Source organism: Cyprinodon tularosa, unplaced genomic scaffold, assembly GCF_016077235.1.
Source record: "Cyprinodon tularosa strain WSP-4 unplaced genomic scaffold, ASM1607723v1 ctg496, whole genome shotgun sequence".
NCBI classification, from domain to species: Eukaryota; Metazoa; Chordata; class Actinopteri; order Cyprinodontiformes; family Cyprinodontidae; genus Cyprinodon; species Cyprinodon tularosa.
The window spans coordinates 123,394-267,572 of record NW_024039225.1 but is presented as its reverse complement, the minus strand read 5'-3'; the positions used below and the strand labels follow the sequence as shown (position 1 = coordinate 267,572).

At 37.3% G+C, this 144,179-nt stretch overlaps 2 protein-coding genes across 5 annotated transcripts; one reads left to right on the top strand and one right to left on the bottom strand.

Moving 5' to 3' along the window:
- The first annotated feature begins 47,267 nt into the window (after window positions 1-47,267).
- On the top strand, window positions 47,268-80,461 carry vwc2l (von Willebrand factor C domain containing 2 like). Of its 3 annotated transcripts, none has more exons than XM_038302632.1 (4): window positions 47,268-47,876; window positions 48,803-49,342; window positions 67,537-67,666; window positions 77,181-80,461. In XM_038302632.1, exons 2-4 carry the CDS (start codon window positions 48,914-48,916, stop codon window positions 77,330-77,332), a joined length of 711 nt encoding a protein of 236 aa, XP_038158560.1. In that variant the 5' UTR covers window positions 47,268-47,876; window positions 48,803-48,913; the 3' UTR covers window positions 77,333-80,461. The 3 variants fall into 3 exon arrangements, with proteins under 3 accessions (XP_038158560.1, XP_038158559.1, XP_038158558.1); XM_038302631.1 differs by having other exon boundaries at window positions 47,268-47,999; XM_038302630.1 differs by having other exon boundaries at window positions 47,269-48,169.
- Window positions 80,462-93,628: 13,167 nt separating this feature from the next.
- bard1 (BRCA1 associated RING domain 1) lies at window positions 93,629-140,716 on the bottom strand. 2 transcript variants are annotated; one of them, XM_038302623.1, is made up of 11 exons: window positions 140,514-140,716; window positions 138,798-138,854; window positions 138,126-138,274; window positions 134,734-135,773; window positions 134,242-134,322; window positions 129,949-130,121; window positions 118,394-118,526; window positions 118,170-118,302; window positions 114,522-114,614; window positions 95,273-95,370; window positions 93,629-94,325 (listed from the first exon to the last, which is right to left on the bottom strand). In XM_038302623.1, the coding sequence occupies exons 1-11, from the start codon at window positions 140,666-140,668 to the stop codon at window positions 93,990-93,992; spliced, it is 2,448 nt and encodes an 815-aa protein (XP_038158551.1). In that variant the 5' UTR covers window positions 140,669-140,716; the 3' UTR covers window positions 93,629-93,989. The 2 variants fall into 2 exon arrangements, with proteins under 2 accessions (XP_038158551.1, XP_038158552.1); XM_038302624.1 differs by having other exon boundaries at window positions 134,734-135,770.
- Window positions 140,717-144,179: the final 3,463 nt, after the last annotated feature.

Genomic DNA, 144,179 nt, shown 5'->3' with positions numbered 1-144,179 from the left:
ATCAGAAAACAGAGCTTACAGACACACATAGAGGCAGCTGCATCAACAATACAGGCAAAGAAGATGATTCACTCAGACTATGTTTTAAGCCTCACCCAATATCTGAGAGAAGCTCTCCCGGAGGTGGAAGTTTAATACATTTCTGACTGTGGGCTGTGAAGACATTCCCAGCAGACCCTCACTACTCCCTTGGGCTTGCCGGAGCTGTTCAGTTTCTTCTTCTTCCAGGGAATCCAACTTATCACCAGATGGTGATTGTTGGACAGCTCTGCCCCTCACTTCACTTAAGGATCCAAGACAAGTGACCATAGGTCAGAGATACAACCACTAAATTGATCATTGACCTTCTTCTTGGGGTATCTTGGTGTCAAATGCACTACAGAACACCCCTAAGTTTGAACATGGTATTCATTATGGACAATCCATGACTTGCACAGATGTCTGATTATGAAACACTGCATGGGATCAGACATAGGGGTCTATTCCTCCTAATCACACCCTTGCAGGTGTAACTTTAATTTCCCTCATTAATGTAAAACTGGTAAAATCCCAGAGGGCAACACTATCCAGAATCCTTGCCAGGGATGCTAATTAGGCCTGGTACTTTGTGCTACTGCTAAGTGTGTAAGCATAGTCAGAAAAAAAGGCGTCAGAGCCCGCTCCCCAAACCGATGATGAAGGATATGACCCTCATCCACTAGGGTGAACTCCAACACTAAACAGCTGAACTGTGGAAGTGAAGAAAACCCACCCCAGCCCTCTGCCTCTCCCCCTACACTGCTCCCTTGGCACCACAATGGAAGCCCAGTGCTCCCCAAGGGGATGGGTTAGATGTAGAGAGGGAATTTCTCCATTGTTGGATTATAGAGAGATAAACATTATTTTAACATTACTATTCCATGTCAGCTGAGCTAGTGTAGGTATCAAGGACCAGGTTGCCAAGGCCGCTGCCTCTGACTGCTGAGCAATAAGTTTCCCTCACGGTCGCCCCTGAAGGTTGTGGGGTCATATCACTCGTTCAGGCTCGGCCCAGCTTCGTCCTGCAACAAGAAACCCAACCACTAGGTGCTTGCTGATGGATCCCATTCCCAGGCCTGACCCATCATCCAGAGCCTGTTTGCCTTGGGAGATCCTACCCACATACAACATAGCCTTTAGGAAATATCTGAGAACTGAAACCCCTCCGCCACATTAAGGTGGCAGTTTAAGTTGAAATGGTAGTTGAAAGAGGAGACAACCTTTTGTATAATGTCATAACTAAGAAACAGAGACAGCACTGAAAGATGTCTTTTTTCTTTACAGGCACACTATTTTACTTACTATGATAATGTACATTCTTGTCTTTGTGCTTTTGTTTTAGTTACGAAACAATAACATGTTTCATTGTTAAAAAAAAAAAGTATTTATATATTACCTTTAAGAATTGTGACTACAAATTTACAAAAGTTCAGAATTTGAAAACACAAATTTAGATGAAAAGCAGATATTTGCTTTGTTAATCAAATTATGCTAGTGGGACTAATATCAAATATATTTAGCGTGTTTGGAATTGGTAAATTAAATCATTTATTTGGATAAGAAACTGGGGCATTTATTTGTTGAAGATCCATTTCCTGGGTAATTGTTCATTTGTGATTTATATTATGCTGTCAGAATTCCTTTTGATATCCATCTAGTACAAAATTGACTGATTGTTATACTTTTTTCTCTTCTCTACTTTTTTAATGCGAAGGCACAGTATTTTGCAAGATCTTAATTTTCACTTTATGTTATTGATAACATTAGCAAATTAAAAGGATCCATAAAGAGTAGTAAGCTATATCATAGTTAAAAGAGTACCCCTTTCATTTTGGAAAAAACATTTTTAAATGTTTGTTTTTTTGTCATGTGTTCCGCATTTCTTTTCTTAAGAATTCTAAAATCATTATAGAGTAAACCAGTATTATGTGTAAGTCTCATGTATCAATCACTTACAGCAACTAAAATGGATCAATGCAATGCCTCATATTCTTCTAAGCCAAAAAAAAAGACATAAAATTATATATTTTCTTGCTGAATTATAATTACAACCTATAAGTGATGACAATGATCATACTGGTCACATTGAGAAGCATGTTCTATAACCAAATGTCAGTTCCCGATTTTCTCTGTTGATACAGAAGCATGGCATGAGGGAAAATCCTTAGGAGAGCCTCTTTTTATGCACATTGTGGGAGTCCCTAAAGGCAACCACCCAGCTTTAAGTGAACATCTTTGAGCAGAGGGAAGAGTTGATCTCAGCTGAAGGTGCTGACCTCAGCTATCTCTAATCTTCTCACCATTACCATTTGCATTTACTATTCAGGAGCTTGCTCAGGGGTTGCTGCATATATTTGGAAATCATGGATGTTTGCTCTAATTACATGTATATGTAGGAAATGTTTTTACAAGACAGTAGTGTCTTGCTATAAAACCTGGAATCAGGTCAAATGAAATGAGCATGTGTAAAATGCATCTTGATTTTTATTAGCTCTGAAAGCAAATCATGGTACTGAGCTGTAAAAGCAGGCTTGTTTAGTATCTTTTCCAAATTTTAATGGAATAAATCAAAATACAAAACTAAGTACTAAGGTGCTTTTCCTGCCAAAATGGTTCAAGTGCATGACTGGTGCACTTGTAGAAAACACTCGTGTTTCAAGTTTCAACTCAGCCAAAACCCTGGCCTTAGCATGAAAAACAGTGATGTCAAAGCCCCCCAGTTCCCATTGTTCTGAAAAAGTGAAATAATTGTTTAGGCAAGTGACTAAGTTCTTGAGTTGGGCTCATCTTCAGTTTTGTTTCTAATATTGATTAGTCTTGTAGAAAATAAGAATCTGTAAAATAAGAACAGTAATATATATGCTTCAACACCAATAAAATGTCAGATTAGCATTAGAATATCAGAGCATATCTGTCTTTTATTTTCCTGCACTTTATAAAAAAAAATCATCCACCACAGAGTTTAAGTAGGTCAATGCGCTGCTTGCAGCTGAGCTCACAGCTGAGTATTTTTCACTGAATACATAAACGGTATATGCAACTTGGTTCTATAACACTGTTGGTATTTTAATCCCTTCAGGTGGTGTCAACAAATCCTGCTCTAAAAGCTGTGCTAAACTCCAACTGGTTGGCTGGTGCTGATCACCTGATCAAGACTGTAAACTATTCACAAGCATTGCTTTAAAAAAAAAAAAAAAAAGAAAATGAATCTACTTTTAGGCATACTGTTTCAACATCTTTAATCCTGTGTCATATTACACAATATAGAAGAAATTCTTGGCATATTTTATGATATGCAGTTCTGCACTTTGAACATCTTAGTCTAAGTCTCTTTCAACTTTATAGGAGCAATACATAATAATGGCACCTATCATTTCAAATGGTAACAAAAAATATACACCCTACCCCTCAACCTCTACAGAGTGGTGTAAAAGTCATCAGGTCAAGAGATACAGCTAAAATCAGGAATAAAGAATGAAGACCACTCAGCCAAAGTGAGCTGTTGTGCAAATGCTTTGCTGATGCACCTTGGGTACTTTTGAGTCTATTTCTGATTTGCTTTTCTTACTGTGTTAAATGTTTGAAGGCTGCTGCTCTTTTACCAGCATAAATTACCAAATGCTCTGCTTTTGTAACCCTTGTAACTCTCATAGAACTGGCTCAGGAGCAAGGAAGTACACTGCTATGAAGTAGATCTGTGCTTTGGTTAGTTAGTTAGTTAGTTAGTTAGTTAGTTAGTTAGTTAGTTAGTTAGTTAGTTAGTTAGTTAGTTAGTTAGTTAGTTAGTTAGTTAGTTAGTTAGTTGTTGTAGTACTTCTAGGTTTGAAAGAAGCAGAAAATTATTATTAATTCTAGATAAAACAAAAGCAATTATTTTTGGTAATCATAAAGGCAATCCAGAACAATCGATTATCAGTGTACATAAAATAAGGAAAGTATAATTGAAAGCTCACATCAGGTAAAGAAAAACAAAAAATATCCAAGAGCCTCTCAATTAGAAATAAAACCACATAATACCATGATCAATATGCTCTTAAGTTGCTCTTTTGTTCTCTCCTATTTTATTTGTGTTAAGTTATGGGGTAATATCTACAAAATGTCAAACAAATCAACTATTTCTATTCCAAAAAAGGGTGGTAAAGAATATTCAAAAAATTGGCTATTTAGCTATTCAGCCCAACTTAAATGAATGTATGTATTTAAAGCATTTAATAATCTAGTACCAAATATGCTTTATATTTATAAAATGAGAGGTTATGGAAATGTCTTAATCCCTAATGTTCAAACGTATCATAAATGTTTTTGTCTGACTATATTTTGGGTAAAACAGTGGAATGCTTATAAACACCAGTGTCAGAGATGTATATTTAAATGAGAAAAAGTTGCCCTTTTTATGTGTTTGTTCAGTTTTTTCTTTTTTTTTTTTTTACAGAATTAATAAGGAAATTAAAATGAGACTGATGATCTGCTCCAAATAAACATATATATAAAACACATCCAAACAACATCAGTTTACAAAACAAGATTTATAATCTAAGTATAAAGTCAGGGCATTTAAGTGCATTGTATATTATTTTCTTTGAAACATCTATGTGCTAATTTAAGGTCGTCTAAATCTTACTGCAAGTGGGATTTGGGTCTAGACCAACTTTTCTAGTAATTTTGTTGTTTCTCCTGGAGGCAACTTTGCAAGAAGCAATTCCAATGTCTGATTTAGGCTTAATTTAGATTTTTTTTCACTTTCTACACTTTCTACTTGACTACTGTACATAAGTACTTTACTTTATGGTTCTTTACTTTACATGAGTATTTTTGGGGGTGTTTCTGACTTTCACTTTGCTACATCTCAAAGTCAAATACTGTACTTTCTACTCCATTACATTTCAAGGATGCTGTTAGTTACTTGTTCCTTTTGGCTTAGCTTATTTTTGTAATCCGTTGTTTCTGTTTTTCTTCCTTGAAATGCAATTTCAATGTGCAAGATAGCAGCCCTTAGGACTGAATGTGGACCCCACTGTTTTAGAGATTTAATGAAATTCCACAAGTGTGAGAAACGCAGGGCACAATAATGCTTCTGTCTATAAAAATTATCCCTGAACTTGAAATAGGTTTTGGAAAGACAAAGGTCCAGGGTGCAGATCTGGTCCGGAGAGAAATCAGTCCTGTTCTTAAGGTCACTTTCTTGTTGAAGACGTTTCCTGACTATTTCCACTGCCTCTGATATAGGTATGCATGTGAAAAGAGAAGTTACAATGGGACAGATGGATTTCATGGTTTATATGGAACGGGAAGAAACCTAGGGTTAGATATAAAACACTTCAGCTCCCAATAGATAAGGGAGGTCTGGGCTTGCCGGCCCTAAAGGAATATTTTTGGGCCGCACAAATTAGACCTCTGGTATGTTGGTGCAATGATGAATATGTTTCAAAATGGAAAAATTTGGAATTGGGTAGAAAAGCCATAGAAGTAAAAAATAGCACATAAAACACTCTTAGGCAAACTAAGCAATAAGATAGATTCAATAACTAAAACTACAATTGAAATATGGAACACAGTAATTGATAAATACAAGTTAGAGAAAGAAACTAGGAGTTTGAGCTGGTTTGCTTGGGATCCGAGGTTTAAACCAGGTATTCACGACACAGGTTTCAAAAAATGGGCAAATAAAGGCGCCACAGCAATATGTAAATTGACTGAAAAGGGCAAACTGCTGAACTTCAATAACTTAAAGGGAAAATATGAACTAGAGGATCAAGACCAGTATAGAAACCTGCAAATAAAAGATTATTATGAGAAAGAGATAAAAACCAACGTAAGTAAAATAATAGAGATTAATATAATTAATTAATAGAGATTTTATAAAGCCTATGAGGGGAATAAATTACGAATTATTTCAGCACTGTACCAGGGACTGATGGCAGGCAGGAAGACATCTACTATCTACATTAAAGAAAAATGGGAGGACGAATTAAAGGAATATATATATATATATAATATATACATATATATAATATATATATATAAGCGAAGAGGAATGGTTTAAAATTTGTAAAATACAGTGCACGGCCACCTGCTCTCGTGGGTGGAGGGAATTTAATTGGAAAAACATGATTAGATTTTTTATAACACCAGTTCACAGCCATGCTGGAGACTCTGTGGCCAGACTGATATAGGCCATACGCACATTTTCTGGTCTTGTCAAAAGCTAACTACATACTGGCGCAATGTTTGCCTTATTCTGAAAAAAATACTGGGATATGGAATACCCAGATCTTGTAAAATACTTTATCTAGGATGCCTGACACACGAGGTAATTCACAAGGATGATGAATACTTGGTAAATATTTTACTTTCAGCATCAAGGAAAACCATCACAAAACTATGGTATAGACAGGACCCCCCTGCGGCGGAGCAGTGGCTGAGCATCGTGGAAGAGATTTTTCTAATGGAGAAAATCACACATAGACTGAGATTGCAGGAGGACAAGTTCGTTGTTAAATGGGAAAAATGGAGCGACTACAGGCGCAAGGAGAATACCACTCTTGTACCCAGATAAATATGGTCACAGCTGTTTAACATTGTTTATGAAGTGGAATGTATGATTGCCTCTCCACTGTATGTGTTCAGAAATGTTCAAAACAAATGTTTACAAAGTCTTTGGAGTTTTCTATCATGTGTGGTGTGGTTCTTTTACTCAAATATAAGTAAGCTTTTTAGCAATGCTGTATGTAACTGAGTTAATGTTGCTGACAATGCGTTAGTTGTTGCCATGTGGCCAAGTTATTCAGTAGGATGAGTTCTCAAAGCAGAGTTGAGGTTTCATTGTGAAAAGTGTAAGAAGACTCAATACACCCCTTTTTCCTTTTGGTTTGTTTTTCGATAAGAACTAATAATTAAAATACCTGTTCTTATCTTTTTGTGGCATGTTTATGCTAAAGTTCTTTACAAGTGGTGTAGAATTTGTAGTTGATCGGTTCTATGCATCAATTCATCAGGTGGTATACTCTGAAAGTTAAACAGAAATGTTCTGATATTAGAAAAGAAAATGTGTAATTTTGAATACTTAAGTGAGTACTTCAATACTTTAACTTGAGTAGATGTTTGATTGAGTAACTTTTACATGTGTATTGAGGAAGATTTGACCATAAGTATAATACTTACTCAAGTAGTACTGATGAGTACTTCATCCACCATTGCCAAAACAACAGCACCTTACCAAAAGTAGAGAATTGTGTTTAAGCAAGAAAGTAATGGGGCTATGCAAGTCATTAACTCCAAGAGGAAGTGTGAAAATTCAATTCAATACAAAAATATTTTATCAATCCCAAAGTGAAATAAAATTTTGTTGTAATTCATAACACTTTTTTCAAAAAGATGTATATGTTGATAGCTGTAGAAAGAAAGGATGCTCTGGGGAGCACTTGGTAAAATTGGGATTTACTTTAGGTTGTATTGCTCTACGACCATGGCCTAGCAGTGACTTAATTGTGAGGCATACAGTAGAATGGTTGCTAGCATCTGGCTTTCTGATAGTTCTGTGGTACTGCCAGCAGATGAGCACAAATTTTTATAGGGCTGTTCATCTTGCCCTGTGCAGCAATTCTATTTTGGTTCAAGAAGGATATTATAAACATTGAACAGCTGTTTGGTTTATATTACTGTATTTTTATCACAATCAAATGGTTTTGGTCTTTTTTTGTATAGTCATACACTTAACCATGCATTTTTAAGAGATCCGTTGCTTTCATCTTGAGATCGTCATGAATGGCATATCTGTGATTAGATAACATTTTGTTGGACATCAGTTGGACTGACATGACCCAGCAAATATAAACTTCCATTATAGAGAAGAGGGATCAGGATTGCTTTTTACATGTTTAAGATTTTAACTTCTCTTGGCTTCCCATACGATAATTAAAAATCATTTGGTTCTTGTGTTAATTTTTTTTCTTTGTCATATAACATGAACAGATGTATGACTGTTTTCAATCAAAGACAATTAAAAATTATTAGTTAGTTTTATATTATGTTTATTAGCTCTTTTCATAATATGCAATAGCCAATTTATTAGTAAATTTGTATAGATTCTAATTTGAGTTGTGAGTATCAACATGCTACACTGTTTACTAAGTGGATTGAATCAGAATTACCAGTCTCACCTGGTCCTTCGTAAAACCCTGAGGAGTCAGCTAATTGAATAAACTTAACTCTTCAACTGAGTATCTCTCTATGTGACCTCGTACAGTCCACAGCACATCCATTAAGATTCCATCTGTTCCGAATTAAGGATGAACACTTCCTCATCTCTGTCCCGGCTGTGCCAAGCAAAACAGCCACTGTTGATCAGAATCACATGAATGCTGCCAACTGTATGCATGAGCTGAAAATAGCTGCCAAAAACCTGCAGGTGGAATTTCAACACAAATTGCTTTATAGTATATCATTCATATTTGTGCTTGTCTGTGTTTTGTTAACTATACCAAATAAAACTGCAGTAAAACATTTCTATAGGTAATAATTAAACTATAGGAAAATTAACCTAATCCAGCCAAAATAATTAGATAAAAGTAAAAAAATCAGAAATCAAGTATACATTTTCTCATTTAACATTTTGCTCAAGGTAAACGATGATATATCTTATTTCTGTTCAATAATAATTGCGGAAGGCAGTTGTCCTGTCTATGTTTACCAGTTAAAAACGAACTCAATATATTTACTCCATTTTTTGTTGCAACTTTTGATATATAATTCTAACTTTTAGATGAGAACCTATACACATTTATTAAATGAGTTTTTGTACCAAGAAAAAACAAAATCACAGCCATCAGTAATATAGTATACTATTAAGTTCTGAAAAACAAATTATTGACTGAAACTGCAGTTTCATGTCAGTTGCTATTATGCATGACTATGGCTATGTTAGCTTAATGCTGCAATCAATCATTTTTCCCTCTAACTAAGTATCACACTTTCGACCTTGGTATTATAGAGTTTAGTTTTTCTTTTCTCAGAGCTCAGTGCACAAAGCCTGATTAGCATTATGCTATGAATTATAAATGACCATAGAGCTTTATATAAAGGCAAATGTTTTCCGTGAACTGTATTATTAATCAGAAAACTGCTTTGCATGTTAGGCTGAAACAAGGGAGTTGCTGATTGCTTCAACTTTTAGCAATAGTTTAGTAATAAATGCAGCACTATATGGTCTTTGGAATGAAACCATCCTTTGTTGACCACAGTTTAACACCTGCTTATCCAGTTAAATGCTTAGTGCAGCTATAAGGTGCATCTACAGAACTATTCAGTTCTCATTAGCCAACCGTCAGGGAGACATATGATATACTGTATGTGCTGCAGCTATGTAGCTTTTTCTGCCTTATCTCATTTTTTTACTGCAATTTTTCTATCTTTTTAAATCTATCTTTTGGATATGTCAATCATTCTAAAATAAGTGATTTCTGAAATGAGAAATGTATCATATTGTTTAACACAAAAGAAAGCCAGGTTAGGAAATATGGTGCAACTTTTATCAAATTTTATTATATTGCAAGCACAAACTGTTTTTTTAGTTTAAAAAATTTAAAATGAAAACACTGTTTAAAACAGTGATTCCAGACTTACACTGTGGTCATTCTTCTCTTAATAAGATCAAAGAGACTGCTTATTTCTAAGAACTCTAAAGGAGTTGCAAGTATATATTAGAAGAAATTACGTGAGATGCTGCAAAACACTTCAAACACTTGCAAATACAGCAACACCTGATTGGTTTAGGTCAAAGCAAACGTATGCCATAAAATGACCCAGTTTTTCCAGATCTACAAATGGTTTGCAATGGGACAAATAATAAAAGTTATTCCTTGATCAGATATTTTTACTCCCAGTGCCAAACCAGAAATCCATAGCTAGCAGGATTGCAGTAGGACTACTGTTCCCATAATGCTTTGAGTACACAGAATTTTTGGCTTGCTCTTGTTCCAGAGGAATCAGTTTATACCACTGATTGACACAATGGTGTCCTGAGTCCTCTTTATACCGGCTGCCTAAAGCCTTATTTCCTTCTGCAGAAGGAGAGAACACACACCTGAGTGGAATTTCCATGTATCCTCCCCCACCCAAGTACAGTCCCTGGACCTACATTACATTTTAAACACATAAACAATCCATGTCTGTGAGGGGAGGCTTTTGGATCCAAACATTCAGCCAGTCACAACAGATAGTTGTTAAAAGATGTATTGCAACATGTGTTCATGGAAAGGCAGGAGCCTACTAGCAGTGAGATTCTCTTCTTAGAATCTGTGGGAGAGCAGTGATGCTAAATTTTGGGCCATCTGGGACGTTTTCAGGTTGGCAGGAATTGATGACAGGGAACAGAAACTTGGTCGAAGCTGTGGAAGCAGAGATAGGTGACAGGATCAAATTGAATCACTTGTCAGGACACAGAAATTAGGTCAAACACAGGGAGGTAGATTCAGACAGACAGGGGATTGGTAGGAGACAGTAGTCAGGAGACAGAAAAAAGGTTGGACAATGACCTTGTTTCTTCCTCCTGACTACTGTCTCCTCCGACATCAAAAGCCAGCAGAATAACCAACAAGAGCAAGGCTGAACAAGGAAATCCAGGAGGCAGAAAGGCGATTTAGATCAGACAGGCAGATGATAAAAATTCAGTTTATCAGGCCACTTTGTTTAAAGATTTACTGAGGTGTAACAGATATTTCTTGGCATTTTTGGGAAAATTTAGTCATTACATTTGGAATATTTGGCTAGTCTGTTAAAGACTCCCAAGTATGCTGTTTATTTAGACACAATGGAATCAGCAACAGCTATGAAATGCTATCTTTCTCCCAATGTTCAACACAGTTAACAAACATGAGTCAGTATGACGATGCATTACACTACAAGATAAATCACTGTATTTTCCACTCACAACAATAACAAACAAAAATAATGAATGAAATTACTGCAACAAAGCCAATTTCTGCCTGAAGTTAACCTACTTCAACATAACTTTGCAGCTGTATCAGCACAAAGAACGTTAAAGTGCTGCTTAAGAGTTGTGGTATATTTCCATTTCATGTCCACATCAATCAATATCTCACTCTGATACATATGGTTTGCATAATCTAATAAGGCACTACTACAGTCTGCCAGATTATTTGTGAAGAGGAACTTTGGAGATAAAAATTACTTTTGCTTAAATGTTCAAAATTATCATGAAGCTTGCATGCCCACTTTTTGGATTGGATGACTGCAGACTACTTCCCTGAAGTTGTATGTTTCCACAGACAAATCAGCAAAGACTGAGTAATGCATTACACCAGAAAAACTTTGCACAAAATGCAAGACTTTTACCCACCAAAGGACCTCAGGTGGCAAATCTCATGGAAGCTTGAAGAGTGTTTCATCTGTAAACTTGCCTTCTCAGCACCTCGATCAGCATCCATCACATTCCACCACTCTTGTTTTATTCTCAGAGCCATCATTTCTGGACAGTCCCCGGCACAAGTGAATACAGTCATGGGATAAATGTATGCCTTTACGGACAATAGTCAAACTATTTCAATCTGCTGCTGCAGCTCATAACATGCAAAAGCAGCTTCTGTATATCCTGGGTTTATTCAGCAATATTCTCAACATACTCTTCGATATGTTTCACCGTGTTTTTTTTTTTTTTTTTTTGTTCTCTCTTCTGTGAGAAGTCTGTGTGACTTTCCTGCTGCCTGCTGAAATTTCTGTCCAGACATCAGAAGTTCTGATCATCATTCTTTAATTCAAATCCTTCTTTGATGTTCCCTGGGCGTTGTGGACCCTGCTTCACAAAGAGAAGAACAAACAGCTGAATCAGACAACTTGTGCCTCTGTGGATCCTAAAGGAGGGAGAAATGTCATTGCAATTTAAATTACACCTGATCTGATAAAGGGAGTTGCTTTGTTGACATTTTTTTGTCTTTTATTTGAATTTTGCTCTTTTCATAACAGAATGGCAACCATGCTTCAAAGTGGTGGAAGCATGGCACATAATTTATCCAATATCCCTGGCATAATTCATGGCAATATCCCTTTCAGCACAATGCTCCTTAGAGACTGACTAATAAAAAGAAAAGGTGGATTTTGCGTGATGTGAGATGTATTTATAAAGACCACAGGGCAAAATGCAGTTATTAGTTACAATTCCTTATTAAAAAAAGTGTCAATCTTTTTCATTCTGATACCCTTCAACATAGATGTACAAAATACATACCTCATATATTATAAAGAAAATTAAATCTTATGAATTTAAACCACATTTACAAAAGTGACATAAAAATAAATCAGCCAAGTAGTCCACTAATCTACTGGAAACTCTGGTTGAAGAAAAACACAGGTAAATGACCATGATAATCTGATGGAGGTTTATTATCCATGTGAGTCACTTACTTGGATTGATAGTTCAGTCCACCTCCACAGAACACGGTTCGATCCAGCCGCAGGGCTGCCAATTAGATGCTGCGGGTGCCACCCATAGTGAACCAGATGCTGCAGCCCCAGAGAAAATGCAGGAATCCAGGCTAGGTCTGGGAAACAGAACAGTACAGGAGGGCTCAGAGGTCCCGGAGTCCGAAGCCCGGTCAGGGATACCGATCAGAACAGGAGCAGGCTGATTCAGGGTTCCAGGAATCCACAGATAGTTCAGGCAGAACGTTCAGATGGGAACAGGCAAGGTCATTGGTTGAGAGGCAGAAGAGGTCAGGATAACAGAAACCCTACGGTATGCTAAAAACTCTCTCTCCCACTGATCCAAAACAGAAACACTACATGCTCAGTGGATAAGAAGCAGATCAGGATCAGGAAATCAGAAACACTACGAAACACTTAAAACCTCTCTAACCCCTGGCCCCCAAGAACAAGGACATGAACTAGAGCATCAGCAATTATCTCAACCTCAATAATCTTCCTGATAGCTTGGACTGAGATGTATATATACAAGCAGAAGCAGGTGGATTTGATGAGTAGTAATTGGAAACCGGGCAGAGTTAGGAATTTGAATGTGAGGAGCAATTAGGCCAGCCCTCAGAGCCATGATCATAACACATACTTATTTAGAACACTTACTTAGATTATTTATATTTTTATAAAAGAAAAGCTGTAGTAAACAAAAAACTTCAGGAAATTTCCTATATGGAGAAAATAGTCTCAACCATTGTTTACGTATGATTTGGTTGTGTGGATTTCACAAAAGACACATCATTCAAATCTTCTTGCACCCTATATTTAACTCTCATTTTGGTGTTTCAAAAAAAATTTGGACTTGATCATGGTATTTTCAAAAAACATCTGCTCATTTCATCTTTAGACTCAGTAATATCAATACTGTTAATAATGTTTCATGAAACATTTTCTTCTTGCTTCAGTGATATAAGGGGGCCATTGACAACAACTCTTAGATGCATTCCTGGTCCAACACATCTTAGTCCGCATTTTCCTTGATTCTGCTTCCTGAACAAAACATCACAGGTATGAATTTGGTTCTGAAATTCATTTGTATTTGGATCTTGTTTCCCCGTATAACTTTTAGACAACACCAATTCCTCAGGCCAACAAAGAACAAAAAACAGCAAAAGAGCTAGACTGACATAGCCTGTAAATAATATTTTTGTGATTTCCATCTGCAAAAAAATATATATATTTTATATATACCAGTCACACAGAAATGTGCAAATGTGCAAAAATACACATTTATCTAATTAACAGATAAGCAAAGAAAATCTAATTTAATAAAACACATCTATAGCAAGTACAGAACAATAACACTTTCTCTCTACCTAAGCATTTGCTGCATCTAAATTGCTTAAACAAGCTATACAGGCAACTGAGTTGGAAGTGTTGTTTTGATCATAAATTGGGGAGAATTCTGTAAAAGATGAGTATGCTGGTAGAAGGCTGCACAAAACATTTCAGTTGAAGTGGGGCTAATAGTCAGCTCAAACAAAATATAGATGATTAAGATCAATATAAAGAGCTTTTGTTTCGTGTAAATCAAACCTAAAGTGATTACACTGTGCACAGAGGGTTTTCTGTGTTGCTGCATGTTATTTGACTACATCTGAATGTTAACCAGCACAGGTTCTCTCACTGCGCGCTTATAATTTACAGTTTGGATCTTTTTTGTCAAAGAAAGTACTTCTTATCTATTCTACATTTATTATATGTCTTATACAAAATTATAATAACCAAGATGTTGTATATTCAAGTCCTGCCTGGAGCAGTTCCTCTACAAGAAAAGTGTATATATATATATATATATATACTGTATACTGTATACTTTATTTGACCATATTAACAGATATAAAAAAATAAATTAATTAATTAAAGAGGTATTGTTTCCTTCCTTGATAGCCAGCACTTGAAGGAATTTGCATTTTAACATAGCATTGTTGTGAGTTGTGTGAGGATAACTATAAATGTTGTACCAAGGTTGAAATCCATTTTTAGACATTAATATTGACATTTTTTGGAAAGCTAGCAATCATAACATTTTCACAAGAATCTAAAAATAATTTCCTGAAATAACTGCCTATTACTCTGCAACAAGTTTCTTGTACTTATTAACTATTATATACCTACAGTAATAGGAATATTACATATAGGATACCTTTATTACCTTTTCTAAATATTATACAGTCACATTATGCATTATATGCATTCAATAGAAATAATAAAGGTTTTCCAGGAAAATGTTAACATTAAAATGTCAATATACAAGCAATTTCAGCAAATAAACACAGCTGGTTGTCTCTGTGCAGTGGAGAGCAGTGATGTGACCATTAAAGACTGTAGAGCCGGCTTGTGTCTGTAAGATAAAACCCCTGCCAAATAGGGATGACAGCATTTACAAAACCGCCACGTTTGAGAACAGACACACACATAAAAAGGGGTAATGGTCAGAGTACACCCTCCTGTTACTGCAGAAATTGAGGTGTTGGGGACAGCAGGGGATGACAGCCATTAGATGAGGAAAACACATCAGCTCTTGGAAGAGAATAGAACTGAAATATATTCATGGGTTTCAAGAATGTATATATTTAAAATAAACACTACATTTTATGCACCAATTTCCCTAAAATGAGCATTTAAGGATATTTGCCAGTTTGAAGAGTTGTATTGTTTTTTAAAGTAGTCAAACATTGAGCAGTACTAAAACATCTGCAAATGTTTTTCAGGAGCAAATCCAATTCATTCTTTTCCAAACACATCAAAAAATGTCCTTTAGTGTAGGTACTGTTGAAAATTAGATATATTTTAGCTTAAGTATAATGGTAGATCCAAATGTTGCATTAGTAACAAAAAACTTATAGGAGTGATAAAGATGAAAACAACAACAGAATGCTTGTGTTAAAAACTGAGATTTAACTTTATTAGAGCTTCACTATTGCTTTGTTGATTTCATTTATAGTACAGTCTTGCTTCCAATATTTCTTTTCCCTTATATTTTTCTTTGCTTAAAATTGTACTATAAAACGTTGTTGTTAAAATTATGGATTTGGGATTAACTTATCACAAAGGTACCGAGGCAACATGAAAAGTTGTCATACTTAAATGATACCCCCAGACTGGAAATAAAGATGAACAACATAAGTAAGGGAGTCAATACTGACATAATTACTTCTCTTTTTGTTTTGAATTTTTAATTCCTATGTGCTATATCAGGTTGCACAGTGCAGTATTTAGTACTTTTGCCTTGCAGTAAGAAGGTTTGATTCCTGGCTTGGTGTCTTTCTGCATGGAGTTTTCATGTTCTCCCTTAGCATGCGTGGGTTCTTTAAATATACTGAGGGTTCCTCCCACAGTTCAAAAACATGACTGTTAGGTTAATTGGCATGTCTAAATAGTCTTTAGGTATGAGTGTGTGTATATGTGTGTGCATGATTGTACGCCTTGTGTATCTCTGCGTTTTCCTGTGACAGACTGGCAGCATGTCCAGGGTGTCCCGTACCTCATAGACTGCCGCAGATAGGCAGAGGCCCACCACGGCGATGGACGTCTTTGGAGAATGAACATTAGCAATTACATTTACTCTGAACACCAATCATAATGTTTTTCAAAAATATACAAAAAAAACAAAACAATTTCCAGTGTCTTGTCTTCCCCACCAGGTTGTGACTTTGGTGATCAGAATTTGATCTTAATAAACTACCTGGTTTAAATAAAAGATAAATCAAAATAAACAACTTGCCAAACATTAATCTATTTCAGAAATGTTTTTTTTATATTTATTTTGTTTTTCAGCTTTTATTGTAATTATACTGACACAAGTACAGAGCAACGAAATTAACTCTCTGCATTTAACCAATCCCCATGGGGAGCAGTGTGGGGTTAAGGGTCTTTGATCAGGGACCCAGAGTGGCAGTCTGTGGGAGTGGGACTCTGGGTTCCAAGCGCAATGCTCTACCCAGTAGGCCGCCAATCCCCTAATGTTACATGTTACATGAAAATGTTACATGAAAAGATTGATTGCTTTGAGGAGACAATTATATCTTCTGCATCTTTGTGCATTTCACCTTTTTTGCACGACAAATTCACTCATTTTCGACTAGATGCATTAAAGTAGCTATTCAAAGCAATATTTAAATAAGCTGGAAATGTACAAAGAACAATAAAAACACCAGAAAAGAACATGAAAAACAACAAGGTTATTAATAAATAATAATATTAATGTGCTTTAACTCTCATCCTATAGCTTTTTCTAGTTCTCAAACCATACGGTGAAGATTGGGTTAAGTTTTACCAAGTTATACAAAAACAACAGACTATTAAGAGAAGAATTAGATAAAGAATGATAAATACCTTACATACACTGGTTATTTTCCCCTATCAAGAAACCTGGAGAATACTTGAATTAAATTTTAGATGTACTTAGACTTCATTGGAATCCTATATTTATCTTATCAGTGTAAAGCTCATCACTGATTATCTTCCCATAATATGTACATTTTCTTGCATTAAGCATCTTTCTATCTGATCAAAATCTGTAGTTTTTGTGTATTGTTTCAATTCTCCGATTCCTTTTCTTGAAATTTCAGTCTTCTCAGTGTTCTTAGTTTGGTTTTGAATAAAACTTTTGAAACTTTGTCTAACTTTTCTATGAGCTTCAGAATGGTATTACTGAGACAGCATGCAGAAAGGCTGAGAGAAGATTAGGGTTGTGAATTGTTTAAATGATTCCAGTTTTCTTTTAAATTAGCTGGCCAACCAGAGTTTTGTCTGGATAAAATGGTCTGAACTTCTCAATGAAATTGAATTCCTTCAACATCTAACTTTGAATGTTACCATGAATTATCACAAGATATTTTATCTGGTTTAAAAACATCTAACTTATGGATTCCAATATTATCATATAAATATTCTTTTCAAAGAGTTATGTTTTCACATGAAGCTTTATTGTTTGAAAATTAATTAAAATAGATTTAAATAGATTTTAAAATAGATTTACTGTTTCAGATGCTACAAGTACTTATGTCGTAAGAAATGTTTTAATTATTTCATTTACATGATTCTGACTGCATGGGGTGCTTGACTGAGTGTTGGAGCTAAAGGAAAAAAAAGTGTGACAAAATGGGTGAGAACACCAATTGTCTCAGTTTACACATTTCTGTTATTTTTCTTGTTTTCTTGATTTAACCAACTTTTCTTTATTCTGTATTTTTTTTAATTATTTAACTTCTGTTTTATGCTGTTAAACTTACCTTACCTGGATTTCAGGAGGAAGTCTGGTCTCATTTCCTGTAATTATAACCTCCTGTGTAGAGTTGAGGTCACAGGAATGTACTGGAAGAAGAGGGGTAGGAAAAAAGTTAAAATTTTGATGTAATCAAATTTAGACCTTGCATATGTTCATTTTATATGGATTTAATTGTATAGTGATAAGACTATAGTGTATAACATATTTTCTATAGTTATTTGAATTTAATTTAAGCAAGTTAATGGGTAAACTGCTTACTTATAATCTGTTTGTGGAAGAGTCCATCGTATGCCATTTTGTCTTTCAGACAATCAGAATTACTTTTAAGCCCTTGCAGGAAATTATTTTCTTGCAGTGCAACCGTTTACAGAAAAAAGAAAAATGTATTGTAATTAAAATAGAGCAAAATAAAATATAGTGTAATAAGACAGAATTAAATAGGTCAATTTAGTAAAATTGTCACCCTTCCCATATAAATAGTGCAAAATAAGCATAAAATAAGATAAGGATAAGAATATAATAAAATAAGGATCACATTACATACAATCGACAGTATGTACAACTTACAATGCTGCTCACTACCAAATTACAATTGCTGCACATGACCGTGTTTTTGCGCAGGGTGAGGTAATGAAATAAATTCATAATAAGTTATGAAATTAAATGACTTCCAGAGAGATTAAACATACATTTAATGGCCACATTCAGGAATGACTTCCTGTGATGCTCTGTGGTGCAGCGTGATGAAATAAGTGTCTGACTGAAGGCGCTTCTGTGGGTGATTAGCTCATTTTGGAAAGGTTGTACAGAATTATCCAGCGTGGATTTTATTCTGGCCAACATTCTCCTCTCTGACACTGCTGTCAGAGAGTCCAGCTCCTCTCCAACAATGTGACTGTCCTTGTGGCTGAGTTTGTTAAGTCTATTGCCATTCTTGACCTTCACTCTGTGGCACTGGCCACCGCAGACTCATAAAACATCCGCAGCATTGTCTGGCAGATGTTGAAGGACCTCAGCCTCTTCCGAAAATAGAGATGGCTCAGGCCCTTCCTGTAGAGGGTATTTGTGTTTTTAGTCCAGTCCAGTTTATTTTCCAAGTGCACCCCTAAGTATTTTTAATCCTCCACAGTGTACACGTTGACCCCACAGATAGAAACAGCGGTTAATGTGTCCTTACTACTTCTCAGATCCACCACAAGTTCCTTGGTTTTTGCCACATTGAGCTGCAGATGGTTCTGCTCACACCAGGTGACAAAGTTGCCCACCCCACCCCTGTGCTTCATCTCCTTACCATTGTTAATCACCAAAGGGCATCACTGGTGATCTGTCCATTCTGTAGGTTATAAGTTCAATTTTTGCCATCACAATGACTAGCATAACAACATATATATTCTTGCAGGAATAGTCAATATGACTGCTGTATATCATTCCCATTAACATGGCACAGATGCAGGGGCCATTTCTGAGATTTCAAGTGATGATCTGTCCCATTCTTTCGACTAGTTCCACATGAGTTCCTTAGTGTACTATGCTTTCTGGTCCAGCTGTCTCTCACACTGGAGTGGGATCCCCTTCTTTTATGATTGTATCATTCACTCTGTTAATCCAATTCATTTTCTTACAGGTGTAGATCCATTCTCAGTTCTTGGGGGATATTTCCTATCATGGTCATTCATGATTCCTAGCCCCCTTCATATCCCTTAGTTGGGGTTTTCAACTTTTTACTTGTTACTTCTCCTCTCCACATTGTACTTATTTTCTACATGTCTCCATGCCTGCAGGCTCTGAGACCAGCACCACGCACTGCTCAGCCTCACCATCAGCCCAATCAACTGTGCTGCCAGAATCTTCCTCTCAGTCACCATTACGTATTATCCAGTTTGATCATGCAAATCTAACATTCATCTTCACTATCTTTGAGCTCATCTTTCCACTCTGTTCATCTTCAGTATCCCTAACCTTTAATTCTCTACTTCAGGTCCTAACCATTCTCTCCTCATGCTCCACTAGTTTCCCTTCAATCCCTAACTTGGGGCTCTGGTCTCCTAGCTCGGCAGCTGGCACCTTTTGAGGGGGAATAATATGCAAATTCTTTTCCTAGGTTACTCATCCAAGCGAATGTCGATTCTTAGCATCAAAGTCTTATGCTGGGGCCCAAGAACTTATTCTCCCGCCAAAGAACTTATTCCATTTATGTTAACCCCTTGAACCCTACGGACCCACCGGCGGGTCCAGCTGCTACATGACCTTGTAGTTTTACCAAACCCCCAGTATTGATGTAAAAAACATATTTGGCACAGTTTGGTGACATTTATGGATAAATGTGCCAAAATGGCCTCTCCGCCTAAGAAATTTCTCACTAATACCATTCTAAAATAAATATGATTAATCTGATTGAGTCCAACTTTGGTATATTTTTACACAACATTTAGATTTGAAAGTCTGTACTACTTTTTTGTGCTATAAATAATATTTTGGTAGTGTTTTGCAATGTTTATTTCAAAGAAAATTTTGGCGAGGTTCAAAAAATGCAAAATATTTTGTATTTTGTCCCTAATATTTCAGGCAGGGTCAAAGCTACAATGGTGCTGACACCAGAAAACCATTCTATGACATCTTACCTTTACAGACGTACCAAAAGTTTCTTCTTAAATCTAATAGCTTTGAGGCTATAAGTGATTTACTTTTGTGTGTTTTTGTCAGGCAGAAATTTATTTATATACCCTTAGGGTGTAAGAGGTTAATAAAACTTTTCCAATCACCACTTTTCTCTGTATGAGACTCTCTAGGATGAATTAGTTGAAGGAGGATAACTGACTACAAATCAAAGATTGATAATATGTGTTAGCAACAGTGATGGGACTAACGGCGTTGAAACTAACGGCGTTACTAACGCCGTTACCTTGTTTTAGTAATGAGTAATCTAACTAATTACTTTGACTGTAACTATAACGCAGTTACCATTGCAGACACCCCGTTACTGCGCGTTACTCAGGTCGCACAATGAACCTTTTTTCATGATGGGACTCGTGCGCAGCTGCGTGAAGCTGACACCCCACCCACGTCAAAAAACTCTGCAAATAGACTGAATGGTTAGTGCAACGTTAGTGCAGATTTGTGCAGAAAAAAATATTGTTTGTGCTACTTTTGTTTAAGAGATATTAAAGATAATTTTTTAGGTCATCCAGAGGTGCGCGCCTTGTCATGAGAGAGGGGAGGATGAGATTCCGTCTGTCAGTTGAATAGGTGGGTGTTTCTGCTGGTGGGTGTTAACGTACAGCACACACAGAGAGATGGAGAGTGAGGATGACTCCAGCAGCAAAACAGCGTTTTCCACATGGAAATACCGGTGTTACGTCGCGCTGCGTTTCCCCATCACATACGATTTCCTCTGCATCTCCACACAGCGCAGGCGGCAAGAGTCACCGCGCAAGCGACAGGAAACGCGCATGCTCGCTAAAGGCGCGCAACAGTCGCCCTGTGCTCGCGCCACAGGAGAACTATGGAGAGCGTGAACGATCAAATGAAAGGGAGAAATCTGGATGGATGGATGGATGGATAGATGGATGGATGGATGGATGGATGGATGCTCTGCCTTCTCAACCTACTGTATTTTTTATTTTAAACATTATTTGATGGCCTTTGTGGCAGGGATGGAGATCCATATTTTATGTCACACACAGAGTATACATCTAGATAGATAGATGGATAGATAGATGTTGCAGTATCTATAACAACCCAAACACACAGGATTTCAGAATTAGACATCCCCAGTTATTAATTTCATATACTCACCAGATCTGAATGTCCTGTTAAAAACCTTCCCATGGCGTTCCCCCCTGATGTCATTTACGTTGAGTTGCAATAAATGCTAAACTCTCTGCAGGTTCTTGTCTTTGTCGTCCGCTCTATTCAGCTGGCTTTGGAAACACACGGCGAGAAGGTGGGGGCTGGGTGGGGAGGGTTACGGGGGCGAGAAACGCAAAAGTAACGCAATAGTTACTTTTACTAGTAACTAGTTACTTTTATTGTGGAGTAACTCAGTTAGTAACTCAGTTACTTTTTGGGAGAAGTAACAAGTAACTATAACTAATTACTTTTTCAAAGTAACGTGCCCAACACTGGTTAGCAAAAGAGCCAAAAAAAACTTCTAAACAGATTAAAGGTGAACTTCAAGCTCATGGAACATCAGTGTCAGATCGCAGATCTGTAGTTATTTGAGCCAAAGTGGACTTAATGAGAGATGACCTAGCAGGACACCATAGCTGAAAACCAATCATGAAAAAAGCCAGATCCAATTTAATAAAATACATGCTGAAAAGCCAAAACACTTCCTAGAGAATGTCCTATTGACAGATGAGGTAAAAATATAACTTTTTGCCAAGGCACATCAGCTCTATGTTCACCGATGGGAAAATGAAGCAAATCAAGAAAAGAACACTGGTCTACCATGAAACGTGGAGGGGTACAGGCTACTTACTATTTACCATCAGCTGGCTAATCACAAACCTCAGTAAATCAGTGTATAGAGCAAAGACATAAAATCTCATCTCCTGTGCTCTCAGAATAACCTCTATCAACACATAGAAGGTGAAGGGGCTGACCATCAACTGTAGTAGCCTTTTAGGTGCAGATGATACTTTGATATTAATCAATGGAGAGATAGTTGAAAGTGTGTCTAACATGACTTTCCTAATATGGACCAAAAACATGTGTTGTTTGGTGGAGAAGATATAATAATGACTGTTCTTTATGAGAACACCAAAAAAATGACTGCCACAGAAGATTCTACAGTACCACTGCTCTGTTGAGTGCATTTTAACATACTGTATCACCACATGGTTTCGCAGCTGCTCTGCAGCTAACAGAGTTTCCCTTCAGCACATTCTTTCCAGAGCACAGAGTTGTAAGAACTGAACTCCCAATGCCCAGGGATATCTATATCACACTGTGGCTTAAAAAAGCTAAAAATACGTACAAGAACACTATTCATGCATCGCACTATATGTTGAGCTACTGCCATCTGGGAGGAGCTACAAAGCCCAACACACACAGTTTTGTATACCAACCTTCACCTGTACATGTATAATATCTACACTGCAAATAGATTTTCTTCTGTTAATTTAATTACTGTAAAAACAACTACAGCTGTTTTATTTAGTTGAAGGATTTTTTTTAATGGTTTCTTTTCCTTATTTTTTTTTTTCAATTGTTAATACTGACATGTGTTTGCGGATGTGCTAGAGATTATTGCTGTTAATCTGCTTGCATTTGAGTTTTTTGATTAGTAAAGAAATGTTGAATTATTGAGCAGCTTAAACAATATGTATTTTACAGTAAAACCAAGTTGTAAAGGTACAAAGAATAAATCTGACATTGGTTGCATGTGAGATAATACATATACTGATTGGATAAAGCATTGAAGATCTCAGTAAAACCCATTATGATACATACACAATAAATAAAGCTGTTGCAAAGACATTTTCATGTTAATTTAAAACAGAATAAATAGAACACCACAAAAAACAAATAGGTTTAGTTTTGCAAGGTCTAGTAAAGTATGTGACAGCTCTGTTGTTATTACAACAGAGCTGTCACATATTTTTCTTCAAATACTTAAATTAGAGAATTGTTTAAACGATTTAATGAAATATATGTCGTAATATATCTTATTTTGTTTTATTTTTTCATATAAAGCCATACTGCACTCATTTCTCTAGTAACAGAATTATAACTTTTTAACTGTAATAAAAAAAAGGCATTGTGCACCTTGTATTCATAACTTGGCAGTCCTGCTGACAGAATTGCAGGGCTGTGATTGTCATCTATTCATTTCCTGTGACAGATTCATTCTCAATCATTGACCCTTTCAAAAAGAAACTCAGGACTGAATGATGCGGGATTAGTGTGGCATGATTTTGCCTTGTTTATTGCACTCCACCTCTGTAGTCCCTAGTGATGCAATAACTTTCATTTCCTTTTCTGTGTTGACAAATTTTCACTCAACCGCAGATTGTTATTTATTCACATATGGTAAGACAAACCACTTCAAGTATATGGAGAGATAGATTTTTTTTTAGCATAAACACATATTTTGACATGTGTTTATGCTGTGTTTGCTATGACATATTTTCTTAGCAAAGGTTAGAAAAAAAAGATTTGTTTTTTCAACTTTAATGACAGAAAAAAATATTTGTTTTCTGATTACAATTATAAATTGAAGGACTGTTCTTTTCTTTGTCATTTCGCATAGGGACAGTCAGTCCTTTGTTAACTAAATCATGCTCTTGTTGAGCACAACTATATTTCAGTAACTGAATCTTAGGTGGATTGAGATTACTGGTTTTTCTTTCCCCGAGATAAAAAAAAAAAACGACTCTAAAATTTTGTTTTTTTTGCGGGTTTTTTTTCTTGATAGCACAAAACAGAAGAACAGGCTCGGTGGTGGGGCAGAAGAAGAGCTTGACTCATGTTCAGGGACCATTGTCCTCAGCACGAGTGTCCTTGTTTTGAGTCCTAGCAAGTGGACCTTTGTCTTCATTCTCTCTTAAACCCACTTTTTATCAGCAAATGAAGTAAAATTTGATAGGAACAGTCAATTAATATAAATTCAATCTGAAAAACTCACATGGAAAGAAAAAAACAATTAGAAGAATTTTATTGATACAGTGGTATTTTAAGACTTTGGCACTCAGACCTCTGAAGGAAACATTAGCACTGAAATTTACTTTAATATGCATTAGCAGGAGTATGAGAACAGGTATGTTAACCCCCAGGCCTGAAACTGGTGGTTGATTTAATCAGTCTAAATTTAATCAGTCTTAATTTACCAAATATTTCTTTAGCTCACTATGTTTTTTTGTTTTCCCTATGTAAGGCAAGCACATCACATGGAAACATAGAGAGAACCAGTCACAATAGCAGTAGTTCAAATTAGGTTACTAATCTTTGTGCTCAGGAAAAACCCCTAGTTGATTTTATTTTCCTAACTGCTGGAAATGCTGGAATCCAGTGCTGGAACTGAGAGTATCTAAAGAGTTGAATGAAATGTCACTAAATCACAAAAAAAAAAAAAAAAAAAAAGACAGAACGTCTAAGCTTTTATGGTAAGCATGTTTTGCTGAAAGTGGAAATAAAATGCATGTCATCATGTTCAAAAATATAAAATGCCTTTGTCCTGTTTGCCAAAGTACACGCATAATATAACCCACTAAAAAAAGATAATCACTGTGAGTAATTTCAGTGTTTGCTAAGAAAGTTATTTGCTTCTTTTCCTTTCATCTTTTTTCTGTCTCCCTTTAGAACCTGAGTCGCACATAAGAATGAGTAATGACTTGTGTGTATTTGATAAGTGTGCTCACCACACCTCTGGAATTAAAAAATCAACTGAAGCATGAAATAAACAAAAGAAAGACTGTGATATGGCTTCTCTTTTTCAGCAATTACCAGGCGATGAAATGTAACATTTTAAATCACATAGATGCTAACACACATCACTAACCACCCATGTCTTAAACTCCACCACTACTTGTCAGGATTAAGAAATTCAACAGAAAAATTTACTGCTCTGAGAGTTGTTAGTACACAGATGAAGTAGATCAAAACAGTGCTACTAGTGCTTCTTATTTTAGCTTAAATAAATTTACTGTCTAGTTAAGCAGTACTTTAGTCAAGCACATGGAAATAAAGTTCTAATCACTTTTGAAAAACATATTTTCCATGTTGTTTAATTGATTCCCATATGTTAGTACTTACAGGCAATAAGTATTTTAACATGTCATTACTTTTCCTGGTAAATTGGTTTTAACAAGGCTACTAATGTTAAATTCACAACTGAGCTCATTTACATTCCAAGTAGTCAGACATGTACAAATCAACATATTTTAATCCATAAATGAAGTAATTGTGTAAATTGTGTGATAAAATGGGACATGCTTAGTCAACTGAATTCAATACATAGTAGCTAGGCTTATTTTACTAATAACTTAAAGACATCTCTGTCATGATCTTCTGTGATAGCTGGCCTTCATTGTTCATTTCACTCACCTGCCTAGTTCTGCCCAGTTCCTAATTATCTCTGATCATCCACCTGTAGGTTCTGCTTTAAATTCGGTCCAGCCCAGCTATGGAGGCCAGATCATTCTGGTCTGTCGGTTTTATTAATTTTAGTTATTTCCAAGGTTCTGGTCCCCATTTCCAGTAGATAATTTTTGAGCCCATGTTTTCAGGCTAGTTTATTCCGTAACCAGTGGTGAGAGCGTTCCTGATTCCATTCCCTCTCACCCACTGGTCCTCTCTGTCTCTGTCTGATCTGCCCGCCTGAACCTCTGTTGGACTCCTGCTGGATTCTGCCTGTCTGTGTGTTTCTGTTGGAGCTGGATGCTCAATGCACCTGACTCTGAATACGGTTTCATGCTCTGATGAATTCCTGGAACCCCGATTTGTCCGTTCCTATGTGGATCGCAACCCCTAGCCGGACCGCCGACCCCTGGATTGCAGAACTATTAAAGTATGATCTTAATCCTTGTCCTGGATCGGAGTTGTGACTGCACACTCGGGTTTCTGCATCAGGTAAACTTTGGATGGCTCAGAGCCGCATCTCGTTGGCAGTGCTTCGGCTGAACCTGCCTATCATTGAGAGGATGGACTGAACTGTTAAAATTGTAGGGATGGTTGCAGTTCCAAATTCTCCCGAGTGGTGCCCGACTTTTCACGAGTGAATAAAGTGAATATGATTGGTTGATTATCAAGGGGGTGGGATTGTTGTTGCGGAAGGTTCGCAAGCAAGTCCATGTGTGACTGGTGTCTCGGAAGCATCTTGCTAACCAGTTAGCAACATAGTGCTAGTAATTTCCCAATGGGAAATTACATTGGAACCAAGTAGCACTTAGCAATGACACTGTCAAGGAACGTTTTCAACAGTGGAAACATGCAATAGGAGGTGAGCCCTTGCAACGCTGCCAGTTCTGTTAGCTCTACGCCTGTCGAAGACACAGACGTCCATCCCTGTGAACACTGGGACGTATCTCAATGGTAAAGTAAATTATTCTTATTTCTTACTTTAAACATTGCATATATTAGCTGCAACATATGAATCAAGATGCTATGACCTAAAAATTTGGATTGATAGATGACCGTTGTTATATGATTGGCCGAATGTAGGTGCAAAAGTTGACTAACTGGCCTGCATAAAATAAAGAAGAAAAAGACGCCCCCCGCCTGCAGTCTATTCTGCCTGTTCTGTTCTGTTTGTTTTAATAAACGTTTTGAACTTTCCTACTGACTGTCTCACCTTGAATACTGGTGTTTATGACAATCTTGGTTACCCACTAACTAGGCCCATACATTGTCCACTTCTAATTTTTACATGTTATTCCACATTAGGTGTTATGTAGATTCTTGATATTGTGCAATATCGACTTGATCACAAAAATAGAGCTGCAAAGATATTGAGAAGCCCTTTGATCTTATATGACTTAACACACTTTTTCATAAGATATTCCAGTAATGAGAAATGTGTTTATGGATTATTATTTCCCTCTTAATGGTTTGACATGAATTTACACTGATAGAAGCGAGGTGACTTTCTTAATGCTGACATTTTTCATACTATTCACAGGGACACATCAATGTGTCCCTGTGAATAGTACTTATTTAACATAATTCCCTTTATATTGCAACAACTTTGATTTGTGTTACAATGTCTGTTGTATTTGTGGAATACTTGAACAGGTATTGATATTCTATGTAAGCTTAATGTAAATAGCCATACTCAAAATATATTTACTAAAAACAGTGTTGATGTGATGTGTTTTTATCTTTTGCAGCATATAATATGTAAATACATGCATATTGATGCACCTGCAGTAATTCTTGTGAATTTGACAATTTGTAATCTAATAAGTTCAGTGACTCAGTAAGTCTGGAAATTAGCAGTTATCTCATTGCATCCCAAGATTTGAATTTTTCTCAGCTGTCAACAGAATGTGTAGGCTCGTTGCACCTCAAACAAGTAGATAGTGAAATATGTGGCAATACCCCAACAATCGAATTCCGTCGTTCCTTTGAGCTATGATACAGACAGAAAGGAAACTAAAAACAGTTTAGACTCACATCTCTATTGATTTATCCTTTATTGCTTGAGATTTATGAATTATTGTGAATCTGATGCTGTCTCTCATAGAACTGCCATAGGCTTTTTAAATCAAGCTGACAAGCTTATTATTGAGCTTTTGCTGAGAAACCAGTGTAGCATGGAAGAATTTACCATCCCTGATCTTGGAGGAGGAAGCATTATTCAACATTGGAGGTGATTAGTTGCTGCATCAGAGCTGCTGCACATTCTCATACAGTTGCCAGGTCCTGATTAATAATACCAGTATCTGAGGTTTTGCCCGATTAGTAATGGTATGTTTTGCCACTAAGCATACATTAGTTCAATTTATTTGACAGATATACAGTATTAAAGGTAAAGTGGAGGATGTTCTTTTTCCAGGAGGATCATCAAAATAAGGTCCTCCTAATTGTCAATCAATCTGGGGATATGTTTATTGATTGATTGATTTACGTAAGGCCCTCCTACGTACTCGTCCCCATTTTCACTTACCGATGGTGAGTCTGACATAGTGGAAAAATTACAAATTTTCTTTTGGAAAGTAAGCTTGTATGAGCAATCCGAACACCAACTTTTAAACAGAGCATGCACGAGGAGAAATTGGCTCATGTATGGTCTTGCATGCGTTTAATAGGCATTCTCTCTTGGGAGAGGGAACAGAGATGTGCATGTGCATCGTTTTTTTTAAAGTGGAGAGGGTGAGTCTTTTCAAAAGTTTGTAAAAATCCTCCACTATACACTTAATTAACAAGAGCACTACCACACTTTTCACTAGAACATGTATGTCTATAAATTTGCACACAATTATCGTAATCATATATTGACAATCACTATAACTATATTGTAAACTAAGAAACTGGCAAATTATCGACACCTTTTGCATACTGCTCTAAGAAGTATAAAGTAACGTTTGCTAAAAGGATTTAGCACTACTACAGAATTTGTCTTAGCAATTTGATACTAAGAGGGAAAGAAACATTTGGCATATGTTGGTATATACCACTAATAATCATATTTGTTAACTTTATCCAGGACTGGGTCAGTGTCTGGAGGAGTCTCTGAGTTGTCTATAGAGTTCAAGTTAAAATGTGTCCAAAGTAAACACAGAAAAGGGAAATGCACTGGTAAAGCTATCATTAGTAGAGGCTAATTGGGTGTAAACAACCTGATAAATTATTTGTGTAGCTAAGCATGCTGTAAATATTAAAAGGCAATTGTACACATTATCATAATCTAAAGATCACTGTGGGCTGCATGCCTGAATTTTTAAACTCTATTTTTACTTCCCTTTTATTCTTTCTCTTTTTGGGATGAACATGTTGAAAATTAATCAATTCTACCTGGTTCAAGGTTTCTCAGATTTACATATCAGAAAATTAACATGTATTTGCATACTAGATTGTAAGCTGCCTGGCAGTTTCATCAGAATTACCCTGCCATTATATTGCGTGTCAGTTTGATTTAAAAATGGTCTAAGGAAAGAATCAAGAACACAATTTTACAAATTACACGCATTTTGTGAGTGATGTACACACCGTAGTACTGTTGTTGTTGTTCTGAGATGCATTTCAACTTCTGGTTAAAACTGTTTCTCTGAGGTCACTGATACTTTGGCAATATGGCACATTACAAACTGGCCAAGTGAAGTAACACTTCACTGTGACCTGAATATGACACATTTGGCTTGTACCACCTAAAATGGTGCTTCATCCTTTCTTTGGACAAATAGTAGGGTTGCTAATTAGTTTTGTTTGAAATTAATGCATTATTCTTTACCACACCAAAATTGGATCCAGTTATGAGCTTAGAAATTGTGAGAAGGGTTAAGCCTACAAGCAAATGAAAAGCCAAGACAGACAGCTGGCCAGCCAGATAGCCAAGCAGACAAAGTAAGTCTTCTTGAACATGATGCCCTTGAATAAAGTCAAGCAAAATATTTTTCTTTAAAAGTAACCTAGTAAGGAAATTAAGTCAGCATTTGTTTAATATTTTTCTGAAGTTAAGATGCGCTATATGGTGAAAGCTTCTGCTACATTTAGAAATCTTCTTAGGTGTGCATTAATCATTGTAGATTATTATTTTAACACAAGATGAGCTGTTATCTTTTCTTCAATACTCAGTGGTCCTGATCAATGAAAAAAATCTTCTGAGAGAAAGGCCATTTTTGTCCTTCAATAGTTTTTCTTTTTTTTTTCTATAGGTCCATATTTTTTCTTGTGTCAGCTACTGTGCTGGTTGTAGAACAGCTAAATGCTGATGGGAGGAAGTAGTGGCTGCAATCCCATTTGAGCAGTCAACGGTACTTTGCATTAAATGCTTTTCAATCTGCTGGAGATTGCATTAGGTGCCTGCTTCTTATCGACTCATCTTAAGAGTTTACGTCTTCATCTAATTAAGGGCAGTGCTTTCTTAATAGCTCTATGCATGGGCTGAGTTATTTCATAAGTGAATATCTTGGCTCTTGATGCACTATGGTTTAGCTTACCATCAGTTTTAAATCTTATTTTTTGCACTTTGTATTTTGGTTTCTCTTGTGACAAAATTATAATCATGATTATCATCACAGCTGACAATAAAAGTGTCACTCTTGAGACACAGACCGTTTTTAATCATTGCACAGCAATGTACAAAACTGTTGAATATTTAAACTGCATGTTTAAATTCTTGAACGCCAGCCTCTTGACATATTTTCATCCCTACCTGGGAGACTTAGCAAAGTTGACAGGAGCAGAGTTCAGGCATATATTAGATGGATCCAAGGTGTCCACTGCCAAGGCCTGCCAGCTCAGCCTGTTCCCATGCTGCTCTGTGTGTCGTGAGGCCAAGCTGCCTATTTAGACAAGGGAATGAAAGATGGGCGAGAGATGTATTATGCATGTAAATGCATTGGGAGAAAGGCAGCTGCTCTAACAAGCTAAGTCACTTTCACTGTCCTGTCTTCCCTTTGCAAATACAGACTAAACTTCTGAAGCCAATGGAGCTCCCTCACTCATACAAGCTGTGTATATGAGCTAATAAATGTATTAATGAATTATAAAATGCAAAACAATATACAGCAGTTGAACTCAAAATGGAAATGTCTGGATAAAAAAAATAAATAAATAAATAAATAAAATAAAAAAAGTCTCAGTTAATGTCACAGTTGGGTGGAGCTTTTTGTGGATCCAAAATGCAGAGACCAGGAGGCAAAGGTGAGTCTTTCAGATTTAATGATGCAACTGAGGTTAGATCCAAAAAAATCCAAAACACAAAGAATAAAAAAATCTGCAAACATCAGGGAACAATCACATTTGGAGCCAGAGATGAGGAAGCAAAAAAAAAAAAAACAGCACAGAGTGACTGCAGAGGTGGTGTTTATAAGGGGAACAGAGCAAAGGATGTGCAAATGAGCTGAATATGGAGCAGGTGTAAGTGGAACCAACTAGAAGGAAGCTAAAGGGAAAGGAAACAAGCCGGCAGGGGGGCAACAGAGGGTAACTAAAGATCTTAGCTCTGGCACTAAAAAGTCACAGAACCCAAAGAAACTAAAAACAAACCCAAGCAGAGGGCAGAACCCTGACAGTTAAAGGTGATAAAATAATTGAAAGAATAAGTATAATAAGTATAATAGTGAATAAGTATAATAGTGGTCATTGATCATTGGATGACTGTTGGATCTCGGTTTCGGTGCATATTCGTCCTTTCTCCTCCTGAGGCTACACCAGCTTCTTCCCAGCTGGTGCCAGCTGAGAAAGCGTTTTTTTTCCCCTGCTCACACCAGATCAACCGTATCCCTATTCTGATTGGATGCCTCTTGCTAGGTTCAAAAATGTAGGTTTGTAAAAGAGAAATTGAGTCTACACAGGAAAGAGATTCAAGCAACTTCTGCAGGAGTGAGAGGAGAACCCAACTTCCAGCTTTTTTCCCCGCGACTCCCCTCCTGCAGCCATTTTTTATTAACAGAACATAACAAATGGTTACAAAACAGTATTGTTCTGACAGAACAATTGATCAGTTCATAAAGACAGGATGCTCAACCAGAATCACAAGACAGGGTGGTCTCCTGACTGAATCACAAGACAAAGTGAAGCATCTACTTGCTCAAATGTTTCATAAGCGCACACAGACATTAATTTTATAATCATCATTGAATAAACCTAACACCTCTACTCCCCCCTGGTCAAGCCCCAGTGTACGAGAACCTTAAGAACTGTGCAGCCTTCTTATGATGAAATGGATTATAAAATAAATGATTCTGAAAAGGGCATTCCCTAAAACTTATTTTCACATTTAAATAAGGAATCCAAGTATCACACTAACAAGCAATGTAATTAGGAGGTATTGGTGGAAGAAATACTATAAATTTTCCATTTCAACAGAAGGAGTCTTTAATGCAATCTATATAAAATAATGGATTGTTTATTCCAGAGTAAGTAAAGATTTGGTGCAACTGCAGTAACAAAAACATAGTTAATATGAAGATGCAGATCAAGTTCAAATAGTTATAAGTTATTAGAATTTTAAAAATAAAAAGGCAGAGTGTCACTTTGTATGAATCTGCAAATTTTAAATCAAAAGCTGCTGATAACTAGGGAATATATCTGTCCTATTGCGTGGGAATATGGGGAAATATGTATAAAACATTCACAAATGCAGTGCGAAAAAGAGCAATAAAAATAATTAGTTTAAGTAAACATAGACATCCATCTAATCCTTTATTTCATCTATCCATTCATCTTCAGACACTTTTTCTATCAGGGTAGGGAGGGGCCGGTGCCTATCTCCGGCAGTGCCTATGACCTTAATGTGGGTTACACCCTGGGCAGGTCACCAGTCTCTTGTAAGGCATCCTTTATTCCTTGAATTTCAATTAGCAAAATTTTATGATTTCCATTATTATAGCACTTTGAAATTGAAAGCTCACAAGAAAGTTTTACCAAGTAATATTGAATAGAGATTTCAGAAGAGGCAAATAGATTATAATTTGATAGGATTTGAAATATTTTTAAAACAAAGGTTCAGAACAACATTATTGAAGCAATGCGTTTCTGTATATTGAGTAACTTTATGGAACAGTATATAATAATCCAATTGTCAGAAGTCCCAAATGTTTTTTTTTTCCTTCATGTCAGTTTGAAGGCATATGTTCTTACTTTTTTTAATCTACGAATGCCCCTTATGTTGTCCTCTCATATTTTTGTTTGCAGAAGCAATTTAACATTCCTTATTTGGGATAGTGAATCAGACCCATAGAGTCCATGTGTTCTTCAATCTCAGCATAAAGACATCTTTCATTGTCCAACCTTTACGGTTTATTTAGAGAGAAACTGATTCTTTCTGGTTTGGCTGTCCATTTTGGTGATGGTTTTTGAAGTTACACACACCTTGATTAATCAGTTTTTTTTTTTTTTTCAGTAATAAAAGAGAGCAAAAAAAGAAGTTGGTAAGAGGTAAATAAGTTGTGGAGATGTGCAGATAGTCACTGTGTACTTTAAAAGACCTTGCCTTTTTTGAAAGAGCTATACAATATCATTAAGAATCAGATGTTCAATTCAGAATGTTGGAGAACTCTCTTTCCACTACACGTTTTGAGTAGCTATTGGTCAAACATTTCTATCTTTAGATTATCAAAGCTGGTAAATACCTGTTGGGGAGATGATGGAGATAGAGGTTAAATAAATCTGCAAGCCAAGAAGAGTTTAATGGTGACCACAAGGTACCCCATGCTGTCATGTTTTAGCTGTTTGTTTGTTAATTGAAATAAACTTTCACTAAAGGTTTAAACACTGACTAACATTAACATTTATGTGCTTTCTCATATGCCTATTACATTAAATTACCAAAATATGACTGATGGACATGAGTCCCCTCATGTCCTCGTGCTACTCGCTCAATCAAAGAAAGTTGATAATCAAATAACTAAAGGTTAGTGATTTCTGTTTAAGCAAAAAATTTTAAGCAATAATATTTTACTAAATAAAGTTTTATTTACGTCTTTGATTTGTGTTGTAACATTGGTTTTAACACTTTTAATTTTCACTAAATTAGTTAAAAGCTTATTTTACCTGAGTCTAAATTCTTCAGGATAAACTGTTGTTCTCAACAGTTTATTCTGAACTGGACATACTAGCCTAGTTTAGTTGAGTTTCGCTAGTTTATTCAAGAATTTTTACAACAGATATTATTGACTTGGAGTTGAATGATTTTTTGTTGATAGATTCTTATATTTTCAATTAAGCTTGAGGTGATTTTATTCCATATATATGCAGAGTTTGATTTGAACTTGATTCAAGCTTTCATTTATTGTTGTAACACACAACCGTTAGGGCATGTGTTCAAAGCACAAAATGTGACAGTCTGAAATTGTTTTTATATTTACAAAATGCACTACAAAATATAGAAGGCCATGAATATTGAAAACACATCAGATGCCAGGCCTGCTACATCTTCCTGATACTTAGCAGTTAAATGGGTTTGCATTTAATCTTCAATTTTTTATAAATGCATATTTCTAGCAGTGAAACACCTGGTCTTGTTTGTAGAGAGCACAAATTAACATTCTGACATCTGCATCACTGATGCCAGCCCCTCAGTGGGTTACTATTCCCACTACTACATCTCTTGGAATCAGAGATATTAGATGGAAGAAAGAAAGCTGATGACAGAGGAGATGATGAAAATAAGAGGGAGAGGCAAAGAAAATCCCCTGTGGTGAAATCCCTTGAGAATCAGTCTGTGATCATAGGAAAGCAGGACAACGGAGAACCTTGTACGATAACCATTCCCTCTGAGTAATTTCTAAAAGAATTTCTGGATGGAAAATGTATATTTCACAATCTGTTACAAAGTCTAAGCCTGATGCCTCACATTGAAAAGATTAGGCAAAAAATAAAGAAGGTATTTTTTTTTTTTTTTCAATAGTTTTATTTACTTTTATTCTATGACCCCATGAGAAGTTTCACAAAGCAGTTTTAACAAACTTAGAGTCAAATCCCTAACTCTGGATTGACCTAGCCAGAGGCTGGATACCCTTAATTTTCATTTTCACAATGGCTGATGTGAGTTAGTTTAGTCAAGGGAGGCAAGAGAAAGTATGTCTATTTTACACCACTGGAGCGAGAGAGCTTAATTCAGGCATTTGGCGAGTTGGATTGCATTTCTAAAAGAAAAAGCAACAGTGCTGCCGCTGCAGATGACACCGGAGAAGATTGCGTCTCGAATTAATGTTTAAGTTTATATGTAGTCTGCTATGGCTGGCCATTTTATTGAAAGCACTCTTCTATGTTTTTTTCATTAGTAGATTACCAAAATAGGAATCCTCTTGGTAAAAATATCATCTCTAGTTAGAACCGTAATAAAAGATTTATTATATTAACCGCTTTGCATCTGCATTTTCTTCCTGCTGGGCCAAAATAAAATTTTAATCTGATTCTGACTCCTCTCCAACATAAAAACCGAGTTGAACAACCATTTTTTTTTTTATATCTCCTGTTTTAATTAGTATTTTTTTCATGTCCATTCCAATAGACGCCATGACAAGATGGGCATAAAAGGTCATAAAACCGTTTGAGAGATTAGGCTGAGTTTTTCCATATAGCAATTAATCAGATATGAAACATAAATATCTGGAACTCAATGTATGCATGTTTTTGAGTCTGTGTTGCACATGAACTTGATAGGTGCATCACATTAAGGCTCAGGAAGATTTTGCATCAAGAAAGGTAAATGCTATAGTACAATCTGGATATATAGATGAACACAATAGATGCATGATTGTATATGAGATTATCTAAAAACATCACTTTTGCCTTCAATAAACAGTCATGGAACTTCCAACACTTAACTCTACTTAATATGGTATACTAATGGACTTAAAACTTGGAATTCAGCTGGAAATTGTACTGGAGGAGACATTAGCCTGGGAAAGTTTTCATATATTCTCATTTTTGATGAAGAACCTTGAAGCAGTTTCAGTGTGGCACATAGCACGGTGGATGTTGCACTTTTCACAAGACATGTCATTTTCTTATACAGTTTGGCATCTGTCTCTAGTAGCGGCCCTTTTTCTTTCATAATAATATGGCATGTGGTTACTTATGACATACTGCACTTCAGATGCAGGCCTTAGATCCTGAACTGGTCTATGAACTGGTCTGCAAGGCACATGGTGTGGTTCTGAAGACATACTTGGTCTTCCGCATTTTGCTTCCACCTTTTTATACACTCTGACCAGACACTGGGCTAAATTCATCTTGATGTCGGCCCTCTTTGTGTCCACCGGAAAATTTAGATTTCTCTTTAAATTATATATTAATTTATCCTATTTACAGTACTCACTATAAAAGTTTTCACTCAGTCTGTCTCACTTTCAAGGCCACACCATTCTCTGCAGGATGGTGTTTGTAGACCAGATATAGCTTCTTCCCATAACAAACAAGATTCTTTCTCAAGGTTTATTCATAACATGTTAATGTTAACCAAAGTGTGTAATTTGTTTTGACTCTGACTACTCTTTCATTGTTGTAAGTAAGGGGAAACGTACGCTGCTCATTCAGAACAGGGCAGAATGCTGTACCATAAGAGCTGTATGATGAACTGTTCTGTCTTTGCAAAGATATGAATAAATGTGCCGACTGAGTGAAATCCATGTTTAACTCGGGTGAATAGTTGAATACTTTTTCCCCCATTACAACTCGAAACAACTGTTGGCCACAGCCACGTCAAAGCATGTGTGGTTCAATTTCCATTGAATTCAGCTTATTCATTTAGCGCCAATTCACAACATTTTTCATCTCAAGGCACTTTACAGAGACAATTCAACCAGATCATACAGTTAGATTGGTTTAAAGTTTTCTAAGCAAAAACCAGCTGATTGCATCAACTCATTAACTCAAAGGCAATCCCTCACACAAAGCATGCCTGTAGTGACAGTGGAGAGGAAAACTCTCCTCAGTAACAGTACACTCTGGATTAATGTGAAAGGTTTGCCCCAGATTACAAATTGTACTTATTTTAGGCCTGTTTTCTGTTTTTTGTATGTTTGTTTGTAATAGTAGTGGGCAAAAGTAAATAATTAAATGTGCCTAAATTACCTTCATGATGACACCCTTCCAATTAAATGGAAATCAGGCTATCTAAATATAGGAAGCTCAAAATACCGACTTGTGTCTTGTTAGATAAAGCATAGAAAAAGGAACTTTTATTGATTCAAAGCCTGTTGTCAATTTTCTCATTTAAACATTCACATGGACAGCATTGATCAAATGATATATGTAGACACTGGTTATCAATTCAAATGTAACAAAACAACTTTCTAGGAATTAAGTGCCAACACACAGTCATACAGAAATATTGATATTTTCTCCTTGTTACGCCCCAAAGGTCTAGGCGTCCTGGGGAGGCAACATAAAAATGTGTCCAGAAAAAATAAGTGTAATGTAAAATTATTTATTACAAAAGATGGTTTCACAGAACCAAAACACAATACAACTCAACCCAATCAAAAAAAAGAATAGGGGCAACAAATTCAAGAATGGTTAAGTGCAAATTAAATTACAAAATGTCCAAACAAGTCAGTCTAAGTTTAACTCAAACCCATCCAAAAGTGAAGACAAAGGGAGCACTAAACCTCCCAAACACAAGCTTCTAGCTTGTACAAAGTCCACCTGAAGCAGATTCAACAATATACTGAACAAGCGAGAGCAAAGCATTCAAACTGCCCAAAACTGTTGTAAACACCAAAGGTGGGGGAACAGCTCAACAAAACCTCTTCCTACTAGCTGTGCCCAAATTGAAAGCTTTCAGGAGCCTTTTTATATGGTGCAGGTGGGCCTCATCAACATCTGATTGGCTTGACAATCCTCTGCTGGCCAATGCTGTCACTGCTCCTCTGCAGCCTTCAGGCAGCCAACAAGGAAGATTTCTGTCAGAGCTGAACCTGCATAAGAAAACAAGCCTTTACAGTCTTAAAAGGTCAGGGGGCATAACACTCCTAAAGCCTTGAATCTAACTGACTTCATGCCAAAATCTGGATATAGTTATATATAGTATTGTTTAAGAAATGTTTCCTTCTTATACAAAAAAATAAAAAAAATAACAAAAACTGTCTTTATTTTTTTAGAACTTAAATGTTAAATGTAGTATACTATTTACTTTTCTCATCCTAATGGAGAAAGATCAGCTTTAGCTCTTAAGAAAAGTTTGTTGGAGACCATTTGTTGGAACAGGCTGTACAGTTTATTTTGCAAAGAAAGCATTCTCCACTGCCAGCATACTTAGACTGACCAGAGAAAAACATTTCTAATATATTTTTTTAGCTGTCTCGTAGTTTTATCAGCATACCAGTGTGTCATTTTCCACCAGTTAAAAGCATGTCTCACATGCCTACAATGGTCAGAGCTCTTGCGCACAGCTGTTAGTTCTCCTAAAGTGCAGAACTAAAATCTTTTGGTGAGGCAGCTCTCAGCTTTATGCTCCAGGCTGCTGAAAAAGACCAACAGACCAAAGAGCAGCTTGACACACTGAAAACCTTAAAAACATAGCTAGAGTCTACAATGCAATTTTCAACAATCGTTTATTTGTTGTTTACTGTTTCTTATGCATGTTGCAGAATGGTTTAAAATTTAAATTTATGTTGCTATTCATCTTAAATGTTTTGTATATACGTAGATTAACTGTAATGTAGATTGAGGAAAACAGATATACAGTATGACGCACAAGCACTTTAACTCTCAGGCAATCAGATACAGACTAGTAATATGTATTTCTACCAAGCTTTCAAGGGCAGCGGGCTGGTGCAGTTTGCTGCACTGCTACCTTGCACCAAGAAGGTACTGGGTTAAGTACTGGTACCAGGTACTTGGGCTTCCTTCCATAGCCCAAATACATGACTGCTAGTTTAACTAGCACCTCTAAATTGCTCCTTGGATGTTTAGGTGCAAAGCTGTATGTGTCAGTGTTGCCCTAGAATAGTCGGGCAGCCTATTCAGCGTGCACTCCACCTGCCAAGACCATGGTGGAAGAGGAAAGGATGCATGAATTACATTTCTCTCATTTCTTACAGCAAGGCTAGCTATTCATGGAACATTGCAAAACATATATGTGAACTGTATCATATAACTGAATAGTTTAAAAAAATAATACATTGTGATTGCTGGATTTTTTATTGTTTTTAAGATTATGTCTCTCACTGTGGACATGCATCTACGATGACAATTTCAGACCCCTCCATGATTTCTAAGTGGGAGAACATGCAAAATAGCAGGGTGTTACTATACTTATTTTCCTTAGTGTATGCATTGGAGCGATTTTTATTAAATGTATACAGTATACGTATGTTGTACATTCATTTCTGTCTTTATTTGTTGTAAATCAATATTAGCTGAAGTTGAACTCTAGAAAAAATGCTTTCTCACAATCATCTTAGCCTTTCATGCAAACACTATGTGACAATGTTTGAAATTAAAAACTGCAAAATGCAAAACTATTACTACAGTTTAAAGGATCTATAGGTAAAATGTCACCACTACGTGCACTGTTGACAATCATCTGCAGACCAAAACAAGATATTACCTCTCTTACAAGCCTTACCTCTCCAGCCTCTGTCCAGTTATTTATTTTTACATACAATGTAAGATCTATTGTTTTCATCGTCTCGTCATTATGATTTACAATAAAGAGACAACATACTCAAGTTGCTGTTGTTGTGAAGCCTCAGCATAACTACAGAGCATACACAGAACAAACTACTGGTTCATGCTACTGACTAGAACAAAAATTATTTTTAAATATTTGATTTTTTTTGTCCTGAATGCATGTGAGGATCACTGTAGGCATCCCATAGGCCCACAGGGGTTACTGTGTTAACTGGGCTACCAGCTAGTTGCCTCCTAACAGTAACCTCAGGTCCATTGCTGATCAGGCAGCTAACCCCCAATGTCAAAATTGTAGCCTTACACTGAATCAGATCAACTTAGCAACACAAGTCTAAAGCTGAATTCAGACCGAATGTGGTGTCAGCAGCCATGGCAGCGGATCCCTATGCAAACTGTGCATGGAAAGCTGATGAAGCGGCCAGCAGTAAATCCCATGTGGTGACGGTGTTCACTGCTCCGCTCTTGCCTTGTGCTACAGTACATAATAGAACTGAGGTGTTGTTAAACAGCAGCACTGCATGGACAGAATGGAACAGCGAGTGCTGAAGTTAAGAGAATCTTAATACTATTTTCTGTGAATTGTGCCACAGCAACCAATCAGGGACTGGTTGTGGTTGTGGTATTGGTTAAAGAAGTGCAGCCAAGGCAATGCTTTTTTCACTTAAAAGGGAATATAGAAGAAATAATGTCAACAAAGGATGAAATAAGGAATGATCTGTAGAAGTTTTTTGGTGGCGTTAAAAAAACAAAAAAGTATTTATTTAGCCCTAGAAAGACTGTTTGTCGTCCTTCCTTACCTCCAGCTCAGACCACGGTCTGTCACTGCCTCTCCAAAGAACTGGTGCTCTTGAAATGGGTAAATCATCAAAGTAGTACCACCAAATCCATCCTTCATCCAGATCCAGTTCTGGATGAACCAAAGTGGAGTACTTTTTCAGTGCTTTTAAGGCTTTTCCAAAAATTTATGGTTTTCCCAAGCCGATTCAAATGTTTTGCATAAAGAACTATTTAGCTACAGTCTGTAATGTAATGTAATTATGTAAAACAGATGGTGAGACCTTGACAGGAAATGCTATGGGGTTGCCAGGGGTAATGTCCAATCCAAATTGAAGGATCCCGGTTAACTAAATATTGTGAAACAACCTTTCCAAGTCCCTAAATAACGTAAACATGCTTCTGTCAAGCGCAGCACTAACATCTGCTCAGATGGTGATGTCAGACAAAATTAAAAATGATTAGTCTATATCTAAAAAAATAATCAGCACAAACATCAGTTTTACTTACATAATACGATGCACTGAAAAAAGTAGATCATTTTGATTCAATAAGGGAACCAAGTTTAATGGGGAGATAGTGATTTCTGGATGACCTAAAAAATTGTCTTTGATATCTAATATTTATTTAGTCATTTTTAAATCATTTTTACAAAATATAATTTTAACTGCAAACCTTCACTAACAAAGCACCTAACCATTCTTTGTATTTGCTGAGGTTTTTCACATGACCCCACCCATGCAATGGTAATTCCCAGTCTCAATAATAGCCAGTGTCTCTGTAAATAACTGTCCAATTCAAACGTGACATTGGTTTAAATGTCCATTAAAATTGACTTGGCATAAACTACTGGGATGTTTTAGAGAATCAAATTGACTTGATACTGTAGAAGAAGGCTTATGCTTTGGACCAAATCCAACTAAATATTTAAGTAAGACTGACTAATCTGAATGTAAGCTGAATGAAGAAGCTAGAAGAGTTATTCACAGCAAAAAAGGATAATAACTGGTTATGACAAAACCTCACATAAAGTCTGGACTTTAAAAGCACAGATAACATGTAGTGGATGGTAATGACTAGCATTCACAGGTTAATAGAATAGTTGTGTAATGATATATCCATAAAGAGTACTTCTTTTGTTGGCATTCAATCATGATATTGTATTCACCCTTTCATCTTTAGAAACGGTCACATATAAAATCCCTAAAACCTAGGACATTGCATTTCATTCACATGCCGCTGCGTCCCTTCAGGCTCTCTCTCCACTTCAGTGCTATTTGCATGTCTAAACCAGCAGAGTCATTAAAAGGCAACCAACCACAGCGGCAGAGTTGCCATGCTGAGTGCCTTCCTGAAGCTGCTGAAGCATCGTCAGCCTTAGGAGAAAGAGAATCAGAGAGCCTCTACAGGTCTCCTCCGGGAAGAGAAAAGAGCTCTTCTTCTAACTCGGTGGAAAATGCCAGCACCCACAGGGCCACTGTTACACACAGCTGGGATAATAAGCATCACAGGGAGACCCACAATCCACCACCAAACTGAAATCAGCACATGCATTTTCTCTCCAATCCACCATTGCCACCGAGTTCTCTCATCTCAAAAAGCAAATTAATCTCTTTGCCCTTGCCATGGCAGAACTATTTTAGTGTCTGAATCAGTGTGGTGTGTAATAAAGGGTGTGGTTTATAGGACTACAGAGGGTAAGGGGATGGAGTGAAACAGTGAGGGATAGGATGCACTCTCAGACTCAACCTGAAAGCCTTACACATGCAGTTCAAGTATCCAAGTTAGTGGAACCTTAAAACTATTTACAGTTTTACTAGCTATTTTATAATGATGTTTCTATACGTATATTTCAGGTATATCCGAGAGCTGGGGAATGTTCACATAGAATTAAGCTGTTTTGACTCAGTATAAATACTTTTTACTGGTATAGCATCAATTCATAGCACTTGACCTCGGGATACTTTACAAAAAGTCAATTCAATTGAATCATGCACTCAAATTCCAAGTCAAGATCATTTCTTCCATTCAATCCTAGTTATGAAATAGTTTGGTCAAATCCAGCTTATTTTTCACATTATAGAATGCATAAAATTTTTGATTTGCTGCATAAGTCTTCCCTTATACTAAGCATCCATGTTGTGGCAGTGGAAGGTAAAACTCCCTTTTATCAGGAGGAAAACTCCAGCAGATCCTACTAATAATAATAAGGTGACATCACTGATTTACAGCCTGAGCTCTGTTGGAAACTTTTTGGTCTAAAGCGAAGATCAGAGTACAAGGAAAGCCTTGATTTCTGTTTTATTCAGTTCAATCAGTGGGAGATAGCAGGAGCTTACTCAACTGGCACATGTCAAATATTCTACATATTTAAGGGAACATCCTTACTAAGACGTATAGCTCGCATTTCAATGCAAGAGGGAATAAATAGATGCATCACACTCAGAACAGCCTTGACTCATTCTAGGTTTCCTCCCTGCTGTTAGTTCCTACTTGTGTGCTTTCATCCTTTACACTTCCATTCTTAGCTTCCACCCTCCCATCTATTCAGCTTAATAAGTTAGCATGAATGGCCACTTCCAAATATAATGCCTGGGACCTGCTAGAGGGTTTTAAATGTAGCCCTAATGGCAAAACCATTATACTATTCGGTACATACTCAGAGTGTACTGAATGTTTTGCTTCAGAAGAACTGATATGGTAGCAGGCAGGAGGTGGCAATGGGGGGTGGTGGAGAGAGTAAAGAGCTGCCTTTCCATTAGCTGATTGAATTGGAACCTATTCTTGTTGGCTGGCACTTGTTTGCTTCACATTAAATAAGCCCAAGATGTAAACAACTCTGTTATAGCCTTCAAGGAAATTTCACAGCAAAGCCATGTCACACCGGCAGAACCTTCACCTCCTCAGTAAGACACAGGTTGTGTGCTGGTAGAAGTGGCTGCCTTAGTACATTTCTCGGTTCTGCTGATGCTTTGTATTAGCCGCTCTATGTTCTGCGTGAGCCAGAGTGAAGGCCTAATGGAGCATGGCATGCTGAAGTGGCTGGCCGGCTGTCTCAGACAACACATTGCACATTAGGATCCTACGTCTACCCAAGTGCAATGTCAGATTTAATAAATGATATATATACACTTGTAATGGCTCTATTGCAAAAGGGTGGTGAAAGAAGAGGGAGGAGGATGACAGGCTTCACAACCCATAAGTGTTCCCTTTTCTTCTGAACCAGGTCAATGCACAAGATGTCTCAGTTAGAGAATGGAGAAAGGAAGGAGGATTTTGCGTCACAGTCAAGGACATGGTATGCATATTAAATAGTGTATTGCTATATCCTTTTAAAAAAGGGATATTTTAGCACACCAGCATCAAGTTGGGCAGTATGTCAAAATAGACTTTTTTAACTTTATTTTCATAATATTACAACTTTATTCTAAAAAAAACTTTTTTTTTTGCCTGGCCCTTATACTCCCTCGTAATATACATATATTAATATACAAGTGAACTTTCGTTGAGCAACACTTTGAGGCAATCACTGAAATCAGTGGTTTTCTGTTATGTTCAGGAAATATTCAGTAAGGCTTTTGCACCTGTTGGTTCACTGTTGATAAGCTAGGTACTTTAATGTGTCTCAGGCAGTTTCTTTGTAGAGTGATTTTTTTTAAAACAGAAAATGCAAAATCAATATTTTATTTTAATAAATTATTATTTAGTACATGTGTTTTTAAAAGCATTTTTTTTTCAGTTGTGTGAATTTTTGAATTACTAGTCTGAATGTATCATTTTTCTCTAATGGGAGGTACGAAAACTTTTAAGCACAACTTGTCCTCTCCCCTGCAATACTCTCCTACTCATTTTGGGACTTTCCATGGCTAAAAGGCTAAAAGGAATACATAGCTCCCCAAGTGAGTTCCCTGCAGGGGATATGCATGGAAAATCTCTAAAATGATGGTTTGTCCATATCACCATGGTTGACTGGTTTTGATCTAAAGAAGATGTTTTAATCCAAGCTCCTCTCAGATAACGGAGCTAAGTTATTCCTGATGCCCCAACATGACAGATGGGTAATGTGCTTTGCACATGTCTTACTAAAAGCTCCCTATCAAGTTGCAGTCCTTCCAAAATGCTACTGTTAAGCTCACAACTAGATGTTCAAATTGTTATGTGACTGCACAGATAATGTAATTTCTTCAACTCCCGGTTATTGAGTGCATTGCAAGACCTTTGACTTCAGAAGCTCTACATGGACAGACACCAGTCTCTGACCCACTACATCCCTACATGAGCACCCTTGGGTCCTATGATGAAGACTTGCTGAATATCCCCCAATGAAATTCAAAACTAGATAAGACAGAGCATTTTCATATGTAGCTCTAAGACACTGGAACTTCCTTCCACTGACTCTGAGATTAACAGGCATCTACTTTTGTTTAATTTTGTCTTGTGACGCTATTTATTCTTGTACCTTTTCTAGATTGAAGTACTACTTTTCCAGGGTGAAGTACTTTTTCAGGTTGAGGTAATCCTCTAAATAAGTGCTTTTATCTTGAAAGATGCTTTACAAATTAAAATTTTAAATGTTACATTCAGAGCTCCTACTTAGTCGCTAAAAGTACGTACAGCCAAGGGTCTTTTTTTAATTAGAGGATTTTTTTGGGGTGTAGTTTCACACATATATATAATTTAGATTAAACTGAAAGGATCAGAATACAGACTACATACACCCAGTTTCCTGATACCTTTCCCATACTCATATTATGTTAAAGAAAAAAGTTAAGTGTGTACCCTTAATTTGCTCTCGCCTTTGCCTGTTAAATGGTTCAGCTGTCACAGTTCTTATCCGCTTTGCCCATGTTACCTTGAGTTTGACAAGTTCCCACCTGCCACAGGTTTTTTGTGGTTGCAGCTTTGCTGTTATCTGCATTTCAAAGACCTGCCAGCATTTTAGAGATAACTAACCTTGCATAATCCCTGTCAATAGCTCTACCTACACCATCTCACAGCCTGTGACTGAGTGCAGCACTCAAAAGCTGGTCCTTGATCTTATCATTGTCATCATAGGCAGTATACATTCTGAATTATTTTCAAGCCTTTTGCTCATCTATCATTAAAAAATGTTGGCTCTTGTCACTATTTAGAAAGAGTTACATTTAAGGATGAGTGTTACCAAGCCTGAGACAAAACATTTACTCAAGTATACAAACAGCTACACTTCATACTATATATTTGAGGTATCTAATTGATTTTGAGCACAGCTTTACCAGGATTTTCTGACTCCAAGATAAAATTAAGCTTTTCTCCAGTTTTGTTATTTTGTACTCTGTGACAATTTACCTTTTAAAGGAGCTAGGGTTAACTTCATTAGAGTGACAGAAAGAAACCCCTCTAGTTTCATAGCTAAATAGAATTTCTGTTCACATTATATTGTTTCAAAAAAAAAAAAAAAATCATAATGCCAAAGAAAGTTGGGTGGGAAACATAAATATAGATTTCCACCTTTCATAATAGTCAACATAGAGAATTTGTTGATGTTGTATTCATATTTTGCGCATTTTAATCTCTTAACTGGTAATAGGAGTTAAAGACTGAAAGTTTTATGAAATCAAATTTGGCATTATACTCATCAGTCAATCATTTGTAATACTAGTTTTAAGTGTCAGCTATAAGTAATTTAAGATAGATATCTATGAGTTGGGCTGGCTATACTCCCACAGCAGTGTGTCGTAGTGATCTGCTTGTCGCAGATATTTTAGATTTATGCCCAATATTGAAACGTGGTCTTCAGTACGTTATTCCACGCCAAAACGCAAGAGGGACAATCATGAACTAGCTGTGGTTCTACATACTTCAGAGGTGGTGAACCCTAACCCAAGCTGGTAGGTACCAAACAGGAGATATGCATAGTGTAGAGCTGATGTAGATTTGACCAATCAGAGGCCTCCTTTCTGCGGTCACCTATAATTTTCGAGAGGTGCACCAGAGTTTATGCAGAAGGAGCAGGGCATATTTGTGTTCACTGCAACATAAATGCAGACGACCTGGTTTCTGAATATAAACCAGCCTTTAACAGGTTGCCCAGTCTAATTGACCAATTTTATTTAGGTGCTATCAAAGAAAGGCAGTTAGTCCATTATTCAATTCACTTCAGTATTATTCAAAACATATGATATTTCAAAGCATTTTATGGAGACAATTCAATTAAATTATACAGACAAATTAGTTAACAGCTATCTATCTAAGGAAACCTGGCTGATTACAACAAGTTACTGGCTTTGCAGGCTAACCCCGTAGATACAGTAGACATGTGCTTGCCACATGTTGTTGACTCTCCACCAATCCTTCATACTATACTATAACTGTTTTAAATCTTTTCAAAAAGATAAAAAATCTAAATCATATTTCCTTTTTTTATGCACTACTTAATGTTGAACTATATGCCGAAAGGTCCTATAGGAAATTAGAGCACACTAAAGTCTGTAGATGTAACCTAACAAATTTAAATGGATAGAAATATGAATGTGGATATTTTTTCTTATGTACCATATGGGGTGAGAATACCTATTTGTTTGGAGGTTCCCTCTTTTTAGTAGACCTCAAGTATTAAAAGACACACGGTTGGAATATTTAAATATTCATGATATATCTTTGGAATATTTAATTCAGTGATGCTTCTCTGGATTGCCTCTCAGTAATGTGCTTGGACATAATGTAGTTAGGCAGTGGCCCCTATGGGCTAGTATCTGTAAAACAAAGCCAAATTGCTGCAAAATCTTACTGTACATTTTACCTTTTTTTTTGTAGTGACATGAAAGCCTTACACCCCTACCCTCCCTCCCCATGTAGGACAGAATACAAATGGGTTCCCGTAAAAATGTGCAGAAAATTAAGGTCATGTTTTGAAGACACAGAGATGCACACAAGTGCATGAAACCATAGCATTTGCAAATTCAGTGCCTCATAACGAAAGACGCATGCACCGAGGCGCACCAGTACATAAAAGCAATTAGCAAGTCACGCGCAACTGTTAAAATATAGCATACCTGTTTAATTAACCAGCAGAAATCTGACCTCTTATTACTATTTAACTTCGTTTTAGCCCTTATCTTTTCAAAGAGGAGCTTCCGAAAGGTAATTGTTGTCTGGCTGTGGGATGTGAGTGTTGTGACTGTGGGTGACACAAGAGGACGAAGCAGTGCTGGGGGAGGCGCTCTGTTCTGCCCAGAGCAGGACGCAAGAGACGGTCGCTCTCCAAGGTGCTGAAAGTCGGGAGCGCTCCCCTCCTCAGTCTCGCATTCCTTGCGAATAATGCCAACCGCAACTGCAAATCCTCTATGGACTGCCTTCATTCTGAAGTGCTTTAATTTTTTTATATAACCTTCCATGATTGTTATATTGGATTCTGGTTTCACAGTACAGCCGTTGGATGTATATATGCTCCCGTCTGTGAAACAAGACCGAGAGCAGCTCTCTAACCTACATCATTTGGATATACTGGCTTGACTCTGGATTCTCAAGGAACGTTTTACAGAGGGAATTAAGCAGTTTTTTTTCTTGCATCTTTGAAAAGCTCTAGCTGCGTGTGCCGCATGCTGTAGGACGTGAACTGTGATATTGTCTGAGAAAGGTGAGTCGGATCAGGATAATCCTGAAACAGACCTACTTTTTTCGTGGATGTCGCCGTTTTTGCACTGGAAAGAGCGACGCAAAGAGGCTGATAACTGATTGCTTCTCATGATCCAGGAGGAAGGTGGGCAATAATAGTGTTTAGAGAAGCCTTTGAATTTAATGTGGGGATAATATTGAAGTTTTTAATAGCCATGGCGGATATCTGAAATCTTTCCCAGCCATCCATGCTTTTGACTCTCCTGGTTCGACACTAATAGGATATCCAGCGTTTTTTCTCTCTCTTTTACAAGGGTGAGTTTGTCTTATCGCCTAAAATGCACCACTTTTTACCCTAAAATTAATCTGCAAATGAAAAACACATAGCTGCATTTGTGCAGGTTTAGTTTTCAACCTTTTCTCACCTGTATTACTTATGAAAAGAGGGTTGGTGGATTTTGGAATATTTGACGGCAGATTTAATAATACTGATATGTGAGACTTAAATCCAGCTGTACTGGACAATCAGCTGAGGCTACCTGTTGTGTTTCGTTCCTTAGAAAGTTTTTAATTTAACCTTAAATTGGTTAACCTTTACAAAATTTAGAAAATAAACCTCACCACCCACTTCAATAATGAGTCTCATAACCCTTTCCTCTGTTGTTCTATGGCTGCTCTTGGACCCACAGCTGCTGCTGTTGTAGCCTATATTTATATATAAACCTGTTGAGCAGTGTATGCTGTGAGAAATTCAGAACAGATCTACTTTTCCTCGTGAAAGATAATCCCTGTGATAAGAATTATTGCTGTAAAAAAGTACATTTCAAGGTGAGATTGGGTTGTGATAATGCGCAAAACAGCAGCAGTGAAATCATCACCCGTGCGATGATTTTTATCCATGTATAGCTATTTATTTATTTAATTTCTCTGTTTTCTTTTCCACTGCAGAACATCTCTCTGTAAGATGACGGTGATAACGATGGTAGCGATAATAAAGGCCGATTTGGATCCGGAGAGATTACCCGGAGCTTAGGGATGACATCCATGCAGTCGTGTTGAATGTGGATGTTAACGCCACGGGGAAGGATGGGCCCTCTCCTCTCGGCCGCATCCGTCCTCCTCCTCCTCTTTTTCCTCCTGGCCATGAGCGTCGCGTCTCCAGCCACGGTGGGCAACCCCGAGGATTACGCCGCCGATGAGGCAGAGCGGACCGCCGCGGATAACATTGTCTTCGATGATTATCGGGGGAAGGGGTGCGTGGATGACAGTGGTTTCGTGTACAAGCTCGGGGAGCGCTTCTATCCGGGACACTCAAACTGCCCGTGCGTGTGCACGGAGGACGGGCCCGTTTGCGACCAGCCTGAATGCCCGAAACTGCACCCCAAGTGCACGAAAGTGGAGCACAATGGATGCTGCCCAGAGTGCAAGGAGGTTAAAAACTTTTGCGAGTACCGGGGGAAAACGTACAAAATACTGGAAGAATTCAAGGTAAGACTTTAATTTTAAGGAATTTGAACCGTGACATGGGTGTAGCAATTTTGATTCAATGTGTCACATGCAAGATTTCAAATACGTGGATGTGGCGTTACATTCTGACTACTTAACCCTTTATTGGACAAATTACCATTTTTGATCACCTGCATACCCCTTACAAATGGAGTCCCCCCCTCAGTGATGTCTAGAGATCTATATCCAGCCATTCAGCAAAGATACTGCAGCTTATTTTGGCATTTGACCAATCAGATAAGCTTTTGAATGATATATTACCTACTGTAAATTAAGTTAAGAAAGCTAAAAATCTTAGTTAAAAGGTAAAGTTAAAAAGTTTATATGCCTAGTTAAGAGTTATATTTAGGTTAAGAATTAATGCCTCTAAAGCTATGTTGGACCAAAAACAATTAGTTTTTTTCACTCTCAGGGTGTTTTTCATCAATTTCTTAGAGAAGCACTTTTGTTATTTTTCTTCGTATATTTGGGGAAGTTGGCGTTTGTTGTTATTACAGTGACATTCATTTTTACCATAAAAATATCCAAATGTTTTAATTTATATAGGTAATAAGGTCCTGGATTCCAATAACACTATTGGCTGGAAATTTGGATTTTCAAAGTATTTCACTATAAAAGGGTTCCCTATAAAATGTTAAAAATAAGCTTCTCTGGTTGGTTTGACATCATGTATGACATGAAGATATAAAGGCAGAAGTTTTGAATATTTTGCGTTTTAAAGTACATCCTAATCTAACCATGGATTGGTGTTGGTTGTTCAGGACATCCTGCTTAATTGCATTAAGATATTCGGAAATGGAAGGCCAACGCTTTATGAGAATATCCTGCTTAAGACAGTCAAAGCCATCGTATAATACTGCTTCCATTCTGAAATGAGAATTAATCTCCAACTTAAGTGAATTGCTTTGATTGGTAAAAAAAAAATATTAAAATAAAGTGTATCCAACTTAATCAATTAAAACAGTGTAAAGAAATTAATTTGGATAAACTTAATTCAGTTAGTTACCAGATGAAGCAATTCACTTCACTTTGAATTGAATTTTCTTTGTCAAGTGTACAAACAAGCTTGAAAAGCTAATATTGCTTACTCTATTAGTCACAGTCTCATATTTTATTTTTAAATGGAAAGTTTTTATTACCTCAGTCTTAAACGATATTGATTGTGTTATTTTTATTATTATTATTTTGTTATTCTTGCTTAAACAAAAATACATTCTCAGCTGTTTCTAAGTTAAAAATATCCATTCATGATATAAACATATCACCCTTGCTATGCTTTCATGGGCACCAAACATTATCAGTTAGATTAGAATAAAGATGTATGATAATGTTGTTATATTTTAACCATAAACGATAAATTTATTGCAAACTAGTATGCAAATGTAAATCATTTCCGTTGCTAATGTCCAATACCATCCACATTTAAATTCCTTTTAATTGTGTTTGTGTCTTTAAAAGTAATAATAATACATTTTATTTATAAAACACCTTACATTTCAAGGAGATCTCAAAGTGCTACAGTAACAAGGGGTTAAAAAAGTAATAACAATAAATATTGATTCGGACTTTAAACACCCAAATGCATCATTCTAGTATTCAGGGTGAACAAAGTCAAATTGCTCTCTGAATATGTGCAGCAGGGTTTTAGGTCACTGATTTATACAGTAGCAGTGGAAATGGTGACTCATTCAGAGGGCTTTACATAAAAAACAACTATCTGTAGTGGGGGTCATGGTTATTCAGGTTTAATCTGTGTCACATAAAAGAAAGAACATTTGAAACAACCGAACTAGCATGTTTGTGATAATCTGATAAGTTATAAGTAATGCAAACAACTATAAAACGAATTTTATAAAATGGTCACTCTGTTTTTATAGTTTTTAAGTGCAGAAATAAAATAAAATATTCCTAATATACACTTTTTTTAGTCTTTCTTTGTTGCTTTCTTGTTTTACAAATTATCCATAGCAGCCATCTATTTTATTATGTAGGCCCATAGTTTTATCTAATAAATGCTGCGCTTCATACGTTTAGCCTTTGAAATTAGGGGCATTTGTTACTGTTTGGATTAGTAATGCCTTTGCCTTTAATTTCTCTTAATACTGTACTTGTATAGCACAATTGTTTTTATTGGTTAAGGGCACCTACCGATATGGCTGCCACCCAGTTTGATTTTATCCCCACCCCTAATCAACCCAACACTGAGTAATTATTGCCACACTGACAGATGCTAAGACAGTATGTTAATATGCTTTTGTGTGGACACTGAGTCACCGCTTTTGCAGCAGGTCTCTACCCATCACAACAGTGTCTCTGCAGTTGTTATGGAGCATGACAGCAGTTTCTGATTATAAATGACACAAAGGGTATGACAACTACAGTCTGTGTTTAAACTGTTGCTGCCCATGAGGAGCCCTCCTAGTTTAAGCTCCCTGCAAGTGGATCGAGGCTGGGTGTGATTGAAATAAGATCTGACACTACATGGCCCAAACAACAAGCTCCATAGCTAATCGTGGATTTTAGACATGTCTGTGTGAACAAATCAGCGCTCAAAGATAAGATTAGGGCATCTATTACTGTTCATTCAGCCAGCAAGAAAACAATGGACAAATCTTTTATAACAATATTGGAGTGAGTTAATTCCAATGAATAATGATTCTGCTGTTTCTCTCAACTGCGTTAACTCTAAAGGTGTCCTGTTAATTTTCCACGCATTGCTCTAAAATGACACAGCTATGACCTGTGCAATACAAGCCCTTAAATGCTTATTTTAGTAGCTAGATATGAATCGACACGCATTCCTCAGATAATTGATTCTGGTATAAAATCTTAATACTGCCAGTTAGTTTACCTTTTAATATCAAGTTGCTGGCTGTCATTTACACAGCATGTAACCTTTGCTCATGTGTCTTTTTTGAGTGCTTTTGGAAATATTATCAGAGAGAATCAAAGAGTTATTTGCATTTGCACAATGTGTTTTCTTTTGTGTGTAATATAGGATGCACATGTTTCAGCAAGGTTGTAAACATTTCATATTTTAAACTCTATACAACTTTATTAAATAAAAAGGAAGAAAAGATGGAATAAAGACAAAACTGATGTACAGAGAGGAATTATCCATTTTCTCCTAAAAAAAAAAAAAAAAAAAGAAAATAGCTTGTGGATCATTAATCATACTGTCCATTTTGTGTTCTAATTATAGAAGTAGCAACAAACAGATCACATTTTCATCACCTCATTGCATAATTTATTTTTTCAGACAGTAGAGATTGTTTTATTTTTCTCAACACAGACTAAATGCTGAATGGTTAGCTGCAACATTTTTCATTAAGGTCCTTCCCATTTCTGTTTCTGTCTTGCCTTGACAATGATGAGTTTCCTTTTAGAAAGGAAAGAAACATTTATATCCCTTTACTTTACAGTTTAGTGGTTGTAATTAATAAATGTTTAATTTAAAAGTAGGTGTTTGGAGGCATTTCAAATCATAGTATTGCCACAACTGTTCTACAAGACTGTTACATGGGAACTGTTTATTTCCAAATAAAATACAATTTTGTATTTTGCTCTGTTCAACAGTTGTCAGTCCTTTTAACAATATTTATAACTGCTGAACATCTTAGAGCTTTTTTCTGAAGGAAGGCGGCTTTTCATTGCAGCCTCACCAGGCATACCACAGTTGTTTACTGCTTCCTAGGTGGTGAACCTATGAATATCCTCTCAAAGCAAGGTTTGAGAGCTTTAGCATCTTATGACCCGTGCTGAGTACTGAGACTGGTTTTGCTTATGCTATATTTGTATACTCTTTGTGTGACTTGTTCAAACTCTTTGTAGGTTTTTTTGGCCCCTTCATCTCTAATGTGTAAAAATATCCCGTTCTAATGAACATTAATATTTACCAACATATTGACACTACATATGATCAGTCCTTAAAGTAATTAGGATTTGAATTATCCATAGAATATTTATTGCTAATTCTTTTTCTTCCAGATTAAACATTATATTTTATTAAAAGTTAACAAAAGAACTGGATGACGAAAAGATTCCACTGTTGCTTAAGTGATACCAGTCCATTGCTAAGAAACTGACTGAAAAACAGAGTGAAAATATGATTAACTGCATTGTGCAATGCACCTTATCACGAGCCTAGTTGTTCAGAAATGTATTAAAATATTCTTGTTACATTAAGCAATCATTATCATACATACAAAGCACACAAAACTTTGATTTTCATAATCAAAACCTCTAAATCTTTAAAGTTGTATGAATAAAGGACATAGCAGAATCTTTAAAAAGACATTTTTTTGAATTAGCTAAATACAAAAGCTTAGCAGTAGCAGTAGCAGTACTTCCAGAAGGATGTAAAGAGTTTCTGTTAAAATAAATAAATAAATAAATAAATAAATAAATAAATAAATAAATAAATAAATAAATAAATAAATAAATAAATAAATAAATAAATAAATGAAGCATTCAGTCACATCACCAAAGAGATTTGGAAAAAAATCTCAATTGCACCTAAAACCACATGTAAAATTAAGATAAATAAAGTAATCCAAAAATAAAAGCACTTCAACAAAACATAAAAATAATAAAAAGAAGCAAACATTTAAAATCATGGAAACTGAAAAAGATAAACATAAAATCTCAAAGCTAAATTGGCCATGACACAATTTTTTTGTCTTATGTTCAATTTAGCTTTTTATGAAACTCAAATCTTTTGCAGAGCATTTTAGAGTTTATTAACTTCATTGTAGATGTGTATCGACATCAAGCCAAAGCTTGAAACCCTCTGGAAAATGTTGATACACTTTTCATTTGGAAAGTTTTCTTTCATGATTCTGAAACCAATTTAGTATGACATATGCATATAGTGAAACTAAGCTAAATAGGTCAGTCTAAAAAGATTTACTATGTTCTAACAGTTTGTTAATGGACATGCAAATACGTATACTTTTCCAGATTAATGTAGGCCAGAATGATTTTTTTAGTTGTTTTAATTTTTTTGTTCTTTTTAGAAAAAAAAAATCTTCTTCAACACCTTTATTGATATATTTAAACACAGATATTACACTTGGTCTACATCATTAACAAGCTTTCAATGAATTTATATTTATTACCAAAACATCTTAAAGGTAATGTTTTGTTATAATTTAAGCATAAATGTAAAATATTGTCAATTCCAACAAATTCTGCTAGTTATTATTATAACTCTTTTTTGTTCAATATTTAGTAACTGAACAAATTTCAGTTTTAGGGCATGTCAATGTGTTTCAGATGAATGATACATTCCCTAAGTATTTATTCTGATTTCTGCTGGTGAAACAGGTAATGAAACATGTGCATTATATTACCTTTAACAAAAGGTGTGTGGTATCAACCCCTTTGAAATCGATGTTCTTAATCTGTACTGATCGGTGTGTTAGTGCATCAAACGGAATCAATCTAACCCCTGCATTGAAATGCAAGACTACAGATTTTATAAGCGCATAAGCCCCCATTTTCATGTTAGATCAAGTCCATCATGACTGCAGCTCATCTCCAAGTTAACTTTGATCAAGGGCCCCCAGAATTATGGGATAATTAAGTTATTTGGTGGTTAAAAACAAGATTTTTTTTGTTTATTTGTTTAAAGTCATGATCGAGAAAAGAAAGAGTGATCATATTCACTTTCTATGGCATCATACTGCAGCATCATTATCCACTTTAAGAAGGGTGGGTCTCTTTGGTAAGAAGATGAAAGTCCTGGTATCCTACTGTGTTAAAGGAAAGAGCATTAGTATCAGCTAAGGAGACTCCTGTTTGGAGAGGGTAAAGGTTTACCCTTTAGGCTTATTAGCATTTCTTTATAGGGCCTAAACTGTATTTTGGAGATCATATTCAGTTTAAGAGTACATAAAAGAAGCAAAGACAGAAGGTTTTCAGGATAACAGCAGGGCCTATAAAAAGCTTAAGGTAGATTTTTTTTATTTTAGTTGTTATTACTGTTTGCCTCACAAAACAATGTAAGGGGTGGGGTAGCTTAGTTAGGGGGTTGGCTTTTTTTCATTTTCCCTTTTGTATGATTGTCAGTAGATGTGTTTCTATTGATATTTTATGCACATTATGAAGTGTTGCATCAGAAGATCTCGATGGTAACACCAACTTAATACATTTCACATTAAGTTTTAAGTAAAATTTTCCTACTGCAATACATACAGTATATTAAATCCTCTCTCCATTTATGATCTGTGGTACGCTCTAGTTTGCTATTTCTGCTTTCCATTTATGACTGTCAAGCATTAGAAATATAACCACATTATGCTTCGCATCACCTGGTTAATCACACCAAATCAGATGGAAACATCTAATAAATATTTTCTTTTGAGAATTTAAGTTCAGTTTGCTTAAAATTTGAACGAGGGTTGATTGGAAACCCAGCTACTAAGGGGTAAAGACCAGTAGGGTTCTGATACCAATGGTGTTGTGGGCTCGCACCTCCTTCTGTACCGTGGAAGAAATATAAACAGTGGGACAGAATAAACCTCCCTTTAGTCTCAGTTTATATTGTAAAAATACTATGTTTTGGTTGTATTTACTTCAGTTTGGATATATATAAAGTATAAGAAGATTTGAAAACCCTTTTACTAAGTAGAACCTTCTGATTTGATATCAAAATTAGTGCAGTAAGCTACTATAGGCAGGTTTTTGTGTGTTGTGTTTCATAAATGTCAGTATTTACATATCAGTAGTTGAACCTACTTCAGGCTTGCCCTTTCATATCATATCTCACTTTGTTATAATGGAAATGTTAGTAAATAAACTTAATTTTGTAATTTTATAGAAAAGAAATATATTGATTCTCTCACAGATCGGGAAATATAGGGCAAACAACAAACATGTAGGCAAAAGACAAGTCTAAATAATATGAAAAAGACATTTTTTTCAACACACAACAGTAACAATGATATGCTTTTATGGTCCCTAAAATTGAACACATATGCAGTTATAGGAACCAATTAAAACAGCAGGTTTACACTAACATACTTGTGTGCTCACTCATCACACATACCAGTTGTTAGTTACGTGTTTCTCAGAAACATTTGGCAAAGGACATCTATAAAGGCTGTAGAAATGATTGCTAAAATTGATTTTTCTCTCAAATTTGCCTGAAGAAACAATCGTGCCAATAAGTGGAAAACAATTCTGCCACAAAGAGTGTTTTATTTATCTGAAATTATTGCTCTTATGGTCTGTGTCGGGTTTTTAGAGGACATTATTCATGTTTTTACATATTTTTCTCCTTTCTTTGCACCTTGCTTTCATCCTGTATGTTTTTTTTCTAATGATACAGAATAAAATCAAGCTGCATTACTGTCAAACTGTCACTACTATTGAGTTTCTGAGTAAGGTTCATGTGACTTTGCTGTCCAGGTTAAAAGTTTGACCATTTTCATTAACATTTACCCTCACTGAAAGTTATTATAGCTTTTATTGCCTTGCTGCCCTTTTCCCATTCATCTAAGTGCAGGAATGGAAAGTACAGCAGCCAATTCACTCTAATACCCAGCCAATAAAAGTGGAGACAACAGAAGTCTTTCTTTCACCTAAACATCTGGCAGCATGTCTAAATTTGGTGCAACTGCTCCATTTTCCTTTGTGAGTCTGGGCTTAGGCATGACTGATCCTCTTCACGGGAGACCTCATACAATAGGACTTACTGAAAGCATCAGGCACCAGAGACTACACACGGGGATTTTCTGTAATGTTTTGTAAGCGTGCAAAGTGGTTCTGATGTTGAATTCTATCTTTCAAGTGTCATTCTCTACAAAGCATCTGCAGACTCTTACCTGAGCTGTTCGACACACCGATTTGGCAGATATCACTTCTTTGAAGATGTTTATTTTTTTTAAAGACCAGTCAGGGTATAAAATAAAGAAATATTGTCTCTCAATTGCAGTTCAATACAGTAGATTGTCCCCTCATTAAACATGTTTAAATAATAAACCAAATAAACTAAAAGTACAAATCATTGTTCATCTATCCTGATACATGGAAGCAGTTTCTACAAAATCCCTTTCAATGGTGAGCAGCAAAGTTTATTCCTTTAATATTTTTTAAATTTTTAAGAACATGTAGCTGATAGTCTAAAATAGTAATATTATCATCATTTGCTACTGTTATGCTTGCTCCTAGTGATCTCTATGAGTATTTGCAATATATTAATTCTGCTTGTAGCTGACATGTTAGGGCTAATATTAGCTTTCCTTGTCATCAACAATAGAATATGACCTAAGAGTTTGAATTATACTGTTTTGCAAGAGATCAGTTTGTTTTACTGGCCTCTAACATCTGAGGAAGAACAGCTCTCTGCATCCGCAATAGTGTTTTTGCTCAGAAACCGTGATAAGGCATCTGTGGTGACTGGTAGGAAAAGAAAATCTCTTGAATTGAACTAAACTAAACTAAATCCCTTCAAATAAAACTCAACCCAGTGTTCTACAGCATTTTGCACCATATCTATTTATTTAACTGGACTGCTCTGAAACTTTCTTGGCTTCTCTAGATTCTCCTTAGGTGTGAATATGTGTGTGTATGGCTGTTTGTCCTGTTTGTCTCTTTGATACCCTGCGATGGACTGGCGACCTGTCCAGGGTGGACCCCGCCTCTTGCCCGTAGAAAACTCGAGATAGGCACCAGCACAGACACCAGGATGGATGGATGGATGGATGGATGGATGGATGGATGGATGGATGGATGGATGGATGGATGGATGGATGGATGGATGGATGGATGGATGGATGGATGGATGGATGGAAGGATGGATGGATGGATGATGGATGGATGAAACTTCCATATCAATGCCTTTTGCACCATGTCTTTAAACCTTTTTTTTCCTACTCTGTTTCCATTTTGATCACTAATGCACTTTATAAATGGAAATGTTCATTAAACTGCTAAGCTGCTTATTCACTGTTGAAAAGCTGTTCATTTTGTATACACTCTGTGTGTATAAAATTACAATAGAGTTAGTCTAAAGTCTAAGTGTTCAGGGCTGAGGTGGAGGCAATTATATCCATTTGGATAAGAAAGGAAAATATGACTTGAGATGTATCTATTAAACTAATGAAACTATCTTTATCCTACATAAATATACAATACCCTATTTTATTGAAGCTCTCCAAATAATGCTTAAATCTTCCGTAATATTTTAAGTTTCTGAGGTGATCTGCAACTGACTTTGATTATGTGCTTTAGCGGGGAAAACAAAAAGCTATTTAAAATGTAATTTTTTTTAGGTGCAATTTAATCAAATACTTGACAAAAAAAGTGAAGTGAAGGCTTTAGTAACAGGTATTAAATAGAGGAATTACAATGATTTGAGTGTTGAGTTTAAGTTATCTTGTAGCTTTTATGAGAATGACATTTCATAATTTATTGTTACATGAAGAGTGGGTCACTGTCTTGGTCTTGACTAAGTCTCACCTTCCCTCAAACTTGGTTTCTGAATGAAGGAAATAAATCTTATCCATGTAATCTGACCTGATTGTAGCTCAGAACCCTATTTATGATTTTTTTTTTGTTTTAGTGTATATTGTTTTTTTTTCACACACCTGTTGCATTTGCATTCATACATACCCACTGATATTGAGAGTGTATAAGGTCCAAACTTTTTGTGCTCTCCCCTTGTATATTTGTATAAAATATAACAGTTCACAAATGTCCTATTGCCATATGTTAAATAAATATATGTTATGAAGACACAGTCCTACATATAAGGTCCCATGATGCTTCAATCAAGAAAGGTTGATATAACTATATTTTTAACACTCAGGGATTTTTGGTTTTGTTTTTCACAGTGATTTGCATCAATTAGTCCTTTTTAGTTTCTGAGGAGTGATAGGAGATGAATAGATTACTATGAACATGTATAGCCAATAGCTGGAAAGGTAGATTATTTGAGACTATAATCATTTTGAAAAAAAAACTGAAGAAGATTCCTACAGTACTACTTGCAATATATACGATGTTTCACACAGACATGAATTGTTCTTATCAAATTTGGATTCAAGCCTTCTGAATAAAAATCAACAACAACAAAAAAACAAAAGTTACACTCGTGTAGTGAAAGGATGAAGCTCTCTATTTGAAAACCAAACAATGTTTGAAAGAAGGACAATCTCATGTGTCACACACAGTACTAGATATCTGGAGCTAATGTATTCTTGGTAAAGTCTGTGAGATGGGCTTTGCTTATAAGGTCTGTCACCCAAAGGATTGTGAGCAACTTTATAACTCCTAGCAGCAGCTAAGAAAGTCAAGATATCCCTATGCTGCCTCCTGGTCTAAGCTCCTTTTAATATGCAAGCACTATTCAGGTAGCACTTATTATGGCAATTTTAGATGCCCTTCTGCCATTGCTTAAGTGACATTACTTATTTGAGGTATTCAGATTGTGCCAGATACTACATCAAAACCAGGATATTTTCTCCTGCAGAGCTATCAGCATTAACTGTTAAACACGAATATTTATATATATATATATATATATATATATATATATATATATATATATATATATATATATATATATATATATATATATATATATATACACATATAATGGGGTTACATGTCACTTAGATTTACATGAAAAGCCAAAATGAAACTTTTAATGTTTATGGAAAAGAGAGAGTGCTCTGACCACCCCACTAAAATGTTTTCTCCACTGGGGTAAGACAGTGCTACTGCCCACCGGCTATCTTGTTTAAAAACAAATTGAAAGTATTTGTTTCCCACTCACACAAAACATTAACTAAAAATGTCAAACAATTGTCAGTAAAATGTGTTTATTTGTTTCCCTCCAGGTTTAACCTACCTAAAAAACATATATTCACATCAACCTGCTACACACAGCCATCCCCAAGTGGCCAGCTTAAGGGAGCTGTTCCCAGTGCTACTGCCCACGAGTACAAGGGCAGTAGCACTTGGTTCACTTTCTTGCTTAAAAACATCGTAAACTATTGGTTTCTCACTCATCACAGCGAATTAAGCAACAACAACATTGTCTGGCTCTCTTTACAGTAAAATAAACAAGATACATATGAAGTGATATTGAAAAAAAAAAGTGAAACTCTTTGTTTTTTATCCCACTGTATTTATGACTAATCTATTGTGATACGCTCTATGCTTTTGGAATGCTTCCTTGCCATCTCAGTAGTATTTAACTTTATCCCCAGATTCTTTCAGATTAGAGACCACAAGACCACCCCAAAAACATATTATCGGCCTAAAGGGCATGGTAAAGAAACAATCCACAAACAGACAAAGACAATTCACAAACCTAAATTTTAAGGCAGGCTTTGAAGATAAGACAGGGAGACTAATTTAGTAACATAAATGCTAATCAAGGTAAAAGGACAAATTAGAAATTACACAGAGACAAATTCTAACGTACAAAGAACAGAAAACGAGAATATACTAATAAAGCAAACACAAAGAAATTAAATATTATGCCAAAATAAGCCAGAAAGTAGACATTGATTTATATGCCAAGATCACCTTCTTGATGTTTGCTGCATGTATGACTTGAAGTATTTTGCAAACAAGTCTTCTAACAGCTTCTTTTAACAATGACTTTTTTCCTTCCAAACCTTTATGGACAGATTCACTCAGCTGTAGAAGTCCACACCTCATGCAGATCCAGCAAGCTTGTTTGATTAATGCTTTCTTTCCCTTGTTTGTAATTTTAAGGTCATATTCAGTAAATATAATTAAAGTGGTTATTTAATTCTGTAACTCAATCCACCATGTGAAAGATTTTAGATAGATTAACTAAACTATTGTTTTTTGGCCTTGACTTCTGGTAATCATTTTCTGCTTAGTTCTATAAAGTGTGATATTTAAGATTAGTATTATACATCAAACACATAAAAATACATTTTAATACAGGAAGATGGACTTAATGAAAAGTTTGTTTTATATTTATTTTCAAAAGCTAGTTTTAGTCTTATTAACGTGTCTCACTGAGACACATATTCTAAATGTTTGACTATGATTGTTGGAGGACCACCATGTCTTGATAATTTTACTGTTATGTGTGTTGTTCTTTCTGCACCTGTATGTCCTTTCTGACCCTTTTTTTTTTATGATGGTGTCTCTTTCCAAATATTTTTTGATGGTGATATTTTGATAGAAAGTGTTATAAAACGCTTTGATTAGTTACCCGGTGCAGTGCTTCTTTAAGCTATAAGTCTTTTAGCCTGAAAAATTCAATTCCAGTTTATTGAATGACAGCAATGTCATGTAGTGACCAATTAGATGAAAATGCAATACAGCATGAGTACGTAACACTAGAAAAATAAGTTTCAACATAAACCTGGACAAAGCCAAAATACCTGTAAAGCTCGAAATCAACAAATTATAAAAATAATTTCGTATAAATGAATAACTACTATAGAAAACTATGAAAAAATACATACTAAATACTGTTTAAAAAAAAGCCTTAAAATGTTGGAAAATTGTTGTTTCTATGAACAAGCAAAAAAAAAACAGAAGCTCTGACAAGCATTAAAAAGAAATAGCTAGATGAGGGATCTGTCTCTCTGACTGTGTGACTACAAGACACTTGCTCTATAAAATCTCAGGATTCCATAGGGAGTTGAAAGGATTGCCTGCACTGCATAGGGTGATAGTACAGTGGGTGAGAAGGGGATTAAAGGATTTCCCCCAAGACCATCCTTTATAATATGGGTGGCGGTGATGGAAGTTTGAAAAAATATATAAATGGTAAAAGTTACAGACTTTCCATTTAATAATGAGAAGGGTATACATTTTGTGCAAATTACATTTTTTATTCAAATATAAGTTATAGCATTTTTGTTGTTGTTTTTTTCCCCCCCAATGATTATCGGCATGATTATTCCTATTTTGCAATACATTTTTTTATCTTTTCTAAGATGCCTATCTCAATTCCAACCAGAAAGCTGGACTGAAATAACTAAAAATGGATTTACATTTCCATCTGGCAGAGGTATCTGTGATTTTAGGCTTAACTGCATGTTTTTACATAAACATAATGTAATGCTGGAATTGACATAATGGAAAATACATATAAATTATCCAAACTGGACTTCGCAAAAGCAAAGATACTAGAAAAAAAGGAACAAAGGTGATGTTGGAACAAAAGGGTAACATCGGAAATAGAAGAGAGTTCATAATCATAACAGTAATTCTAATCAAATACAGATCTAACTTGGTTTGATGTTTTTGGTCCACTAAATTAGCTTTTTTAAATCGTTATCTCCTTACTTTGGTTTGTAAAACTCATTTCTTGCTTATCTGAAAACCTACCTCATTCAATATAAATCTCTCTCTCTCTCTCTCTCTCTCTCTCTCTCTATATATATATATATATATATATATATATATATATATATATATATATATATATATAGGGTACAACCTGGAAAGGTCGCCAGTCCATCGCAGGGCAACACAGAGACACACAGGACTAGCAACCATTCATGCACACGCTCACACCGCAATATATATATATATATATATATATATATATATATATATATTCTTTTTTTTTTTTTTTTTTACAGAAGTTCAAAGTTGAATAAAATCAACACTTTTTTTGTGGACATAACAGCAGCATTTAGAACATTTTTACATTTCTTCCAAATGAACAGCTTTCCAATTTTGCCTTGCTTGGAGTCTTTCTTGTTACATTGTTCATATGCTCAGACTTTCTGTTTTTAACCCTTAATGCACTGTGATATACAGAGCTAATAAAGTCACATTGAATCTTGCAATAACAAGGCACTTATTTACACAAACCTGGACGATGTCCTGTTGAGCTGTAGTTGCAGTTGCTGGCACAACAATTTTTGTGGGAGTTACAGCATCTGACATAGATGATGACATAAACAAAATGAATAAGTCATCAGTCAACAAACAGTGCTGGAACATGGTCCCTTTCTTGCCAGAAAAATGTTCTGCCAAGGCTAGCAGCTGTTTTCTCTAACAAAATAGGAGTAAATCGAAGGATGAGGATGAAACCTGTAATTCTACAATGATTCTGCCTACTTGCACACACCAGGCTTTTTCATTTAAAACTTTTTTGTATTTGGCCAATCTTGATAAAGAATTGACTGATAAAATTAGTTTATTTGATCTTCTTTTGGGTGTGCCAAACATGTCTGATAAAGTCTAAGGGATTTGAAACTTCTTAAGTTTATGTATATTTTATGTTATCTGAAATTTCTTCTGATATAATCACACATTTTACTGTGTTCAGGGCTCTTTTTTTAGAAGTGGCAGCTTTCTCTTTGCAGTGCTGACATGTGCTCCATTTTGCAAGATATCAAACAAAAAGTTTAATGCTTTTTAATGAAGCAATTGCCTAATATGCTAGGACATAAGGGGAGATTCTAAAAAGATTATTTAGTGTGATTCTAACAGAAGAATCATATTTGCATGTAACTCTGCTGATTAAATGCTCAGTCAGATGTAGGTCTAAACTTTGTGTCATTCTAGCAACTTGTTCTAGGACATGAAACTGCTTTCACATAAATTATTCCATTGTAGCTCTGGCTGTATCTCCCCTTCTCCCCTCTTCTTTTGAAGAAATATGCTGAGTTTTAACATTCACAAATACAAACATGTGACCCATATATGCACAGGAGAAAATTACTATGTATGTACAGCAATGTTGACATCTTAATAGTCTGAGCATCACTGCCCCGCGTGCACTATAAAAGTCTTGTGCAGTTTTACCATAAGATTTTAAATATATTACATAACTAGAACTGGGAGTTATAGTTAATTAATATGTCTTTCAAATCAAGGGTAAAATGAATGAATGACCTTAAAACTCTGGATGTTGTCGGGCTTTTGTAACAGACACATAGGGAGGTCAGGGATAGTCCAACTAGACATGTAGACTGGGGTAGTGGTTAATTTTCATAAGGGGGGGGGCACTTCTCTGCCTCCCTGGGAAGGCCTATGCCAGGGTGCTGGAGAAGGGAGTCCAGCTGATTTTCAAACCTCAGCTTTAGGAGGAGCAGTGTTATTTTTGCCCTGGTTGTGGAACAGTAAACCAGCTCTACACTCTCTGCAGGGTGCTTGAGAGTTTATGGGAGTTTGCCCAATCCCCATGTGTTTTTGTGAACCTGAAAAAGGCATTTTACTATGTCCCTCATGGTTCTCTGTGGCAGGAGCTTCAGGCATGCGGAATCAGGGGACAATTCTCTTCACAAGCAGAGCAGGAGCTTGGTCTAAATTGCCGGCATTAAGTTAGACCTGTCCAAGCTGCAGGGTCCTTCTTGCCAAAACCTACAGCAAGTTATTGGCGGTTCGCAGCCAAGTGTAAAGCAGCATGAATGAGAATCAGCTCCATCAAAGTCGAGGTCATGGTTCTGAACCGGAAAAGGTTGGCCTCCCTCCTTCAGGTTGGAGGAAAGTTCCTGCCTCAATTGGAGGAGTTAAAGTATCTTGGGGTCTTGTTCACAAATGAGGGGAGAATGGAGAGGAAGATCTATAGACAGATCGCTGCGGCTGCTGCTATAATCCTGACGCTGCACCAATCTGTTGTGGTGAAGAGTCTTTAAGGAAAAGGCAAAGCTCTTGGTTTGCTGGTCGGTCTACATTCCTACCCTCACCTAAGGTCATGAAAAGTGGACCATCACCAAAAGAACAATATCCTAGATAAAAGCAGCTGAAATTGGCTTTCTCCATGGGGTGGCTGAGTTCTCCCTTACAGATAGGATGAGGAGCTCGGTCATTCGGGAGAGGCTACTTCTCCACATAAAGAGGATGTGGAGGAGAAGCAAGTGGTTTAGCAAGTAGAGCCTCTGCTCATGTTGTCTCCATTTATTTTGCTCACGACTTTCTGTATTGTAATATTTTAACATTTTTCTAAAATAGTCCTCAAAGTACAGCCATTGCCTCTTCCTCATTGACCATGTTAATTTACTGTGAAATAACTTCTGATCTTGAGTGTTTGAAAGATTTCCAGTCTGACATTTGAATTTTCTTATTTGTAATCTGTCTGTGTGTGGTGCTTGCCATGTAATTGTACACTACATACTGTAAGACCAAGCCTGTTATTTATTGTCATGTATTGGGTCTGTAGTAATGTACTAATGTTAACTAGGCATTAGAATTACTTCAACTGATGATATGAAGATATATGAAGGTATCTAGGGGTGTAACAACAAATCAATCCACATCGATTTATGAATTAAAACATTTCTGATGTAAAAACATTGATGCAATATCTAGATATTAATACACATCATAATTTTTATTGTGTCAGAATGTCGACTGTTGATCTGTTTTATTATGCTGTATTTGATGATTATGATCAAAATCGTACAAGACAAACATTGTGATATCAAGAAACATTGCATGATCATTAAAAAGAATCAAGACAAACCTATATTGTTACAAAGATAGTTATTTACTCTTCTACTGATGATGCTTCTTAAAACAACAAGGTGCAATTAGCATTATTTAGAAGGAAATAATATTTTTGGAATTTAAGTCAAAGAGGAGATAAAAAATAATAAGTTTTTACTTTTGACAAAAAAGTGATGCAGTTAAAATGTAAAGCCAGATGTATTAAAATTCTCCTGGGCAACACATTATCTGCCACTATCTAGAGATTTTCCATTTACTCCCATTAAATTTTATGGCCTTACCCAGATTGTAACCATTACCAGTGCACACTTAACCCTAAACCTAACCTACCCAACTTAAGACTTTTTCTCATCGGAGTAAGTTGACTGGTCCCCATAAGTACCTGTAAGTCGGCCCAGGTGGAATATTCCTTGGAATAGTAAACAGACCCCAATGTGAGGTTTTTATACCCTCTGATGTTGGCTAAGAACAGCGAGTTTCTAATAGAGCACTCACAGTTTTGATATACCCTCCGTAGGCTGTTTACCAAGACAAGCAGAGAGAAAATATAATATGATGAGCAGCTGACCTTTTTGATCTGGAAACAGTATTTTTTCCAGTCCATGTAATTGCATTACTGTTCATTTTCCGGTCAAGTGACTTTATGAAGATAGAATCAAGAGGAAGACAGCAGAATAGCACTAATATACATGTCGCAACTCACATACATTATGCAGACCTAGTAAGACAGCCTTACAAAATATTTCTTGAGGCCATCTACAACAGAAGACAGTAAAACAAATATTTTTTTGTTGTTCCATTATACAAGCTTTTATACCCGGTTAAATTGTCATATCCCTTCCACAGGATGTCCCCCTTACTGCCACAGTAAGGTTTCTGTCCACCATGACAACTGTTTATATGACAGGCTTCACACTCCTGAGAGTTTGAGAACAGATGTATGTATTTTTCAGTTGTGTTTCTTTTTTTTTTGTGATCTGTCAACAGGTCTACCATTTCTTTACTAAACCCGAACATTTTAAGGAAGGTGTTAAGATGAGATCAGTTTTTTTTTTTTTTTTTTTTTCGCACCTATGAAGCCTAACCTTTCACATGATCATAAAAACATTTTTCCCAAAATGAAATATGGCTGTAGCCAACTGGCCCCTGATTCTATGGAACTGCTCTCAGCGCGCACTCAAATTCTTTTGGGAGCATTTGCTTTAAAATGTTGCCTTAAAAGGTATTGACTAAGGTATGCGAAAGAAAAGTACCTACCGGTATCACTTTTTTATGAATCTCTTCCCTTCCTCATAATAATTACACACATTTTTATGTTTGTCTATCAAATGATATTATAAGAAATACTACATTATAGTTTGTGTTTCTAATAAGAAAACATAAAAAAATGAAAAGGTGAGTACCTTTTAAGTGATGCTCTTGATCTAAACTGACAAATTTTCTTTATTTTATTGAGTAGACTTATTTAGTAATTTACTGAAAACATAACCTGTAGGACACAAATAGCCATATCTTATACAGTAGGTATAGCTTCATCCACTTTCCATTGTGGCAGAAAAGAGAAACACAAAATCACTGACTGATAAACCAATGGAACCTATTTTTTAGGGTTAAACAAAACGAATGAGTGAGTTGGTTGATCTTTTTTTTTTCTTTTCTTATCTTCAGAGTGCTTTATTAAATTGTAACACTCGTGCATGCACAAAGACACTCAGGTGAAACCAAGTAAATCCTCTGACCCAGATTTCTTCTCTCTCCTTCTCTGTCCACAGCCGTCACCCTGTGAATGGTGCCGCTGCGAACCAAATAACGAGGTACACTGTGTGGTGTCTGACTGTGCTGTCCCAGAGTGTGTCAACCCTGTTTATGAGCCAGAGCAGTGCTGCCCCATCTGTAAAAATGGTAAAATAATATTTTGACATCCTCCCTTGAATTTTTCTAATATGTGGTTTCTTTAAAGTGAATTTCATTAAACTAGTGAGAGTATGTTTATCAACAGTGTGTACAATTTTTTTTGTACCTTTACATGTTGAGGAGTATTTGATGTTTTATGTATTCAAATTATTACCTTTGGCCCACAAGACACTAATGAGCAGTACTAGTTTTAATTATAAATGACACAATAAGCAGAGTAAACATTAGTCTATTGATTAAAGGCATGGTGCGAAGGACTAATGGGTCCTTGGAGAGCTTTTTATCTCCAAGCACCCAGGTGCCCTTGTCACATACAGCCAATCCTTAAATTAGAATTATAGGAATCCAATGTTTCATTGACTATTTCCAAGGCAAGGTGGGTGGCTTCCCTTTGCTAGTTCTAATTCTTGAGAGACAGATGGATCTTTATGACTAAAGTCAAGCTGCTGAAATTATCACAAGCAAAGAGCACTTTGGGTATTAGCATATTCATAGCCTTAACACAATGGTGCATTTATAATAAGTATGAATTAGGAACTAAAATTTAACCAGGTGGCATATAAACATTTGTACACAAAATCCAATGTGTCTTTAGCAACTGACCCATATTTTCTCAAATCTGTCTTTATGTCCATAGTATATCTGGTGTTAATCCAAGACATCTTTGCTCACACAACAACGCCTTCTGTAACAAAGCTGCCGAAGCTGCTTGAGGAGATCTAATCCAGCCTGACAGGGTACAATGACACCCTTGGCATTTCAGGGAGTGCCTGCTGTTTGCAGGTGCCCCAAGGGTGTTTGGTCAGATTCTGGTTTACAGATAAATCTGTATGAGAGTGGAAAGCTAAGGAACGTGAAGAAAGGACAAAGGGGGTGGGTGGGGGGGCTGGAGAGCTCTTACTTTTGTGCAGAATAAGTAGGAAAGAACATGCTCTAGCATGCCTGAGTCAAACATTTTAACAGTGTGAGACATGCTTTTTTTAAATCATTACACTACTGTAGAAAAGAACTCAGTGAGCACTGATTTAAAGTGGAGCAAGATGTTCCTTTTTTGTGATTCTAAGCAATAATTCAGCACCCTTCATTTAGAGGATTTCTCCAATCTATTGTCAGGCAAGTCTTTCTATCTTATACCCCCTTTTTCATAAAAGTGTTTTCCAAAAAATTATTTGGATTTTTAGAGAGGTTTTTTTTTAACTACTTGGTTAGGTCACAAACACCTTTAATACATTCTAGTAATTTTGCTTCTATAAACAAAAAATAACAAAACAATGAGTACCTCCATAATTTAGCTCATTAATTTGAAAATGTTAAAACAAGCTTTGGGCCCAGTGGTCATTCTGTAAAGCAAGAACGCAAATACTAAGAATGGAAATGTGTATGTTTTTAATTAAATAAAAAAAAATATATATAAATCAGTTAAGGAAAGTTTTCTTAACAAGCAGCTTATCAAAAAGATTAAAGCAAATATTACACCACAAAAATCGACTTTCAAAGCTATAGCCTGAGATGCATGTCCCTCTGCATGAACTCCCCTACCATGCCTGACACTTGGCATTTTAGCTAGTAAAAATGAAAGCAACATTAACTTTTATAGCAATTCTGCAAAGAATTCAGTGTTAGAAAAAAAATGCAATAAAAACATCAACACGAGAAAGGTGTTACACACACAAGAAGTGAGTTAATTTCTTTTTTATTATTTTTCTTGAGGTGGTAAAAAAATAGCCATATACTAATGTAGAAAAAAAGAAAGCCCTATAGTTCACATATCCGAATGTTAGCTTCGAAATGATCCTTCCTTAAGATAATATTGTCAGGTTTTGAATTTGTGAACAGAGTAAAGATAGACCTCAGGATGCATCATGGAGTCTGTCGATATTTCAATAAAGTAGAGAGCACACTTGGAAAACGGGGTTTTTATACAAGGAACAAAGTGAAGAATATATCACATTAAGTACCACATATGAAAGTGGGATCAGGCTGTTCAAACTGCCGAAAAAAAGTTGAATAAGAGATGTATATGGGTAAAGAGATTAGATTTGCTTTCAGTGTGAACCTTGCCATAGAGCAACTTCCTATTAATACAGAAATAATCAGCTTGAAAAGGTAAAGACAAAATATACTAAAAACACTAAGAGTAATAAACTAGAAAAAAAAAGCAGAGCAAATATAACTAATACAGCAAACCCTGATGGCAAAAATAACGGAATATGGCAAGACTGGAAACACCAACTCAAAACTACAGATAAAGCAGATGATATACGTGTGGTGTATTATTGCTGGCCGCTCCCTCAAATTTTCTGTGTGGCCTCTAGGGGAATCTAAAAAATATGTTCAAGCCACCTCAGATGACTCCTGTCAATGCCTCTCCTGAATGAACATGCTCCTTAACCTATGTCTAATGTCTAAGGGAGTGCCCAGCCACCTTGCAGAGAAAGCCAATTTCAGACACTTGTATCCAGCATCCCCTTCGTTCGGTCATGATAAAGATTCCATAACCATGGGTGAGGGTGGGATCATATACCAATATACACTATATTGCCAAAAGTATTTGCTCACCCATCCAAATTATTGGAATCAGGTGTTCCAATCACTTCCATGGCCACAGGTGTATAAATTCAAGCACCTAGGCATGCAGACTGTTTTTACAAACATTTGTGAAAGAATGGGTCGCTCTCAGGAGCTCAGTGAATTCCAGCGTGGAACTGTGATAGGATGCCACCTGTGCAACAAATCCAGTCGTGAAATTTCCTCGCTCCTAAATATTCCACAGTCAACTGTCAGCTGTATTATAAGAAAATGGAAGTGTTTGGGAACGACAGCAACTCAGCCACGAAGTGGTAGGCCACGTAAACTGACGGAGCGGGGTCAGCGGATGCTGACGCGCATAGTGCGAAGAGGTCGCCAACTTTCTGCAGAGTCAATCACTACAGACCTCCAAACTTCATGTGGCCTTCAGATTAGCTCAAGAACAGTGCGCAGAGAGCTTCATGGAATGGGTTTCCATGGTCGAGCAGCTGCATCCAAGCCATACATCACCAAGTGCAATGCAAAGCGTCGGATGCGGTGGTGTAAAGCACGCCGCCACTGGACTCTAGAGCAGTGGAGACGCGTTCTCTGGAGTGACGAATCGCGCTTCTCCATCTGGCAATCTGATGGACGGGTCTGGGTTTGGCGGTTGCCAGGAGAACGGTACTTGTCTGACTGCATTGTGCCAAGTGTAAAGTTTGGTGGAGGGGGGATTATGGTGTGGGGTTGTTTTTCAGGAGCTGGGCTTGGCCCCTTAGTTCCAGTGAAACAAACTCTGAAAGCTTCAGCATACCAAGACATTTTGGACAATTCCATGCTCCCAACTTTGTGGGAACAGTTTGGAGCTGGCCCCTTCCTCTTCCAACATGACTGTGCACCAGTGCACAAAGCAAGGTCCATAAAGACATGGATGACAGAGTCTGGTGTGGATGAACTTGACTGGCCTGCACAGAGTCCTGACCTCAACCCGATAGAACACCTTTGGGATGAATTAGAGCGGAGACTGAGAGCCAGGCCTTCTCGTCCAACATCAGTGTGCAACCTCACAAATGCGCTTCTGGAAGAATGGTCAAAAATTCCCATAAACACACTCCTAAACCTTGTGGACAGCCTTCCCAGAAGAGTTGAAGCTGTTCTAGCTGCAAAGGGTGGACCGATGTCATATTGAACCCTATGGATTAGGAACGGGATGTCACTTAAGCTCATATGTGAGTCAAGGCAGGTGAGCAAATACTTTTGGCAATATAGTGTATATTAATTGCTAAGCCTTTTCACTCTGCCCTTTTTATCGCAACAGACCAGTGCATCATCCGCATTAAAGTGGTGGCTTCAGCCAATCCATCTATTGATCCCACACTCCTTTCTCCCCTCACTAATGAACAGGACCCCAAGATACCTGAAGTCCTCCACTTGAGGCAGGAACTCTCGTCCAACCTGAAAGGGAGAAGCCAGGGAATTGGGGGCTCTGAGTTTCATCCATGCCACCTTGGACTCAGTGATGAAACTGAGTCGCTTGACTACTTACAGCTGGCTTAATGTAACTTTACTTGTGGAGCCTGGCTTACTTTAAATTAATAAGGACACTTAAGACATGGCGCCAGCAGTCACCCTAATAAGTGCTATCCAAATATTGCTGGCAGTAAGGAAGGAGCTAGGACGACAGAGTAGTATGCTTTTTCAAGCACCAGTGTAGTTAGTATAGGGAGGCTGTAGTCCCAATTTGATGAGCATCAATCATTTTTGTTTCCGTTTCGTAATAATGTAATGATGCTGTATTTAGCAAAGCAGTCTGGAGGATCTTTCCTACATTGGCTAATGTTCTTATTGTTGACCGCACTAAAAGTGATGGCCTAGGAGCTAGGAACAGGGGGTATGAGCTATTTCGAGTATTTGGATCAAGCCTTTGTGAAACAGTTGAAGCCAGAATGAGCTTCTCACGCTAGGTCAAGCCTGTATTTATCTTTTACCCTGGAATTTCTGAATTCATCATTTGTTAAATTGGCGTTTGAGATGAAGACACAGAACAACAACAAAAAAAAACAAAAAAAAGAAAAAAACAACTAAATGTAATAGCAAGCCATATTTATATATCACAAAATTCAAAATTTAAAAATATTATGCAGGATAAAAGAAAAATGGATATCGAACATGCCTTTAGAGAGAGAAGGACAGAAGCATGGCAGATGGGACAATTATATAGGTGTGAAGAAGTAGCAGAAAGCAAGAACAAGAAAAGAAAAGAAAAAACAGGCAATATGAAATTATATGAAAGGGTAAAGAAACAAAAGGGGTACCGTATACCGGTATATATATGTTGTTTTTTTCACTGAAACAGAACTTGATAAATATTGGAAACTAGCATTAGAAGAGGAAGATTGCCCCCATTGGCCTCTTGTATTCCTATTTAATATTTCATTTATAAATCAAAAGGCAAATTTTTCAAAATTCAAAATTATAAGTGTACACTTATAATTACCAAATATATGTATTCATTTATATATTTTTAGCGTCACCAGTAGGAGGGGGATGAATAGCAAATTCGTTGTATATTAGGCTTGCAGTTAACGAAAAATATATGCAATAAATGTGTCCTCACCAATAGCAGTGGTTTGTCAGCACCTTGGGCAAGTGAATACACATCCTTTTTGCGGAAAATATTGAACTGTTTCATGTGTCCTGAAACATGTCTTGCTGCGAAACTGGCAGCAGCTCAGGTCACACTTATCCCACATCAACCTTAAAGGAGTTTGTCCTGTAACCTGTGCCAGCTGTCTAGAGGTAGATCGATGAGAGTTTAGAGTTGGCAAGCACTTTCAGTCTCTCCTCTAAACCCAGATCAAAGAGACCTTGCTGGGTTAAAAACTGAAAATATATATGCAAATAAATCTGATTGAAATTATCTGTGCTGAGGCAAAAGAGGATTAACAAGTTGGATGTTGTATTGTGTTTTTGTTTTTTGTCTACTTTGGTACCTACCTTTTTGAGGACTGTACGAGCAACACTGTGTAACCTTTAGCCCCTAGGAGTGCTAGACCTGAAAGTTTCAGGTTTAGCTCCTCTGAAAGCAACTGGCAACTGCACTGTGGCAATGTTCAAATGTATCAGGAATCTATTAGAAGACCACTGTGGGCTAGCAGATGGTGACAAAGAAAATGCTACATTCACTCCACTAGATGAAAGCCTACATCAGAGAACCGGAGAACCAAAAGTTGCTCAGGATGACTGGATTCTCAGTCATCCAGGTCATAGTTATTCCAAAAAAGTTAAAAAGCAAAAAAGCCATGCATCTGTGGAAAGGTTGTTTGGTTTCTCCAATATAAAGATCAGAGCATTCCTCACTGCATCGAACTGCATACACCAATCCGCTCATATTTGGTCTGGGGGTTTTGACCTTAGGATGCACTAGTCTCTGTTTCAGGGTCTTGTTAGGTTTGAAATGTACAAAATCTGCATGGCCCAACACAGAAGAGTGACCTCCTGGGACAAGATTCTGCAGTACATCTTATGGACAAAGGACATTCTTTTGAGGACCAGAATGTTCACATTTTGGACAAAGAAAGTAGGTGGTTTGAGAGGGGCATAAGCCATCTATGTTAAAAAAAGGAAAATAAACCAAGGAAACAGAAAACCTTGCCTATTCAGCCAGGCCAACAATTCCCCTTAACGACACCCCTTTCAGAAACATAGACAAGTATGGGGCATTGCAGGCTAACAAAAGAAGCCAAAGGACTCCCATTCCAAAGGGGTGGACCATTTCGTCCATTTCAATTTGCATGTTTTCTAAGCAATAACAAGACTTTGTAGGGGCTACTGTATAAAGCCCCAAACTCAATGCTATTTCTGACATTTTGAAAAAGCTTCCTGGATGCGAAGCGAAACTTCTTTCAACTTGGACACAAAGTCCAGTGGATTGTTTTTGAACTTTTTTGGAGTAGCTTAGGATGTGCCCCAATTCAGAGGCTGCATCTTCTGAAGAACACATTTGTGGACCAATTAGGTCAGAGTACTGCGCCAAAGGCTTCCCCACTCCAAAAATCCTCCTTTCTTTAAATGCTGCCAACGAATGCATCCTTTATGGCCCATCATTTCGGGTTGAAGTGAATTGGTCAAGTCCGTGCAGCAATGGACAACGGTGGTAAATATTATGAATACAACTGAAATAATAGGATTCCTAATATCAACAATAAACCTCTAAGACAGGCCTTCCCAAACTCGGTCCTCAAGGCCCCCTGTCCTGCAGGTTTTAGAGGTTTCTCTGCTTCAGCACAGCTGGTTATAATGATTGCAGTAGACCAAAAGCCTGTTAATCAGCTTTCAATTAAAATCAGCTGTGCTGGAGCAAGGAAACCTCTAAAACCTGCAGGACAGGGGGCCTTGAGGACCGAGTTTGGGGATGCCTGCTCTAAGATGTTTAAAGGTAAGAATATAGTTTTTTTAAAACACAAACTTATACTCGCTTTATTAAGATCCCTCTAACTTTAAAAAATTAGTTTCTGGATCTCTCAGCTCCAGCTCACCTTGGCAGCTGTCAGCCAACCAGGTTTTCCCTCTCTATCCAGGAGAATACGCCGGCTCACCACGTTGAACCTACTGCCGGGTTAAAATGCTGGGTGGAAGTTAATCACATAACTCATTCAGATAATATTCAAATATTTGGCTTTTTAAAAACTGTATTTTTTATTCAGTAAATCTTGGCTGAAATTAAAGTTGAGCTTCAAAATAAGGTAAATTTATTTAACTCTGCTGGAGCTATATTGGCAGCTTAATAACTACCGTAGCTCATCTTCACACGCCTGCAGCCATGGCACATCTGCTGCCGTTCCTCATAGATTAAATAAACAAAAATCTGAGCAAATAGCTGAGATCCAGACAAAAATATTTAATAAATCCTCAATAATGTGGATTGAAAAATTAACGTTATGTTCATAAATCTGATTGTAGTTGTCAAGTCCTTTCTACACAAATGTTAATTATTTCATAATTCCAAACCACTTTTTTTATTTTATTTTTTCCGTGGAGCATTGTTTTTCTTCAGCACTTCAAAACATAGAATGCTGAAATATCCTGTTTGATTTTTGACATGTCACATTAATAGTGAATATTCCTGTCCCTCATCTTTATCTAAATAATAACATATGTATAGATCTGAGCCTCATACTGTCACGGTTGCTAGGTGGCCAAAGCTATGCTGGGATAAGGGTGGGACGGCTGCTGAAGTCTGGACCTTCCCAATTCACAGCTTGTCACTTTCAGCTTTCATTGTTTGTTAGGTATTTGGAAGATCTAATCTGCACGTAGGCCAGGTCTAAGTGCACCCTGTAAATTAGAACCCACCCTCAGACTGCATTAAAGCTGTGCTCTGGGTTACATTACTCTTTGAGGGATGGATACAACCCTATTAAGTCATATAGACAAGATTTTTGAAAGGGCAAACCAGAAGGATCCTCTATATGAGCCAAGGGCTGTACATTGACTTTAAAAATGATTTTATATATTTCAAATCATGGTAATACTAGGGCTTTTGTACTGATTGAGCATCGCTTAAAGGCAACAGCCTCCCTAAAACTTAATGCTTACCACGACCCTCCATTAATCACTAGAGTATATCCATCTTCTGATAGCCAGTTTCAGCAGTATCATATACTGGTCTATAAGCTAAAATTATATCACATTGTTTTTATGAACATGGCATTAAACTATCCTTCAATAACCTCTACAGACCCCACAGCTTTATCCTAATAACATGTCTGTCAGATTACAATTTCAGAGGAATTCTACCCTGAGGCCTGGTTGAATATAAACCAGAATTATGCTCTACTAAAATTTGAATGGAGGTCCAGCACGGTACTAACAATGTGTATCTACTTAAATAAAGAATGAATGCAAAAATGTCCTAAATTGGTTGAATATGTAGCCTCGGATTTTCAAATGTGAGAAAAGTTCTCTGGGAGGAGCCACACCTCTCACATCAGATTATCTCACATTAAATCAGTTTTATTGGGGTACTAAAATGTGTAGGACTATTGGCCCTGAAAGTGGCTCTGTCTTGAGGAGTTATGACACATTTTGTTTTTTTATAGCAAGTTTTAGAGGATTCTTTAGATGGGCAGGTTGTACGGAGCTGGATACTGAAAGCTATCTTAACTGATTATCACATCAATTGATATATTACTTCCATTGTTATTCACTTCTGCTTACCTTTTTAATTTAGTTGAACAGGGTTAGAAAAATATTTATACCATCAGGTCTTCTTTAGAAATTCTTTAGAAAGAAAACTGATCAAACATAATATTGCTTGTTTTTAACCTGCTATAGTGTGAATATACCAGCCTTTTTACCCTTTTTAACCTTAGTTACTAATTAACTGTACTTAAATATCTGCTTGTCCATTGCTTTTATCAGTGGTTAAAAAAAAAAAAAACATTTTTAAAACGAATCCTCTCAACCAGATGGAAAACAAAAAGGTAAACCTCTATGCTTTCAGGATAATGCAGATGTCAAAACTAATGAGAGTAATTTATTGCCCTAAAAGTCCATTCACTTGTTTGTAGTAACAAAAGAAAACTATAAGGACTTCTGCGACCCTTTCATACAAAAGTGAAGTGATTAACACCAACCCTTCCTCTACTCTACCCTCTCAAAGCAGCCCTCTTCCTCTGTCTCTTTTTGTGCACTCCAGCCTCCCAGTGCTGCCAAGGCAGTGCCTGGCAGGCTCCTGTGCTCGTGGCGCATTAGGATGCAAAGCGCTCCATGTCGAGGGAGAAGGGGAGACTAACAAAAGCGCTTTAGTGTTGCAAAAACAAGCCCATTGGTGCATGCCTGTGAAAAGATCTGTGCGTCTGCTCTTACTCCCCTAACTCCCCCCAGCTCTCTGCATCACTCTACCACCCCTTCTGCAGAGAAGAAGCTCTCGGGGGAGATGCATCCATTTCTCGTAGTTCTCACTCTTCTTTTTCTGTGTCTCATGCGGCAGGTCCAAATTGCTTTGCCGGAACGACGATCATCCCAGCCGGAATTGAAGTAAAGGTGGACGACTGCACCATCTGCCGCTGCCACAACGGAGACTGGTGGAAGCCAGCACAGTGCTTGCGGCGGGAGTGCCTCAACGGCCAGTCGTTGTCATAAAGAGAGGCTCCACTGCAGATGGTGGATAAACTCAGGCAAGGCTCTGCCTACTGGGCTATTTTAAGTGATTGACAGGGCATGAGCACAATTCCTACAAAATAAAGAACAAAAGAAGTTAAAGGAAAAGCAGAGGTGACGTAGAAATGAAGAGACGCTCTCACAAGCTTCATACAAATACAGTATACTAGCCAGTGAGAAGATGATGGAACTTATCTCACGGCTGTTTCCGCCCTGCAGTTTTACTCGGCCTATATATTTGCAAAAGTTGACTCTGCTGCTTTCTCCCAGAAAGTTTCTAAGCTTCTTGAACTCTTTCCTAACCACTGGCAATGGTGAACTGCTCATGTCAAGTTTCTGTATGTATGTCTTCAGCTTGTTACTACGCGTTCTTCACGACCACGCTGGTGTTGTAAAGATCAAACAGCAGGAAAAAAAAGAGAAAAATTGAAAGCACACTTTACTGCGCTTTTTTTGTGTTTTCCTGGTCATACTAGGATTACCACTGCAGATAAGCTTAAATTCCCCACTACCCTCTAAGAGCTTGTTTACAAAATGCACATTGTTTGTCTTCATAAGACTTTTTAAATGGATGTGGCTGTTGCTCACCTCTACCCAATGAGTGTCATGTTTTATAAACTGCAATGCATCTGACAAGGCTGCTTTTTTTTTTTGGTATGCCATTGTTTTGTGTTGTGTCTCTGTTTAAAAGCAGCACAAACTGAAGCTTTCGGTATTACTGTGTGTAGCTGAGAAGGAAGCAGGATGTTAACCCATGTAGCCCTTTGAATGAGCAGGAAATACAGGAAAAACAAATCTTCTGTCTGACCAAATGTCTTTATTGTTTTTTGTTTTTTTTTTGTTTTAAGGTCCAGATCCTTCACTAACTAACTGCTTGAACTTGTTATCAAAGCACTTAGGAAGCCAAGAGCAGCCCGTTTTAATTTTCCTTAATCAGGAGTATTCTGTAATAAATCATCCAGCTGGGTACTTGGCGCAGCCTTCTTGCTGGGCACATCTAGCATGAACCGGCACACAAAGGAGAGGGGGGTCTGCACATGGCTAAGTGGTTTTAGGCAGCATTCACAAGTGTAATGTCCATGTGATGATTTGGTCTTGCCATTCATCCACTATTCATGCACAGTGTGTTGAACTGCATTCACTGAAGCACATAAACCTCATACATAAGTCTTTAACATACAGAGCTCTGACATGTAGCACTGAATATTTAACCGATTTTCATTTCAGTCTTTCTTGAAAACACCACACTGTCTCAGCCAGTATGAAGCAAATATATGATCATGACTATAACATACAGCTGTGCTAATGTATTACACTGGTCGTCAGGCGATCCACTCTGAGAGAGGAAGCACCCTACCCGGCACCATAAACATGAAATTTTTCACATGATAAATATTACTCATTAATCCGGAGGTGAATTTCCGTAAGCAGACTCCATTCATCACTAAGATTTTTTTTCCCCCTCCATTTTAAGAAAATCTGTTTCCGTTAACCTTTTAAACCCCATTCCTCTACAGTGATGGATGAGTTGCTTAATAGCAGCTTCTAGCCCTCTGTAATGAGACAGAAATGAACAGAGGATTAAAGACCTGTGACTAAAGAGGTGTATCACCTTAAAAGGCATTAAAAGTAATTTTAGAAGTATCCCACACTCTAGAAATCTGCTGCATGACTTGAATAAGGACACTGGATAAAATTGGGCAAAGATTGTTCTTTAAAAGGTAGTTTGGAATCTCTGTGGTCTTTTCTATAGTGTATAACTCTCTTAGCATTTTAAGTTTAGAAGAGGCAAAGCAAGTTTATTTATATAGTGCATTCAGTGGCAAGACAATTCAAATTCATGTACATGATTGGACAACACACAAAGGAAAATTAAATTGCGATATAACATAAAAAAAGTAATAAAATGAAAGAATGTTGGTTTAAAAACTTAAATGTTTAGCTAGAAACAGGTTAAGGGCACTAACGAAATAAGTATTTAATATGGATTTAAGGCAAATTAGGTTTTAAAGCACTTTTACAATTTTGTGGGATTTTGTTCCAGATTAGCGAAGTTTAAGAACTATAAGCTGCTTTTCCATGCTTGGCTCTGGTTCTGGGAAGACCTGAGGGTTTGGTTGGTTGATACGTTGACGACAAATCTCTAATATATTTTGGTGGTAAGCCGTTGAGTGATTTATAGAGAGAAGTATTACAGTTTATTCTCTGAGATATGGGGAGCAGCTGTAAGGACATTGGAACTTTGGAGATTTGCTCCACTTTCTTAGTTTTAGTGAAGAGGCAGGCATACAGCATCCAGGGATGTCTACAGCTGTCTGATCATTTTTTTCCACCAGTAATCAAGCCTACTAAAGATGGACACATTAGTTTTTCAAAGGTTATTAGTCCTGTGCACAAAGAAATGCTGTAAATTTAGTATAAACCCAGATTATTTACTCCCAAAGGCTGAAGCTAACAAGAGACCCAAGACTGAATCTTACTTCTACCTTCTTAAACGATTATGTTCTCAAAAAAGTCATTGTGGTTTATAAAAGTTGCGAAGAGAAAACCTCTTAGAACCCAATATTCAGCCAGACAAGGTGTGATATAATCAGAAATGCTTAAAGGAAGACAGGTGGCAGGCTTAAACACGCAGATGAGGACAGAATCAGCATGTAAGAAATTGATGAAGGCAGACAGACTGATAGCAGCCTTTGAGCATGTAAACAGTAAATGGAAAGTGTCTTCAACTAGTGTGAATAAATGAAATGAGATTTTAACAATAAAGTTACATTTTATTTTTAACCTTATGTGGAGAAAATAAAAATAACTTTAAAGAAATTTAAAAACAATGGAATTAAGTTACAGTTAAACAACAAAAATGACCTACTGGCACTGTACACATATTTTTGAAAAGGAATCAATTGCACAGAAGTATTATATAAAGATAAAAAAAGAGATCTAAAATCCCAACAAGTCACATTATCATGCTAAAACTATGCAGATTGTATAAGCTGCTAAGGTTGAGCAAAAATAGATTTAGGATAACAAAAATTCATCACAAGACCCTGGATGGTTAATATGATGACTCCATCCCCTCCCACAGCTCTGATTCATCTTACAGAACCAACCAAAAAATATAGCCTCAGCAACCCACAACAATACCTGCAACATATCAAACAAACCATTGTATGCACTTCTTTCTTCTTTTTTCTTGAGGTAATTATGTCCTCGCTGATGTAGAATTCCTCAAACTGTAGCACAATGGATTGATAAAGTAATTTCATCATCTTAAATTGCACTTCTTTGTTTTAAGGTGTCATTATTGTTACTACAATGTCTACCATGTAAGATTATTCACAAATATAAACCTCCAATTAACTAGTTTGTCGGTAAACCATTCTTCTAAATTTCCCAAAATGAGAGATGCTTAAAGCACTGAATGTTTGCATGTTGGAATCTGAACTGAACAAACACAACTGCCTATATGAAGGCCTAATTGATATGCCCCAAAAGGGGAGAGTGACATAATAAAGAGAAAGCACAGAATTTTAAATACAAACATTTATCCAACATTATGCCTGTCGCTGTCTGCGGAGACAGAGTTGCCCCAAAAAAGTGCTTCAAGTTCTCATTCTGTTCGCATCTACATACCTATGAGAATAAGGTTTGACTGTGTTAACATGGATTATAAACAAGTAATTGTCAAGCCTGCAGGTAAAGGATGATATGTTTATTACTATCAACTGGCCGCATAAGGGACCTGTGCATCTCAGAGAAGCAGATTAATTTCTCCCACCAATGGGCTCTATGCACAGCTCCACTACTTCCTCAACTTCAACTGCTTCTTTGCGTATTGGACAAGCTGATAAATCTATATGTGTCTGGCTGGTTACTGGGGTCAGTTATGGGGTTATTCTGATATAGTCTCATCATACATAATACTGTTATTAGGTTTTTAGTTTAGGTTTTATTTTCTCATCTGATTAAATACTTAAAGTTCTAATTAACATGTTATTTGTAACTACAAGCAAAAACAACCTAATACATTTATATTAAACTGGTGGTTATTTCTTACTCCATCATTCTCAGATCATGCAAATCTTGTCTAATCTTGTCAATCAGTTCTAAAACATCTTTAGCTGAGCCCTTGTTGATCCCTGGTGAACCACTGTACCAGATTAGTACCTTAGTTGGACTTTTCATTCATTCTATTACCAGTGTCTTTTACTCAAGCCAACTGCAACCTGAGATCTTGCCGTACTTTTTGTTGATTAGCTTGGCTTATGTTTCATTTTGGGTCCTCATCTTTAGTAAAACAAAACATAAAAGCCTTATTTTTTTCTTTTTACCTTGGCACAAACCAAGCATTTATCAAAAGAATCAAACCGATCCAAATTACATGAAACAATTAACACACTTACCATAACACAGGGCAGCTCCCCATCATTTGAGACTAGACGTGACAAAGAACTTCCCCTTCTTCCTCAATTTGAAATGTGGTGCACTTTGTTCTTCATCTTTACGTTAACTGTTAATTAACAATAATTTCTTTTTGTATACAAGAAGTAGTTAATGTTAATTACCCCTCATTCATAAAAACTGTCTGGGAAAATTCCAGGTACAGCTTTAGACTGGGAAAGGTTTTCTAAAACAGAGACTGCCCTCAGAAGTAAGGGATGTCTGGTCACCGTAATCTTTTAGCTGCTCTGATTTAGCATCTTTCTTTGTGCACAGGCAGAGCCCATCCATCTGGGTAGAGGTGTGCAGGCTCATAAAGCAAAACTGACAACAATGGTTTATCAGCTGCAGCCTCTGTACTCCAGACATTTCAAAATAATCAAAGGAGATTCATTCATCATAATTACTTTAAATGCCATCTAGTTATTCAGCTTAGAGAAGTATCCAAGGTGGGGAGAAAACAATTCAAATCTAAGACTGTGATGGACCGAGTTAAAAAAACAGGAGGAGTCACAGGATATTAATTAGAAAAATAGGTTTTTTTTATTTTAACCCAAAAAATAGATGACAAAAGATAAACTGAGCTCATAAAAGAGGTCAAAGAAACAAAACTGAACTCAGGCAAAAATGTAAACAAACTGGCTGTACAAACAAACATAACTGACCTACAAAGAAATGACAGACAGGGGTATATATACTGGCTGATCAGACCAATTTAGACACAATAGGGGTAACTAAACAGAATACAATTACAAACAAAACAAATAACAGTACAGCTAAGTTTGACTAAACTAAAGACTCACAAAATGAAAATCAAAACCATTAAAGTCAAAATACCAATATTCACCTAAATGCAAAAACTCATCTAAAGAAAGAAACTACACATTCCCCCGCCAGCAAGGACCAGTGGTGCAGTCCAATCAGCATCCAAATTTGCTGAGCCCTGGCCCCCCCATCTTTTGTCAACTTCAGAGTGTGGCCATGGATTTGGCCATCACACACTCCCCCACTTCCTGATCTTCCCTCTGGCTCCGAGAAAGGTAATCAGCAGTGGTGTTGTCCTTGCCGGGGATGTAGTGAACCTTAAACCGAAATGGCTGCATAGCAAGGTACCATCTGGTGATTCTCCCATTAGTTTCCTTCATTCTTTCTAGCCACTGGAGGGCTCTGTGATCAGTCTGAAGTGTGAATTCTCTTCCTAGCAAATAATATTTGAATGAGTCAAGGGCCCATTTAATAGCCAAGGCTTCCTTCTCCACGGTTGCATAGCGCCCCTCTCTTGGCAGCAGCTTGCGGCTGATGTAGGCAACTGGATGTTGGTCCTCCGGTGGTCCCTGCAGAACCACTGCCCAAAGGCCTCTTTCAGAAGCATCAGTCTGCAACACAAAGTCTTTTGCAAAATCAGGTGAGTGCAAAACTGGATTCTTACTCAGAGATTGGCTAATGTCCTTAAATGCTGCAATAGCCTCTGCTGTCCACTGAATTTTAGTGGAACTTCTGGAGCCCGTCATGTCTGTTAGGAATGCTGCTCTAGCTGAAAAATTAGGAATGAATCTGTGGTAGAATGCAGCCATGCCAAGAAAAGACCGCAGCTGTTTCCTGGTTTGTGGGAGCGGACAGGATGCTATCGCATTGATTTTATCAACTTGAGGTTTCAGAGTACCACCTCCAATGGTGTACCCCAAGTACTGTATTTCTGTCCTGGCAAGAGCCGAAACTGGTGTTGCAAGCTCCTAAAGCGCTGTTCTTGTTGTGCAGAAACTCCTATCTGCTTTTTCTCCCGAACTTCCTGTTGTCCCATGAAAGCCCGAAGAATCCCAGCAATATCATGCAGAGTTGGCTCTCTGGGCTCCTCCTCATCAGTGGCTTCAGCTGCTGCTGCTGAAGCTCCTCCTTCCATTTCCTCCCTCTCTGATTGCTGGGAAGCCTCTTTGGTCTCAACCTTATTTCCTTTTCTTGGGCGCAGACCGTTCTGCATGGCTCAAAAAGTTTGTTGGTGGGGGAAAAATTGCTCACACAAAAAAAAAAAAAACAGAAAAGAAAAATAATCCTGGCTCCTCAACTCAAAATCCTCACTTCTGACACCACATGTGATGGACCGAGTTAAAAAAACAGGAGGAGTCACAGGATATTAATTAGAAAAATAGGGTTTTTTATTTTAACCCAAAAAATAGATGACAAAAGATAAACTGAGCTCATAAAAGAGGTCAAAGAAACAAAACTGAACTCAGGCAAAAATGTAAACAAACTGGCTGTACAAACAAACATAACTGACCTACAAAGAAATGACAGACAGGGGTATATATACTGGCTGATCAGACCAATTTAGACACAATAGGGGTAACTAAACAGAATACAATTACAAACAAAACAAATAACAGTACAGCTAAGTTTGACTAAACTAAAGACTCACAAAATGAAAATCAAAACCATTAAAGTCAAAATACCAATATTCACCTAAATGCAAAAACTCATCTAAAGAAAGAAACTACACATTCCCCCGCCAGCAAGGACCAGTGGTGCAGTCCAATCAGCATCCAAATTTGCTGAGCCCTGGCCCCCCCATCTTTTGTCAACTTCAGAGTGTGGCCATGGATTTGGCCATCACAAAGACGAAGGAAGAGAGAGAAAGAGTGCCAGTTGACAAGAACAGAGACTGTATGGACAGGACTCAAAGGCAAAGTTGCCACCACAGATGCCTTATTGCTACTATTCCAGATAAGATTAACAAAATATGGCCTTTTGCATTCACACTGATTGAACATCCCTAAACTGCTTTAAGTGCCGACTTGTAATACCCCTGCTCGAGGTGATTTACTGTTATATTTTACCCAGAAAACTATGTTTTATTTTATTCTCAACGTTCTAGAAACACCCAGTGGGTTCAAGACAAGTACAAGGACACGAGCAGTTCATCTACGGTTGAAACTGAAGAGACTCGATCTAAAAATATACAGGTGTTTGATAAAGGTAAAAAAGACAAAGAGAAGATACAAAAAGGGTGGATACGTGTCGCACTAGAGCTACTTGATCCCTATTGAAATGTGACATTGCAGCTCATTGTACTGCTGTTCCCACCAATGTATTTCAAATGCCTCTGAAGTGCTCAGCTTTTAACAATCTAAATTGAATGAACAATGGCTTCCCATTTTCTTAATTTGGTGAGCTGCTCTTATTGCCTGAGCTGGAAAGTAGAGCAGCAGAAGGTAAAGCGGTTGTAGACACAAAGTTAAACAGCCTAGATTTCAGATCAAGCGTAGCTGCAAATGTTTGGAAAGAGTTCCTATGTGGGTTGCACTTGAAGCAGGAATCAAACAGGAAACCACATATTAATATTTAGATTTATGTTTTATTGCAGTAGATTCAATGCAGACATAAAGCAGAAAGGCATTCTTTGTGCTTCAGGTACGCTCACTCATTAGACAGATTAGCCCAGTGACTTTCTTAGTGAAACAACATGGTTTAACATACAGCTTTGGGCTTTTGTCTGAAAAAGGAGGCTACCTTTAAAAATAAATGAATAAACAAGCAGCATACATCTGCAATTCATCCAGTCTCTCCCTGAGAAAACCAGAGGAAATTACTTTTTTTACCTTGAAAGTAAGTGGAAGGGCAGATCAGTTGCTCAGTCTGGCTGTGTTAACTTTCTGCTAAGAAACTAGATTTTTTTTTCCCGTTTGTAAATGTCTGTTCAAACGATCCCCATCTGTTCTGCTTTCATGCCGCATCCTTGTACATCAGCATTTTGTACTGGTTACCCTTTTTCCATGAGACACTGATTTACTGTAGCTGGGAACTATCAACAATTGTGTTTTTTTCCCATTTTATTTGACTTTGCAACAAAACTGTTAAATGAAGTGTGCCTGAAAACCAACACAGATTTAGTGAGGGAATATTAAAACACTGTTACTATACAATCAAATGTATTTTTTATTTCTTTTTGGGAGGGTGGGGTAGGGCACTAAGGATTTGTTGACACTGGACTCAGATTCTAGATGGCAAAATATTAACTCACGAGCATAGTTGATTGTATTTGAATAAATGCTTACACAAGTAAAATTTAAACTGAAGTCCAAATTTCAAAGGAATCCTTGGTGTTCCCCTTGTTTATATGTAAATATCTCCAAACATAAAGTGTGTATTCTTAAACTGCAGCCAGAGTAAAAAAGAAATTGTCATCACAAATTGCATAATGTGTATTATTCCTTTAGACTAAAAATATTTTGTTAAATAGACTTGAAGTGTTATTTAAATAATGTGTGTTTGTTCTCTTTTGTTATTTTGTGTCAGGCCAATTTTTTAAGATTAGGAGAATGTTTGTAATTCTGTTAGCCCAGATCATCGTGAAAGATACGTAAAAACAACTCCAAATAGAATAACTATGAGGGTGCTGCTAGATAAATCCCACTGAATTCTCCTTTTTTTTTTTTTTTTTTTTGCTAAACACGGCGACTGATTTGCTGGACCGGAAAGTATTAAAACCCAATGATAATGCATTTCTAAGTCAGAGGATTCCTGAATTAAGAAAGAAAAAAAAAAAAAAAACGTTCCTGCTGGCTTATGGTTGAATGAGAGGAAAAATAGGGAGATACCAGTGCTTAATGGTTTTGTAATGCTCTCTCAGTTCAAGGGCATTACTCACTGGTTCTTTCTTCCATTCCATTTCATTACAAGCAAGCCCAGGCTTCTATCTCCTCCTTCCTGCTAATTGCCTTCCTCCACCACCCGCAATGAACAAAAAAGGAGGAAGCAATTTTATGCAGCACATTGCAATCAATAGCAATTAGGTGCGTCCCTTACTAATCCCTTTGAAAATGGTATCTTGAGAGATGGCCAGCTGAGGATATTTTAAAGCTCACATACCTGAAGGTCTTTTTGAGTGCAATGGCTTCTTTTTTTCCTGTTCTAAACAAATATTGACTTTCTGTCTGGGCTTTTTTGGAAACCCATTGTCTGCTATATACTAAACAGACATTTTCAGTTAAATAATTATCTCTTTTTCCTATAGCCTTTTACATTAGAGAAAATAATTCCACTCACAAAAATGCAGAATATATTGGTTTCACATGGCAGCAAAGAAAACAGTGTGGAAAGAAGAATTTAAGGTAAAGATGAAAGTGCTCAAACTGAAAAAAAAAAAAAAGATCGACAAGTGCTGTTGCTGAGGCTATGCCTGAGTTTTCTTGTAAAGAGGTCGGAAATTATGATCAAATTCAATCTCATTTCAGCTGATCTAACTTCAGCCTTCAACCAGAACCATTTGCTTCCTCTGTAGGGTGAAAAGAAAGGCTAAAAAGTCTGGAGTATTAGACAGCAACAAAATTACATCAAACAGCAAGCTTATTTTATTTGATTTTTTTGCCCATGCTTTTAAACCGCCTATTTAAAAAGAGATCTTGATGCCTAAGCTCTTAGACCTTTCTGGGTAAGAAAAACAGAATAAATACCAATCACAAACAATGCAGAGGGATGACTATATTTAGTGCCGCCTCGAAAATGTTTTAGTTTATCCACAAACTAAGCTGGAAGACATTAATGATGTGATGTCTGGACTACCTTATTTACCCTCCAGCTAGTGTGACCTCTGTCTGAAAAGAATTGACAGATGGCTTTCTACGCTACAAACCTAGAGAAACACACCCAGGGTCCAGTAGCAGAAAAGTACAACCAAGGCAAAGTTATCCAAAGAAATATATCTATCATAGAGTAACTTTATGTCAAATGTATTGAATTCAGTTTTATTTAAATAGCACCAATTTATAACATATGTTATCTGAAGGCACTTTAAAGAGACAATTCAAACAGATCATACAGTTAGATTGGTTCTTTTCTATCTAGTTTTCTATCTAAGGAAAGCCAGCTGATTGCACTGACCCATTGACTCGAAAGCAATCCCTCACACTAAGCATGCATGTAGCAAAATTTGAGAGGAAAACTTCCATTTAGCAGAAAGAAACTTCCCGCAGAACAAGGTTCAGCGTAAGTGGTAAACTTCCAGAAAGATCCGGCCTCTCAATTCAAAAAAGAAAAAAACGTGGACATGCACGACCCTGTATCTGCTACGCAGAGGGAACACCTATTAAACACATGCAAGAGCATGCACCCAACCATCTCTAGCAGTTTCACCAACAGTTTCCTGCTAGTGATTTGCCCTATTTTAAATGCCGTTATTTACCAAGACAACTGTGTGTGCTCCATGTGAGCTGCTACTTTTATGATTTGTTTGTTAGTAGCTCCGAGCCATGAAGCAGGAGATACAGGGACGCAGTGATAAGACTGTCACTCGGATGGATCTGATCTCACCCATATTTATATATAAAACGTTTCTCTGCAAATAAGACTACTGGAACATTAAAAAAATCATGACATGCTTGTATGTGAGTTTGTGCTGCAGTGGACATTTGGAAATGTTTGCGGGGTAAATAAGGATCTGTGACCAGTGTATAAATACTTACGATGCAAATTCCAAAAAATCATAAACTTATCTTCCTTGGAAAGTTACAATATAGAGGTGGATAACTTTTATCAGCAGTAATGTGATATTGACTTCTCCAAATTGCATGCCAAACTTTACCTGTCAAGTAGAAACTTCGCAACCGAGGCATCAGTGGGATCCAAAAAAATAGACTCTGGTCTCTCTTCTGAGACCTTTCTCTTCTTCTTATACAATTCATAGAGACGTTTTCTCTTACGACCCTTGGCCATTTAAAAAAAAAACACAGTGAGAAAGGCAAGCTTCGATGACTGTCTGAAACCGTAGCTCAGCACATAAATATGCCTGAAAGTGCATGTTGGCAGAAAAAGATAGCTCACTGGGGACGAGCACGTAGGACGGCCTTACGTAAATGTATTACCAGAATGATTGACAATTAGGTGGACCACTTATTTAGATGATCCATCCAGAAAAAGAAAATCCTCCACTACACCCATATGTGAGAAGGAGGTTTTAAATTCCATTTCCAGATTTGACATGAAGCCAATGAAGAGCAGCTAAGATAGGAGAAATAAAATCTCTGGAGGATGAGGAAGATTTTTCATTAGCGTGAACAAAATGAAATCTGTCAGTTAAATAATAAGATTTAAACCAGCCTTTGGCAGCTCCCTTACTTTCTACAAAGATTCAAGTCTGTCTAAAAGAATTCATGATAAAATGTACTACTGTAAATCCCGCAATGTGTTTTTCTAGATTACCAGAAGATTATTTATATTTTAAATAAATAGAACTGGAAATCATATCTAATTAATAGGTAATTCAAATTGGAAAAAAAAAACATTAATGATTATTGGTTGAATGAGTATAACTGTAATTTGCTTATTCTACAATATTCTTAGTCTATGTTTAAGTTTTTAGGCGTAATGCATTCAAGGTGTCCTTTAAAATAGCAGCATATAAATGTAAATAACTTTGATGCAGAGATATTAAATGGAATCAAAACAATTAAGTTTCTACCAGTTTTATAGTGAAAAAAAAAACACAGAAATGCATTGAAATATGTTGATGATGGAAAGCATGGGTTAATTCAGCCGTTACAGGATATCCGGTTCCGTACTATACAGCATTTCGTTCAGAACTCATTAACTATCAGCTGTTAAATAAGAAAGATTCACTCAAATAAAAGACAAACAATACATGTAAAATATCTATTCTACCTATCTCTCCAAAACTGCTATCTAACAGGACAAGTACAGATACAAGTCCATTAACTGACAATGTAAACCCAGTTTACATTGTCATAGATAAATAACGATTGTTCAGTGGGTGAAATGGACGTACAGAGAAGTTCAAACCCCATCGGCACCTCCTTTCTATGTAAATCTCACAATTTCAAACTTCCACCATAAAATGGGCGAATCCAAACGAAGCCCTGAATTTACGCAAACTCTGGGATGGTGCCTTATTTGGTTCTGGCCTGTGCTTTTGTCATGCCCTGAAATTTACATACAGACCAGCCCACTGGTTCACTGGCCCAAGAAAATGAATAGATGTCACGAAGATGTAAGACACTAGTTTAGCTGTTTAGTCTACAGTTGGGTTTACTTGTACAAGAATTACATATCAGGCAGTTTCTCTATTGAAAATGAGCCAAAACCACGGGCATAAATGCAGTGTTCCAGCCTGCAAGGAGGACGGGGAACATTTTCACAGTCTTCCTAAGGATCCGAATACTCGACAGGCATGGATTATTTGGGCTATGAGAAGATCCCTGCAAAAAGTTTGATGCTCAGGTGTTCTTTTGTTCTAAGCATGTTACCGAAGAATAGCTTTCTTGGACAGTTCAAAGCAGGATTTGCTAAACCTCTTTTACTGAAACAAGGGACTGTTCAGACCGTAAGGCCATCACAACCGCAAGCTTTAAGTATTATTTTATGACTAAGCTGTTGATAGCAATGCTAGCATGTCTGGGGTGTCTACATTTGGGTTTCTGAAAAGGAGGACACTTTTTTGGGGGTTGGGGGTATGAAATGTCGACTGCTGAGCCGCTGACTGGACCGGACCCAGCCCCGGAGCTGACGGCTCGGTTTGAGTACCCGTTGTGGTTCAACTACGTGCAGCACTGTAGTCAACTAAAATACGATTTTGAAATCCCCCTGGACATTTTTTAGATATGAAAAATAGGACATGTCCAGGAAAAAGAGTATGTCTGGTCACCCTACCATATCAACAATTTCGATGTTTCAGTGAGTGAGTGCTTGTTGCTATGTATATATCAAGCTGAGAAACTTCGCTCGTCGTAAACCAACCAATCAGCGCACAGCTCATCTAATATTCATGAGCATACTATAAAAGGAAGAAAACCTGTAGTTTCATTCTAGAGAGGGGGTCGGCAACCCAAACTGCTCAAAGAGCCATATTGGACCAAAAAACCTTCTTATATATAGTCTTATATATGCCTCTTATGGCAACATGGGCTCTAAGTTTATTATCCCACTATAGAAAAGGATAATGTGGGCTTAAATACATAATAAGCATTCACGATTAAATGTTTATCCTGGAGCAAATGTCACAGCATGAGGTGCGGGTGGAGCAGTGAACGCTCTTCACCACCCTTCACCGTGCGGTTTAAGTTTTGTTGCATTGATGAAATGATAGAAACAAAATAAAGGAATTTTTCTATGGTGGATTTGTTTCTGTTGGGAGGAGTTGATTGAGTTAATAGAAACCAAGCAGGAACTGACATCCATCAGAGCAGAGCCCCCTAACCCTGAAATCCCACATCCTCCGTCACTAGCGCTCCTTGGTGATTTTTAATTTTGAGGATTTGGGGGAAAAATGGAAGTAAGTTCACAAACCTGCATCAGAGCGCTACTTGTCTGTGGGCGTTTTTCCATCCTTGCAACAAAACTAGCAGCAGTAGTGGAGTTTGGAGATGCAATCCATTTCTTAAATCTATCTTTGCGCTCCTCTAATTTATCCAAAAGTTCTGCAATCACACTTTTCTCTCACTCCCAGCTTGGTGGTCAGCTGCATATTTAGCCTTCCGTGGAAATGCCTTTCCAAATTTTTCTTTTTATTTTTTGACAACCTCTTATTATAAAGCAAAAATGCAAGACACACCTGCAGCTTTGTTTGCCTGGCACTGCGCCACATTGGTTGCAAGTTATAACCACTGATTTCTATGGCTATGATGCAAGTTATTGTTTAAATGTATTTATTATACAAATATTTTCAGCATTGGAAAAGATAATTAATTTTCTTTAATCTCCTGCACACCATATCAAAACAAACAACAAGAAAAAAAAAATTTATTTTCATAAATTTTTGAAAAAGCTGGAGGGAGCCGCAAGGGGGAGGCCAAAGAGCCGGATGAGGCTCCGGAGCCACAGGTTGCCAACCCCCGTTCTAGGGCTTTTAACCAGGCTTGCATTAGGGCGCATAGAAAAGCAAATATGCCATTGTCATTCCAACTGATGTTACACACCTTATTCAGAGACCTTAAGGACCAACACCAAATACCCTATATAATCATTCTATGACCTCTTTAAAAAGTTCATTGTGGTGTAAGTGGTCACGCACTTGTTTGGCAACTGCTTTATTAAGAATTTTAGATGAGAAAGGAAGATCTGATATAGGTCTATAATTGACAAAGTCATCCTTTGGTACATATCGCTGTAACAGGGATATATTAATCACATCTAAAATGGAGGCGTGAATCAGAGGGAATACTTCCCTAAATAACCTAGTTGTATCTAAAATACAAGTTGAATGCTTAGATGATAATAATAGTTTTGTTAACTCTGAAAGTTCAACTGAACCAAAGCAGTCTGAGGCACACCTGTGCACTAATCATGGTGTCTAATCAGCATCTTGATATGGCACACCTGTGAGGTGGGATGTATTATGCTCATTATAGTGCTCATTATAACAGATTTAGACTTGTTGGTGAACAATATTTGAGAAAAAATGGTTATATTGTGGATGTGGAAAAAGTTTTAGATCTTTTGAGGTAATCTCAAAAAATAGGAGCAAAACCAAAAGTGTTGCATTGTATATATATATATATATATACACACAATCAGACAAGTACTAATCTTCTGGCATCAGTCAAACACAAACATGGCCACCCATTTGGTAGATGGAGAATCTGGATTCATCATTCCAGAAACTGCAACTCTGCTTCTCTATGGTCCAGTGGCTGCATACTTTGAAGCAGTGGTTTTGGACCCACTGTTCTGCATGCTTTAGGTATTTCACAGCTCCACACACCTGACTTAAATAAATAGGTGATTAGGACGCCCAGCAACGGCTGCTGAGGAGGGGATACAACCATTTTCATACAGGTGGTGTACTGTAGCAGAGATACATCTAAATCATGCAGGACAGTGAGTCCAGAATTTGAAAACCACTGCTTTACAACACTGCCTCTGACACATTACATTGCACTTGGTGATATATAGGTTGGATGAAGCATGGAAATCTATTCCATTAGGCTCTCTAGTCAACGTCTCTGAATTCCCAATGATGTTTAGAGGTCTGTAGCTATTGATTCTGCAAATCTATGGTGACCTCTGTGTACTATGGGCAGTGTTCTATGAAGGTACCTGAACATTCGAAGAACCAGACTTCTCTTCAGTTCTTTTCCTTATAACTCCTTTTGATATTTACAAGATGCAACCCAAGGAAGCAATCTAATATGTGCCTTCAAATTAATCTACGAGTGTGCCTAAAGTAACTTAATAGTTTTGAATTATTCAGAGGTTTACAAACCCATCGATATAACCTGGCCTTTCCCAAATATTTCAAGCAGTATAGTAATTTTATAGTATGTAAAATGCACAATTTCAGGAAAGTACAAAAATAAATCTAAACAAAAACATCATTACACTGGCATTCAGCAAACACAAAGTTTGTCTTCCCTTTTTTGTCGTCTTTTGTCCAGGGAAACATAATCTTTATCATAGTCTGCAATCTGCCTTCTTTACTATGATAGCTCTAAAGAAAATCCAAATAAGTACTTTCATCTATTTAGCAAAAGATCTAAAAACATTTTAATTCTAATTCTCATTAATTATAAGTCATCAATTCCTACCAAACTCTTCTCACAGGATACACCTGCATTTTCCCTTTACAGAGAAGTCTTTTGTTTTTGTTTTTTTAAATTAAAGAGTGATGCATTTGGATGCGATTAGCCAGGAGATAAGCAGCAGTTCAATTTCGTTTGTGTTGTTTCAAACCCCTTCTAATCATATAAAATCTTTCCTAAAGTAAGATGGTGTGGATGCTGTTTCTCTATCCTTCTCTTATGGTCATCTTAGGAATTAAATTATATTTGCTTATTTTGCATTTCTACTTGCTCCATCTGAAAAGTAAATTAAAGAACAACAAATACACTATAGGATTATAACCATGTTATTTATTCAGATAATGTAACATACAATCACACAACTCCCCTACATAATGTCTTTAATATTCTGAAAACACAACCATGTATATTAGGTGTTTGCTTGATTAGATTTTTTTTTCTTTATAATTAGTTATGGGATTCCTTTGATGCACTGAAAGCAGCCTTTGCTAGATCCTATATGCTGTACAGAAAAACAACTTTGATTAGTGTCCGTGTGATATTTTCTGCCCAGATCAGATCATAAAATGAAACGCTGTTATTTTAGACAACATAAAAAAAAGTACATTTGTGCCACGATTCAACAAAATACTACAAGCTAAAATTAAGGAAAATGTATGCAGGGCCATGATCTTTATTTAAGGCTGAGGTACAGGGAGAAGGCTGAAGGATGAGATGCAGTCGATGATCCAGGTAGAAGGAGCCGACCACACCTTCCCTCGCCTGACAACTGCTGGCTTGTAGTTTCCCTGTGGGTCGTAGATGATGTACTGGGTGCAAAGGGCCTGGTCAGAGCCTGGCTCGGCATGGTAGGCTGCTGCATTCAGTGTCTGTGTCACGTCACTGTCTGGCTTCGGCTGTCGGCTCAGAAGTTGTCCGCCTCCTTCGCGCAACAGCTTGGCCAGCTCATCTTTGGTCAGCCCCTTGAAGGAGCCGTGGAGGAAGAAGAAACAGCCGTCGAAGAGTGGAGGGAGCTAGAGAAACAAAACTCTAGTTAATGTGTTATTTGGGTCTTTGACGTGTTTTTTAGAATGAGTAAAGTTCTTTTGTTTAGGAGAAATAAACCTCTAAGAAATGCTGAACTCAAAAGAAGCCCTAATCTATTTAGTATTGTTGTTTAAAGCAGCAATGATTTACACAAATATAGAACTGTTCACAACAACTCCAGCATTGTAAGGTATAAAGGATAAAATTGTGAAGATTCAAGTAATGAGACTCTTACAATATACTTTAGATGAATTTTACTGAAGTATATGGTGGTCACTATACTATTTATGACATGAAAAGTTTTAACAAACCTCTCTAAAAGCTGGATTAAAAAAATAAAATCAGAAACCAATTTCCTGTACTCTACAAAGCTAACAGATACTCAAACTTACAATGTCTAAAGCAGATACTCGTCATTTGGACACAGTAAATTGTAGTTTCCAAATCACACCTTTTATAACATCAATCTCTGAAAAAATGGACACAGGAAAATTGAATTTTGGTACACTGCAGCCTCAAGCAGAGGTTCAGTTTTTCTGATAAGCTCCGTCAGCCTATTTGCTTGCTGTTGAGAAAGCAGCAATTTACAGGCTCTGCCACAAATTCTACCTTGGACAAAAGTCATGACTTTGCCTTAGTCATTGCAAGTTGTTTGTCATTTCTTTTTCCCCTGTCTTGATTCATTCGAGCATAGTTTTAGGCATAGTGCTTTTCTTTTTACCCATCATCCCAAAGACTGTTTAGGATACACAGCAATGTGTAACATAATTAGAATATATTCAGGCTAAACTATAATCTGAACTGAATGGACTTGGTTGCTTTTGATTAGCAAATAGAGAGACAGCAAACCCTCAGAAATTCATTTGACAAAAGTAGGTTGACCTGACATGTTTTTGTTGTCTTTCTTGCCTGCATTTGTGGGGTGAAAGCTTACCAAACTACATCTATTGATGCGACTGCGACGAGAGCCTTCTCCTGCTTCGTGCTCTGCTTCAGGCAGCCACTTCCCCGCCTGCAGACATGCTTCCACCCCTGCCGACAAAGGATAAGAACAAAAGAAAATTAGGCTTGCAACAGATTATGCAGACTTGAAAGTGTGACAAATTTGGAGAGAATGACAAAGCTTGTGTATGTTCCGTTACAAACTTGGAAGACTTCAAGGATTGTCAAAGCTGTATTTGACAGAAAGAGGTTTCTAGAATTATGGAGCTAATGATGCAACCACTTCTCTAAATATTAGATGAATTTGAAGCTTTTTCTTTTTAGGGATTCCAACTGAATTTGTCAAAACCAGCGCTGTACGTTGGAAACTTGAAACCCTGTTCTGTGTTATAACAATTAATTTGTATACATCACTGATTAAATGTCCTGTTATTGGTTTATATTTTAGTGGGACTTGTGGATGTTTGAAACCTGCCCAATTAAAAAGAAGCACATGAAGTATGGCAACGATAGATGTAAGGTTTTTTTTTCAAAATTGCCTTTATAAAGAATGGCCATTGGTCAGAAATTAGCTTGAACTTGATGTCAATGAGCATTCAGACATTTTTTTTTTATATTTATAAAATAAATTAATGACCAATGCTTTCTGTGTGTTTCTATAAACATTTGTGAAATAATGGGTTGCTCTAGGAAGCTCAGTGAATTCCAGCATGGCTCTATGACAGGATGCAATCTATGCAACAATTCTGCTCAGAACAATCCCTCTGCCCTAAAAAAATCACCATCAATGGTCGGTGATATTACTACTAACTGGAAATGACTGGGAACAACAGTAACTTGGTCAAATAGTTGTAGACCATGTATATGGATGCATTGGGGTGTAGCACAAAACTCTGGGTCAGTGGGGCTCTATTGATTCCACTGCATGAGTCAAGAGAGCACAAAAAAGATAATGGAGTATTCATTTAACTTTTAAAAAACAACAACAACAAAAAAAAACATGATTTTAAGCAAAAATCAGGTCAAATGGGCTGAATGGACAACTCCACTACTTCTTGAACTTAAGGCAGATTTTTGTTTCCTGTCTTTTTCTACCAAATGAACTGATTAATCCAGGTGTGCCTGACCTAAGTAACAATGACAAAACACACCTGGATTAATCAGTTCAATCAAGTATTGAAAGAGAGAAAACAAAAGAGCTTTCTTAAGTTCAGGAAGTAGTGCATAGAGCCCATTGTAATGATCACTGGTTCTTAGACATTGAAGGAAAATTATGTAATAAAAAACACAAATAATAATAAAAAAAAAAACATTAAATTATTTATTTAGGATTATGCCTTTGGAGAATGATGAGCGTGAGGATGATGTCTCAACCCCTGTTTATTTAAACTTGGCTCACAGACCATGTTGCTGGTTGCCGTCAAACTGACTAAACCATTTTGTCCCCCCCCCCATTGTGACATCAACTAATTTGAGTGTCTCAACGGCTTAAACCAGGGCGAATATCACCAAGTTCAATGCATCGCATCGGATGCAGTGGAATGAAACGTGCCACCACTGGACTCTAGAGCAGTTACGGTAAACAGGTCTCTGAAGCTTCTCCATCTGTGATGGAATTTGGGTTTGGTTGTGCTAGAAGAACTGTACTTGTCAGACTAATGTGGTCATTAAAATTCGTCTAGGTCATGTCTGCATATCATCTGTTGGATTCATGTTATCTGGGCATCAATTGGTTTTATACATTTGCCCTAAATCAGTTTTTTTGTCCATGAAAAATATTTGTTTAGAGTAGATCTGCGTAGGTGCATGAAAGCCTGTCGTTTTTTTCTGATACAGAAGTTTTGCTTTTCCTGATTCATGATTATTTCACATGTTTTTTTATAGTCTGATGACAAAGGAGGAAAAAAGACAGACTTCCAGCACACAGTATATCAGTTAAACAGTATTAAAACAATTATTGTTTCGATTAACTGAACAAAAGTTGTTAAAGCTGTACCTACTGCTGGAAACCGTTTGGAATGGCCCCTGCCTCTTCCAATATGCCCTTGGACAGGGGCACAAAGCAAGACCCATTAAACTATGGATGAGAATCAGTTGTAGATGAATTTGACCTGCAGAGAACCCGGAACTCAGCCCGATAGAACACCTTTGGGGGAAATTAAATGTTGACTGAGGGCTAGGTCTTCTCATTTGACATTTTTCTATGACCTCAAAAAATGTGCTTCTTACAGATTAAACAATAGTAGTAATAAAAATAAATGTTCCTAATCCTTGAGGACTGCCTTCCCAGGAGAGTTTAAGCCATTATAGCTGCAAAGGTTTGACTGTCGTATTGAAATGTCAACCGATTATTTAGGAAGCGAAAAAGTGATGGCCTGGTCAGTTATGCCATCAAGCTTAAACACACAATGTTTGCTTACTCAGGGGTTGGATTTTTCTTTTCTCTTCCAATTTTTCCCTTTTGTGCCAAAGCCTGTTAACTGTGCTGCATGTGTAAATTTTAAAGGTGTTGTTTTTTTTTTTTTAGATAACTAGAGGAGTGATGAATGATGGTTCCTGTTCCCAGTGAAATAAAATCCAGCACAGATTAGCAGCAAAGTAATGCAATAAGTGTTTAAAGACAAAGGTAAGGCCAGTATTAAAAAATATGGTATTAACTGTGGCAGATAGGAAGGTTTGGTGATATAACTATTTCTTCATAGTTTGCTTTTTAATACATTTTCTAACAAAAGAGAACCGTGCTCTAACCATCTACATTTGCTCCAATTCCTGGAAATTAATTAATAACTTACAACTTAGTGACGGAAACAATTTAAATCAGTGTTGTATCCATGGAAACACTTGCCCGACACATACGTCTACCTCAGAAACACCTCCACAATCATTCGACGAACACCTCATTTTCTGCAACGTTTCTCCCAGCTGTCGGGTAAAATGAGCAAATTAGCGTAAATGTGTGCAAGTGAAAACCCCTGCCACAATAAAGCAAATTACATACATTCATACATGCATATCTGTAGGACGCAGTAAATGGTGTGGCAGTGTGATTACATTTCTTCAACCCACTTAATTATAGCTTTGTTTCCCAGAGACCTGCAGGGGAAATGGGCTAAAGAAAAGCAGCAGAGATACCGAGGTTAATCGTGGCGGACGATGGTACTTAGTGCTGAGGACTTATTAGCATATTTATTTATGTTGAGTTCAACTTCTAACCTCCAACCTTTGTGAGTCACAGAATGGGTGAGTGGCAAGATTAATGCTCCCCAGCGATTAAACATTGAACCAACTGAAGCTCATTATGACACATGGAACAGGTCAGGAGGAGTTTAATCCTCAAACATAACATGACCTTGAATGGATGCCCTATGCAATATGAATGATTGGGGAGGCAAGAAGTTACAAAACCTCATCATTTCTTGTAGAAGTGTAAAAAGTGATCATGAAGTTATCATAAGTACATGTTTAAATACACGTTTATTCTACCAGCTCAAATCATATTTGAGATGTGCTCTGAAAAACATGAGTGGCTTGTTGTAGATTTAAAAGTTTAGATAAAAGTTATGAAAGGGTTGAATGCCATTTATTTTCAGTGTTTAAATTTGCATCTGAACTCTTCCTAGTTTGTTTGATAGGATCATATGACAAATACTTAAACTCATTTTAAAAACAAGGATTCTCAAAAAATGCGAGTTCAATAAGCACAGAGTGTGCATGATCTTCAACAAAGGCTTGTGCAAAATAAAAAGGCATGCAAACAGGTTTGATCTGTGACATTTAAATGAACATGTGATACTGGCAGTTTGAGAGTGAGTGTAAAAGACAGGAAGTTGTAAGCCACAGAGATGGGAGTAATAATGATAAATAATAATGGATGACAGTGCTACATGCAAAAAAAAAGTTGTGATAGATACCCGTAACATTCCAACTTCTGATTTGCCGAGGGGGCGTGTATATAAGCTAAGATGGCTTTATGTCATATCTCAGAATGGGGAAATAGACGTCGACCAAGCTCTACAGTTTATAACAAACAGGGTAATTCAACAGCTGTAGCCACCCTCTGACCACAAGTCCAGATTGTTTCAGCCCAGTATAAAACTAAGCTTGAAGTTTCAAAATTTGTGAAGTATTAAACAGATTACCCTATGGACCAATTTGTACAGTCTGCAAAAAAAAAAGTTGTTTACCTGTAGGCTACTCTTTCGCCCCCCCCCCCCCCCCCCCCCCCTTTTTTTTTTTTTTTTTTTTTACATTTTTTCTTTAGCAAGAGGGAATTTCCAAGCAGTGGAATCTGTCTTTTCTGCATGTATAAAAAGTCTCTTTCTCTTTCTTTCCTTTGCTGACTGCACTGTAATAGTGCACTGCATTACAAGTTGTTCCCTACATCACTTCAACACCGTCTAGCATCTCATTTAAAAATGACTTATGAACAGTACAATGAAAAATGGCAGTTTTTTTTTTAAGTCTTACTTGGCAAAGCCTTTTTATATTTGTGTATTTACCAGGTCATGCCTAATCCCCACAAAATGTGAATAAATGCCTCTTAACAAGTTGCATATAAACCAATGTTTTTCTCTTTGCTTTGTAACCATGAACAATCTCTCACATAATTACTAGCTACTCGTATTAGTATTATTGGGACACGGCTTTTGAACATACCCCATGCTAATTAAATAATACGAACATGAGGGCTATTTTATAAGCTTAAAGTTAGTCTGCTTTATCTATTCCAAACCAATTCTGATATGCTTTTGATATGATTTTCAATAATTGCCGTAATGGAACAACAACTTTTAATTATTTAATGCAAATTGCATCCTGAAATGAAAGAAACTTGTAGGGATGGAATAATGATCCAGAAACCACAAAGTTTAATATGGTTAACTGATAGATAATGGAACACCAGATTTACTCTCCAAGGTTAAGAAAGTTAAACATCAAGTAATGTGAGGATGCCGAGTTAAAAAGAAGTCATTGCTCCAAAAGCATTGGTTACCTAAAATGTGAATTCTAACCCCAGAGGCTTTTAAAGCTAACAGCTTGTACTGCCAACCACATGGGTTATAGTGTCATAAAGGTACGTTTCACTGCCACAGATGTGGTGTACAAAGTGGATGGCCTAATTTAGACATTGTAGTACTCCCACATTGTTACCTATATACGCAGTGGTACATCAAGACAATGGACTCATATAAAATTTAACCCATTTTATAATAGAAACTATGGAGATTAAACTATAAGAAACTATTGAAAGTGTGTAAATTATATTTAAAATCCAATTCAGTCTGTGAAACAAAGCCATTTTTAGTTTCTGGCAAGAAAAGGAGTCAGATTACCAACCAAAACTTTTGTTATTGACTATCTCTGAAAAAGGCTAATGGATATTTCAGTTTTAATGATGACAAATGGATTTATTTAAGCCTGTATACCATCACAATCCTATGATTCAAGAAAACTCATAAGTCTAAGCACACATGTACTTACTATATGTCAGAGTTGTGAATTCATACCACCAAGAAATAAAAAATAATAGCCCAAAATGAATGGAATATTCACTCTTATAATAAATATATGTAAACCTTTGTGCAACACAGTAAATCTGATTAACAATTTTGACTGGTGTTCACCACCACGGCAGCATATCCAATATTATTCCCTAAACGTGAGTATAATCAGGACCATATATAAGGAACATTTGTTTTGTCTGCATTCTGAACACAGTTCCAGAGAGAGGGGACCAGAGTTCAATTCCTGGCAGTCATGCCTCTGGCAGGTTCATTTGTTTTAGTAACAGGACCCTTGGTCAGCTGTTCACTGCAGGCTAAAAAAGGGGGGAAGGTGAATCTTATAAAAAGAGGAATGCCCTTTCCCAGGTGACATGGGAGCAACAGCAATAACGCATTCAGGCCATGGACAAATAAAAGTAACTTCATTTTAAGAAACAGATCAATCTTTTGATTCCTTCAATTTAACTCAGACATGAAAATCTGTCAAACCGTGTATTTCCTAAAGGCAACTCCAAAGAGGAAAGAAGAAATCCTTATCAGACATGCAGAGATACCTGCAAGTGACAAACAAAATAAATTTAAGCTTTGACAAGAAATGAATACTGATCAGTTGGTCATAAATGGAAAAAATATAAATATTATATCCAAATCACTGAAACTCAGACAAATACCCCTACCTGGGAGTGTTTGGTAAAAATAGATACAGCTAGCTTTTTTCACTGTAAGCAAGGTTTTTTAAATCCTGTCAGAGACAACTCCAAATATTCAATGCCTTCCAGAAAGGCAGCTTATCCTGTAACCATGCAAATAATGCTCATGACTGATATAAGATGTAAAGGAAAATGTACAAACTAAACTCTCTAATTTTGTTTGTACACCACAGAGACCCTGCTTACCTGTGCAGCTCTTATTTTTACTAATGCAGACAGAAAGAGCATTTCAAAAGAAAATACTGTAAGTTTTGACCCAAGTATTAGCTTAATTTGAATTACGTCAAACAATTTTTCTAGACAATTTATAGCACTGTGTGTATCAAAGCTGAACGCAGGCTGCCTCCCCAACAACTTGCCTTAAACTTGAAAAAGTCCTGTGACCCAAAACCGCTTTACAGCAGTCTGAGCTCCTCTTAAACACCACTTTTGGTTAGTTTGTTATCCTGTTGGTTTCCAGTTGCACTCAGAGGCAATTGACAGGATATAGGCCTAGCGCCTCTAGTGGGTAAAAGTTACAAATTGTTGCTTTAACTGTAACCTTGCGCTGCAAGCTGGATTGTGGCGAGATCCGAGTTTTTAGTCTCACAACAAATCCATCCTAAAAGACTCCCGCTAATATGTCCGTCTCGTAACAACCAGCGAGTCGGACCAATGACATGCCAGCAGTGTTTTTTAGGGGCGGGACATGTAGGAATGGCGGCAGTCAGAAGAGCCTTGCTGGGGCATTACAAACATGGCTACGCTGGAGGACTCACCTATCGATACCTCACTTAAATCAGTTGTAGCTAAAATAGTAAACAATTTCTCATTTAAAAAGAAGCAAAGATAACTTATATTTATAGATGGGAAACATCACAATCCAATGGCACGAATTGCTGAAAGCGTATTATGGAAGGTGGGTACTAGCTGGCATGTCACCCAATCAGCTCAAAGTATTGTAAAAACGTCCCTCCTTTTTATGGACAGACTGAACGGCAGTAATCCCAGATTGAAAACATAGAACTTAACTCAGTTCAACACATATCAACCTGGCTACTGCCAGGTCCCTTTAACTGTGTTGCTTTTGAGAAATGTATTTTTACAATTATACTATACAGATTTTAAAATAACTTTTGAGAAAATAATAAAAAGCTATTCTATCAGAGAAATATGAATAACAATTGTAGAATCAGTTGAAACAAAATGATCAGAATTTAAGCAAATCTTTGAACTTGTGTACCTTCAGATCTCTTTATTAGAGATCAGATGCTTAAACCCTAAGTGGATATATCTAAACAACAAGATGTATGCCTAAACACTAGCATACCTAAAGGAAGCCAAAATGGCTGCCAATTCGAGACTGCAATGGATAGATGTTTATTCATACTTCTGCAGAATAAACTCTCTTTTTGCAACCTGTGACACATAATATCTTTGGGTTGTGGTTCTGTGCTGAACACATGGAAAGGTACAGCTGTGAAAAAAAATGACAGCAGTAGAAGCTGTCTGTCCTCCTAAAAACATTTGACTCATTGTTTTGTGGTGAATCAAAGTAACTGGTGCGTAGTAAATATTTTGCTTAATGCAGAAACATCAGATCACTCATTTTACCACAAAGTCATGTTTTCATCCTAATGTAGTTGAGCTCTTTTACAGGAGGATGCTATGATGGCTATTAATATGAAATCTATGCTTATGCTAAGATCCAAATAAAAATAATTCTGTTGGTTGTAGATATACTATGAACAGTATTTCCATCCATCCATTTCCCGTCACACTTATCCCAAGTGGGGTAGCAAGGGCTGCTAGTGCCTATCTCCAGCTGTCTACAATAAGTTTAATCTGTCTTACATAAAGCTATCAAGAAAAAAAACTTGGAAAATAAAATAAATACTTATGTTTTTATTTTTCATACTGAAGCATAACAGGCCGACATTTTTAACTTATAAGAAAAGGCAACTTTTAAGACTGCCCAGGAAAATCTTCTTAGATATGATAAAATGCTGCTTTTCTGAAATAAAAGCAGAGCAATGAAACATGATTCGAATAAAAGAGGTAATCCAGGGCTTTGCCTAGATGACAGCAACAGCACACAAAGCCAGGTGACTGTGAGAAGTCGCACATACACACAGATACAGAGAAGATGCCACGGTGGCTGTCATGAGGGAGTGAAGATGTGTCAAGTGTTCGGCCGGCGTGGAGGGAAAAACAAAACAAAAGGAAAAGGATGAATGTGGTCCAAACAGACAAAATATTACAGAAACACACATCAGGAGTTAAACTGGCAGGCAGCACAATTCCTAGCATTGTGCTAGACACACGCGCACACACAGACAGTGAAGTGATGCCACTGACAAATACAGCAGCAAAGGGCATGCCAAGGTGCCAGAAAACTCTTTGACAGGCAGTCTCTCTTTTTTTTTTCCTTTGCTGGATACTGGCTCCCTGAGAATTTCTGCTTGTTAACTCGGTTCAGGGATGGCAGAGGGGAGCTAGATGGGAACAGCAAAAAAGGTTTTCAAATTACCAAAAGGAGAAGAGCCAAAGTGACTAGGCCATCATTTAATTGCTAGTGATATGGAAGACTTGTGGGGTAATCATTACTCGGATTCTATCCTCAAGTCATCCACCACCCCATCTGGCTGTCAGACATGTAAGTAGGTGAGTGCACACACCGCAGGAGGCACAAACTATTGATCTGAAAATTGCCTGTTGCAACATTTTTCTTTGAATGTTTCCCAGAGCCGTGCGTGTTCTGCATTTAGAAGTCCTTATTCCACAGAAGGAGTCTGATTTCACCTGCTTGCAAAGAGTATGGTTTGCTCCAGATTGGTTTGCCACTGAGGAGAATTAACTTCTGGTATTTATCATATAGGATGTTTTGGTTTGTTTTGTTTTGGGGGGTTTTTTAAACACAAAAGTAAACCCAGTGTTGCCTGAAATGGTCTTGAAATAAGTCAGCAGTTAAATTGTTTGAAGCGATTCTGAGGGAATTAAAACGGCAAAGAACAAATCGTTTAGCAGCACAATCTACTGGGTTTATAAAGCATTCTGTTGAAGAATCCCAGACTAGCTGCAGCATTTTACATCTGTTGTGCCATATGCCATGATCATACTTTTTGGACATTGGGAAGCAGTGTCCATATTTCATCCTGATAGGATGACCAGAGAAGAAAACGCAGCTTTGGTGAATAACAGCTGGGGGACTTCTGCAGCCCCCCTTTTTCAGCCAGCAAGTCACATGGGAGCCACCAGAGGTGTGAAAACCTACCCCCCTCCCTGTGAAGACAGAGAAAACCACAGAGCACACAGGACTCTTTTGCCTCTTCTCTCTTTCTCCCTCGTCTGATCCAGCCTGCTTCTGCTCCTGCGCTCAAAGCTGGGGCCCACTGTGGCCCACAGTGGAGATGCAGGCCCAGGGGGAACCAGATCCCCAGAACCATCAAGGATGAGTCAGAACTCTTCAGAACCTAACTGCTGCAAACAGAACTTTTGCAACACATTTCTCTTGAGTTTCAGAACTTACAGAGCCAAACTGGATGAAGACCATGCCCTGGGTTTGAGACTGAGGGGACCCCTGCTGTGAGACTGAGACAAAGAATCCCTGACTGCAGAGCTGCAAAACTGGATGAAACTCAAGCTTTCCAAATGGACATGGAAAAAGGTTTGCAGGTCTGGCATGATTAGGGACAGAACAAGCAATGTGTCTTTTGATGATGCTAATCATATTGTGTGTTTACTGCTGAGTAAAGACAACGCTAATTGATGCTAAAGAATGGACTGCATGCTACGCAATGCTACAGGAATATGTGTTGAGCTGTTGCTAAAGCTTAGACAAGCTTTATTCACTAAGGATTTAAACACTGATTCAACATTAGTGTTCACGTGTTCCTCAGATGCTCATTACATTTCCATTACCAAGTATGACCAAGAGTCATTTAGTGGAATCCTGATGTCTATTCACTGCTAGCTATTTCAAAGAGGGTAAAGAATCATTTAGCTAAAGGTTATTGGTTCTTGATTAAGCAAATCATTGAATAAAACATTATTTGGCCAAATAATGTTTTGTTCACCTCATGGATTTGCATTGTGAATTGGTCTGAAAACTTTCCAATTTCTTTAAAATTAGTGAAAAGCTAATTTGATCATATCCCAAATTATTCCAGATAAACTTTGGTTTCAAACACAGAATCCATCTTAAACTGTAATATGTTTTTCAACCGTTTCCCCCTTCTTCCTTGTACATAGTAGTTAGTTTAGTTTAGTTGAGTTTTACTAGTCTTAGTTGAGAGTGTTAAACTTAAATACGTTTGACTTGGAGCTGAATGAATTTTGTTAATAAAATCTTATATTTTGAACAGAAGTTGTGGTGAATTTATTCCATGTATGTGCAGAAATAACTGTTTGACCATGATTAGTGCTCGAATCACTCTTTCATTTATTGTTCTAACACACAGTTAGTAGGACTGTGTGTCATAAACAGTATATAACAGCTGAAATAATATCTGATTAAATAAGATATTTTACCACCCCTACAGGGGAGGGCAATAAACATCTTAAAGTATCAGAAACATAAATTCCCAGCGGGCTGGGAATAGAATTTAACTATAGAAAAACAACATTAATATGGCGTCCCTGGGTGGGCCCATTAATTGTAACATTTATTTAGCGTCCCATGCGACTGGGCTCATTGAATGTAACATTTAATTGGTGTCTCAGTTTGGTGGTCATCGAATATAACAGTCATTCTGCACATACACTATATTGCCAAAAGTATTTGCTCACCCATCCAAATTATTGGAATCAGGTGTTCCAATCACTTCCATGGCCACAGGTGTATAAATTCAAGCACCTAGGCATGCAGACTGTTTTTACAAACATTTGTGAAAGAATGGGTCGCTCTCAGGAGCTCAGTGAATTCCAGCGTGGAACTGTGATAGGATGCCACCTGTGCAACAAATCCAGTCGTGAAATTTCCTCGCTCCTAAATATTCCACAGTCAACTGTCAGCTGTATTATAAGAAAATGGAAGTGTTTGGGAACGACAGCAACTCAGCCACGAAGTGGTAGGCCACGTAAACTGACGGAGCGGGGTCAACGGATGCTGACGCGCATAGTGCGAAGAGGTCGCCAACTTTCTGCAGAGTCAATCACTACAGACCTCGAAACTTCATGTGGTCTTCAGATTAGCTCAAGAACAGTGCGCAGAGAGCTTCATGGAATGGGTTTCCATGGTCGAGCAGCTGCATCCAAGCCATACATCACCAAGTGCAATGCAAAGCGTCGGATGCGGTGGTGTAAAGCACGCCGCCACTGGACTCTAGAGCAGTGGAGACGCGTTCTCTGGAGTGACGAATCGCGCTTCTCCATCTGGCAATCTGATGGACGGGTCTGGGTTTGGCGGTTGCCAGGAGAACGGTACTTGTCTGACTGCATTGTGCCAAGTGTAAAGTTTGGTGGAGGGGGGATTATGGTGTGGGGTTGTTTTTCAGGAGCTGGGCTTGGCCCCTTAGTTCCAGTGAAAGGAACTCTGAATGCTTCAGCATACCAAGACATTTTGGACAATTCCATGCTCCCAACTTTGTGGGAACAGTTTGGAGCTGGCCCCTTCCTCTTCCAACATGACTGTGCACCAGTGCACAAAGCAAGGTCCATAAAGACATGGATGACAGAGTCTGGTGTGGATGAACTTGACTGGCCTGCACAGAGTCCTGACCTCAACCCGATAGAACACCTTTGGGATGAATTAGAGCGGAGACTGAGAGCCAGGCCTTCTCGTCCAACATCAGTGTGCGACCTCACAAATGCGCTTCTGGAAGAATGGTCAAAAATTCCCATAAACACACTCCTAAACCTTGTGGACAGCCTTCCCAGAAGAGTTGAAGCTGTTCTAGCTGCAAAGGGTGGACCGACGTCATATTGAACCCTATGGATTAGGAACGGGATGTCACTTAAGCTCATATGTGAGTCAAGGCAGGTGAGCAAATACTTTTGGCAATATAGTGTATATGAGAATAAACTCAGAGCCATTATTGAAAACCGTGTGAAAGCATTAACATCAGCTCTCACCACTCAATAATGAAATCTTAAACTCACAACTTAACAATCCAATACTAAATGTCTTAGCTTATATGAGAAGAAAATATAACCTTTGACATTCTTGGAGCATCAAAATATAGAAAATTTAACTAAATCTAATAACTCCAAAATATCTCATCAGCTAGTGATAACCAACTTTACTTCAAAGCAAAACTCAGATGATTCAAATCAATCTGATCACTTTGGTCCAACTAAAACTAAAAGATTTAACACCCAAGTTAATCTTATCGTTCGACCAAAATTTAGGCGCATCTATAACTAGATGCTGCCATTTGTGGTTTCTATAACCACATCCCAAAAATGAAAACTCCCAAGTTATGCTATTTCAAAGTCACCTCCAGTCCAAAATAGGTTAGATGCCTCGAAATTTAACCTTAATCCCTTTGTCTATTAGTCTGATAAGACTCCTAAACACTTATTTTATATTGTGTAGAACAAGATTTGTTGCCAGATTTAACGTAAGTTAATCTGTGGTCCTACCCGACCAAAAGGGGGTGGATTCAAATTAAATTGCTTAAAAACCCTTAAAGAAAGGTGAATCATAAGCTAAATTGCTAGTAAAACCTTAAAGGTTAGGCTTCGCGCCAAACTGCTTATAAATCCTCCAAGACAGGTAAAGCATGCGCTAAAATAGCTAATAAATCCTAAAACAAGGTGTAGCATTTTTAACACTGAAAGAAAAGTGTTTCTTTGATATCACAGAAAAGGGTGAAGCATAAGCAAAATTGCTTGTAAGTCCTTAAAAGGTAAGCTTTGCGCCAAACTGCTTATAAATCCTCAGACAGGTAAAGCATGCGCTAAAATAGCTGGTAAATCCTAAACAAGGTTTAGCATTTTTAACACTGAAAGAAAAGTGTTTCTTTGATATCACAGGTTTAAAGATAACCTGTGACCCGTTTCTACACACATAAAAATAAGTCCTTACAATATGTATATGTAAATATACAAGTATAGTGGGTACTGACTGGATTGTGTTCTTTTCAAATTTCTTCATAACTTGTGTTTTTGTGCCATCAGCTGAAAATGGATCCAAGCATCCTCAATTCTGGGCACATCATTGACTCGATAGGCATAGAGAAACAGAAACAAATTGTTGCAAAGCTTATCCACTTATCTTCAGAAAAGCAGGATAACCTAAACAATTTTAACCTCAGCCTATGTGAAGAAAAGATTCAAGAATTAATTAACTTAATTCAAAACCCAAATGGAAACTTTCTGATAACAGATGTACTCTGTGAGCTCACACTACTTTATCAGCTTAAATACAAAATAAAAGCTAAACAGTACTCTGAGTTAGAAGCCAAATATCAGATGATCTGCCACAGAGTAAGTGCTGCAAACATTTTATTGTCAGGAGCTGACAAGATCAAAGATCCATGTGGCCAGACTGACCATGCCTCAGAACAAACAGTGACCCCCCTCTCTGAGGACCTATGCAATAAACAAAGCAAGCAGACTTTGAATCAGCAGGAGGTCACCCCAGTCAAAAGGAGAACAGTTCCTGAAGCAGATACAAAGTCTCTAAACTCTGAGTTAACACTAAATAGATCTGAAGGTGTTCAAAGTCAAAGTAATGTCGCAGACAGAGAGAAACAAGTAGATCACTTGGTAAACTCAAGCGGTTTAAAACTTTGCAAAGGACAGCCATGCAAACCAATCTCTGTCTCACACTCCGTTGACCGAGCATCAAGTGCCAAAGTTCACACCTTGAAAAACTCTGAGGAGAACCAGTCTCCCTTGTGTCATCAAAGGTTAGCTCAAAACCCCCCACCACTTAATGAAAACCAGCTTCCTGACGGGCCAGGTCCACCGAGTGACCATAGAATTCAACAAATTGAATCCTTGGCCAAAGACATTGATATTTTTGACCCAGAAAATCAACACTACAACATAGCTGATTATCTGCAAGAAGTTGAGCACTGTCTAAAAGACTTGCCATTTCCTTCTTCTCGTGAGAAATTGAAGCTGATTTGGAAAACAACAGCTGGAAGCGTCCATATTTTCATAAAATCTCTTCCTCCAAAAATCAGAGAAAGTTATTCAGCTCTTTGTCAAACCTTAAGAGAAGAATATTCTGGTTACAGAGATCCGGCGTTAGCAACGCTTGAGGCATCTTTAGTTCTCCAAGGAGAACATGAAACACCCAGAGAATATTACTTTCGCTTGAGACAGGTTTATTTTGAGGGCTGCAGTTCTCCAGATATTGACGAAGAAGATCACACATTTAAAGCATTGTTCATCCAAAATCTACATAAAAGTGTACGATATGATGTAGCAATGCATTGCAGGATAGAAAACCTTTCTATGCAGGAAACTCGCAGATATGCTCAGCTTGTTTGGGAAATACGTCTCAAATCAGATAGATTTCAAAGCAGGCTTAGAGTCTTTAACCTTCAAACAAAGAACAGGACCAGAAACAGACACAGATTCAGTTCCCCAGTGGTTCACCAAGATGAAGGAATTAATGACTTGAGAGAACGAAAACCAGAACCCCCAGATAATGGTCATAAGCCTTCACATAACAATGCAAAACCAAAGGTTTACACTGGTAAAGGGGGGCATCAACAAGCTACAGAAACAACCACAAAAGAAAACTTAGAACAGATCTGCAAAACAGTTCTTACAGAGCTACTGGCTTCTCTGACCAATCACAAAGTACTACAATTCCAAGCTAATGGTAAAACTTATCATATCCAAGAGTATGATAGTTGCTGATAATTTCTAACATACTTTAACATGTTTTATCCTTTCTTTCTTTTGTTTCACAACTTGAGAAATGATGAAGGTTGAACAACAGCATCATGAAGGTGTTAGGAAATTTTGTTTGGAATGTATATATTTGTGTATCAGGGTCAGACTTTCCGGCCAGACCTGCTTCAACCAGATGCAAAACCTCTGGAGAAAATGAACTGTTTTATGATGAGATAGGGTCAGCTTCTGCCAGACCTGCAACGAATCCGCCAGGGACAAACACTTGAGAAGATATTAACCCTAAATGAACTTTCTTCCTGCCAACAGGAACCTGACTCATCACCGCTCCAGATATCATGGCTTTATGGACCTATTTGTGATCTGAAAACAAAGAACTGCATCTTTTATTTCCAGATCAAAGGGGGGATATGTTGTGCCATATGCCATGATCATACTTTTTGGACATTGGGAAGCAGTGTCCATATTTCATCCTGATAGGATGACCAGAGAAGAAAACGCAGCTTTGGTGAATAACAGCTGGGGGACTTCTGCAGCCCCCCTTTTTCAGCCAGCAAGTCACATGGGAGCCACCAGAGGTGTGAAAACCTACCCCCCTCCCTGTGAAGACAGAGAAAACCACAGAGCACACAGGACTCTTTTGCCTCTTCTCTCTTTCTCCCTCGTCTGATCCAGCCTGCTTCTGCTCCTGCGCTCAAAGCTGGGGCCCACTGTGGCCCACAGTGGAGATGCAGGCCCAGGGGGAACCAGATCCCCAGAACCATCAAGGATGAGTCAGAACTCTTCAGAACCTAACTGCTGCAAACAGAACTTTTGCAACACATTTCTCTTGAGTTTCAGAACTTACAGAGCCAAACTGGATGAAGACCATGCCCTGGGTTTGAGACTGAGGGGACCCCTGCTGTGAGACTGAGACAAATAATCCCTGACTGCAGAGCTGCAAAACTGGATGAAACTCAAGCTTTCCAAATGGACATGGAAAAAGGTTTGCAGGTCTGGCATGATTAGGGACAGAATAAGCAATGTGTCTTTTGATGATGCTAATCATATTGTGTGTTTACTGCTGAGTAAAGACAACGCTAATTGATGCTAAAGAATGGACTGCATGCTACGCTATGCTACAGGAATATGTGTTGAGCTGTTGCTAAAGCTTAGACAAGCTTTATTCACTAAGGATTTAAACACTGATATAACATTAGTGTTCACGTGTTCCTCAGATGCTCATTACATTTCCATTACCAAGTATGACCAAGAGTCATTTAGTGGAATCCTGATGTCTATTCGCTGCTAGCTATTTCAAAGAGGGTAAAGAATCATTTAGCTAAAGGTTATTGGTTCTTGATTAAGCAAATCATTGAATAAAACATTATTTGGCCAAATAATGGTTTGTTCACCTCATGGATTTGCATTGTGAATTGGTCTGAAAACTTTCCAATTTCTTTAAAATGAGTGAAAAGCTAATTTGATCATATCCCAAATTATTCCAGATAAACTTTGGTTTCAAACACAGAATCCATCTTAAACTGTAATATGTTTTTCAACCGTTTCCCCCTTCTTCCTTGTACATAGTAGTTAGTTTAGTTTAGTTGAGTTTTACTAGTCTTAGTTGAGAGTGTTAAACTTAAATACGTTTGACTTGGAGCTGAATGAATTTTGTTAATAAAATCTTATATTTTGAACAGAAGTTGTGGTGAATTTATTCCATGTATGTGCAGAAATAACTGTTTGACCATGATTAGTGCTCGAATCACTCTTTCATTTATTGTTCTAACACACAGTTAGTAGGACTGTGTGTCATAAACAGTATATAACAGCTGAAATAATATCTGATTAAATAAGATATTTTACCACCCCTACAGGGGAGGGCAATAAACATCTTAAAGTATCAGAAACATAAATTCCCAGCGGGCTGGGAATAGAATTTAACTATAGAAAAACAACACATCCATATATTTGATAAAAGTCAAGTGAGGGCAGCAGGATAACCTCTTAAAGGAACAGAGTTATTGATTTTTATCGCTGGAACATTTCTGGAATTTAAATTAAAGGTTAAAAAAAAAAAGAAAAGAAGAAAAAAAACATGTATATTACTCCAGTAATTCAACTGCATAGGGGTAGACATTTCTTGGTTATGTCATGCTACCAAAGTAAAAATGCCTAATAAATCATTTTTTTCCCCCATATACTTAAAAATTCTAAAGACAGAGCTAAACCACCTGATCTATAAATAATTCACTGTCTGCATTTTGATCCATCCACTTGGGGAGCAGTGATCTGCCCTTGTGTGGCGCCCAGGGAGCAGTGTGGGGATAAGGCCTAGTGGTTAGGGCATAGAGCTTGTAATCCAGAGGTTCTGAGTTCGTGCCCCACTCCCACAGAATGCCACTCTGGCTCTCTGAGCAATACCCTAACCCCACACTGCTCCCCGGGCGCCCCATGATGGCAGCCCACTGCTCCCCAAGGGGATGGGTAAAATGCAGAGAGTTTCTTTGTACTTGTGACAGTGTAATGACAATAAAAGCTGGAGAAAAAAAATATATTATTATTTCTTAGATGTGCAAGATACATATTTAAACTTTAATGACTAGTAAAGCGTCATTGAATTTTTCGTCGGATTGATAACGTATTTTCACCCTAGTTCGCAAACTCTTTGTCCATTTGCAAAGTGTATTTGCTGACCACCTCCCACTACAGGGCAGACATTTTGCAGGTGATTGACAGGACAAGTCCAAGGAGTTGGAGACGCATTGGAGAGAGAGCGAGAAATGGTGCAAGAAACGTCCTTTTCCAGGACCTGGTTTAGCAAGAAGGCTTGACTAGCAGCATGTAGCTTTATTCTGCTTTCCCTGCCTCCTTTTTCAAACGTCATGGATAAAGACAGTTAGGACTGATTTAAAACACTTTTTTAAAAAAGGCAAAGAAGAATGAACAATCTGTAATTCACATGGGAAATAATATAATATAGTGCACTTTCTCTAAATGTTTGTTAAAAAATATACGTCTATTTTGAATTTATAGCCTCCGCTGTGTGATCTGAACTTTCATAATCTAAGTGCTGCACACTTTTAAAAGTCATTTGATCATTTAAGAATAAGAAAACATCTATTTGCCTCTATTTTCATCAATACGCCTGATAAACATCTACAACACCCTGCAAAAAACGTATTGTTTTTACTGCAATATAATCTCATACTATTTTTGGAAATGATCTCAACCTTTACAGTGGTACAGCATGTAAAGTCACCAGCGTGCAAAAAAAAAAGTTGTAGTTCAGATTTTCTTCCCTCTTTTGACATGTCGATGCAACCCTTGGCAAGGCACTTAACCCATGTTGCCTATTTATTCAGGTATTCATGCAAAATTGTGTCTGTTGAACAGGCCTATAATGTTAAAAGATGTTGAGTGGTTTCAATACTTATATAAGAACAATTTAAATTTTCTATCATTTTTATGAGTAGGTGTTCAACAACTTATCAGATTAATCGACTATTAAAAAAAATCGTCAACTACTTTAGTAATCGATCAAAAGTTAAATGGAGTATAGAGATTTTAAAATACGCCTTTAGCAGACAGAGAAACCCACTTAAAGCAGCAACATTACCAACATTTTAAGAATATTCATATTTTGCATTTAGGATAAGAAAATCTGATTCATTTATCAATATGCTCTATCCAGAGCTTTTAGTTTCACATGGTTAAACTCTGTAAAAAAACTTTTTGGTATCCCATAATCAATCAATTAACTGGAAAAATAAGTGACAGATTAAGCAATTAGCAAAATAATCATTAGTTGCCGCTTGATCAAAAAAGAAGATCGTTCTTAAAAAAAGAAAATAAACAAAAAGAAAAATGACACAGAATGTCTTCACCAAGGACATAATCTTCTCTCCATAGTCATCCCAGTCCCAAGGCCTCCATAAAAGAGAAAAATTGTGTAGTGAACAGATCAGAGGAGCGCATAGATAACCCAGAACTCTGCAAACAACAATGATCAGAGATTCCTCTTTCTGTTAAATCAATGTGATGGTCTGGTTCGCATGAAAATCTGTGTATTTCTTTATGTTCATGTGTGAAGGACACAGTAACTACTCCCTGGGGTTAAAAAAAACTGCAATGACACAGTCTAAGCATAACTGTTGTGGAAAGGTAGTCAGCTTCCAGCAGAAGCTTTAACATCAAATTCAAAAAAAGGTGCCCATAGAGAGTTGTTCCAGTCAGCAGCTCACTTCATACTTACAGCTGTATTTGACAACCCAGCAGCCGGCAAGAAGACCCAGGAGGGTTGAGTAGGTGGTGGGCATTTGTCCTTCTGGCACAACGACATGGCTCACTGGGGGAAGAAAACAAACACACAAAAACCAAACTGAAAAGAGGCACATGAGGGAGTTGTGCTACAAAGATAAAATAACTGCTGCCTGTGGTTGACGAGACAGTTTAGACGGTTTGATCAATGTTAACAGAAAAGAGCAAAAACAAGAATTCACACCATTTAAACTGCTTATTATTTGTTTCAGACACCGAGACATGGCACCTGGCAGACGGATTCAAAACCCTGGAAATTTCTATGTTGTATGAAGCCCTTTTATTAGTTTAATCTAATCTTAGTATAAATGCTCATAAATACCAGATTTAAAGTTATAAAACACTATTAAGTCTTTGACTATGTAATTGGACACTATTGAAGCCATCCAGCAATATTAGAGTGTAAACCACAACGGCAAACCAATCACGGAATGACTGTCAACCTAAACTGACAGATTAGTCAGGAGGGGGCCATAATTGAGGTGCAGTCATGTCTCCTGTGGGTTTGCAGAGATCTGCAGTTCAGTGCAAATATTAGCTAACACAAATCTAGTCTTTATAATGGTGTTTGTTGACAATTAGCCATAAGACTTTCTATTACAAGCTACATAGGGAATAAAGAACGCATGTGGAAGATGTTGCTCTGGTCAGATTAAACCCAAAACTTAACTTTATTTTGCAAATCTCCTTGAATACACCACCCGTACAGTAAAACATAGCATTATGCTGCTAGAAGGGACTGGGATGGCTACTAGGATAATATAGTATTATTGTATAAGCACTAAATATTGGATGTTTTTAATACTGTAATGACCAATTAAATTAACCATAATTTGCTTTATTAGGAAGCAAATCTTTAAGGTAAGACATCTTAAATATAGCTCGCAAAAGAATATATTCAATAGCTATTGGTATATAAAACAGTTCAGATCTTTATCTCTTTGATAGAAGGGCAATAGAGTGGAAGCCTATGGGTTAGGGCATACAGCTTGGAATCCTGAGGTTCTGAGTTCGAGCCCAAGACTGCCACTCTGGGTCTCTGAGCAAGACCCTTAACCCCACACTGCTCCCTGGTCGCCGCACAATGGCAGCCCACTGCTCCCCAAGGGGATGGGTTAAATGGAGAGGTAAATTTCTCCATTGTGAGATCAATAAAGTTCAATTATTATTATTATTAATGGATGTTATCAGATCAAATCCACGTAAAGGCTGAGTTATACTTTGAAACAAAAAGACATCCCCACCCGCTACGCAGACACTACACTGCACCTCTTCCAAATTGTAGGTTAGCACAGACAGTGCCGCAGACAGGAGGCCGGCTTGTTTTGTTTTTATGACCGCAATTGCGGAAAACAGCTCGTGAAGTTGGACCAGCTAGAAGAGCGAGGTGCGCGAGAACGCTGGGACCTTTTTTCAACCTAGATCCCTGCTCTTTCTGGCCCTCATGTCCCTCCGTTGACGGACAAACTTGCCCCCACTTCCTCTCCGCCTCTGCCGTATCTAGACCCACAGCGTATAGCGCAGACCACGCTCAAAACTGAGCATAAATTAAAAATGTCTCCGTCAAGCTCACTGCAACACACTGCTGCAGGGAGTATAACCAGCCCTTAATCCAACCGATTCGAAAGTATCTTTTTTCATAAAAGAAAAAAACTTTGCAAAGATAGCAAAGGAATACAAAACACCATAACATTAGCTATCATCAATTTTCCACTGTTTTAATTTTCCATCTGTTTTAAAATTATATATTTAGGGTTTTGCAACAAGATCATCGAGAGATCTTTAGTTTTAGTAAGATCTAACACCAATTTTCGGACTTTATGGTTTTAGCCACAATATAAGGAATATTTCCTACAATGAGAATTTGCCAAAGTTCCTCACCTTGGGAGAGCAACCAGGTAAACCTTCTGCAAACCCATCAACCTGCTTTTGACAATGAAACAAAAGACAATGGAGACGCTATTGCTATGAAAGGCAGGGGCACATAATTATAGGTTAATTAAAATTTAAATCCAAGCTTATTGCCTCTTCATTCAATGAGTGAGCTCGGTTGACAAGAGCAGAACGAACATAATTACATCCCAAGGGTAAAACCCTCTTACATTTTCCATTGAGACTGAAACTGGAGGATTCACCCTGAAATGTTAAAAATGAAATAAAATGTCTGAAAGTAAAAAAGTACAAACATTCACCCCTGCAGCCTGAAGAGGGGAGAAAACAAGAAGCCCTTCTGCTTTTCATTAGTGCGTTTTCATCACTCTGACAGCACCTCCAAACATTTTATGAGGAACGTTTCCAATTACCTCTGCTCTCTGGTGTTCTTCCAGCCATTACTATGCAACAGTGGAGGAGCTGCTGCATCACAATGATGTATACACCACTAAAAGCACCCGTTTGCTACTGTTGAACCTTCATGAGTGATAATGCTCATGTACCGACTCGCAGATTTTACAGAACAAATTGATCTATGTCTCTTTGTAAAGTGCATGGGGTAAACTGTGTAAGAAAAAAAAAAAGTCATCTTCAAGGTTGAAGATATAATTTCAACAACAGAACTACAGAGACACACTCATAATAACAGATTCAGTTCAATTTCTAAACCAACTCGTGTGTACTTCCAAGAATCTCAAGTAGGGAAAAGTGTTTTTCAACAGTAGTTTTATCCTTTAGATCTTTACTGAAAACTAGTTATGGCCCAACTTTCACCTTGATCAGTAACTGGCTGTTCAAGGTGAAAAATCTCTTCATTTTACAATCAATGAATCGCTAAATGCGAGTGTAACAAGGCAGAGCTGACAATCTTAGCGAGTGACACTTTTAGAGAGTGCAGACCACTCAAAGTTAGCTATTTTCAGCATCACTGAGGTGTCAGAAAACGCTTATCAGAGGAAATCAAAGGAAAAACAGGAACCAAAGAAGGAACTTAAAGAAAAACTGTGTTTCACCACTTGGCATGTCATATTTGCAGTTAATTCAAGCAACCAGAGCAAGACCCAGTAGGAGATATGTGGTTTTCTTTTATCCTTCTGGGCTTTTAACCTCTGACTGGCATGAAAGATGCTGAATTTAGAGACGTTCAAGATCTTTTGCAAATCTCAAAGATAAAGCAAGGAACGATATTGGGTACAGAACATCCATGGAGACTACAGTGATTGCTAATACGTGACACCAAAGAGAAATGTCATTAATATTAAATATTAGTAATGCTTGTTTAAATGAGACTTCTCTTCAATAGAAGTATCATGGCTTTGCTTCTAAGGCTGATATAGATCATCTATGCCTACTAATGGCAGGAAGGAAAAAAATAAGAAATAAATATTCTGAAAGCTGTTTCCTTTTGATGTGATTGTTCCAAAACAAAAATCTGAACTCAGAAAAACCAAAAGAAAAAAAACTATTGGGATGAATAATTAGAGCGAGGAATTCAAAACATGCCACAAAAACTCTAGATACACCTCTAACTTTTACATCATCTTCTCTTTACTTCTGCAAATCTTGGATATTTTTCTTAATAGAATAACAGATTTCTTGTCTGGAAGTCTTTGGGGAGAAGAGAAAAGTTGCTTACACAAAGGAACTCTACCTGAGCTAGAGAAGGTATCAGCGATCCTTCCTCCCAGTAGGACTCCCAGGCTGGCCAGCTGATGTTGCTCTGGTTGCGACAACTTGCTGGCCAATAGCAGTAAGGTCTGATCCCTTCTTATACTCTCATTCGACTAAAGGGAGACATGTGGACACCGTTATACAGTCTCTGGGCATCTAATGTAAAAATATCAGCGTTTAAAGGGTTGCCAAATTTGGAAATACCGCAGAGACAGTGGCTGATGGGCTTTGAGCTGTATGTGACTTAGCATCTTGGGTTTCTTCTGCAGCTTCCTGGAAAATCTGCAGCATCTCCTGGCTCACCGCATAATCTGCAGGCCGCTTTCCATGCAGATTACTGCAAAGAAGAAGAAAGAAAAATTATTCAAAATAATAAAAATGGGCAAAACATTTATTATATGTAAAATATGTAAAAAAACAAGTTTGTGATCAGGATTGGTCAGGATGATAAAAATGTCTAAAACATAAATTAAAGACGGCCAAAGCACTCCCAGCACTCGAGAGGCTTAGTGCAACAGGATGCAGCTTTCTGTAGTTTTCCATCTCCAAAGCAACCATAGGATGATGGATACACTAGAAACCTATAGATTTTCATTTTGAATTTTAATTTTCAATATTTTTTTTAAACATGTTAAAAAATGCATTCATAAAACAAATTCGTATTCTTTTTGAATAAGTAACAAAATTACTTTTTTCAGGATAACATTTTGAGTTTTTTTATACTATTCATCAAGTATAAATACAAAATAAATACAACCATTATCAGAATCAGTTATGCTCTCTGCATTGCTGACAGTTTAGACTTCCAGAGAAAATATATAAACATTAGAGGATATGAAATAGAAACTAAACAAAGTAATTAATTTTTTCATATTTTTGTTCCAGTCCACAATATACAGGTGCTGGTCATAAAATTAGAATATCATGAAAAAGTAGATTGATTTCAGTAATTCCATTTAAAAAGTGAAACTTGTATATTATATTCATACATTACATACAAACTCATATATTTCAGATGTTTATTTTGTTTAATTTTGATGATTACAAATGACAATAAATGAAAATCTCAAATTCATCATATCAGAAAATTTGAATATTGTGAAAAGGTTCAAAATTGATGGCCCCTGGTGCCACACTCTAATCAGCTAATTAACTCAAACCACCTGCAAAAGCCTTTAAATGGTCTTTCAGTCTAGTTCTATAGGCTACACAATCATGGGGAAGACTGCTGACTTGACAGTTGTCCAAAAGACGACCATCGACACCTTGCACAAGGAGGGCAAGACACAAAAGGTCATCGCTAAAGAGGCTGGCTGTTCACAGAGCTCAGTGTCCAAGCACATTAATAGAGAGGCGAAGGGAAGGAAAAGATGTGGTCGAAAAAAGTGTACAAGCAAGAGAGATAACCGCACCCTGGAGAGGATTGTGAAACAAAACCCATTCAAAAATGTGGGGGAGATTCACAAAGAGTGGACTGCAGCTGGAGTGAGTGCTTCAAGAACCACCACACACAGACGTATGAAAGACATGGGTTTCTGCTGTCGCATTCCTTGTGTCAAGCCACTCTTGAACCACAGACAGCGTCAGAAGCGTCTTGCCTGGGCTAAAGAGAAACAGGACTGGACTGCTGGTGAGTGGTCCAAAGTCATGTTCTCTGATGAAAGTAAATTTTGCATTTCCTTTGGAAATCAAGGTCCCAGAGTCTGGAGGAAAAGAAGAGAGGCACTTCATCCACGTTGCTTGAAGTCCAGTGTAAAGTTTCCACAGTCAGTGATGGTTTGGGGTGCCATGTCATCTGCTGGTGTTGGTCCATTGTGTTTTCTGAGGTCCAGGGTCAACGCAGCCACATACCAGGAAGTTTTAGAGCACTTCATGCTTCCTGCAGCTGACCAACTTTTTGGAGATGCAGATTTCATTTTCCAACAGGACTTGGCACCTGCACACAGTGCCAAAGCTACCAGTACCTGGTTGAAGGACCATGGTATCCCTGTTCTTAATTGGCCAGCAAACTCTCCTGACCTTAACCCCATAGAAAATCTATGGGGTATTGTGAAGAAGAAGATGCAATACACCAGACCCAACAATTCAGAAGAGCTAAAAGCCACTATTAGAGCAACCTGGGCTATCATAACACCTGAGCAGTGCCACAGACTGATCGACTCCATGCCACGCCGCATTGCTGCAGTAATACAGGCCAAAGGAGGCCCAACTAAATACTGAGTGCTGTACATGCTCATACTTTTCATGTTCATACTTTTCAGTTGGCTAACATTTCTATAAATCCTTTGTTTTTATTGGTCTTCAGTAATATTCTAATTTTCTGATATGATGAATTTGGGATTTTCATTTGTTGTCATTTGTAATCATCAAAATTAAACAAAATAAACATCTGAAATATATGAGTTTGTATGTAATGTATGCATATAATATACAAGTTTCACTTTTTAAATGGAATTACTGAAATCAATCTACTTTTTCATGATATTCTAATTTTATGACCAGCACCTGTAATTTTCAGGCCAAAGTACTTCCTCTCAACATCAAATCAACCTATTTTAAAATGTTCTCAAAGTGCCTGCAAATCAGACCCATTTTGTCATCTCTGACAAAGCGGAAATGTAAAATTCATTTGTTCTTGAAGAAAAACAACCTTAAAAAGGGAGACCCCACTTATATTTTTTTAAGAGACATGTAAGTTTTTAACTGAAAAATATATCTAAAAGAACATTTAAAAGAAAAGTCGTAAAGAAAAGAACCTTTACAACTAAAATACAGTTTGATGACCAAACTCTTAGCAGTTCAGGGCGGAAGCAACTATAAGCCTATAGCCTATTTTCCTGAATTTAATTTCTGTGCTGTAAATGGGTCCAACTGCCAAACAATCAAAGCGTTACACTCAAGATGGATATTCTGGATACTCAGAAGCAACCAGCATACAGCTCAACTCAGACAACAATGGGAACTTCAGGTAAGGTGAAAAAAGTTAATAGCGAGCTACGAGAACAAGCAGAAGAAAGCCGCAGTTCTGTGTTTGGGCCACAGGTGGCAGTATCATTACAAATCTCTGCAATGCCTCTTTAAACTGTGCACCATCAAGTAATTTTCCAGTCGTATGACTTTGCTATGTGATAAAACTGCCCCAGTTATTCCATTTTAAATCATTTATTTCACCTTTGACCTGTAAGGTGTTTCAGTTATTAGAATTGCTGCCTTACAACAAAGCAGTCCTACATTTGAATCCTTACAGACTTTCCATGTTGTACCTATGCATGCACCGTTTTCTCTCTGGGAACTCCGGCATTGTGCTTGGTTACCAAATATTTGATTTGTTGAGAAATGGATCTGAAGATGCCTTCAAATTTCAAAAAAGCATATTATTAGTCTGACACACAGTAACCTTTCAAATAGTGTGTGCATGAAGGCTTAAAAATCAAAGCAAAAGCACTGCTATGCAAAGACACTCAAAGATGCGAAAAATCCAAGCATCTCCTGGTTACAAAGAGGATGTTGAAATAAAGTGTGGGTTTGAAGAAGCTGTCTGGAAGGTCACCTTGAAGAGGTGCAAAGGAAAATGGGATGAAGGGAGAGGATGGAAGGAAGAGAGGATACAAACAGAAGAACCGAGCCCAGCAGGTCGTCTCTGAAAGATTAGGCGTCAGCAAAGATAACACCTGCGGGACAATTAATAGGTCCACTGGTCCATAAAATATTTCATTTGGATTCATTCTCCCAGCCGAATACACACACAAATATAAACAAACAGAATGTCCCAGAAACTTGAACATATGCATTCATACACACACACACACACACACACACACACACACGCACACACACACACACACACACACACACACACACACATACTGGTGTATGCATGCAAGAAGAATATGTAAAGATTTGTGAAAAAAAAAAAAAGTCATGGAGTAGGTAAAGTAAAAAGTACTAAAGGGCTTTGCTTGACCAAAAATGTGATTCTACAGAGTATGAAATCTACCAACGGGTCAGACCACCAGAGAGACCATAAAGGCTTTAACTTCCGGCTGCCAAAAAAAAAGAGAAAAACAGCCATTCATTTTTTACATGTATCAAAATTAAACACTTGATTAATTTTGAGAAGATGCAAGATAATTTTAACACATAATCTTTAAATTCCTTTTCTTCCACAAAAACTGGAAACGTTTTTTTTTATTACCGTACTTCTTTTTTATCTTTCTAAAAACTCAAGAAAATTCTTAAGGCGCTTCAAGAACCTCTTAATGAAGTGTACAAACAACTGCTATGTTTACATGGACATAAGTAATCGGAGTAAATGGCCAATCGGATTATATATGCGTCATGTAAACATGTCTGAATATTCTGATCGGAAATGAAATTGAAATCCGTCTGAAAGGGTTGGTGTATTCCGATTAATGATCTAATCAGTGTGCATGTAAACTCCTCCTGTCAGCATAAATCACACATATTCAGTCAGATCAGTTTACTTGTGTCCTTATAAATCGTACAATCCCATTATATGCATTTTTTGTTATTTTAATTCTGCATGCATTTCAACCCAATCTTGAAATATCGTGCATGTAAACAAAGCTATTGAAAGAGAGTAACGGAATAAACAAGAGAATGTCTTTAGGTTAAAAAATACATACTCAGCTTATTCTCTTTTGATTTGGAATTTACTTAAAATACAAGAAAGCATTTCCTCATTAACAAAAGCCTCCCTGCAATGTCTTTACTTATAGAGCATTTCAAACTTTGACAGAAAACAAATTTATTTCAGCACATAAAGGGCCAAAAATCTTCAGCCTGTACTTTGGCCGGGAAGGAAAATAACTCTACAGCAGACACTACACTGTATGGAGTATACTTCAAAGAGGGAACATAATGACACCCACTCAAAGAAAGTTGTGAGACCCACACATATAAGGTGGCCTTTGAGATATTTCCAAGCAAAGTTTCAGTTTCCACTACTTTTTCTCACCAAACACATTCTGGAATCACTGAAATGAACCAGGACTTGGATAACATTTTTCGGCTAAAAAAACATTAGCGGAGCATCACTTAAGTCAAATGCAAACTATCCTGTTCCTTGATCACCATAAAAATAATACTGTTTACTATCTTTTAAGAGTGATATGTTGACCTGTGATTTAATTGATGGCCAAAATTCAAACACACTCACGTTTGAACACATTCAAATGGTTTAAATGTTGTGAAGATCAAAAGCACTAAAAAGATGAAACATATAAAATTTTAATTATATAATAACCTGCTACTATAATATAACTAACATTGCTCATTTATTGGATTAGTACTTTTTTTTAAATAATTTTTCAGTTCCAGTTCATATGCAGTATATCCAAATGGCATACGAGTCGAGTATAAGTCCCAGAGTAGACATTAATTAACAGCCCAATATAGATTGAAGGCTTTAAAGTGGTATATGGATTCAGCATGTACTTCCGATTACTCAGCCAGCTGTCCATTCAAACATACAGAGTGACTTTTTCACCCACTAATCAATTTATTTTATACTTCAATAGCAGAGCAATAACCACTGCCAGCAAATGACTTACTGCATATTTAGCAACGTATAATTTTCAGGCAGCTCCATAAATGTCCTTAAAGTTGTATACTGGTTGATATTCATGTTTCCTGTACAGATCTTTTTCCTATTTTTTGGATGTCCGACTGTATAAAAAAAGATATCCAGATTTATAATTACAACAAACATTATGAAAATAAATATTTTAAAAAATCTGGTTAATATAGTAAGCAGAACCACAAATCTGACTTTTTTCCTTCAAAGCAGCTGGAAGAAAAGCAGATCCATGCTGCTGGTGCCCTAAGCCTTCAAAGTATTAAGATTTGCATTGCCCTGAAGTGTTGTCTAAATGTCAGTCGATCTGTTAAATTATCTCTTGCACAAATTATCTTCTTTTACCAATTTAGAAATAAGTAATCCATAATTCATTAACCTAATGTGGTGGCTTATGGGTTGAGCTCTGAATGTCAACCTGACTTTTGATTCATTAGACTGATCACATGCTTTTCAACTTAAATATGCATACATTTCCAAGCAAGAGATTTGTTTTATTAATAAGATATATGAAAAATATTTTAAAATCTTGCATGAAAATATTCTCCATGCCTCTTTATACATGTGATAAAGATCATTCCATGTGAAATGATGAATTCATCCATAACCCTGAGATATATTTACATCAATAAATTTAAACGTAACTTATCAAGTGCAACATAGAGGTAATTAGACAGCTATATAATGAAATAGAAGAGAAAGTAGAATGGAAGACAGTGAAAAAATACTTCAACCTATCACGCATCCAGGCAACAACAGGAACCTGCATAAAACTGCTTCCAAATCCAGAGCTTTGTGCCAGTCATTCCATTAGGAATTGAACTGGCAGATGTCTTTGCTTGGCTCGTGTGAATGTGCTAGGCAAGGAAGAGGTTTGGATGATTACATTCACTGGGTAGTGACCTGGAAGGCTGTCTGTGTCAGTGGCTCTTTTCCATTGCAGTCAAGAAGGAGGTTACAGAAGAGAAAAATGTGTGACCATGCATTAAGGAGCCACCAAAGCAATAACACAAACGATGTAGAAAACGATAATTGGTAATTACTAAAGAAAGAGGGTGACCCCGATCAACCAGTCTAGTCATCATAATGATTACCTAATGTCCCCCATCTCATTATCAGCAATGTTCTGCCCATATATGCTGCTTCTGTAAGAACTGAGCGTTTGCACAGCAGCAGCAGGGTGATAATAAGCATCAGCATTGCATCTGTCCACCGACTCACAATTCTTCACACCTCGACTTGAACCACAAAAGGGTCAGAATGCTTTACAGAGTGGCTGGCAAAAAGGCAGTTCATGCATATTAGGTTATATAATGAAATATGGATTCATATGTTTAGATATGTTGCTAAAATATTTTACTTCCTGTGCCATTGTTGATGGATGACAATGGGAACAATGGTGCGTGTTTAGGTTCCTGTTTGTAGAGTGATTGTTGTTATTATGAGGTCGCATTAGCTTTTAGCTTCCTTCTGCCCCTGATTTTTTCTGTTTCATAATTTTATTTTCATTTATGACTTAAATAACTATAGCTTCCAAAACGTATTTAGGCTATTTCTTTATTTTCTGTTTACTTTTCTATGAAAATGTTTAAATAAAGGCCGTCTAACTCCTTTATACAAGGAAAATACAGTGAGGAAATTAAATATTTGAACACCCTTCTGTATTTTAATTTCTCCCTCTTAGAAATCATGGAGGTGCTTGGCTCCAAGTACTTAGAGATTCACTTCCATACAGGAAGCCCACATTCATATCTTCAAGTAACACAGAGTACATGTCAGACTTACCGTATTTTCACGACCATAAGGCGCACCGTACTAAAAGGCGCACTCTCAGTTATGTGTCCCATTTCTGTATTTAACACACACATAAGGCGCACCGGACTATAGGGCGCGTTTTTTATATACAGGTACAAGTCCTCTACTACCTTTAAATACCTCTACTGCGTATTTAAAAATACAGCGGGGGCAAAACTGAGTATGACTGTGCTTTATCCATGTATTTATTACAAAGTATTAATCAAACCTGGCAGCTGGCCGTGAGACAGAGACATCGCAGATGACACAGCGCTGTGGTCACTCCTAAATTAACTTAAAATCCTGAAACCTGCTGACGGAATATGTTCGCTTTTATTGCCGGTATCCTGGTGCCTGCAGCTAAAATTATTTAGATGAAAAACACCTGCCAGCAGCCGCGGTGAACCCCAGGCTGCCCAGCCTACAGGCTGCTAATGAAGAGATTTCTGCTGTCAGCGCACCGCTGGTATGTGGGGGTCTGAGCGCCTCCGACAGAAATAGATAATCTGGATGAACTGACTGCAATTATGAAGTTTTCAGGTGGACTTTCTCACTTAAAAACATATTAAAACTACTTTATTCCCACTGATCACAGCAAATATACACTATATTGCCAAAAGTATTTGCTCACCCATCCAAATTATTGGAATCAGGTGTTCCAATCACTTCCATGGCCACAGGTGTATAAATTCAAGCACCTAGGCATGCAGACTGTTTTTACAAACATTTGTGAAAGAATGGGTCGCTCTCAGGAGCTCAGTGAATTCCAGCGTGGAACTGTGATAGGATGCCACCTGTGCAACAAATCCAGTCGTGAAATTTCCTCGCTCCTAAATATTCCACAGTCAACTGTCAGCTGTATTATAAGAAAATGGAAGTGTTTGGGAACGACAGCAACTCAGCCACGAAGTGGTAGGCCACGTAAACTGACGGAGCGGGGTCAGCGGATGCTGAAGCGCATAGTGCGAAGAGGTCGCCAACTTTCTGCAGAGTCAATCACTATAGACCTCCAAACTTCATGTGGCCTTCAGATTAGCTCAAGAACAGTGCGCAGAGAGCTTCATGGAATGGGTTTCCATGGTCGAGCAGCTGCATCCAAGCCATACATCACCAAGTGCAATGCAAAGCGTCGGATGCGGTGGTGTAAAGCACGCCGCCACTGGACTCTAGAGCAGTGGAGACGCGTTCTCCGGAGTGACGAATCGCGCTTCTCCATCTGGCAATCTGATGGACGGGTCTGGGTTTGGCGGTTGCCAGGAGAACGGTACTTGTCTGACTGCATTGTGCCAAGTGTAAAGTTTGGTGGAGGGGGGATTATGGTGTGGGGTTGTTTTTCAGGAGCTGGGCTTGGCCCCTTAGTTCCAGTGAAAGGAACTCTGAATGCTTCAGCATACCAAGACATTTTGGACAATTCCATGCTCCCAACTTTGTGGGAACAGTTTGGAGCTGGCCCCTTCCTCTTCCAACATGACTGTGCACCAGTGCACAAAGCAAGGTCCATAAAGACATGGATGACAGAGTCTGGTGTGGATGAACTTGACTGGCCTGCACAGAGTCCTGACCTCAACCCGATAGAACACCTTTTGGATGAATTAGAGCGGAGACTGAGAGCCAGGCCTTCTCGTCCAACATCAGTGTGCGACCTCACAAATGCGCTTCTGGAAGAATGGTCAAAAATTCCCATAAACACACTCCTAAACCTTGTGGACAGCCTTCCCAGAAGAGTTGAAGCTGTTCTAGCTGCAAAGGGTGGACCGACGTCATATTGAACCCTATGGATTAGGAACGGGATGTCACTTAAGCTCATATGTGAGTCAAGGCAGGTGAGCAAATACTTTTGGCAATATAGTGTAGCTGCAAGATTTAGATTAGCTTTAGATTTAGATTTAGCTTTGACTGTATGATCTGGTTGAACTGTAAAGTGCCTTGAGATGACATGTGTTGTGAATTTGGCGCTATATAAATAAACTGAATTGAATTGAATTATTTAGATGAAAAAACACCTGCCAGCCACCGCGATGAAGAGGAGGAGACGCGCCGGGGATGCTGTTGAATTAAGTTTTCAGGGAGAAAAATACAGCGGGAGCAAAACTGAGTATGATTGTGCTTTATTCATGTATTTATTACAAAGTATTAATCAAACCCATCAAAGTCATCATCCTCTGTTTCTGAATAAAACAGCTGCGCTAAATCAGACATGCCAGTTTCCCCTTCTTCGCTGTCAGTCACTTTCCGTGCAGCGCGGCTCCTCAGAAATAATGCCAGCTTTTGCGAAAGCTTGAACAACAGAGCCAGCAGACACTTTAGTCCAAGCATCTACAATCCATCCGCAAACTGTGGCGTAACTTGCCCGGCGCTGCCTTCCACTTATCCTGAAACTGTGGTCTCCGTCGGTCATCCATCGCTCCCACGCCGCTCGCAGCCTTACTTCGAACGGCTGCTTCACACCGATGTCGAGCGGTTGAAGCTCCTTTGTCAGACCCCCGGGATAACGGCGAGCACAGCGTTCATTTGATTCACCTTTTTTTCACATCGGCTGTGAGATGGGCACGCAGCGATGGTGATGCGTGGAAAAAACCACCTAGTCTTCTCACATACACCTGCCTCAGCCACGCATCCATCCAGCCTTTTCCATTTGCGTTAATATCATGTGTCATCAGAGCGCTGTGTCTGTCTCGCTGGCAGCTCCCAGATCAGCTTCTCTGATTGGTTGATGCGGCGCGTCCAGCAGCAAAACTTCAATTTTTCCATCTCGAGCAGCAGAAGCGCGGCGCTTCAGATGCTTAAACGCTCCCGACGTGCTGCACCAAAATGCGCTGCGGGACCTTTTGCTGCACCTATATGCGCGTCAACCATTGACTTTGCATGTAAACTCGCTGCTTCTGCTGCACCTGCTGGGTCCGGTTCACACCGATGTCGAGCAGCGTTAATTTGTTTCCCCATGTTTTTCACATCAGCTGTGAGATGGGCACGCATGGAGTTACATATTAACAGCGATGGTGAGGGGTGGAAAAAAAAACACCTGGTCTCCTTACATTCAGCCACTCTTTCATCATCTCCTCAATGAGGTGGTCTCAAAAGTCGCAGTTACAACACACATAAGGCGCACCGCACCATAGGGCGCACCGCACATTTTGAGGGAAAAAAAAAACGTTTAAGTGCGCCTTATAGTCGTGAAAATACGGTAATAATATTACTTTAGCGATAGTTCAAGATGTTGCTTTATTGTATGTCTCGTACCATGTCTTTCGGTTGTGTTCTTTTTTCATCTCGTTACAGGTGATGAAGCAGACTGAAAATGTTTTGTCATTGTCTCCTTTCTTTCATCTTTTTTTTCTTTTTTCCTTTTCTTCTTCTGTTTTTCTGCTCTATTTACATCGCAGTGTCCATATAAACTGTAAAACTCCCGGCATAATTATAATAAAGCAATTTATATGCATGAAACAAGTGGAGCAATATGGCAATTTCCATACTGCTACACTTGTGAAAGTAAAATCTGTTGGGCTCTTTTTGGCATCAAGACAATTATTCTTATTGCCACATTGCCTGACAGGACACTGTAAAAAAAAAAAAAAGAAAAGAAATCATGGAGGGTTCTGAAATGATCATCATAGGTGCATGTCCACTGGGAGAGACATAATCTAAAGAAAATAAAATAAAATCCAGAAATCACAATGTATGATTATTTTTTTTTTTTACTATTTATTTGTATGATACAGCTGCAAGTATTTGCACATCTAAGAAAAATCAATGTGAATATTTGGTACAGCAGACTTGGTTTGCAATAACAAAGGTCAAACGTTTCCTGTAGCTTTTCACCAGGTTTGTACACACTGCAGGAGGGATTATTGGCCCACTCTTCTACACAGATTTTCTCTACAATAGTCAGGTTTCTGGGCTGTCGCTGAGGAACAGAGTTTGAGCTTCCTCCAAAGAGTCTCTATTGGGTTTAAATCTGGAGACCGGCTAGGCATCACTGGCATCATGTGATAGCAGTATTTAGCCTGTGCTGGTTCAAGTTAATAATAATAGACCTCATATTGTCTACACATCATCTTAAAACAGGAGCTTTTGCTTTAGTTTGATGTAATTTGATTTCGTCTAAATAAATTAACCGATAAATCGCTTTACATTGTCCTATATTTAACAGTATCTGTTAGGGGATGGACTTGCTGTGAGAAGCAAACCATTGGGCATTATAAAGGTACTAATTTGGTTTGAAATAAAATTCCATAATATATTATTTTTAAGTCATTGATTGAGATTTTATCTTTACACCCCTCCAGCACCTCTAAATCAAACATCTCACTTTAAACCATCCTGAGTGTAAACATTAACCTTCAACAAGCAAACATAAGGAGCAACTTACAGAACATTCTGCGAGGCACCAAGCTGCAGCAGCAGCTGAACAATGGCTGCATGTCCGTTCCTCACAGCATCATGGAGTGGAGAATCATTTTCATAGCCAGGGGTGTTCAACAGGGCTCCTCTAGAGACCAAAACCTCCACAGCTGCCAGGTGGCCCAGATTACACGCCTCATGCTGAAACAAGAGGGAAAAAACAAGCGACAATAGTATTTCTGTGTAACTTCTGTTCATATTTTTATCACAGTTGTTGATTAATAAAGCTCTATTAGCATAAAATCATATCACATCTTATATTCCTCATTTTACTGCTAATGGGGGAAAATGCATCAAAACTATTTTGTCATGCATGTAAAACAGCACAAAGCTGCAGAATATGCATTTTGCAACTATTAATCAAAGTTATATTACATACATTTATGAGATCCAATCACATTAAACTGTTTTGCATTATTATAGAAAACCATGATGCTGCGATATGATGCTTTTTTTAAATTGAGACTGACAGAAATGTCCTTTCTAACATCACAATCATCCAGCCATTATCACAAACATTTAAGAGGTCGGTAAGAAGATCTATACCTGATGAGGGCATAAAAGAAAATGGAAATCATTAAAAGTTATGATGAATATTTGTGTTTGAAACCTAAAATATAGTCACATATTCAAGTGCAACATTGCAATGACATTTACAATGTGTAGCAAAATATTTTTCTTTTACTGTTTCCTAATGTTGCATTCAAGCTTACATTTAAATAATGTATATCAAAAAATAAATTACAATATATATATAAAAAAGAGAGGATTAAATATTGAGAAGACATGTATTGTTATTACAATAGCTCGTTCTGGAAAATGAAACTTGCCTTTTTCATTTTTCAACACCCAACTGTTTCATGTAAAGATAAGCCATCTCCAGGATTTATTTAGCCCTGGCCATCTGTAACAGACAAATGTTTCCTTTTCCTCACAGGAATTAAAATGGATTTGTTTAGTACCCAATAATATCTGAATCATTTTGTTTGCTTAAGGCTGAACGATCACAGAAAAGCACGCACTTGTATTACCTTAGAAGACTAATAAAACAGCTAGTAAGTGGTGCTGAAGCTACAGAAGTGGAAAAGACACATCAGGGATCTCCAGAGGATTCCAGCATTTCGGCTCAACCAACATCCAGAAAATATACAAGCAGTCAAATGATAGTTGAAAGCTCAAAGCGTATTGTAAGCATTTAAAAAAAATCAGCTGCAAACTGTCAGAACTCAAATTGAAGACATCTGAGCTGAGCTAGCAGTGAGATTAAGGGATGTAATAAAGTCAGAGACAAACACTGATGCTTGTTCTCAAAAAGAAAAAAAAACATGATAACTGAGAGAACAGAAGACAGACCCTTCAACTTTTCCAGTTGAAGAAGAACTTTTTCGAGTTAAAACAAGGGCAACAACTACAGTTATCTCTCTAATGATAACTGGAGTTGAGAATCCATTTTGAGCCATGTTTCCTAAGATTTTTGCAAAAATAAATTTCTTAATTAAAAGGTATTCATACTACTAGATCCGCTCTTTTTAAAATTTTCATTCAAGTTTTATTACAGGGTCTGTAGGTAACTGCATTTTAATAAAAAACAATATATCGTCCAAAATAAACCCCCTTTTCAATTCAAAACCTTTTTTCTGCTCAACTATTGAATAAATAATTATATGAGCACAACAACACATGCATTTATTGTTTTTAAACTAACTATTTTGGTTACTTGGTAATTATGTTATTTTTTTAAACCTTTCATTTCGGTCTAAAATTCCGCGATTGCATACAATCTTATGTTTTTTTGCTTATTTATTTCATATAAAGTGTGTTCAAACATTTAATCCACATGTAGAAGAGCAGTTTGAGCAGCCTTTTCATCAAACCACGTCTTATTTGTATTTTTGTGAATGACAATTTCTGCTTTTATTTGAGTAAAATTATATTAAAGTAGAGCTGCTTTTGATACATTTTGGTGACTAGACCTAATGCTGAAATATCTTCTCTATTATGCCAGTACTTAATCCTTATCCCTTACTAATGCTGCCGTTATGGTGAAAGTATTCTTTCGAGACCAAAAAAAAAAAAAAGAAATTCTTAATTAATTATGCTAATTATAACATCTTCACCTATTCTTATCAGTCTGCAAGGTTTAATGCAGACATCCTTCTCTATTTGCCCCATGGCTGTTTATCACCTTACAGCCTGCTCTGCCTCTAATCACTTCACAGCTTTGATGCCAATAGTCCTGCTGCAGTTCTTGCCCTGAATATATACGGATTTTGTCTTACATTTTGCTGCATCTGCTTAGAGAATCTCAGCTTTTTTCACTCTGCAATGATTTTTATATCCGGCATGATCACGGCCCGATCCGGCTCTTGTGACTTAAAAACATCATCAGTGATCAGGGAACCTCTGGATCCCGCCATCCGGCGGGGGAGAATTTCAGTCAAGATAGACATTTTTACTTGGCTGTACCTTGTTAATTCTGTGACTTGACCTTCTTATACCTCATCCAAAATACTTAGCATATCCTGAGCTATTTTCTGCATTTAGGCTGCTATAGGCATAGACTGCTGAAGGATATAAGGACCCCTTTTCATCATCTATCTCTATTCTCCCGTTCTGCAGTTTTTTAGTTCAATCTCTAACATTATATTCTCTCTTTCAGTAAAAGTAAAAAAAAATTATCCACTGGACTTGGTTTCCAAGCTTTGAAGACGTTTCGCCACCTCTCCAGGAAGCTTTCTCAATTCAAATCCAACCCAACCAACTTTAAACAGAGGTGGTGGACTCAGATTCCAGCTTCCAAAAACATACAATTCAATCATAGACATGATCCCTTCCAGATATCACCAAACCCCCCACCCCATCACAGAGGAACGAGGGACCTACCCACTCCAGCCAGTGAACAACACCTCCTTAACGACCGACTCTTAACAATCATAGACACGTTTCAGGTATTACAGGAGACAATCCCCCCCTTAACGGCAAACCCCCCCCTTTAACGACCGACCCTCAGAATCATAGACAGGTTTCAGCTATTACAGGCTAAAGATGGAACCAAACAACCCATTCATCGGTTACCATTTGCATGTTTCCAAGCGATACAAGGCGTTGTCTATATAAGACTCAAACTCACTGCGGATCCAGACATTTGAATTGAGAAAGCTTCCTGGAGAGGTGGCGAAACGTCTTCAAATCTTGGAAACCAAGTCCAGTGGATATTTTTTGAATTTTTACGGAATTATAGTAGTCAATAGTCATGTGGAGATATTTGACCAGACATGGATTATTACCTTAAAAACTGTGAATGTAATGTGAATGTTTTTTGGCTCCATGAAATGAGCCTCATCAGCTGGTTCAGTCAGTTCTGCATATAGTGGTAATACTGTTAAGCCTGGTCTTTAACGCTAATGTCCACCTATCGGCCAGAATATTAGGTGAAAGTCGGGGGACAGGGACAATGAAGCCGCCGTTGAATGCTGCGCTATTTCAACCACATCAGAACTACAAATGTTACTGATATTACTGCAAAGTACAGAGTGTGTATACAGTTGAATAAAGACAGGTAAATGTCTATCTTACATGGATCAAAAACTGCAATCAACGAATAATTAAATGCCATGCTTTGGCAAAGATTCACACACTAAGATTTCATGGTCATCGTGACTAATAAAAACATTGTATTTAGTCTGAGATGAGAGGATCTAGAGGTGGCCTGATCACAGATTATGTTTTTAATTCACAAGGAGAGCCATGCGTGTCTACCAGTAAAGAACAAAGAGTTTTGTATCACTATATGCATACATATATACAAAAAAAAGAGAGGTTGAGAACGGTCCAGAGGCCTTCATCAGTGATAGTCACATTAATAGCTGCAGATAAACAATTGTTCAAATTTGGCTGCAGTTTCTGATGAGAAATACATGAGAAAACTTCTAGTCTATTAGTATAAATGCCACTAAGCATGGTGAACTCTCTGATGCTGAGAAAGAGCTGACTCACCCCTGCTAAAGCAAACATCCCTCTTCATGATGCTTCATTGTTTGCAGAAGGTTCTTTACCATGAACACTGTAAACGCTAAACATGTCCACAATTCTTCCACTGCACAAATAATTCAATTTCAAACCTTTCCATCTGATTCCACATTCCTGCTTATGGCTCATATTTTCTCTGGCAATTTCAAGTCTGGCCTTAATGTTTGTTTTTATATCCCTCTACTTCTCCCTCTACAGAGGCAGAAACTTCTATAGATGTACATAGACTTACCAAAGGAGTCCAGCCAGCATTATCTTTCAGGTTGGGGTCTGCTCCCTGGTCCAACAGTTCTTCGACAGAATCTACATCTCCCTGCAGGGTAGGTAAAATAAACAACAATCCTGGGGTGAAAATCACAAACCTATAAAGTCAACCCATTTAAAAATCAACACCTGATGCCTGAGAACAAAAGCTCAACAGTTTATCAATCAGCCTCCACAGAGAGCAATTGATTACCGTGTCTGGGATGCTGGGAGGGATTACAGCCACGTTTCTAAGGATTACTGAAAAGCAGAACTTAGCTGCTAATTTGGATAGAATTTGTCAAGCCATAAAAAGAAAACAAAGGACAATTTTCTAATTATTTATTTATAATTTTCATCCCTTTAGGACATGATAGGTGCAGCTTTTTTTTAAGTTTTGCTTCTGATGCCAGGCTGCTTTTATTTTACCACTGCTTGTGCTGAAATTAAGAATCGGGGGACTTGCTAACAAATATCTCACCTTTATGGCTGCAAGATGCAGAGGGGTCTCTCCCTTGTGGTTCCTCTTCATTACTGCAGGACTTCCAGGACTTGAACGGCTGCCAGATGATCGAGGACTGCATAAGGATTTGTTGTGGCTTTCTGCAGATCTAAGTGCTACCACAGAGGGACTACGTTGCTCATCTGCTCTCAGGTGTTTCTTGCTCCTTTCCCTCATGGGGCTTGTTAAAGTTAAACACTCTGTGAAAGGCAAAGATGGTCTATCTGGTGTTTTCCTCCTTTGCCCTGGAGAAGCCCTCGGTCGTTTTGGTGTGGTATCCAAGGTCCGGTTTACCTCCTCGGTTTTGTTTCTTTTGGAGGTGTTCTCTTGGGGAGAGATGCTTTTGTTTTTAGAAGAATTGTTATTCGGATTGGGGTCATTTGTGGACACCATCTCACTGGATATGCTCAGCTCATGCTGGCTTTGGTTACTGAGCACATTCACCCCTCCTCCTGAGAAACCCTCTTTCATCGTATGGTTGGTCAAACTGAGTTCATCAATCTGCGATACTTCGGGATGAGGCTTGTCATTGGCAACAGTAGGGCTTAAGAAAGAAACCCTTTTACTGGACCTTCTTGCCCCATCAGCACAAAATGGCTCCAGTCCAGATGAAGGATTTTGATCCTCTGTAATTCCCCATTGCCGGTTAATGGTCTCCAGCCTCTTCCTTTTCATGCTCTCTTTGTTCTGTTTACGTGTGGTACTTGTGCGACCTTGAACCTGCTTTTTAGTAGCAACTTTCTTGGATCTCTTCCTTCCTTTTCTGTTTACATTATTTTCACATTGTGAAGATGAAGAGTCTTGGGAGGATGAAGCAAAATTAAACACAGAAAGGTCCTGGCACTGAGCTGCAGGCTGCTCTCCGGAGGAGCTATTGTCTGGGATCGGGACCTCTAAAGGCTTCTCTACCTTACAGCGCACCTTTCGACTGCGGGGACTGAACCAGATCTTAAAGTTCTTTTTCTGCTTTAGGACAACAGCCTCAGCCTGTGATTTGACCTCAACACAAGATGATTCTGCTGTAAGACAAATAAAAAAGGAGGAGAGGGAAAAAAAAAAGCATAGCTGAGTCATATTTAACAACAAAAACATTAATCTCGTCCTTGTACTTTGTCTGCTACAACTTTTCAAAGTGAATTGCTTTGAGAGAGCCTTTTTATCTCCGTAATAACATTCCACTAGACACTCAGATTAAAAAGCAAATAAACCAGCAATCAATTTCATACAGGGTAATGGATATCTTGCACTAAATGTTTGTCTACATCTGACTACATCTTTACATGGACTTATAGAAGAATTCATGACACAACCACAAACATCACAGTATTCTGTCAGGGATTTATGCGATAGACAGAAGGTAGTACATCATTTTTAAAGTGGAAAGAAAGGCAACATCAGTATCAGCCTGCAGGGATTTATTTGTCCAGCAGCAACAGAGAAGCTGGTCAGAGTTGATGTGAAAATGGAAGGTGTAAAATACAGGTATAGGCCACTTGAAAAAAAAAACTGTTAGAGGCAAATCACCTGATGCAAAGCAGATCTTTGCCTTCCAGAAAGAAAACAACCCTACACATCCAGCCAGAGCTGCAATGGAATGGTTCAGATGCTTTTCAACATGGGGGTCATAACCCCCTAGGCGGTTGCAGAAATAAAGTGGGGCATTGTGAAATGTTGCCATGGCCCCCTCTCCCTTGAGAATCTCATATGTGTTGCATCAAGGGCAGATAAAGACCATCCTAATGGATGGAAATATTACTGACATGCAGACTCAAAGTGTCTGATCCTTTAAAGGTAATGTTCTAATAAACACAGAGTCCAAACAATGTTTTGTAAATTTTATAACACAAACTTCGAGATTGCAAAGGTGACTGCAGACCTTACACTGTTTAAAGGTGTCATTATGCAGAAATGTGACATTTTGTTTCTGTTGGGCTTCATTTTAAAACCTTTGGGATCTGGAGTGTGGAAGTACCTTTTTTTTTTTCGTGGCCTCTTTGTTCAAACCAGAAATGCCCAAAAAAGTACTCTCTTCCACAAAGCTTTATTAAAGTCCTTCTGTACAGAAATGAATACTGGAAGGGTGCTAACATTAGCCCGCCTTGCTATCATTACTCTAATAATTATTCTAGGGCTGGGTGACAAACCATTTTTTTCCGTTAACATCATTCACTACTATAACTTGTGACAATTTTCCCACGTCGATAAAAGAAATTTAACTTTATTCTGCTATTTTCCCTGTGTTGCAAGGGTGGCTGGTATTTCCTTCCCCTGTAAGACAGGGCAGGGTATCTGTAATCACGTGGCTCCAATGATCCAGTCAGTAGCGTAATCAAAGATATTGCGGATTAGCCCAGTGAATAAGCATCTAACACAGCTGTAAACGAAATTATATCAGTTAATTCGGTAGAGCCGAGCGAGAGCAGAGATGAAGCTGAACGCGCAGAGAAGTCAATAGCGCATTGTCAGAGTTGAGCGCGCAACAGCCAGGTTTTGAGTGAAGGTATGCGAGTTCAAACAATGAACATTGTTCTCATTGCATGCTCAGTTCAGTGGCACAAAAATTACATGTTGAGCAAAAAAACAACAAATGCTAAATTTGACTGAAAAAGTTTCTGTTACCTGTTTGCAAGAGAGGTAACATTTTTCTCCTGTTCAATGAGACATTGTTGAATGCTTAACCTTGAATGAGTTCAAGATAAAAAAAAAATTTTAAAAGTTATATGTAATGGGATTTATTCAATAAATAAACCATAAATAGATCAGTTGCATTTCCAGCACATGCCTTTATTTCAGATAGAAGAACCGGAGCATTTATCTTGCATTTATCCTTATCAAGTTAAAATTACCCAATTTATCGTGATTTTAATTTAAGGTCATATCACCCAGCCCTAAATTATTCCACCTGAAATGGCAAATTCCAACAAACAGGGATTTCGCCTCAGGCAGTCTAAACATTTTACCTATTGTAACAGAGACCTGGGAACAATGGAAAACGGCTAATGGCACTCATGCTACATCCATATGAAGGTGCATACACACATAGAATTCTCACAGAAAATAAAAAAAATGAAAGAATGAAAAGACTTTTTATTTTTTCTCCCAAAATGATTAAATAGGAAATTAAAGTCAGTTTCAGAATCATTTGAATCAGTAAAATACCAGATTAGGACTCCTTTAAAGAGGGTGGCATAAGCACCATCCTTTCCTTTCTTTTTTTTTTATAATCAATTTCCTTCCACTTGAATCATGCACTACTTCGTATTTGTTTATAAACACACAATAAAAAACTAAACAGAAAAGTTTGTTGCTGTATTGTGCAAAAAAACCGGTTGGGAAATACAAATACAAACATGTGGCTCTGCATGTTTTACCTGGAAGTTCAGTGGGATTAAGCAGGGAGTCCAAGCCACTAAACAGCTGTATGATGCTGCTAAGCTGCCTGTTGATTTGGATGTCCTTCACCCACGCAGGGCTGCGACACACAGCGCAGCCATCTCCTGCCCGGGGGCCAGCACAAGACCTGAGCAATAAGTCTTTCTTAGCCTGCAGTCTTTTCTTACAATTCAGCAAAAGGAATACAGTACATCTACTGATTTACCTACTTAGTAGACACTAAAGAAAAGGAAAGGCTGGTGGATTATTCCAACCTTACATGAAATAAACAATGAACTTATTTATCACTGTAAACCTTGTACTTTCAGAGCTAAGCTGCATTTCATTTCAGGAAAGATTAATCCAAGCAACTTAAATAATTATCCATGCCTGCGGGAGGAGGAAGACTACTCCCACCGTGGCCATTTTCATGTGTTATAGCAGAAAAAAAGCATAGTGTTTGTTTTAAATACCATTTAGGCATGCCAGTATGCCCTGCCAGTAAGCCAGCATGCATGATTTCACAGCCTTGGCAGCCGCACACTTAAATGCAACGGAGCAATCATTATCGTTATTAGCTACACCTGTGTTCGGCAAATAAAAATTCCTGCCACGATGCACGCCTGCCCATAATAAGCATATCACAGCCGAACACCGTGAGCTTACATTACCTGCACAGCATATGCTCACATATCCCCAGACAGACCGGCTCCTCCATCAAATTTGAGCTGAGAAATAGACAAAGGATTTATTAGTCAGTGCAGGCTTACTACAGAGTAATTGCATGCAAGATGCCGTAGAGCAGTAATTAGCTTTTTGATCTTTAGCTTTTTGAGAGTATTAGAACCTTAATTCCTTTATCACAGAATATTATCAGATTTTATACAATTTTATACAATTTTATACAACCCCACTGAAATCACAGAAGGAAACTAAAAATAAAGAACAAAATCCATCTGCAAGCATCTCATATAGTGTTGTTTACTGCACTATGGTGCATTTCTAACATATCATGCAAAGGCTCTGAAGCTTACTCTGCCTCTGCATTTTTTTTTCTCAAAATACATCAGCTTCGACATCCCTGGACTGCAATGTGTACTATCTACTGTGAATGATTCTCTCAGCTTAAGGCTGTATTCATGTTTCCTTTACAGAGGATATAAAATTTTACACATTCTTAAAATAAATAAATAAATACATATTTTTCAATGTTAACACTAACTGAGAGAAAGCATTTCAGAAGATATTTTACTGAAACAGGGATTATGTAGATGTAAATATACATATAAGCCAAAATCTTTAAAGTGAGATAAAGATTCTCTTCATCTCTAGGTTTTACTCAGGTTGCCGAATGTTTTGCTACAATGATGACTTTTGTCCTAAAACATTCTCTCCAACTTGAGTAAAAAAAAAAAAAAAAAAATCTCCTAAGCATGATGACACCATCACCATCTTTACTGTGGGTTGTATTATATATATTATATTGGAGTGGGGGGAGTGTCGGCCCAATAGTTAGGACATAGAGCTTGGAATCCTGACGTTCTGAGTTCTAAACCCACTCCCACAGACTGCTACTCTGGGTCTTTGATCAAGACCCTTAACCCCACACTGCTCCCCGGGCGCCCCACGATGGCAGCCCACTGCTTCCCAAAGGGATGGGTTAAATGCAGATGTAAATTTCTCCAATGTGAGATCAATAAAGTTCAATTATTATATTATAATCTAATCATTTAAAAAGCCTCCTAACTTATATATGTTTTGTTTTAAAGTTGTAATTATTATAAATCAAAGAAATGTAGCCTATTTTCAGTTCGTAGGTCACATGAATAACTTATCCTTTCTGCAGGGTTATTATTATTATAATTAAAAATGCAGCACTGTTATGATCATGTGTTCCTTCTAAGTTCCTTCAAAGTAATACAAGCAGGACATTTTTTCCCTGTCACTCATCTGCTTACTATGCCACTGGGGGAAAAAAAGATAACTGATTTTCAAATATCATTTCAGTTTAATGTGGGGGGAAAAAGTCAGAATTCTGACCTTAATCTCATAATTCTGACCTTTTTCCCCATACCAAACAGAAATAATATTTAAAAATCAGTTAACATTTTTTTATTCCTTCGGTGGCCCTAATTTTCTTCTACAGCTTGGAAGCTTGAAATTTCAGTAAACTTGTTTGTAAAAATTCAAATGAAAATAAAGGGACTTTGCAAATATGTCTTTTATATTCGTCTTGCATTGAATGTAAGGACGATTACTTGCATCTAAAAATAAACCTCGCCTAATTTATATCAGTTCAATCCACCAGTAAAATTAGAAGTTAACAGATATTGTTGATTTATCGTCGTAGCTTAGAACAATAATGTTTTTCAGACACATAAACTCACCATTTGGAGCAAAGCAGCAGTTGACGGAAGCTTGCCACCGCCTCTTTAGTCCTCTTCCAGCTGTCTTCCTCTAGCGGTGCGTTGTTATCCATCTTCACAAGAGATATTTCCCTGGAAGATTTGCTTTCTTTATCTAGTTTGCTTAAATGGTGCATAAACAACCAGCCTGCAAAACAAGAACTTCCTGGTTCGTTGCATCTCCCGCCAATTATTTACGGAAGTGACTTAAGCGGTGTGGCGGTTACGTCATCACACCCGTAAAAAGCGTGCTCCTCTGTGTAAATTTACTTTACTTTATTAATATTACTATTTTTATATTTATTTAGATATTTTTCATTTATTATCATTCACTTTTATTATTATGCTGGTAAGGATTCGCAGTATTTCAGGTCATTGTCATTCCAAAAAAAGACAATGAAAAAATCTATCAACTGGATTTTGTTTTCTAGTTTGAAGACGTTTTGCTTCCCATCCAAGAAGCTTTTTCAATTCAAAATTAAAACCTTCAACTCAATGCTGTTCCTGACATTTTGAATTGAAAAAGCTTCTTGGATGGGAAGCGAAACGTCTTCAAACTTGAAAAAAAAAGTCAAGTAGATAAATTTTCTTTTTTGGGAACACTTTTATTATTGTTTACTGAAAATTGTACTTATTTATTTTTGTATATTATAAAGGACATTTTAATAAACTTTATTAAAAGAATTATCTGGTGATAATAGGAAATTTCAGAAGAATATATTTGTAGAGTCAACTGCTCAACAGTCCTATATTATTATGATTAAAGCAACTAGCCAGACATTTGTTTAAAACCAGCTCTTACAGAACTTAACAGCATAACTATTATTGTTATTTGCTTTGCCCTATTTTAAACAAATCAAAATTACCCTTCCAGAAAAAAAGCTTTTACACACACATGTCTTGTTTCATTACCAATGGCTCTTATCCCTGTTATTTGGAGAAAAAAAAAAATCTTTTTATTTTTCTTGCTTTATTTTCTTGTCCCTAATCAAATTACCTGCACTATTTCAGGGAACTATGGCAACACAAAAACACATGCCTGTAAAGAGCTGCTGGACCTACTGTCATTGAATTATGAGAGCTGTTATAAAACCAAGCACTAAAGTGAGGTTTAGACAATATTTTTCCCCAGAGCTGCTGCATCATCTGCTGCTTGCACTAAAAACTCATGCTTATCAGAAATAATTGTAGTTAGAACAGTCCTACCATTTAGACACACCATATGTCTACTGTTAATTCAAATACCATCATCAATAAACTCGTCAAAATTAAGGAAATAGTAATAGAAGAAAATCTCCTTACAACTTGAATATAACGTACAGACATTATGAGTGTCAATCAGTACTTGTTATTTTTCATAAAACTTGGATTTGGGAATCTGGTCACACCCATCTCTGTAGTGGCCGATCAGGAAAAAAAAAAAACTATAAAAAAAAAAAATACGGAAAATATAGAAAAAAAACACATTTAAACATTAACATTTAACTTTCCTCAATAAAATATTTTTTTATTTATTCGAATCACGGTTTCAATATGATATGCTTTTTCATTTATATATGAATATGTTCCATCTCAGGGATTGTACTTTTCCCTGATTAGAATCTGGTTAAATGATAACATGATGATTTAAAAAAAAACAACAAAAAAAGCCTTATTAATACAACTATGAAAGGTGATATTCTACCTCAACATCAAATTCCCTTGGGAGGTGTATTGGATTTTCATTAAATCTGGGTTGGTGTGCACACTGCAAAAACAATCCAGAAATAAGTAAAAAATGGCTTAAATTAAGTATATTTAGCCTTAATTTGAGTAGATAAATAAGATGATTTGCCAATGGAATGAGTATTTTTACTCTTAAAATAAGATAGTTAGATAATATTTACTTGAAATAAGAGGATAAAATAGTTTTTTCTTATTTTAAAAGGAAATTGTCTTGTTCCATTGGCAAAGTGTCTTACTTACCTCCTCAAATCAAGGAAAAACACACTTATTTTAAGAAAAAATAACTTATTGAGATTTCTATTTTTTGCAGTGCAACTTATGTGTTTTTATGGCTTCTATTTCCCAAACACCTGCATTCTGACCAGTTAGTACACATGGAAGATACTATCAGTGTAACATCCTGCAAGACCAAATCTCCCACACATGTATAAGACCTAATTCCACATGTATGGTGTAATTGGAACTATAAAACAAACACATGGAGATCATTTAAGCACAATTATATGTACCAGAGAAAAAAAAAAGCAAGAATTTGTGTCATACAAATGTTAAAATAACCAAATAACCCAGTTTGCAAATAAGCTTGACTGTGTAAATGGTTAAAACAAAAAAGACATTTCAGATATATTTGTTTAAATAAAAATCTCCAAGATCTCAGTAATTCTGGAAAGTAGCCTAAGCTGTTCACAAAGATTACATTTTGTGAAGCTAGATATCTGTTTGCAGGAGAAGACTCGAAGGCTTATAGATTATTTGTCATCATCAAGCCTTCAGCACTGCAATACAGTCAGAAACAATCTTATAGTGGAAATATTTGCATGAGCATAGTTACAGTAGATATCTTTTAAAAACCACTGTGGGCAGATATCCTTTTTGAAAAACTGATCAAGCACTCAAAACATGTAACAGATTAACAAATCAGAACATAAATATGTTCATGAACATAGTTTCTTTTTCCTTTTGGTTAAACAAATATAGCCTATTACCACCATGCCAGCAGAAAGTCCTTTAATCAGAAAAGCTTATGTCTTTTTTTGGTAATTGTATGTAGCTGTTTAACAATATATAGGTAACTTTCTATTTCTGAATAATGGAGAGCAATATAAAACTGGAGTATTATATGCTGCCTTTCAAATGAAACACTTCTTTTTTTTTCTAAGGAAGGGTCTGGAAGATTTGCAGAACGATCCAAAATAAGCCTCAGTTTAAACATATTACAACAGCAGTTCTTGTAATGAGAGTCTGAGCTTTTGTTCATTCCAGATCTGCTGCTTTCCTGGTAAATGCTGGGTCTGAATCTTTTCCACAGCAGTGTATTCTGTTTATATTCACAGTATGTGGGACATGGGGTTGTAAACAATCAGCGCTATGACCAAGAGCAATATATTGCAAAGGCCAGTAGAAACATTTCTCTGCATATATATGAGGACGGCACAGACACTGTGACAAAAGAACATTCCTTTTTCTTAGAAAACCCATGCTGTCCAATGTTATTAATAACTTTTAATATTTTTAATTTATTTGCTTTTTCTTGTGTCTTTAAAATTATTGTGCAGGAGGGGGTTACAGCTTAATAGGGTTTTTTTGTGTACTCCTGATCTTTATTACATTAAAATGACAGAACTTGTACTGAGCATACACTGAGGAACATTGCACAATTCTCTATATTCCTAAAACTTAAATTGAAATGGGAGGAATTTTCACATGTGGACAATTTAATCCCAGTTCATTCCTGATCTTGCTGTTTAGTAAGTTTCAACTAATACATGAGACAGCCCTAGAGGGAAATTCACATAGGTGAACTCTGTTTTCTTATTCAATATTTTCTCAAATAAATGTACTGCACGGGATTGTGTTAAGGGTGTGTCAAAATAGGGGGGCTAATATATATCCATCCATTTTTTTTTTCATTACGCTTTTTCC

What these genes read in the sequence shown, in the direction of transcription:
- vwc2l (XM_038302632.1), top strand. Translation starts at nt 48,914, where the DNA reads ATGTGGATGTTAACGCCACGGGGAAGGATGGGCCCTCTCCTCTCGGCC. An exon ending in AAATACTGGAAGAATTCAAG is followed by an intron (nt 49,343 to 67,536) that starts GTAAGACTTTAA and finishes CTCTGTCCACAG; the next exon opens with CCGTCACCCTGTGAATGGTG. An exon ending in CTGCCCCATCTGTAAAAATG is followed by an intron (nt 67,667 to 77,180) that starts GTAAAATAATAT and finishes CTCATGCGGCAG; the next exon opens with GTCCAAATTGCTTTGCCGGA.
- bard1 (XM_038302623.1), bottom strand. Translation starts at nt 140,668, where the DNA reads ATGCACCATTTAAGCAAACTAGATAAAGAAAGCAAATCTTCCAGGGAA. An exon ending in CTGCTGCTTTGCTCCAAATG is followed by an intron (nt 138,855 to 140,513) that starts GTGAGTTTATGT and finishes TCTATTTCTCAG; the next exon opens with CTCAAATTTGATGGAGGAGC. An exon ending in CATCAGCCACTGTCTCTGCG is followed by an intron (nt 118,303 to 118,393) that starts GTATTTCCAAAT and finishes GTCTCCCTTTAG; the next exon opens with TCGAATGAGAGTATAAGAAG.